At 38.1% G+C, this 144,179-nt stretch overlaps 5 protein-coding genes across 7 annotated transcripts; all 5 read right to left on the bottom strand.

Moving 5' to 3' along the window:
- Positions 1-50,845: 50,845 nt before the first annotated feature.
- On the bottom strand, positions 50,846-75,864 carry usp31 (ubiquitin specific peptidase 31). The gene is made up of 16 exons (XM_046835183.1): positions 73,809-75,864; positions 71,963-72,094; positions 65,065-65,169; positions 64,895-64,986; positions 62,497-62,632; positions 61,124-61,271; positions 60,837-61,011; positions 58,253-58,364; positions 57,960-58,054; positions 56,196-56,273; positions 55,777-55,906; positions 55,240-55,359; positions 53,842-54,067; positions 53,581-53,739; positions 53,238-53,390; positions 50,846-52,657 (listed from the first exon to the last, which is right to left on the bottom strand). Exons 1-16 carry the CDS (start codon positions 74,328-74,330, stop codon positions 51,189-51,191), a joined length of 3,852 nt encoding a protein of 1,283 aa, XP_046691139.1. The 5' UTR covers positions 74,331-75,864; the 3' UTR covers positions 50,846-51,188.
- A 7,416-nt stretch (positions 75,865-83,280) lies between these two features.
- On the bottom strand, positions 83,281-93,691 carry kctd5a (potassium channel tetramerization domain containing 5a). The gene is made up of 6 exons (XM_046835558.1): positions 93,369-93,691; positions 89,670-89,778; positions 89,448-89,539; positions 88,975-89,070; positions 86,290-86,415; positions 83,281-83,946 (listed from the first exon to the last, which is right to left on the bottom strand). The coding sequence occupies exons 1-6, from the start codon at positions 93,588-93,590 to the stop codon at positions 83,917-83,919; spliced, it is 675 nt and encodes a 224-aa protein (XP_046691514.1). The 5' UTR covers positions 93,591-93,691; the 3' UTR covers positions 83,281-83,916.
- A 2,849-nt stretch (positions 93,692-96,540) lies between these two features.
- pdpk1a (3-phosphoinositide dependent protein kinase 1a) lies at positions 96,541-124,087 on the bottom strand. 2 transcript variants are annotated; one of them, XM_046834842.1, is made up of 14 exons: positions 123,979-124,087; positions 112,025-112,228; positions 111,849-111,891; positions 111,590-111,727; positions 111,331-111,475; positions 111,092-111,189; positions 110,528-110,603; positions 106,757-106,825; positions 105,453-105,549; positions 105,194-105,367; positions 102,539-102,756; positions 99,593-99,650; positions 98,108-98,260; positions 96,541-97,978 (listed from the first exon to the last, which is right to left on the bottom strand). In XM_046834842.1, exons 2-14 carry the CDS (start codon positions 112,175-112,177, stop codon positions 97,865-97,867), a joined length of 1,536 nt encoding a protein of 511 aa, XP_046690798.1. In that variant the 5' UTR covers positions 112,178-112,228; positions 123,979-124,087; the 3' UTR covers positions 96,541-97,864. The 2 variants fall into 2 exon arrangements, with proteins under 2 accessions (XP_046690798.1, XP_046690799.1); XM_046834843.1 differs by lacking the exon at positions 123,979-124,087 and adding an exon at positions 121,418-121,531.
- Positions 124,088-128,840: 4,753 nt separating this feature from the next.
- On the bottom strand, positions 128,841-133,755 carry il21r.2 (interleukin 21 receptor, tandem duplicate 2). The gene is made up of 6 exons (XM_046835414.1): positions 133,595-133,755; positions 132,916-133,067; positions 130,891-131,089; positions 130,700-130,778; positions 129,548-129,632; positions 128,841-129,468 (listed from the first exon to the last, which is right to left on the bottom strand). The coding sequence occupies exons 1-6, from the start codon at positions 133,713-133,715 to the stop codon at positions 128,890-128,892; spliced, it is 1,215 nt and encodes a 404-aa protein (XP_046691370.1). The 5' UTR covers positions 133,716-133,755; the 3' UTR covers positions 128,841-128,889.
- Positions 133,756-134,671: 916 nt separating this feature from the next.
- On the bottom strand, positions 134,672-142,964 carry il21r.1 (interleukin 21 receptor, tandem duplicate 1). 2 transcript variants are annotated; one of them, XM_046834232.1, is made up of 9 exons: positions 142,675-142,964; positions 142,281-142,414; positions 142,042-142,147; positions 141,608-141,795; positions 141,368-141,522; positions 140,823-141,015; positions 140,026-140,092; positions 139,328-139,427; positions 134,672-137,280 (listed from the first exon to the last, which is right to left on the bottom strand). In XM_046834232.1, exons 2-9 carry the CDS (start codon positions 142,330-142,332, stop codon positions 136,597-136,599), a joined length of 1,545 nt encoding a protein of 514 aa, XP_046690188.1. In that variant the 5' UTR covers positions 142,333-142,414; positions 142,675-142,964; the 3' UTR covers positions 134,672-136,596. The 2 variants fall into 2 exon arrangements, with proteins under 2 accessions (XP_046690188.1, XP_046690187.1); XM_046834231.1 differs by having other exon boundaries at positions 142,042-142,150; positions 142,675-142,963.
- Between the last annotated feature and the right edge of the window lie 1,215 nt (positions 142,965-144,179).

Here is a 144,179-nt window from a genome sequence, read left to right as displayed (position 1 = left end):
GAGGAAAGGGCTCATTAGCAGCCTGCTTCGGGTGCATCTCATAGCAGGACCGGGTATAAGCAAAACGTACTTTGGCGCTGTTGAAAAGTACAGAATAAACTGGCTGGCAGCAAATTCTAGTAGAACATATCAAAGTTACTAAACATAGTATTGCAATTCATGGTTTTTTTTCAAGATGTAGGGAATTGTTTTACTGACATCCTAAGAAATACAATTATCTTTAATATAGAGGGATTTATTGATTATATTCCAATATATAAGTGCATTACAGATTTGTGCATTAAACCTATTCATTAAAATGTTATTACACTTTTAATTATATTTACATATACATATACACAAACACACAATATAGACAAAAAATATTGGGACATATGGCATCTTCAGATTTCCCCAAATTAATCCAATTTAAGGCATAACATTCCATAGGATGTGTTTAGATGTGGTAGCATTCCATTTTACCGTCACTTGAACAAGGAGACCCAAACATTGGACATTTTTTTTGTGGAATTAAAACAATGACTGCATCCCGGGTTCTCACCCTACACCAGTACTTGACTTTGCTGATGCCTTTGTGAATAAATAAGCACAAATATCCACAGACGCACTCCAAAATCCAGTGGAACATCTTCCCAGAAGAGTGAAGATTATTCTGACAGCACATCAGGAGTATATGTGGAATGAGCTGTTCAAAAAGCGCACACAAATCTGATGGTCAGGGATTCAGCCTTATAAGAAAATAGAAATTTAGAAGTCTGATTGAAGCCTATCTTTCGGAATTTTGAATCTGCACCGTATATTTTAGAAACGTCTTTAGCTAGTAGAGATTATTAGTAGTTATCAGTAGTGTACATCATTATAGAGATATGGATTGATAGTTCTGGATGTGTGGATAAGTGTATTTTTTTAAAAGTTTGGTTTACTGATGGGGTTTTTGTAATTTTTTTATTTATTTATTTTTGTTATTTATTTATTTATATATTTATTTATTTATTTATTACATAGCCTATTACTAAAAAGAAAATACATAAAAATAGACTGTATGGTTTCTTTTTCAGATAATAGTTTTTCTGCAAAGTATCAAAATTATCTGTCAATAGAATTAAAAAATGTAAAGCTTGAAATAAGTAAAAAAAAAAAATGTTTTGTAGGTTTCTTAAACTAGGTTTAATAATCTTATTGTTGTTTTTATTATAGGAAATTCTAGATAAATGTGACTATATTAGTATTATATTACTCCTAATATTATACTAGTATTATATATTGTTCTATGTCTAATTTTCTATGATACAATACAGATGCTGTAGCATTTTATATTTTGATATATCTATTATATATATATATATAAAATATATACAGGTTCTCTGGTTTCCTGGTGTTTTATGCACTGGAGGTTGAAAGTTTTGAGTATTGCCTTCACTGACTATTTGCCCCATTTTATAGGAGTATTATATAGGCAGTCATAACCAATGAAATGTATTGAATTGAATTTAATTGAATTTAATTTAATAGGAAAAATCAATAACAACTGATAACATCTCATGGAAATCAAAATGAAGAGATACAAAGGTGCTGTAAAATAAAAATAATCCATTTTTAAATGTTTTATTATTATTATATTAATATTATTAATATTATTATTTGAGAATCAATTTTCCTGAATGGTTGCTTAGTGCAGTTTTTTATGCTTAATATAATATTAGTTTTTCTGAAGTTCTCTCCTGCCACTGAAAAATTTTAATACATAAATACATAAATGAATAAGCAACTTCACAGGTTGTTTTTTTTAGCAGTCTGCATTACTATGTTCTACAGTAAAAAAGAAAAAGGTATCTAAAATCTTAAACCATCAGCACTTACTGGCAGGAAATCAATCCGACACTGTGCTATTAAGTGATCGAAAATTGCTCTGTGGACATTATGAGCTAGCCTTCAATTGCTCTGATAGCACAATTCCTCAGTACAAATGACTCATGAGAGCCGGAGCACCATCACTACTTCCTCTGAGCCACAGTCCCAACAGTATATATTGCTATAGTGAGGTGAAACGTTCTGTATTCACCTGTACATGAGCTGACCGAGAGGTCCTGTGTATTATTTCAATGGTAAAGAGGTTTGTGTTGTTAGAAGCTAAAGTTTGAATTGTGACACTGAAATACGCTACTCATTAACGCACACATAAATTAGCCCATGTTATAGCTATTAGCATTGTTATCCTCTCATTTATTATTTAAACATCAAGTTGCTCCCAGCTATGCTCACATAAAAGTGATAAATGGGCTTTATACGTTGTAAGAACTTTTTTTTTTTTATTTACATGGAATTCATTATGATAGCTTTTTAATAGAGGTCATTACTATAGTTTCCTGCAGTATAAATATCCCTGTGCCATTAGCATTTAGTGTAGTTGATGGTTAGATAAACAAATGTCCTAATAAAACTCTGATTATGTTCCCGAATGTGTTGCATAAAAAAAATATAATAATAATCTAAGATAAACATAAACACCAAGATGAACATAGTTTCATTTGACAGATGTTTAGATACGTTTTTTTTTGCTAAATGATTTGCCTACACCAATCAAAAGCTTGCACGGCTCACGTTTCCACATCACTTCATTTCCCAAATGCTTAGATTTATTTTGGCAGTAATGCATCTCCTGTCCACAGCCCAAATGTGAGCATCAAAAGGATCTCTATTTTAACTCCTGTCTCTTTCTAATTCACTCATATCATCAGTGATTACTGCTACCACCCCGTCCAGCAATCCGGTGTATTGGCAGCGAGGCGGTTTCTGTAGAGAGAGAAAGAGTATGCCTTGCATCTCAAATATGTTTTCTCTCAACTACTTTTCTGGCATGATCTTTTGTCTCAACTCGGTACAAATTCACAAGTTTAATCTAAAGCTGAGCTTTAGACAGTCGCTGGGAATTGGCATAAAGTCTACATCTTCCCAGAAATATTCGAGCAACATCAAGGAGCAGGAAGCACATAAAACCTTTTTTTTTAAGTCTTCCACCCACACCGATGCAGGAACCAGTATTCCAAGACACATCCATCCACATGAAACTGGCTTGCAATTAAATGCTTGGCATCTATGTCTGATACTGAATGAAGGCTTGATGAGCAGACTTTTCTCAGTCAACGTGCAATCCTGATAGAACGGCGAGCCTTATCACTTGAGAAATCACCCCGAACTTTGCCAGTGCCTTTAAGAGCACACACAATTCCGTTATTTGATCTGCTCTCATTCCGGTTGCCTGATTGCACATGTGCAGTAGAGCTCTGAAAGCTCTGAACCAGTTCCCTATTACTGATTTTAAAATGTACTATAATAGTGACCATTACAACCCTCAACCAAACCCCCTTTAGTTCAAAGCCCGACAATGCCACAGCCATCTGTGGAGTCAGGAGAAAACTTGCACATGAGCTCTGGGTGGGAGGAAAATATTTATATTTTTTGTTTCTTGTCACTGACACTAGCCAATCATAGAAATCTTTGAGTTCATTTATGCGTAAGAGGGCAGATAGCATTTTTTTTTTTCAATCCTGCTTTGCTACACTGTGATGATATAGTTCTAAAAAAATTAAAGGATGAGAAGGTTTGTTTAATGTATCTCAAAGAAAGTCCATGTTTGCCCCGCTGTCCAGACTTTATAGTTTTTGACAAATGTTGCACATGTGTACTTTGTGTTGTTAGTTTGGAGTTCTTGGTAGTTCTGTCTTTTGTTTAATACAGCATCTTTGTCCTGGGGAAACGGTGTTTGGTTTCACTGTGTACTGCACGGTATATGGTTGGAATGACAATAGCGAATTGATTAAATACCTTGACTTGACTTAAGTGGAAAATGGTAAGACCCCCATACCCCCTTACATATAGCACATATTGACATATAGCCTTATCCAATTACTGCCAAACTTCTCTTGATGAGGGTCTTCACGACCTAAGAAATGGAGAAAATGGAGAAATCCATGGTGTTTAATGTCAGGACGCACCTGCTTTGGCATTCGGAGTGCAAACCCGTAGTGGGGGGTGGGGGGTAATGTCGTCCAGTGCAGCAAGAGAAGAGTGAACACTGACCGACAAGTGCTGACACAACCGCTTCATCCTGCTCTGCATACCATCAGAGGGGGAAGACACTTAACGAGTCGACGAGGCCCATTACTGGCAGGGTCAGTGTCAGGGCTGAAATGATTTCACGCTTGGATTCAACATCTGGCACACTATGTGACAGGTGCAGAGAGAAAAAAATAAAAAAAAGCACCCGCCGAGGTCCCGACAATGTAGGCATTTTCAGATCTGCTGCCACACTCCAGTGATAAAGTGCTAGCTCATGTGAAACCTGGACCTGGAAAGGAATCGGAATGAGAGCACTAGCACTATAGGCCCTGTAGTGTTTTATAATGATCTGTCTTCTAGCAGGACATGATTCCGAGGTGCCTTTCAGACAACGTGACAAATTGCAAGGAACGTTGATTGATTTTCGGATAAATAAGAGGCAATAAGAGACAAAATGCACAAGCAGAAAAGAGATGGAGATGCATAATATGCAAGTATAATTAAGACTATCACTTGTTCATGTGGCAACTGACACTTTAGCAGTAAAACTGTTTGAGGACAAAAAAACAGGAGGGTCTCTCTCTCTCTCTCTCTCTCTCTCTCTTTCTCATTCACACGTTCACAATGAAATACACTGCCTGTCTGAGAGGTTTCTGTGTGAAGTAAGCTGGCTAAAATAAATGGCTGTTTTCACATGATCCTAATGCAAAAAGTAAAAAAAAAAAAAGACCTAAATTCACATCCTGGATTCTGCTGTAAAACAGCACTTACTTATCTCTGGGCTTTATAATTAAATTCCTAATTACACAACTGTGCTGGAAATCTCATTCCAAGCCTTCTGCAATTAAATCTAATGTTACATTGGCTTAATGATCATCACCAAAGAACTTTGTCTTTCACAGCCCATACAAGAGCACCTCAAAACAACAGTCCAGCTGTCTATCTCTATGGGCACATACACAACTTGCCTTGCACTCTATCTGACCTGTGTGAATAAAAGACGGACTAGACGGACATATGATGGCAGGAAGACATCACAGGAGACAGCTCCAAAGCGCACTTTCCAGTTCTTAGTGCAGATGGCTTTCTGTGAAATGATCGGTTTCAAGAGTCTTCCTTGGACAAACTATATTGTCAGAAATATTATACATCAGGAAGAACAAAAAAAAAAACCCTAAGTTTGATGTCAGTGCTATAATCTGGGACATTGTGTTTCCACTAAAGCAACCCAAGTCAGTTCACGGGTGGGATGGGAATAACAGCAGAATGCCAATTTATTTACAGGACGGAGCGAAAGTGCTAAAAATAGCTTGATTCACAACAATGAAGCAACATCGCGGCTTCATTTTTATCCACCTGAATTAGCTACAGGCGCAGTTCATTTTTCACATTATCAGAGATGAAATCTTTGGTGAAAATATTACCAGAAGTGAAGTTGGCCTGCTTAAAATTGATTAGAGCAATTTCATGGCACTAGGCGTTTTAGGCTGAAGGGGACTGCTTACTTCACTGTGAAATGTGTCATGAGTGACTGCCTAAACTCAATAGAGCCGGAATCCCATTCACACCCGGGCATTTATAACCATTACTGCCAGCATTTGAAACGCAACGGGACTATAAATATCATGTTAACTTTTCACCCTTCGTTTATCCTTATTGACAAATCAATCAAAGCACGCTGTCAGTTCCTTTATAGACCTTCCCAAGAGCATGTGACCACCAGGCTAGTACTCCAGCATCCTTCATGAGCTATCAAATCTGTGGCTGGTGCTGAACTTATGTTTGTTTTCCTTAAAAATGTCCTAGTACACTTGGGGGAAAAATAAATAAATTAAAATAATAAATAAAATAATATGTTTATGATCTAATATTTCTTATGATGACATTCTAATGAATACAAAAAAAAAATATTATATATTTGTACATTATACCCATAAAATAAGACTAGTTATAGTGATAATAAATAATTGAATAATTTTTTAAATAAGTTTTTTAATAAGTTAATATTTATTTTATATATATATATATATATATATATATATATATATATATATATATATATATATATATATATATATATAATTAAAAAAAATTATTAACAGTTATAATAATTAATTATCTTATAAATGGTATTAAATCTAATAATTTGGTTTTTAATGATAATTAATAGTTTGTGTTACTGTAGGCTAATCATTGGAAATCCTAAATAAATATGCTTAAACCAAAAATATATCTACTGGAGATTTCACAGAGATGTTTACATTTATGTAAAATATGTTTGCTTATTTAATATCATTTCAAGTTTTATGGTGTCCTGTTTTATTGGCAGAAAATATTTTTCTCTACAATTAAATGCTTAAAAATAGAAAAATAGAAATATAAAAAATTAAACACTTTAAGGTTAAAATTGCTTTAAAATGTCATGTAAAGATCAGAAAAATAGATGCAAATCATTTCATTCCAATTTAAGAGTGCAATCAGTAAAAACTAATACATAAGAACTTAAAAAAGTATCCTGATGCCTCAATAGCTGATGGGAGTTGAAGTCCAGGGCCATATTCCTGTCATAGCAATATCTATAAATAGTATAAATAATTAAATATTTATAAATATGACAGGAAATACTCAATAAGTCTGTCTTAACAAAATAATAATAAATAGCAGTTTTCATGTATATTTATGTTTATGTACCTAAGTAAATCAAAACACAACTATTTATATTAGTAGTGTCTTTTTATGTGCTTAGAATAGGGTTAGGGTTACAATAGATTTATTGTCAATTTATAAATTCATAAACTTACAAAGATTTTTTTCTTTTAAAAAAAAACAATGCACAAAATACTATTAATATTGCAATTAGATCTTTATATATTTAAAAATGAAAACCAATATAATATTTTTAACAAAAAAAGATCTGATCAAATATCAGAAAATCTCAATCAGAAAAATAATACAGCGTGATTTTAATGAAATTCCACTAGATATGTTCGCAATGCTTTGTAATTTTTATTTTTTTTGTATCATCTATACATCTTTAATTACCACACAGGTGTCTGTAATATATTAATAACCACAAGTTTTCACATTAACAAGACGATGGTGGTGATCTGACACCCACTGTCAAAAGAAAAAAAGCAAAGATTTACTAATAGAATATTTATACACTTGGAGCTGAGATGGCGTTTCATCCATCTTCATTACTGCGCTTATTACATTGAAGAGAATGAACTGCATTTACTGCCTTTTTAAGTGGCTGTGAGGAAAAAAAATTAAAATCTGCTAGTGAAACTCGCTTTGAGCTTCATTTCAGTGGCAGGCCCAGTATAAGGTCAAACCCAATTACAGATATTTGGCCCGGGGCGCTGTGTGACTCTGCGCACAATGAAGCCTTAACCATTCAAATTAGAGGCTGAAACAGAAACAAAAGACGAAAATTAAACCCTGACACACGAACCTGATTCAGCAACACTCCACTCCTTCACCCGCTTCTGTATGTCAGGAAAGCCATATTTAGCAAATCAGAGGGTAGAAAGCAAAATGAAAGAACTGCGATTTAATTTGCATGCTCAACTTTTTTTTCTTCTTTAAAAGAGCAAATTATCCCCCCTATGTTCTATCAAAGCAAAATGCCAGCTCACTATAGCACTTAACACATAATGAAACTGTGTGAAAAGTTTCTGTCTAGTGTTGTTAGAATCCATGGGGTCTTTTATTTTAAGCTGTATAGTACTGGATTTATATTGGTGTATATTAGTGTTATATTGACATGCCCAGATGGAGATAATGACTCATTAATAGAATCTTAAACATTTGCATAAATTATATATCACATCTGGTCATGTTAAGTTCCAAGTTGCAAAGTCCAAGTTTATCATGTTTTTCCCACATTTAAACTCAACAATATAGGAGCTTGTGCTTTGCTACGAATTTCACAATTTCACAGGTTCATTTACATAACATGGGCATGGAATAAAGATGAGTTTATAATGTGCTAAAAGAGTAAACTATGTAGGTTACAATATGAAAAATAGACAATACTAAAGCGCTGTAACGTAGCGATAAGGAACTAAAATTATTGGAAATAACTGCAGGTTATGCTACGTAGCATACTTTCTTTTAAAATAATTTAGTGCATACTTTCAGATCATAAAGAACCCATACGTCTCAATAAGCATAGAATTTTCTCATTCTTTCACCAAGAGCCACATATTTCAATTCTGAATTCCTTAAACTTGTTTTCTCTCAGTAATATGTGAATGTTGTCTATAACTACTGTACACTTTGGCTTGAAATACGTTCATTATACTTTGAAAATCTCAAAAGACTTCATTATCAGTTATGCGCAATGTACATTTAGTTTTGCACTCTCAACCCTCAACCCTGAACTTCTAATATTTCAATAGGGAAGGACATGAAATAATAACTTAGAAGTAAGCTCTTTTTAATATTAGTTCATTTTCAATGGTATTGTGATATTTACTAATGTTCATTTTAAATGTAGAATCTATTACTGTTACTCACAATATAGCGAAAGTAAATTATTAATTAATGCTATATCCTGTTTACATTCTAAGTTCAGGATTAGTCCCTATGTTAATTTCTTTCAGAACCGTGTAAAGCTGAAGAATAAATGTGGGTATTGTGTTAACAATATAATATTTATAAGCCACTAATTTATTTATTGTTTCTTTAAGAAAAAAACATTCTATTAATACTTACTTTGTGGAGTAAAGGTTTTGGCGCAACTGTTATTTCCAGTCTTTCTTTCCCAAACTGTTACCAAAAAGCCAGAGGCACACAATTGGAAAGGATGTATTATTTATGTGGTAGCATTAAATTTTCCCTTCACTTGTACTAGGAGGCCAAAGCATGTTTCATAATGGCAATGCCCCTGTGCACAAAGCTACTTAGTGGACTGGAAGAACTTGAGTGACCTGCTATAGGATGCGGACCTCACCCCTACTGAACACCTTTGGATTTCACTGGGATGCTGAATTCACCTCGGACCTCCTCGTCCTACATCAGTCCATTCTGTACTAACACACTTGTGACTGAATGAGCTCAAATCTCCACAAAATCTAGTGGAACATCATGAAACAAATCGGGACTATCTGTGGATTAGAATGTTATATAGCATGTAAAGGTGGTCAGGTGTCCAGAACTTTTGTTCATATAGTGTACCATGGGCCTGCATGATAGAGAGTAGCATGAATAATAATATTAATTCACTGTATTAAGTGGAAAATGTGCCATGAAGATTTCTGAAGATTTCTGAACTACATCATGAACACCTTCTTTACTATCTATCTACTATTTACTTCTATCTTTACTCCCTCGGTATTCCACCAGCTAACATCACTGAATGAAAATGACCTAAAGTTCTGAAGGCATGACCTTTGTGTAATATATATTTCTACACTTGCTGCCTGGTATGCTTGTTCTGCAGTCTTGTGTTTGTGTTGATCAGAAATTGCATCTCTACCACTTCCTACCACATTTATATTTGTAAATACAGTGTAATAGATCCTGAAATTGCCTGTTTTCATCCTTTTTTTATTTACGGAAATCCTTAGGGACATCCTGGCAGTGTCTAAGCCCTTCTTAAATATCGTCACACTTTACCATCCAAACAAATATACAGTAGGTAGATTATACTGTGCATAAATTCGTAATTTGACTCTTTTATTTTTTTCAAGATTTTCCCCTAATTGAGCGATAACCTACAGGGGTCTAAACAGAAACACAAGGTGTCTGTAAATGATCTTTACAACTTTGATATATTATAAAAAGTCCTACAGAAGGAGTCAAAAGTTGCTCATTTTACAGAGAAAAACATTCTTTTTTTTTTTGCACTTTTACTCATTTGTAAGTCTTTATTCCACAAAAAAAAAATTAAACTATTTAGGTTCCTATAGATTTCAAAACGGGTCAAATTTGACCAGATAGTATTGTAACACTACTGCTAATCATTACATGTCTCCATTGTCAGCATGCCATCAGCAGCAATGCTTGTCAAGCTCATTTTTTATCAATAATCATATGCCAAAAACTGCAAAATGCACCATAGTGTCATGCCATTAGGACACATGTATCCTGAATATCCTCACACCATAACCGCTGATGATTCTTTTACAATGGCAGCATGCTGTGTCTTGCTATGTGGGACAAATGAGATGTGTTATATGTTGGCCCGCCAAAATGGCTGAACAGGATTAAATCGGCCCAGACTGGGTTGCGCTCACTGAGTTCAGACTGCAGGTGTAGAGAAATCATTTCGTTTTTGAGATCATGCTGGGGGTCAAATATAAGACAATTTATCATATAGTACAAATAATTGAATTACAAATTAAATATCAAGTAGAACTCAATTTATAGTAGTATATACGCTGTATAATATAGTCTTCTTCTTCTTCTTTTGGCTGCTCCCATTAGGGTTCATCCGTCTCCATACCCCCCCTGTCCTCTACATCTGCCTCTTTTAAACCAACTACCTGCATGTCTTCCCACCACATCCATAAACCTCCTCCTTGGTCTTCCTTTTTTCCTACTTCCTTGAGGTTCCATTCTCAGCATTCACCTACCGATGTACCCCATGTCCCTCCTCGGCACATGTCCAAACCATCTCAATCTCGCCTCCCTCACCTTGCCTCCAAAACGTTCAACATGCTCTGTCTCGCTAATAAACTAATTTCTAATTCTGTCCATCCTTGTCACTCCTAATGAAAACCTTCAAAAAGATTTTCAGCTCCACCTCATGTCTTTTACTCAATGGCACTGTCTCTAATCCATACAACATTGCAGATCTCACCACAGTCCTATAAACTTTCCCTTTCACTCTTGCAGATACTCTTCTATCACAAATCACTCCTGCCGCGCTTCTCCACCCACTCCACCCTGCCTGCACTCTTTTCTTCACTTCTCTAACACACTCTCCATTACTTTGCACTGTTGACCCCTGTATAATATAGTAATAAATAATATTTTCAGCTTTCTACCTTTACAGAAATTCTGGTGTATGTTAATTCTATTTTTATTATGTGAAATTATATTTTATATACTATGTTTATGTCACAGGCAGTCTTCTTTAATTAGGATGTCTGACCTTGCTGGGACCATGGCCAGGTTTCGATCAATTCCAAAATCTAATCAGCTCATCTGCTGGTTAAAAATGATCATTTCTAGATCTGAATCGAAATCATTCAAACCTTAAAGCAATTGTTCTTGCGACATCACACTAATGAGAAGTTGCTGTCTGGTGCATTTACAGTTTCACCACCTAGTGGCAGAGGCAGTAAAATCATCACCAGGATTATTAAAGCTTATGTAAATGTTATCTTTAATCACAGAGGCAGTGACATGCTGAGACAGGTTCGCCTCATTCAAGAGAAAATCTAATGCTACCACATCTAAGGCATTCAATCCATCCAGTTTTGTTGTAACAGTTTGGGGAAAAACCACATATGATTGGAAAAGGCAAGTTTATCAATACTTTTGTTCAGATAGTGTATACAATCTTTTATTACATCTAAAAAAATAAATGATAAAAATGTGTTCTAAACAGATATGTCTACAAGTAGGACTGCACTGCCTTTCATGCAAGAATATATAGAATATATATAGAACATATATAGAAAAAATTTTTTTAAGTTATTTTGGTGTATATATTTTATACACCAGGTAGATACAGATACTCACACTGGTTTCTGGGTATTGTTACAGCTGAGTCTGTAAGTCTGGGTTTTAAGAATGTTAAAAGCACTTACATTAAAACATAAAAATACAAATAACATTCATTTGTTCTCAGCGCTTTTTCATGATGACACTATTCTATAGGATGTGGGGAAAAGGCAGGTTTCAGAAACTATAGTCTGCATTGTTTCAGATACATACTATAGTCTGCATTGTTTCAGATACATACTATAAAATATAAGCAGCACAATAAAAAGTGTTAAAAGTGTAAAGTTTTAATCCTGATGACATACTGTCACTCCCCTATCAATCACAGTAACACCAGCCAATCATGGGCATCTGTGAGCTCAAGCATGCGGAAGGATGCAGTTTTTTTTAAAGATGTAGTTGGCTGATTTCATGTGTCTTGAAGAGAAGCATAGCGTTCATCCTGACAGTTAGTAGCTGCACTGTGATATATTTATAGATATATTTGCTATAGATTCTACAGTATATTTACAGTATGGTACAGTAATTAATAAGAAGAAAATAAGAAAAAAAGTACATTGAAACGATTGTAGTATTAAGCGGGTCTGAATACTTTAAGAATTGTGTGTGTGTGTGTGTGTGTGTGTGTGTGTGTGTGTGTGTGTGTGTGTGTGTGTGTGTGTGTGTGTGTGTGTGTGTGTGTGTATACAGTACATATAGACAGACTGTATAAATATACTGTATATACTTATGAGCACAATTCATAAAATCTTGGAGATACAGGTCAAAAACTTCAGATAATGTTCACATAAATCATGGCTGTTAGTGCAGGATGTGTATTTGAAAAACTGCTGACTTCCTGGACAAAAAAACATTAAGAAAACAGCAAATCTGCAGCCTGATGCACCTTGTTATTTAGAGCTCAGAGGAGAATAACCAAATGGACATTCAATCAATATTAAATTAATTAATCACTGTTTACAATGGTGGAATCTCAGAGTGCAGAAGACATTGAACCTTGAGGTGGATGGACTTGAGGAGCAAAAGACGATTTCAGGTTACAGGTCCTATCAGCAAAGGGCACGTTCTGAATTATTCTTATTCTGGGCACAGACTCACCCAAACTGGAGAGAAGGAGATTTGAATGGTGACTGTATGTGTATGCATATATGTATAAACACACACACACACACACACACACACACACACACACACACACAGAGTGTAATAATTTTCTACAGTTGTGATTATAAACATATCTGTCTTACTTATACAATAATGGAGTTCTGCTAACATTCACCACCCTTAATGTTAACCCGGTTATGAAAGCTTAATGATGCAGTACAAAGCATTTCTCCAAGGTGAACAAAAGGACATGCATCTTCTCATTCTGCTTGCGGCCTCGCTCGTGCCGATTCTGCTCCTCGTTCATTATGGAATTTTGCAATCTCCATCAGTTCAGTAACTCAGACAAACCCTGGTAAAAGTTTCATCTTCAGCCCATAAAGCAGATCAAAGCTCATCTTCGTCTCTCACGTTCTTCCCAACTCCAACTGGCAAGGAGAAAATCAAAGGTCATAGACTCGTAAACATAGTGTATAAGTAGATGAATGTTATTTACTGTTTCACACAAAACCACTTTAGGGTAAGTTAAGATGTGGTGTATTTAAGCCTAATATGATTCCGGTGCGTCAGGGTTTTTCGAGATGATATCCTGTAAATAATGTGGCCAAAGCTGAAAGCCAGTTTGCTGAAATCAATTTTGCCTTGAAGTATTGCTGTAACGGGTGGAACATCTCCTCATTCTGCACTAATATGGGCATTACATTTCTAACGTCAGTTTTCATTGACCTGAAGGTTAGAAATAGAATAAAGGAATAGGGGTCTTTGAAAATGTATTGCCTTGTGACTGAGAAACATTTGCTGTTGGGGGAAAATAAAAACAAAGGATGGTGCAGCATTTTAAAAACAGTGTGAAGGATGATGAGAGAGTGAGAGAGAATAAGAGAGAGAGAGAGAGAGAGAGAGAGAGAGAGAGAGAGAGAGAGAGAGAGAGGAGCATTGCTATACAAATTCATTCTTTATAAAGCAATTGTGCATAAATTCAAAGCCATGCACCAGGACAGATGTATAACCTGAGTCATGCAGTACTGCTAGAATATATCACATAAGGAAAATTGATATGCATTTTCTGTCTACACTGAATAAGGTTCTGTGCTTCTGTTTGGGAAGCAGCATTGGTTTAAAAGAAATGCATAAAAATCACTGCATGTAAAGGGTGGATTAGCAAATTCAAGAACGGTTCTTGGTAACAATTTGGTACGTGAGGTTTTGTGGGGGGGAAATCTGACATTGTACACAGTCATTAAATGAATATGTCATAATCAGTACATCCTGTCATGACAAAAGAACACTTTTTTTTATACTTGTAGGATTTTCAGGGCTCATTATTTGATAAGGTTTTTGAAGAGCCACTGTTCCAAAACGTTCAGTAAAAATAGTGCTTTTTGCCATAATATAGAAAACTCTTCTAGCTCTTTGCAGAAAACACTTTTAAGCCCTCTTTGCTCCTTTCCTGTCAGTTATTCCAGAGTCCTGAGTTTAAAGCTACTTCAAAGGTGAGGCAAAACTGAAGCAGTCAGAAGAAAGATGAGAAGCGAGGCGAGTGGACGAAAGGAAGGGATACATAAGCATGCTGGCAACCTAAAGACCTAAAGAGAGACCGTCCAATTCCCCCGAGAGGATCCAGACACATTGCGCCCACACATTCGTTCCAGATATAATTATAGCATCGGATTATCAGCAGCTATGTGTGATTTGCAGACTTTCTCCAACCCGAAAAAAAAAGCATAAACTGCTTATTTTTGGATAGTATCAATTCACATAACATTGTTCTGTGTCGCAAAAGGTTACGAACAGGGCGTATACCTACGAGAGCTGGCGACTTATTAGACGGCAGAATTACAAAAATCCCAGATCTAACAATCAAAGTGTTCTGGCTCTGTGTGTCATTGTCAGGTATATTGCAACACTCGAGTGGGTTTTCGACAGGCACCGGCAGCCAGGAGGCCTAGTTCAGTGTGCTCGTCTGTCAGTCGGCAAATCACAGCACAGCTTTCTCAGATCTTATGAAATAAAAAACATTCTGTCTGTCTTTTGTGCAGCAAAAATGAGTCAACCTGTTTTGTAATTTTTTTTTAAATACACTACATTAATATTCTGTTTGAGTGCTAGTGTTGTATAAGCAGCTTCAAATCATTTTCACATGGACTGTGAACGGCTTTATTCAAATCAATAAATGGCTGCAATTAAACTCTAGTCGTCACATTTCCCCCACCCTCGTCTAGGCCATACTTTTTGTGTGGCTCAGCCGTACACCGGGCTATTATTGTCTGCACAAAATAGCGTGTTTTTCCTCAAATCAAACAAATGATGCTTTCATCCTGTGCTCCAGCCTGATCCTGCCTAATCGCTGCCACCCAAGAGGGTCATATCACCCTTCCATCGACGCATATTTCAACCTGAGACATCGTCGACTGGTAATTTGTCTGCTGTATTTATGGAGAGTCTCAAAATAAGATTGCTATTTGCATGAGTTATGATATGCCATAAAAAACTGAAAAGCTCATACATACTAAATGACACAACCATCTGTTTCTCAAGCGGAAACAAAAAAAAATACAACTAGGAGTCGTACCAGGGCCGGAAGAATGGGGAATGTGACAGACAGGATTCAGTTTGAGGAATGGCGCTAATGTTTTCTGTCCTCGCCCTCGGAATCATTCATAGTTATGTCAATAATGGCTGGCAACAGGAATTCGTGTCGAAACTGCTAAAGCGCCTGTTTTCTAATTAACCTCTGTTAGGCCACGGCACAGCGCTAAAGCTATTGCTATCTGTCAAGATGCCTGATATACATAGCTTTCAGCGGATATGAGACGAAAAAGGCAAATACGGTGTCGTCTGGGTGCATGTTGTGTGTGTGACTTTGGGTGTCAGTGTGTGTGTGTGTGTGTGTGTGTGTGTGTGTGTGTGTGTGTGTGTGTGTGTGTGTGTGAGTGAGACAGAGAGAGAATCAGGGAGGGGCTGAAAGCGCTGTGATAAATAACTACATAGATTCTCACGTCGCCGAGTTGCATATTTCATGCCTTGACTACCAGCCAAATGAAAATGTCCCTTCAATAGCACTCCTACCTTGACATTGACTAATGTTTCCCCGCACAACTAACAATGATAAAAACCAAGCATGCGTCTACTTTTTTCTCAGGATTCTATATAGTGAGATGCATATTTTCTCTAATTAGTGCCAGTTCTTCATGTACATAAATCCCAAGAACACACACACACACACACACACACGGTGCTAGGCCCCCAGGTAATAATTTCATCTTGAATTGTTATTTATCATTGATTTATGTGTTACACGCCTGGTACATTTTCACAAAAACAGGCAAAGGCTCCTCAGGACTGTTTACATTTGCCCCCCAAAAAAGACATTTTGGCATTAAAAGCTTGGAGGTAGTCGAATTTATCTAGTGCATAAGATCAATAAACCTATTTCTATTATTTTACCCACAGTAAAACCTTACCTTCAAGCTTTTTTTTCTCATTCTATTGTCAGATCATTTGTCTCCTTAATAAACAAAAATGCTTTAAATTCATCACATTTATAATTTACTAATGTTATCTTCTAATAGAGAAGAAAACTTTGAAATATAAACAAATGTCTAGAAATAGGCTTACCGTATTTTTCGGACTATACGCCCCGCGGCTTAAACAACGAAGCGGCTAATTTATGAATTTTTCCTGGGTTTTTCCCGGTTTCACAAACTTCAAGCCAAAAAACTGAACCCCATAACATTAGACCAATGAAATTTCCAAACGGAAACGAAAAAACGCACCTCACCTGTGTTCTGAGCTGCACGGCATCGGGAGAAAAAACTTCCACCGGTGTTGATTTTTAAACGCACGACGATGCCAAAAGAAAAACTCCCGAGAGAAATAGTTGTGAAAGGAAGGAGGAAGACAGTAAACAATGACTTTCTTGGTCAGCTACTGTTTAGATACAAGCCGTTGTAACGTGTTGAGTCTGGGTGAAGGGAGAGCTCACTAACTCCAGTTGCAACAGAAATCATATAAGCACAGACAGGTTTCCCAAACGCGTGCTTTTTTATTTTTCTTGGCAACAGCGTTACGGGTTAGTCAAAGAAACTTAGAAATTAGCATCAGAAAATAATGAGCACATAATCCTCAGTCTCACACGCACACACACACAGTAATACCGGAAGAATGCAGTGACATGCTATTGCCGCTCTGCTCTTAAGGCGCCAAATATATTTTACCCGTTACACCGTGTTACAGACACTGTCTTTCGTTAAAGCCTGTGTAAAGTTCATTAGTTCCAGTGTAAATCCGGCTTATACACAGGTGCGGCTTATTTATGTTCAAAATAAAAACCTTTGTAAAATTCAGTGGCTTATATAAGGGTGCGCTTTATAGTCTGGAAATTACGGAAATACTATTATATCTGGTTTACTGTAATCTTATAATTGTTAAATAGATTTATTTGACTATTCTGAATTTACAACATTAACGTTTTACTGGCTAAATGTGTTGCGAAATAAGGGCAAAGCATTGCTAACATTATTTGCAAAAACATTATCTGTTTTTTTTTTTCCTGTTGTCTGTTTGTCTTATTAAATGCGTGTAGTTTTCTGACAACCATATTTTAAATGTAAACTAATTGCTGTTTTATAGATTCTCTTGGTTGTTATGAACTCTGAAATGGAGAAGAACCACATATGGCAGGAAAGATCAGGTGTCCCAATACTTTTGTACATATAGTGTATACACTACAGCAACTTTCTCTACATTTCTTGTACACTGTATAGACAAAAGTCTGTGGACACCTGACCATAAGATTTGTATGTGCTGTTTGAACCTCCACTTTTCTGGGAAGATGTTCCACAAATTTTTTTTAATTGTGCTTGTGGGTATTTCAGATTATTCAGTCACAATTGTTTCAGCAAAGTAAGGTACTGATAGAGGTGAGGTGAGGAGGCCTGGGGTGCATTCAGTGTTCTAATTCATCCCAAAGGTGTTCAATAGGAAAGTCAGAGATCTTTAGCAGACCACTCAAGACCTTAAGTCTAACTTATATGGACTTTATCTTAATGGAGGGCACAGGGGCATTGTCATGGTTGAACCAGTTTGGGTCCCTAGCTCAAGTGAAAATGTAATGATATCACATCCAAAGACACTCTATACAATTGTGTGTTGCCAGTTTGGGCAAGAATCACATATGACCAGAAAAATCAGGTGTCCCAGTAATTTTGATCATATAGTGTATTTGTAATACATGATCAGCTCGAACAGCAATCGAAAATGGCTTGTGTGAAATTGCATCTTCTGTTAGTTCTGATGGAAAAAGGAAAATGGATAGAAAGAAGAAATGCTTGGATGTGCCTTTGGTTTCATAAAGCACTATACTGCTGACTCCAACTTTCCGAAGTCATAATGTTACTTTTCAACTATTCAGAACTTCTCTCTCTCTATCACTCTCTAATGGCCTCTTGAGGACTGGAACTCTGAGCTTTATGGCAGCTACAATAAAGCAATATCGAATGTTGGGTATAAACAAGAAGGTGTGTTAGCAAGGTTTTGGATGGGCAGTGTCATTTACATTCACGTAGATACGTAAGGTATTCTAATATTGGTATTCTGCTATTGTAGTCCAGGCACTAATCAACCTTCATAAAAAAATATCAGAAAGTTTTTTTTATGGAAATCAATCCTGTCTTGTTAATTCTAACCTCCCAACTCTTTATAAGCACAGAAAGCCACAGAAAGGATGCAACCAGCAAAATATATGACTGTGGAGTCAAAGTGGAGCGCTCAGTCTAGTTTAGTGTGTCATCTTCCTTTACAGCTTCTCTTCACCTCCACGAACCTCTGCTGTACCTCAGAATAAAGAAAAGTCCTGGACAACACAAAAGCTTCTTCAGTGTTCCTGGTTCAGCCTGTATTTTTACAGCAGCCTTGCAGCAAATCTGAATTATTGACACCCATGACAAATACACGACTCTTTACATAATAAAGAAGCTTGCATTATTTTTGGAAATGAATCGTAATTAAGGTTTTTGTTTGTTTGTTTTGTTTACACACACTGAGGAGCGAATATAAACATTAACTGGTTGATCTTATGTTAGCAAAAAGCTAGTTCACTATTTTCGATTTCAAGAGAACGTCTGTATGTTACTGGATCTAAAGCTAATATTTAATCAATTACATTTTAAGGTGAAAAGTGCTGCTTTGTTTAAAGTTTATTTAAGTTGATTAAATGTCATCTGATCTCAGGGTTGAGGAGACCATTCTGAGTGCCTGAGTAGGCATTCTGAGTTAACAGGGGATTGTCTTCACTATGTTTCTGATCAAAGGTCAGAAATGATGCGTTATAACCTTTAGCTGAGTCATACAGCGACTACCCTGGCGTCATTTTAGGCAAGGAAATAATATATAAAAGCAAACCAGCCTGCATTAAAAATTTAATGAATACACAGAACAAATAACAAAGGAAAAGATGATGTAGAGGCAGAGTTTTTACCCCACAGGCCATCAGACTTAAACACCACAAATCAACTTCCTCTTCACTGCAGACACATTTTACCCTCTGATCGTTTGAGATGTCAACTACCCCATCCTTCCTTTACCGACACACACACGTTAATAATGCAAATGACATACTCTGCAGACCACCTCAGCATACTTTGTACACACATACACCTCTTTAACAATGTGAAAAAGAACACGGACCTATTTGACCAAAATTTTGCACGTGTGTCCTCCATGCTTATATTGTACACTTTATACATGCACACAAGTCTGTTTCTTGCATTTGCACTAGCATAACATTGTAAATGTGTCATTTATATTTTGTCTTCTTTTCTCAGATCTCTGTAATTTATCTAATAGGCTGCTGGGGGAATTCAGAGAAAAAGACTTGTATTGTAATTTATTAACCAACTGATTCCTGCACATAGGACAATTTACTCTTGAATTAAATGTATTTAATTACACCGTAATCAAAGTTATTCACATAACGGAATTGGATTTAATCCAAACCTATTTTATTCATAAACTTAAATTAGAAATAATGTCAAGTTAAACTTAATGTGTGGTGTCAGGGATATAAAGCGCTATAACTCCAGTAACTAGACAAAAGTTTATTGTGCACACTTAAACAACGTCCATAAAAAAAGTCTGAAATACAATGCCGTATAAGAAATAACTGTGTTTTTAAATTCCGAGGTAGAAAGTTTGTAACAGCAAATAATGAAATTGACAGGAAATAAAGTGCTACTGCAGCAAAACTATCTGCAATAAAGCTTTAAAATCAATTCTGAAAGAAAAAAGCAGTTAATTAATGCAATGACGGAGCAGCACTGCTGTTTTATATGAGGTATGTTTTGTTATTCTAGGTCAATACTTTGGCAGCTGTTTGTTTTTTTTTCGCAAGAAAGCGTTTTCGGGCAGAAAAAAGGCGAACAACGTGTAACCACAATCTAATTTACAAAATACAAAAGCTGAAATCGGTTTGCTCCTCGTGTAACGTCAAAGTACTCGTTATAAATGAAAGAAAGTTGCAGTGGTAATGTTATTGATGTGCTTCTAATGCTCAGCTTAGAGTCTAGGATTACACCTAAGCTTTTAACCTCAGGCATTACAGTACATCTTGAACAGGATTTCAAAGTTGGACTTTTCGATTTTGTCTTGTTTCTATTTCGGGTCGTTTTCATTCATTCAGCTTTTTTCATTGTATTTATTTTTTATTCACATTAAGCACAGATCATCTGATGCAACTCATAAATGCATTACAATGGACACAGCTGTATGATGCTAAGATCTAAATCCATGCCTATTGCAAAAGCGGTATTAGTTTAAGTGTAGATGTGAGATTAAAAATGATTGCTTTGTCTTTTTAAAGCTCTTTCTATTCCGTCGTTGTGTTTTCGTAGGTATAGTTAGATCTCCCTGTAGACAGAAGCCTTGCTGCAAATCAATCACAAGCAAAGCTATCCTGACTGATTACCTTTATCCAAGTATGAAAGCTTTCTATCCTGTAAGGAGTGGTTTCTTCCAGGCCTCATTTATCAAACTGGATACAAACAAAGTCATTCATATGAGCATTTATACAAAATTTTGGTATTCATGAAAAGCCAGTAAATTTGTTATAATTATTATTATCTTTCTATAATGAGGGTGGGTACATTTACATTAAGAACCTAACTAAAAAATATATTTGATATGATATGAATATAATCATATCATTTAAACCATTACATGGATTACTGCACTTTTAAATTTGCAATATTTATTATAATCTATGATCTGTAATCAAGATCAAATTATCGATTTTTATTAACTTTAACCCTTAAGTTCCCCAAAGCTTCAGAGATTCTGTTAAAGAACAGATCCTCATGCTAGTTCAGTAGATCAATAGAGAAGTTAAAAGTTAATTGAGAAAATGTTCTGTTAAACATTATTGTGTTGAATTACTAATGATTTTGCTCATCAGACCTGCCTGATCCATCCTGTACCCGTGTCCTACAGCTAGTCAGATTTCTCTTTACCTGGAATCCATTCGCTGCTGATGAGAAAGGCTCCACATGGACAGTCTAAAGATAAAAGACATTACTTGGATGGTACAACTTTAGCAACCATGAAGAGCGCTTTAGAACTGCAAACAATACAAACAGTTTAGCACTCAAATCTCAAATCAGTGAACAGTTGATTTATAAAAAATGGACTTCATGTTAGAATTACAATAAATTTCCTGATTACACTATTAGTACTTTTTAACCACACAGTACACAGTCATAGAAGAGAATTATTCATAATCACACTATTACCCGAAATGAGGATGGGTTCCCTTATGAGTCTGGTTCCTTTCAAGTTTTCTTCCTCGTTACGTCTCAGGGACTGTTTCCTCCCTCACCACTGTCAACTCTGGCTTGCTCATTAGGGGTACATTTCTGAATTTAATATCCACAGTATATCCTGTCTGTAATCCTGTTTGTAATTTCTGTAAAGCTGCTTTGTCACAATCCACTGCTAAAAGTGCTATACAACATATTGTATTGAATCGAATAGAAAAAGTCATGCATCATTTTCCTATAAAGAATATGAAAAATAGAAAATGCAAGCCTACACAAAAGCAAACATTTAGACCAATTATTCAGTTCTGACAAAAGAAGTGGTAGTGTATAAACGGAGGACGGGCCGGTCTGTCTGTCTGAGCTTTAAGGCGTAAATAAACACGTCAGCTGATGGAAGATTTAGTGAGGAAAAAATATTTAAATATTTTTTTCAAAGGATGAAAGCTGGCTTGTAAATCGGTTCTGTTTGCCACAGCATTTTCTCTTTACACTGTGCAGCACTTCCAGAACGTCGGCCAAGACACTAAAAATAGCACTTTCCTTGTGTGACGTGTTCGGTGTGCATGATCACCTGGGTACAATGTAGATGTGTTTTTTTCTTCCTCTCTTTTCATGTCACACCATTTCCTTTTCACTTCTCTTCACTTAATTTACACTTTAAATTCATTCATTTATCTCTCCATTTTGACCAGTTACTAGTAGCATAGAGGTGAGTGAAAACAATTTTCACTTTCACTGCCTTTTTGCCTTTCACTGTTCACTTTTCTTTCTAAACCTCACTTTTTAAAGAGTGTTGTAAGTGTCATTACATGCAAAAGAGTTGTGTCTGGAACACAATTTGGCTGATTACCCATAAAGTAAAAGCCAAGAAATCAGTGTTTCTGAAACTTTGGGAAATTAAGCAGGTAGTTCTGTCTGATTTACACACATATTTATACACAACATTATAAAACCAAAATTGATAAATAAGACCCAATGTCATCACCCACAGAGCACATTGATTGGTTTGATGAGAATGTTTGGGGTGGAAGATGTTACTTGTCTGTTTATAAAGCAATTTACAGCATTCCCACATATTCCATCATGCAGCAATATTATATTTCAGTACAACAATTGAAAGCATCATTTCTGTCTTTTGGAACCAAACAAAAATTTTCCATACACACTGTGATCTGAGAAATTGCATCATCATTCTCAAACAATTATAAGAACTTGGTAAAAGAGACACATGGCAAATATCCTGGTTAAAAATATTGGTTATATTTTGATTTTTGTATAATGTATAATAAAGTTTTTCACAAATAATAAATAAAATACCCATATTTTAAGATTGCCATATCTCAAAATAAAAGTTTTTCTAATGAAATGCACATTTATTATCTTTATTGCATCCTGTAACCTGTTTCACTGTCCTTTACACCACTTTCTTTTGTCTTGTGCACTCTATTTATCTAAAACTTCTTTCAAAGACCACTGTAAGCACAAGACCAACAGAGCAGGTGATCAGTGTATAATAAATATATACAGTAATTATTTAACTGGTATATAATGTAATATACAGTTTGTTTCAGTTCACTAATTTGATTGGTGGAGTGGCGTTCAAAAGAGTGATTATATTTCCTGTATCACGCCACTCAACTGTCAAGTCAAGTCAAATTTATTTCTATAGCGCTTTTCACAACAGACATTGTCTCAAAGCAGCTTTACAGAAATCAACAGTTAAGGTGAACGATGTGTGTTTATCCCTGATGAGCAGCCGTGGCTACTGTGGCAAGGAAAAACTTCCTTAGCTGTTATGAGGAAGAAACCTTGAGAGGAACCAGACTCAAAAGGGGAACCCATCCTCATCTGGGTGACATCAAGAGTGTGTACAATTCCACTGCCACATTCCCACTAAAACGAAGATCATTTTATTCCTGGTTAAGTAAACTAACCTCTACTATGTTCTTACTAATTTAAAATCCTAATAGACTCCAACATTACTACAGTACAGTTAGCAAAATCCTCACCGGACATGAGAAACGATACTTTTTATAAATATAGCTCACCTAAAATCTGAAGGCTTTTCAGATAAAGATCAATAGGATTATGTCCCAAATGTCACCTCTATTTAAATTCCTTATAAACTGTTTTTTTTTTAAGTGTTTTACTAACAATCATTTAATTATAATATAGTATATACTATAAAATCCAGACTATATGATAAAATAATGTAGGTCTTCAAACAATTTTTACTAAAAGTGTACAGAGAGAGAACACGGGATGCTGGGGAAGGATTTTTATTTTGTGTTGATGGTTAAAAAAAAAATATCCTCAGTTAATTAGCACTGCATTAATAAGATATAAGAAAAAGTGTATTTGTCCCTCTGAGCTTTATGTCTTTAATGTATGTAGCTATGCAGTATGAAAGACCTCCCATGATGAACTGTTAATTTGTTTGTTTTTCCAGCACATTCATTCCTATTTTTACTAAAGAGGCACTTTCTATTTAGCTCTGAGTGTGTGTGTGTGTGTGTGTGTGTGTGTGTGTGTGTGTATTTATTATCAAAAGAGCAATAATATTAAATCTCAAATAGTCACACACCACAAAAACATATTGTATATCGTATCCTGTAACAAACACCAGAGATTGGAATTGGATTATGAAAAGTAGTGTATTTTCAGTGCTGGAAATGTATGTACAGTGTATATATCAAAATATCGACAAACGTTTGTGGACACCTGACCATAATATTCCTATGTACATCTCAGTCCACATTTAGTCCTCTTTTACTGTAATAGTAAACTCCACTCTTCTGTGAAGATGTTCCACAAGATTTTGAAGTGTGCTTGTGGAGATTTCAGTTCATTCAGCCACAAGAGTGCTAGTAAAGTCAGGTACTGATGTAGGTAAGTTGAGGCAATCTGAGGTGTAGTCAGGTTCCAATTCATCCCAAATGTGTTCAGAAGAGTATATTATAGAGTTCCAACACAGGCCACTCAAGATCTTTCTCTCCAACCCATGTGAGGCATATCTTCATGGAGATGGCTTTGTGCACACGGGCACTACCATGCTGGAGCAGGTTTGGGTCTTCTAGTTCAAGGGAAAATTTTATGCTACAGCATCCAAAGACATCCTATAATTGGGTGCCTCCAAGTTTGTGGTAATAGTTTGAGGAAGAATTACATATGGCTGGAAAAGTCAGGTTTCCTAATACCTTTGTCCCTTTATTCTATCTGTTATATCAGTACATTTACATAATACACTTTGACAAGTGGTTGTGCACCTCACAGTGAACACTGAAACAGTTAATGGTGCATTAATGCCGTAGACCTCAAATAATCTGACAGGATGAAATACAATATATAAATACATTGCTGTTGCCAAAAGAAAAAAGATAAAAAGCGTCTTGTGGTCTTGATGCCATCTAAAAAGATTTTATGCTGGTTTGTGTTTGTACTGGAATTAACTGATTGAAATATAAAATGCATTTACTATGGACAATAGTTTAATATTAATGCATTCGCTTTAATGTATTATCATTTTTACAGTAACATTTTATTCAGAGGAAATTATGCACAGCACATACACAATCCATTCAACTTAACTAAACATAACAGAGCGAAGGTGTGATAAATAGACCTTAGCTCTGTAATGTTTAATGTTTATTGTTCATTTATGTTTAATGTTTACTCTTTCTGATTCACTGTCTGTGCACCTTGGTCCATTAGTAATGACATTTTGTTCTTTTTTATGCTGTGTATGCGGAAGACGGACAGTTAAGTTTGAGTTTAGTTGAGGTGACGAGATATAAAGTCTATGAAGAATGTATCTATTTATAAAAAACAGCTAATTGACTTTTAATGTAGCAAGTCAACTAAAAACGAACATTTTCGCTCTCTGATCTTTCTAAATCTTCAATGTTTTTCTTTTAAATATCTTAGACTTTCCTCAAAGTCGTTTCTAAAAACTAGGTCAAGATAAGCAGTGTCAGCCATTTAATCCCAACACACAGCTAAGATGCGAGATGTAATAGAAAGTGACATACAGCTAGATTTATACCACAGTGGTCGGAAATACATGCAAAAAATCAAATCAAATTTACAGATTACTATCAGGTTACTTATAACATTTACAGATAGATTTTATTTCCACATGTCAATCATGTCAATTAGGGTTTCTGTAATTGGCAGTTTGCTATGAGGTTCCGCCCCCTTTGAGAGGTCGACCAATTATCATAAAGTTCAAATTAAAACAGCAACCGCATGAACCTAACAGACACTAATTGGCCTACATGCTTCAATCTGTGTGTATTGTCTTGATGTTCTATGCTTCTGCAGAGATTTGGATGCAAGCTGAGCTGTTTTGGGGAAACAGTTTGAGTTTAACAAAATTAGAATGTTCACCTGTGGTTATCTATTTCTTATATAAAATCCTGTTTTGTTTTTATGAAGCTCATATGAATGCCAAAACGAATAGTTTTAATACCCTTGAAGTAACGTGTTAATCATATTGTCATGAAAATCAAAGCCAGACAGATTGAAGTATAGATAAAGGAACAGTTCATTAAATACACAGACAGACAAGTTTAATTAGGTATGCATACACATAAACAGCAAACATACAAAGGTTGGACAATTAGTGTGACTCAAGGTGTCAAGATGATGATTTAAGGTACAATTAGAACAAACGAAAATGTGCGATTAAGTTGATATATATATATATATATATATATATATATATATATATATATATATATATATATATATATACTGTTTAGGAAATTATCCATGAGAGAATTGAATGAAAACTCAGAATATTTTGAATGAGTTGCAAATATATTGAATGGATTCTGTATATATTGAATGAAAACTGAATATATTGAAAGGATTCTGAATATATTGCTAGAAAACTGAATATATTAAATGAAACCTGATGTCATCAAGGCGCAAACTTAGGCAGAATGAGTGAGACAGGAAGAAACTTAGTTGCTGCAATTTGGAGAAATGAATATCTGGCTAACACGTTGGTAAGTGCATGTAAAGTCAGAATTCTTTTAGAGTTTTTCCCTCACAATTGCGATTTCATATCTTGCAACTTTTTATCTTGCAATTCTGCAAAAACTTTACACGTTAATAAAATTAGCGCTGTTAAAATAAATTTGCGTTAACAAACACATTTTAATTGTGTTATATTTATTTATTTATTTATTTATTTATTTATACATTAATTCAATGTGGAAGTGGAACACCTGTGAATAACAAGACACATGAAGACATGAACCAATACCTGGACAGGGGTGGAAACATAACATGCCAGAAAACACACATGAAAAGGAGCGATTGATGAGACAAGGGTGGAGACATTACAAGAACAAATACAAATATATAAACACATAGCAATGAATAGAATGCAGAAGTGTATCTATATAAGCCAGAATGTGCTGGGATTGAGCCAGTCCTGTAGTAATGGAAAGATCAGATCATTTTAGTGACTTGATTTTTTGAATCCAGTTTATCAAAATGAACAAATCATTTTTGAGTAATTTACTTTATTTCAATCCATTAATCCTGGGAGTCGCGTGACAAAAGGACGAACGACTCAGACCAGAGAACTTATGAGATAAACTACTCAATTCGGTTTCCTGTGTAATGCACTGCATGGTGTATATGGGAGTCACGTGATAAATGAACGAACGACTCAGATTGGAAGGGTCGAGAGGTAAACTACTCAATCCTGTTTCTTGTACACAATCTACAGAGATATTACGATGCTTTACTAATGCGCATCTGGTAGAAAATGAACGAATCACTCTTTAGACTACTCATTCTTCTGAGTCACATTAAAGATTCTTTCATGAAAGACCTATCACTACCGTCCTGGCAGCTGTTTTTTTTTCTGTGCTCGAGTTGATGTTCAAGTTGTGTTTTAAAAGGGGTGTTTTTTTTATCTGTCATTTTGGCCTGACCTTGAAGCTATCTCAGTTTGCACTCTCTTGAATTTATTGTATCTCTCAATATATCACCTTTCCTGCTATCAATCTGTTTGTGCCTCATTCTTGGAGTATGAAGGTACTATACACATGATACATCCACCGTACATCCACCACCCTGCTGCTTTCTTCACGCTGTGCAGCAAAACCCTAGACTGGGTTGTAACAGAAGATCATCAGTTGTGTGACAGGTTAGGGTAAACTGTTGTAGGTGTTGCCAGGTGTAGTGTGTCACATAAAATGTATGTGGAAAAAAATGGAATGATTACCTGCAATCAAAGATGAAAGCCACCTTCTGATTTCACTTGCTGATTCTTGAGCCAGTAAAGAATTAGCAACCTGACACAAAATCTTGTTCAATGCTGGTTTTCAGTAAATATTGTAGTCACAACTTTGTGCCTAGGGTTATCATTAGTGCCAAGACAAATGACAATGTTCTTCATAACACATGAGCTCAAGTTAAAAAGACTTGACCACAAGATAGAGCAAACACTTCCCTTTCTCAGGATTTCTGGAAATAGTGTGGGCTGAAATCGTTCCTGACCGAGCTGACAAAAAATTCCTGCATTCGTGGTTCTGCTGTCTTCTGGCTCAAGCAAACACGAGCATTGTGCTGAGTGGACGCGTCTTGAAGATTACCAGCTTTAAGGAAACAAGTTCTATTTGAAAAGGAGTAGGAGTAGGGATACAGGGGTTAGACTGAGAAGGGGAGCAGAGCAAACACTTTTACGTACAGGGAAAGCAAGTCCTGATCAAGAGTAGAGAAACACATGCAGCAGAATTTCAATCAGGCATCATTTTGTGGGCTTTTTGCAGTTAATAAACTCAAGTTAAATTCTGTTAGGTATCGAATTGATTGGAAAAATCCATCCGATTCAGTCACTGAACTTCTCCGTAAACCTTTCTTTGTTTTAAAAAAAAAAAGTGCAAATGAAATCGGCCAAATGTGCAATGAAATAAAAAAAGTGTGTGACAGAAGTAGGATCTTAAGGTTTATAAGTGAGTAGCTGTAATGTGAAGAAACAGCAGATGTGGCATTTCACACACAGGAAAAAGAAAAGAGAGTTGTCTTTATTTATTTTATTTTTTTTGGAAACCACTGCGTTTCTGTAATTTAGAACAGACACCTGTGCATCGAGCATAGCCAGGAGCACAAAGCTGTGCTGTTAAGGCGGTTTTATTTCACACTCCACAGCCTAGCTGAGGGGTTCTGCTCACACTGAGGCAGAACGGAAGAGAAACGGCAGCTGCCATGTTACATAAGGCAAACGGTTCCATGTTAGCAGCGCTGGGTGTTTCATAGCGCCCGTCTGCACGGCCCACCTGGCAGCGTTAGACTCCGCAGATCTCATCTCATGTTTCTTTTTTTTTTTCTTATTTTCCTTGAGTGTGTATCGTCGTGACAATTTACGCTAGATATAAGAGTAAGTTCTTGTGTCAAACGAAAGCATATCCAAGACAATGTTATAATCGGAAGCGCAAGGTCAAACCATGAGAGTGGAATTCTTTCCAATTGCCTCATTGCCCTTCCAGAGAAAGTCAGAGAGAACTTGTATAAGTAAAAGGCAAGGCTACGGAATGATTAAATTTCCCCCTTTAGCTACACGGGCTGAAAACACGCCGAGCGAACATGCGGCAAGGTCACAGCACATTTTTTTTTGTTTTGCTGCTGGCTTTTTCCCGTCTGTGGGTTCGTTCATGTTTGTTGCAGTCACCTCCCTCGCTCTCTTTGCCACCACTTTAAAAGACGGAACAAGATTGGTAACGGGGTAAAAAACGTCATCGCGCCTGACCGTAATCTGTTACAACGGCACTCCTGAGGATCCGAAGCAATGAGCGCCTGACTTTTTAATAAACAGGGAGCTTGCACTGCAGTACGGTCTTAACTATGATTCATTACTGTCGCCGCATCCTGTATGAAAATAAAAGAGCCGCCTGAGGGACCTGCTCAATTCCAACCTTACTAAACTGCTGTAAATTGCCTCCAGATTACACTGTGTAAAGTTCATTTTCACGCTTTCTTTTTTTAAATATACACTATATGGATGCCTGACTATACCAGTTATATGTGGTTCTTTCCTAAACTTAATGGAACACAATTGTACAGGATGTCTCTGGATTTTCCCGTCATTTGAACTAGGAGACCCAATCCGGTGGCATAATGCCAGCTCCATGAAGATATAGAGAAGCAGGCTTTTATTGCCATTTCACTATATACAGTGCGGTACACAGTAAAACGAAACAAAGTTCATGCAGGTCCAAGGTGTTACATCAGACATCATACATTAACAAAAAGGATCTCCACAAAACTCTAAACCAGGGGTCACCAACCTTTTTGAAACTGAGAGCTACTTCTTGGGTACCAATTAATGTGAAGGGCTACCAGTTTGATGCACACAGTTTTCAGTTTGATCTGAAATAACAAATTTGCTTAATTTACCTTTTATTATATGTTATTAATAATGATTAATAAAATTCATCTACTTATAACCAGGTGTCCACAAACGTTTGGCATTTTAGTGAATGTATGTCGTAAATATAGCATAATAATGCATTCTTCATGGTGGTATTCGTACCACATATTCCAAACTGACTATGGCATTTAAGTTGGCAGAGAAAACATGAACATGCAATAAGTCTATAATAAACCCATAGCACCTGTCAGTATGTGCTGGCTTTTGAATTCAATTATATTTAAAGTGGAAAGGTACGGTTTAGCGTGTTTGAAAAACACCACGAGAAAGCAGGAGGGGAAAAAGTATAAGGAGAAATACCTGCAGCTTAACAGGAACAGATGCTAGATTTGTGACAATCGTTCTGTCAGCTAATCTCAATACCAAGTGTTTATTCATAGCTGCGTGCACCTTTTCCCAGCTGTCTATCAGGGGAAAACCTCAGCATTAGAAACCTTCCAATCAGAAGGACGTTTGAGTAAATGTGGCCTGGTGGTGTGATTTAACCTCAGCTTCAACCCCTATGCTACACTGACTCTAACAAAGTTTCAGCCTACGGATCTTTCAGCATTGTAATTCCTCAAAATGTAATTAGTTTGAGAAAGTCGCACGCTCTTATGTTCGTGAAGATCTCGCCAAACAATTCCCTCTTCTAAAACGAGAAAGAGTCAAACAGCATGGAGAAGCATAACCCACAGCGTCTCATATACTGTATCTGAGAATTCGCTTCTATTTTGCAATCCTTTGGTGATAACCTCAAAGCATTCTGGGAGAGGCAAGGAAATTGTAGCTAAGTGCTCTCATATCATACTGATGTAATAAAGTCTGCACGTTATTCTTCGGAGAAGGATGCAATTTATTATTTTCTCAGGAACGTTCATTATCATCCTCGCTGCTGTTAGAGAAAACTATGCAATTGCCTCTTGCTGGTTATTACAGAAAGGAAAAATTCAGCCGTTTAAAATGGCACCTATGAAGATTTCAAAGCAGAGCTGGGGCACAATAACCGAATGCTCAATCAAGTGGTGTATTATAAATGGCTTGTCTTATATAAACATCATGATGCTGAAATGGGATTTGAAAGTGTATGATCACAGGAGAGAGAGATGCTGACACTTAATGCAAACTCAGTATACAGTATATAATATAAGTATTTCTCAATGAGAAAGGGATAGAATAGGTAAACCCCTGCAGTCTTTCTGTTTATAACCAGCTTTATTTTCTACGATTTGTTATATTTCATTAAAAGCACTCAATTTTCTCTAGTGACATTGACCCATAATGCAAGAAAAATGTATTCTCATAAATGGTGTATTAGGTTTTTATTAGCTGCATATTCAAATCTGTACTGTTATATTTGTTTGTTTATGAATGTTGGCAAGTACCACATGGGCCCTGATTAATAAAATAAAGGAGGGTGTATTTTTATTTTGCCATGACATGAAAATGCGTGCGCGTAAAGATGAGGCATACTTCATCTAAATATATTTAATATTCTCCTCATTTCAATAGGAATGCTGTTTTTAAACAGTAAATAGCACTGATGGAATGCGGATATAATTATAGATATAGCATTAGAAACATAATCTTTATGATTTCATGATCTTAATAATGAAAAATGTATGTAAAGTGTTGCATTCAACTTACCTCAGAAGACGAATCAATACATGTTCAATTTTTTTATTTAGCAACAAGCTAGACAGCTGCTGTGATGAGTAATATATATATATATATTTTCATTCTCAAAACGAAAAGATATCAGATAGTTAGCAGAAAATGCATGTCTGTATGTTAAATATTCTAAAGTAAAAATATAACTTAATATTCACTTCTGAAATGTTAAAATGTACAACAGGTATTGCTGTGTGGGCTTGTAAAGTAATTTGATATTCCTCTTTTGCGACATGATCTGAGTACATGCAGTCTACTGACTACATCAGACATTCTATATTTATTCATTAATGTTTGTCTTTCATACATCTTCAGTAAGTGCTTTATCCTGGTCAGGGGTGAGGACAAACACCGGGCATGACAAGGGGACACAACGTGTGGACACCTGACCATCACAATCACGCAGCCCAGATTTAGATCCTTCTTTACTCTTATAATAAGCTCAACTCTACTTCTACTAGATGTTGGAGCATGACTGTAGGGATTGTGTTCATTTAGCTATAAAAGTATTAATGAGATCAGACACTTAATGAGATTAATGAGAACAGACATGGGGTGAGGAGGTCTGTGGAGCAGTTATGGTCAGGGCTCTCTGCAGGACATTATAGTTCTTTTACTCCATCCAGTCTTAATTCGTGAAGGTTGCTTTGTGTCATGCTAAAACAACATTTGAGCCTTTCAGTACCAAGGAAACTAGGATTAGAATTTCCTTAGTGAAATGGAATGCAACCACAAACTGCTATTTTTTTACAACTCTTCTTTCAACTGTGTGGAAATATTTGCGAAAGAGTGTACGATCCATGTACCTTTGGCCATATAAAGTAAGTAATACATGAACCCGAACTTACTGAAAACAACAAAAGGTGCTCAAGACTGACAAAAGGTGCTCAAGAAAGACTCAAGACCTGACTACTAAAGCTGACCAGATGAAAGATGACTGGATAAAAGTTTGACTTTTCCTGGAGATGGTTGCAGATTCAGATTTCCTTATCCTGGGCATTGGAATTTTTTAAACATTCAGAAACAAATACTAAATGAACAATCATCTATTCAGCTACCAAATATTAAAGATATGGCTGAGGCTTACTTTTTAGCTGATTTGAGTGGCTTACTGGTTAGCTGATTTGAGTTGCCTAACCCTTATTGAACCCTGGAGAAGAAATAATGATGAAAAGACTAAAGTAATTTAGGCTTCCGTTGGCCCATCACAACAAAAGTCTATTTATAATGACTACTTTGACATATTCACCCCCGTGTGTCATACATATACAGTTGTATAGAATGCCTTAAATGCTGTAGCATTATGATTTCCTTTTACTAAAACTTAAAGACCCAAACACTGTGCCAGCATGACAAAGCAAGCTTCATGAAAACGTGTGTCAAGGTCAAAAAAGAAGAATTTCAGTGTCCTGCACAGAGCAATGATCTCAATACCTCTGAACACTTTTTTTAATGAGGGATCATAAATCAGGGAAGCGGTTCTAAAGCATTCGGGCCGTCACATCCAGACTATGCAAAGGTTTTTTTCCTCTCAAGCCATCAGGCTCCTCAACACATTGAACTGAACTGGAACTAAAACTTAAACGCACACACACAACTGTGTGTTACTGAGCCGCTACAAATCCGAACTCAAACACACACTCAATACTCATTTCACACATCCATGTCTTCAGCACCATCCATATTATATTATTATTTTATTATAACTACATAACTGTTTACATGCTGTTTTTCTTTTTTTTTGCACATCCATTTGACTGCTGCTATTGCTGTTTTGCACAACCTTTTGTGTTTACATTTTGTGTTTATTTACAAGTTCACTCCTGTATCCAGTTCTCTTCTGCACACTGTACTGTATAACATACAGTACAGGTTTACTGTCGGTGCTATTTTGTGTTTTGTGTATTTGTCCTACACTGTCCTGTGTTGTCCACACGATGCACTTTATGTAGCGAGGACAACTTGCTTTAGTCCTGTGTTCTGTTCTATTGTTTTATGTTGTTTTTGTAGCACCAGCACTGTAAAAAATGATTTTGAGTTTTAGTCAGGTGAACAAGTAAAATCATGTACCGTCAACTTGCAGTGTCTCACTACCCAATTGGATGAGTTCTAACAACCTCGACTTGATGGAAAATGGAAAACTTCAAATAACAAGTCCATATAACAACAAAACATAGGTTCTATCAATTTTCCGTGTAATGCGCATGTGCCAGTAACTCTAAGTCGTAATATTGTATTTTTTATCGCCATTTTCTGCACTAGAAAGTGCTGATCATGCCAGAAAAGATGAAGGAGCCCACGATTACAGATGGACTTTATTGACCGCAAATAATAAAACGAGTAAGTATTTTCCCCGATTTGTGCTTTCTTTAATGTTAATTTAGACTTGTTTCGTTAGCGCTCTCCGTCCGCGTTTTAATTTTAGTCGATCACATGTTGCGAACTTCATTAATACTGAAAACAGTTCACTGAATTGAGACCTGCTGTGCTGAGCATGTTATAGTTTACGCTTTATGAGCTGAATCCTCGTCTCTGTAGAAATGTAATGAAGACCAATTTATAAGACTATAAGAAAAAATCAGTTTGCACATCAGAACACATATGGGAGCTTTTGCAAAACGCATGTAAGAAACTTCAAAGATGATGATATTATTATTTAACTAAAGTTATGGTTACAAACTAGTTTATTTAAATGTGTTTAATTGTATTTTCATGGGATGATAGTAACATTACTTGAGGACGTAAAATAACTGGTGAACCGGTTCGCAGAAAATCACTAATTATGTATCAGTGATGACTCGGGACGTGATGATTCGTCCTCGAGTCGACTATTACTAAAATTTTGCTCGCTAGATACCAGGCTGATGTCGAGACGTGAGCAAAATAGACGTCGTCTTTGACTATAGTAAGTTAATGTTGATAAACAGATAAAAACTGAGTAAAATAGGTGACTTTTTTGCGTGTTCTTAATCAGATCTCATTATCGTTTTTAACAAACACAGAATGACCAGTAATATCTGAAGCACCGCCGACACTTCATATCTCTGTTTAATATGAAAAATATGCATTTTTGTTTATACGTGATTGCAACAACATTAAGTTCTAATTTGTTATTCTTGATTGACTTGATGTTTCTCTAACGATGAGTCGTTATTCTTTCATTCAAATTACATACATATGAATGTTTTTGAGCACGTGCAAACTTTTTATAATTTAATAATCATATCATTAAACTTTGGTCATTTGTGTTAACTATGAAGCCCTAAAGAATCATGAAATTCAGAAACATTTTCACCTAATAAAAGCTACATTTACAGCGTTGCTCAATTTCATATTGCCAGCAATATCATCACTATAATATTCAATGTATCACCCAGTCATAGAAATAAAGTGTTTATACTTTTTTCCTCATTGTATTTGGTAAGTAAGATGTTCAGTGAATATTTCTGTGTGTAACTTGTATTTTGATGGAGTTATACTTTTTTTATTTTTTTATTTGCAGGATCAGTACAGTGCTAACAGAGTGGAAGCAGAACTTCATATCAATGCGGTGGTGTTGTAAGATTTGTAGATTTTCCTCACCCAACCAGCGTGCCCTAATCAATGTCGTTGCCCTGGTGATTGAGGAAGAAGTGGTAATGCGTCACCTGACTGACATACCTAATGCTTTTCTGAACCTGATGGTCCTGGTGTACGCATTAAATCTTGACTACCCCAGGTAGGACCTAAAATTCACTTCTGAAGTGATACAGCGGCTGTTTATTGGAGTTTTATTGTACCGCAAGAGTTCACTCTTTAAAGACCAAGTTGCTGCAATAAGACGGAAAACAAACAAAACCTTTTTTCCTTTTTGCTACTGTTTAATCTTTTAAGTCTTATTTCACTGTTAACATGCATCAGCTATATATATATATATATATATATATATATATATATATATATATGGAATGACAATAAAAGCTTCTTGAATTGACTTTTGAATTAATTGGAACTCGAGCCTCCTCACTCAACATCAGTACCTGTTTTAACTAATGCTCTTGTATACAAGAAGTCAGAACCTAATGACTTTAGGAGACCCACGAGAGCTTGATTTTGAAGGGCAAACTGATCGAAACTGGCTACATCTCCAGGCTGTACATCAGGAGCATCCATGACTGCTTAGTTAAGGCTAACTGATAAGGTAGTGTGTTCATACAGCTGTATGAACACAAATCCATACAGACGACATCCTTACAACATCCAAAGGGTTTCGACCATTTCTGTCCATACAGGCTGCCCAGGTGCTTGTTCAGTCTTGTCATTTCAAGACTTGACTACTGCAACTCTCTGCTGGCAGGTCTTTCCCTGAACACTATTCGTCCACTACAAATGATCCAAAATGCAGCTGCACGACTTGTGTTCAATCAGCCCAAGTTCTCCCACACCACCCCACTGCTGCGCTCCCTTCACTGGCTTCCAGTAGCTGCACGTATCAGATACAAAACACTGATGCTTGCCTACAAGGCCAAAAATGGACCAGCGCCATCTTACCTCAGTGACCTCATCACATCTCGCACTGCACCACACTGTCTGAGATCCTCCAGCACTGCTCGACTGGTACCTCCTTCTCTCAGAATGAGAGGTAAGTAAACTTGAAGGCTCTTCTCTGTTCTATCACCGAGGTGGTGGAATGAACTTCCCCTAGATGTCCGTACAGCAGAGTCCCTGACTATCTTCATGCGACGACTGAAGACCTACCTCTTCCTGAAACACTTAAATTACCACTTTCCAAGTTTGTAGAATCTTGTGTACCAGTGTAGATTTATTCATTACTAGAGACTCAAAGCACTGTACGTTGCTCTGGATAAGGGCGTCTGCTAAATGCCCAAATGTAAATGTAAATTTAAATACAGACCCTCCAAAATTGTGTAAAGCCTTCCTGGAAGAGCTGAGCTCATTATAAGAAGAAAAGAGGTAAAAGTCTGAAATGGGATGTTTAAAAAGGACATATGGACAAATGGTGTGGGTGTCCACAAACAAGAACAGAGAGCCTGTTTTTCCTTCTTGAATAGAGGGCTTTACTTTTCAGTTGATTTGAGTTGCCACTCCTTTATTGAACTCTGGAGAAGAAAAAAAATGACAATAAGTCGAAAGGTATTCAGGCTTCAGGTGGCTCATCACAACAAAAGTATTTTATTTACCACTTCGACATAATCTGCTTGTTAGGTACAGTACTCCCTGATGCATGTAGACTCATTTTATATGGGTACATGATTGCATCTAATTTGCAAACAATGGTGCGGAACGCCTTTCGAAGAGAAGCTAAAAATATAATAGAAGTGAAGCCTTTCACTGTCGTTTCAGGGGGGGGGGGTTGTTATTGTTTAATTATTTCTTTTGAACAGTAAAGCTAAGGTAAGTATGACAGAGCTAATATGGGCTGATTTATTGTGCATCTCTGTAGGTCACTCGCTCTCACGCTTCTTGTTGCTGCAGTAAAGAAGCCGGCAGCTGCATCTTTATAAAAGTAATGAGAAATCCCACTTGCTGACAAATCTATTAAAGTCCCAATTTACTTTCCAGAAGTGCTGCAGGTGATATTTATGATGCCAAAGTACTGGGAAGGAAGGGGGCTGACGATATAGTCATTAACAGCAAATGGGGCGACATTTGCATTTTGAGTGTCTACGTTTAAAGCGTTTTAAACAGCACAAGCTATCCCATGCCTCCCACAGGGTCGTGCCAGGGAAAGAGACAAAAATCCTCCTTACGTCAGCCAGTTTTTTGAAGTTAAACTACGTTAAAAAGAGCAGCATAGTTCTCTCTACTTAAAAACTTAAACGCCTTTTCTGAAAACCAAAGCTCCATTTGCAAGTATAGATATATACGCACAAAATACGAACCACACACACACACATGCACACAAGGCAAGAGCTTGCTGTCAAAATGAATCATTTTAACATCACCCTTTCAGCGAGTTCATCTATTTTTCTGTCTGGAATATTATAAAATTAGATGAATGTCTAACTATGAGTATGATGCATCACCTACATCATCCTGACGTTTTATAATAAAAACAAAGGACCGCATATGGATATTACTTCCTGTTCCTAAGCTTGGAGAAATATTAACACGGTCTGAACAAATTTATCCATAAATAAATAATGGTGAGGCAGCTTATGAGGGCATCAGATTTTTTAAGTCTGTATTAGCACTTTAGGAGCAATGCATCATGATAAAAGGGAGCAATTTTATAATTTATTTATTTATATATATTTTTTTTTGTGGTAATAACTTCTGGGCAATAAAACATCCTGTGCCCCATTGCACTGCACACTAAAAAGAAAGGGTAAAGGTTCAGCTTGAAAGTTTGGAACACCAAATCGAGTCTGAGTGTTATTTGTTGTTTTGTAGTGTGTGTATGTGTGTGTGTTTGTGTGTGGCTTAATAACCTCATTTATCACACAGGGCCAAGTAAAATACGTGGTTATCTGTGTAAAAAGGGCTAACTGCAGGCCCGTAATATTACATTATTGCAATGTTGTGTGTGACCCACAGGTTTAGCTGAAATATAGCCGAGTTCGAGACCGGAGAAGGAGAAATGTATGAGCATTATAAAAAATAAAAAAAAAGAGGGGGAAAAAAAAGCATGATAAATAAAGCAAGGCAGGAATGTAGAATGAGAGAATGGGAAAGACACAAAGCTTAACACTTGTTATTCTGGCATTATGTTAATCCTGTCATCACAAATATCTGACACCGATGTTAAGACCCAGTCACACCTAATTGGCAGCAACTGTCAAACTAAAGGACGTCTACTGTCATGCTAAATGAGTGCTCAAATATGCATCTGAAAAGCTGATCAAAAGCAGGTCCAGCTCATGTTTTTCATCTGCACACACACACACACACACACACACAGCAAGAGGAATGAGAAAAAAGAGAGCGAAAGAGAGAGCGTGTGCGAAAGAGAGAGAGAAGGAAGGAGGGAGATAATTGACAGGATCTCTGTATGCCTCCCCAAGCAGCTGATGATATTTGATCTACAGCCAGTGCCGGCTTGATCTAATGAGTGAGGCTAGTCTGGCATAGAGCAGAGCCCGAGCGTCAGAATTGCACATAGCTTCATTTGATTACTGATCAAAGAGCCACTAATACATCAGCACAGAAAACCCCCTGACCTAACCATTACAGCTACACACACATTAACGTCTGGTATGAGCACGTGCAGCTACACAATATACATACAAATCTTTGTAGACACCTCACCAACCTCCTTAGCCAACATTACTGCTTGTTTTTTCTAATCCTTTTGTCGCTATGTGAACACAAATCCTTACAGACATGCTCCAAAATCTAGTGGAAAGCCGTCCACAAACCTTTGTTGTGAACTTTGCAGTAGCTTTTAAGTAACGAGAGAGAGAGAGAGAGAGAGAGAGAGAGAGAGAGAGAGAGAGAGAGAGAGAAAGCCTGTTTTTCCATCTTGAAATGACAATATAGGCTTTAAAGACTACGGGTAATCATAAAAACGGATAATGGCATTTAGATGCATCAAGGCATTGATTGAGTAACATTATCTTGGAAGAAACCCACACAGAAAGGTTGCGTTCTGCCATCGAGTTCTGCAGCTGAACACACGAGCCCCTGAATCTATATTAAAAATCAAGCCTGGAGGTTTGAATTTGTTCTGATAGAAATCATGGTCAAACAGCTCGCCTTTGTCTCGACACCAGTTCATCTCAGTATTCGTTTTTAAAGATAGCATCTGACAGGGGGGGAAAAAAAGGAAATTACACCAGCACATCTCCTCAATAACTTCGTGGAACGTGCCATTTTTCTTTTTGTGCTCCTCAAACGAGCTTTCTGCTCAATCAAGGGTGTTCGGTTTTGAGTGTAAGTCGACCAAGTCTCATGCAGGGAAGTCCGCTAAGTCTCGTCTATCGCTCCCAGCAAAAGTCTTGCTCAACTGCTTATGTTGTCCAACACTTTTCCACCCGACAGGCCACGCTGAGCCGAGAGGATCATGGGCATCAATCTTCGAGCTGTCAACCCAACTAACCCCCATCCTAGCCGAGGGGAGAGTGCGATCCGCTTCTCTTTATCTGGAGATGTGCTCTGGCTGGTGGGTGTCCACTGCCATTTTGCTCTGCACATCATCCAGAGAGACTCAGATTAAGTTGCCTTGGGGAAGTGGGGTCAACGGATGCCAGATGAGGGGAGGAAAAGTTTGGCTCGTGAAAAATACATGGCATTTTAAGCACTTGTCACTGTCACTGGATATGCATATTTTTTTTCTCAGTATATATATTTAATGAACTTGTGTTGTTTTTTTCCACTCGAGTCCCCCAAAGTGTGTCTTTCACTTAGACACAATCAGTAATGATACATTATATGATTTATTAAATGTAAGAAGCACAGAAGAAGAATGGGAAATTACTGGCACATCAGTACAGGAACAACATCAGAAAAAGTATTATTTGTTTCATTATTAGTTCTTTCGTTAAGTGCTGTTAATTTGATGGGCAACGTTTTTTTTCCGCAAAAAATCTTAGGAAATTGGATCTTCACAACAGCTATACAAAAACGAATATAAACACAACAGGGTGTGCTGTTACAAAACAATTATAAAAAGATGGAAACCTAATAAGGATCGATTCTTATGTCGATTCATTTCCAAGAACACCAATTCCCGAACCGTTTTTCAATATACACTGTATAAACAAAGGTTTTTCGACACCTGACCATAAGATTCCGATGTGCTTTTTGATCATCCAAATCCACATTTGCGCTTATAATAACTGCCACTCTTCTGGGAGGATATTCCACTTGATTTTTTGGCATGTGGTTGGAGAGATTTGTACTCATTCAGAGGAGGCCTGGGGTGCAGTCAGCATTCCAATTCACCAAAAAGGCGTTCAGTAAAGTTCAGAGCTCTGTAGCAGACCACTCAAGATCTTCCTCTAAAACCCATGTAAACCACAATTTAATGGAGTTTGCTTTGTGTACAGGGGCATGGATGGATATCACGCTAGAACAGGTTGGGGTCTCCTGGTCTCCAACTACAGTATGGCTGGGAAAGTCAGGTGTCCCAATACTTATATACCATATACTCATATAGTGTATACTGCATCTATTATTAATTTATTCAAAGACATGATTTTGTTAAGCCCCTTGAATTAAAGCTGTACACTTCAATCATATATAGATTACTTCATTTCAGATCTATTTATCATACATAGGTGTCCAAATGTCTAGAAACCTAACTCTAGTTACCTTCAAATTTGCTGTCTGTCCATGAGTAGCTCTAAACAGTCATTTCCTCACCAACCTCTCTTTTTCCTCCTTTCTTTTGAACTCGGTTGCACAAAAAAAACGAAGCTTTTCATGTTACAAAAAAACCTCTGTCTAGAAGATTTTCCCTGTCATCTGAGAGTCACTCATAAACGTTAGATAATCAGGTCCTTACAAAGAGCTTTATCATATTAATCAAGTGTTTGCTTTTCTTGTCAAATAAAACACTTGAATCCACTTATTACTAGGCTCTGATTTATGCAGACCCCCTGTGAATGAGTTGTTACTATAGAAATGTTAATGTGTTAGAGCGAGCTCATTAATATGAGCTGATAATTAGCTGGCACTACTGTCAGAGTTGTGCAATTACAGTAAATTAATCAACACCTTCTGACCTACGAAATAATAATAAAATGTCGACATCCTAAAACGGTTCAATTGAATCCCGAATGGTTAGAATTGCTCCTGAACCAAAATAGATCCTCTGACAGAAGAGACAAAAGACGAGCAAAAATGATTAGTATTATTTGAAGACTTTAATCTGATTGGCCAGGAGGTGGGAATTTATTAAACGACAGGTTTAAATTAATGTGAACGTTCATTTGAATGCAGGTTTGTTGCTATAGCAACGGCTCGTACACAGGGATCTGTACAACGGATGCACCTCGAAATCTAAGACTGATAACGAATTGGTTTATAAAATAACATGCTGTTTAACAAGGTGAACATTTTATCTTCTACGTGGTGACGTTTTTTCGTTGAGAGTTTCAGTCACGTGCTTTGGAACAGGAAATACACTATACAGACAGAAGTATCGGGTCACCTGACTTTTGGCTCATCCTCAAACAGTTACCACAAAGTTTAAAGCACACAATTGTATAAGATGTATTTGAGTTTGGTGGCATTAAATTTTCACTTTACTTGAACTAGGAGACCTCCAGCTCCATGAAGATACGCTTTACATGTGTTGGAATGCAACACTGGGAAATCAAGTGAATACTTTAGGATGAATGTGAACACTGACTGCACCCCAGGCCTCCTCACCTCACCGACATCAGTACCTGACTTTACTAATGATCTTTTGTCTAAATGAGCACAAATCTCCACAAACATCAACTTCTTTCGGCTTCTCCTGTTAGAGGTCGCCACAGCGGATCATCCATCTCCACACCCCCCGTCCTCTACATCTGCCCTTTTTCAAACCAACTACCTGCATGTCTTCCCTCACCACATCCACAAACCTCCTCCTTGGCCTTCTCTTTTCCTCCATTCCTGGCAGCTCCATCCTCAGCATTCTCCCACCGATATACCCCATGTCCCTCCTCTGCACATGTCCAAACCATCTCAATCTCGCCTCCCTCACCTTGTCTCCAAAACGTCCTACATGCGTTGTCCCTCTAATAAACCCGTTTCTAATCCTGTCCATCATCGTCACTCCCAATGAAAATCACAGCACCAGCACAAATCTCCACAAACACACTCAAAAGTCTAGTGAAAAACATCTTCCCAGAAAGGTGGAGGTAATTATAATAGCGAATGGGGACTAAATGTGGAATGGAATGTTGTGAACACGTTTTTGTCCATATACTGTATTTCACAACAGAGGAGATTTTTCTGTAAAAAATGACAAGCTGTGGTTATTCAGAGAAAGAAAGAGAAAGAAAGAGAGAGAGCGAGAGAGACAGAGAGAGAGAGAAAGAGAGAGAGACAGAGAGAGAGAGAGAGAGAGAGAGAGAGAGAGAGAGAGAGAGAGAGAGAGAGAGAGAGAGAGAGAGAGAGAGTGACTGCTCATCATCATTAATCATGCAAGTGAGAATAAGAAATGAACTTGTCCCGTGGACAACTTGGCAAATCGCTGTTGTGTAAGTGGCATTGTGTAAGACTTGTGCGGATATACAAAAATAATCCACTACCGAGGTGGTAACAGTAACTCTGCCCGGTGTTATTTCGCATCACACACCACTCTGGCTGTGGATTCCTTTCGCATATAACCGCCTGGTCTGTCGTATTATTCTTCACAAGCCTGTAAGCACTTGCACAGCCTCTTTGATAATCTGTTAAAAAAAAAAACACACAAAAAAAACCCCAACGCATCACGTTGGTAACCTTTAACAAGCTCACAGCACATATATTAAGCTGAATCGCTCTCTCTCTCTCTTTCTCTCTCTCTCTCACACTCCTCCACCTCTAAGCACTGAACAGAGGTGTTCCTAACACCAGTCTTGGAAGAATCAATTAATATTGATTTTCTTACGAAGTTCCCCTGCACTCTCTCCAGAGCCAAGTCAGGGAAAGGAAGAGCAACAAACAGCGATAAAACCCACAGGTGAATAACAGAAAGAACCCGCTTGACTGTGGGCAAATGAAAATATCGAGGAAACGTGGAAAAAAAAGTAGAACGCAATCCTTTGTCAGGTGATGGCCACATTTGAACTGAGGTGGAAATGGAGGATCAACCATCTCTCACTCACTGTATGTGGATTCACACCCCTGTCAAAACTTTACTGAAAAAATAATGTAGATTTCCCCACTTTAGTGGTGGACGAAGTACACAAACCATGTACTTGATTAACATAGAGATAAACAAAGTACAATTTGACTGCAAATTATGATCAAACTCTTGATGTCACCCAAATGAGGATGAGTTCCCCTTTTGAGTCTGGTTCCTCTCAAGGTTTCTTCCTCATAACAGCTAAGGAAGTTTTTCCTTGCCACAGTCGCCACGGCTGCTCATCAGGGATAAATACACACCATTCACCTTCACTGTTAATTGCTGCTTTGAGACAATGTCTGTTGTGAAAAGCGCTATAGAAATAAACTTGACTGCACTAAACGTTTTTGCCTTCATATGTACTATGATTTATTATGGCTATAATGTTCCTATAATCATTTTTGTCACAAGACTCTTTAGTTAATGAACTCAATTTATGTGAAAAGACTTTCAGCACAACGATCTATTAATAGAATGATATTAATGAGCCAAACGCTGATTGATTGAAGAGCCCGAACCTTCTTTTCAACTACTTTAAAAAAAAGGGTGTAAATGAGGCCACGGGTGTTGTGGCGAGTTCGAGTCAGAAGATTCATCCATCATTTATTATTATATTTAATATTTATTTATTATAGTATTTATTTATTCATTATATTATTTATTTCAAAATGTTCTGCTTGCTGTTGAACTGATGCTGAACTGTGTGTTGGTGATAAGGAGATACCACCAAATGCCAATCGAAACAATGTTAAAACAGAGCACGTGCTCTACACTGATTGGTGGCTTGATGCTTGTGTGACCAGTAACATTTTTATCCACTCATAAATAACAAGGAACGACTGATTTCGCAAAATGTGGTTAAGTAAAAAGTAAAATATTTGACTTTGAAATGTAGTGAAGTTAAAATCTCCCTAAATAGAAATACTTCAGGAAAGTGCAGATTCACAAAGAAGCTGCTCAAGTACAGTAATTACATTTATTTTGTTACTGTTCACCTCTGCCCAACTTGTACGATTTAATTTTTAGATATCATGGCGCATTTTACATTTTTGGAGCAATTAGCAGTCGGGGGATTTCTGTTTGGGTTTCAGGCTACTGAAAGTCTCTGATGCATTCATTTTCTTTGCTTTGGGGTCAATTAGCAAGGTGGGAATTACTTATATTTCCATTTGAGGCAATTAATGTGCACACAGACATTCATTTTTTTGGGAATTAGCAGCTAATTAGAGATTATGGGGGTCATTACTTTTTGTTTTGGGTGATTTAGCATTCACAGGAAAATGGTATTTATTGCTGTTGGGGCATATATTAGAGTACTTGTATATGAGCGTTAGAGTAATTAGAAGTTGGTGGGGGGTGTATTTTTCTTTAGGCTTTGAGACTTTTAGAGGTCATTGGTTTTTTGGGGAAATTGAATGGTGTACAAAATTTTAAAAGACTTTTGTACTCCAAAAAAAAAAAAAAAAATCAATTTCTTAAAACTTTTGTACAGTAATTTTCCAATAGAGTGTACAAACATAAATCTGCAAAAGTCACCACTATATTTATCGTATATATATCGTTATTATCTGCATTATTATTGTAGCACAAGATCAACTCTTTATACAACAGTCAAGAGAGAAAATTCTTGAGCAGTAATCAGCTCCTCCTGGCCTCAAGCTGCAGGACGGAGAAGAAGGAAAACGTGTTCGACGTTGACAACGAATTGAATGCTACATCTTTAAAGATTTATAGTCCAGTTTCTAAAATGTTCAATCTTGTTTTTACTGCATTTTTCTTTTTATCCTTTACTCGCTAATGAGATCAGTGCGCTGTCTGGCCGTGACGCAAGCTTGAGGGCAAACACAGAAGCGAGGGAGGATTTGGGTGATCAGTATTCTACACATTTTGTTTTTCCACTGGTTCAGCATTCTCCTGCCCTTGACTAGAGGCCTGGGGTACTTTCACCACCAAGGTAAATAAACATTACTCACTCTTGGTGAACAAATATACTAGAACGCTAAATGTATGTGGAGACCTGATCCTCAAAATTACATGCTTCTTTTATGTTTTCCCCCAAACTGGAACCAAGAGGCCCAAACACTGTTCCAGCAGTGAACATGGGAACCTCAATGCTACTGAACACCTTTGCAATGAACTGGAACACCGACTGCACCCTAGACCTCTTTACCAACATCGGTATCTGATCTTACTAACGCTTTTGGAGCTAAATGACCACAAATCCTTACAGGATGCACCAAATGAATTGCAAATGAGTGAAGGTTATTATTTTATAACAAACTCACAGAGGGAACTACTATGGAAAGGTGGATGGATGGATGGGCACATATCATGGCCAGGTGTCCACAAACTTGGATGGATGGATGGATGGATGGATGGATGAGCACATATCAGGCCAGGTGTCCACAAACTTGGATGGATGGATGGATGGATGGATAGATGAGCACATATGATGGCCAGGTATCCACAAACTTGGATGGATGGATGGATGGATGAGCACATATGTTGGCCAGGTGTCCACAAACTTGGATGGAAGGATGGATGGATGGATGAGCACATATGATGGCCAGGTGTCCACAAACTTGGATGGATGGATGGATGGATGGATGGATGGATGGATGAGCACATATGATGGCCAGGTGTCCACAAACTTGGATGGATGGATGGATAGATGAGCACATATGATGGCCAGGTGTCCACAAACTTGGATGGATGGATGGATGGATGGATGGATGGATGGATGGATGGATGGATGAGCACATATGATGGCCAGGTATCCACAAACTTGGATGGATGGATGGATAGATGAGCACATATGATGGCCAGGTGTCCACAAACTTGGATGGATGGATGAGCACATATGATGGCCAGGTGTCCACAAACTTGGATGGATGGATGGATGGATGAGCACATTTGATGGCCAGGTGTCCACAAACTTGGATGGATAGATAGATAAGCACAAATGGTGGTTAGGTGTCTACAAACTTGAATGGATGGATGGATGGATAGACAGACAGGCAGACTGACAGACAGATAGACAGACAGGAAAGAAGCGAGAGAGGAGGTATAAAGTCTAACGGTTTTTGAGGGACTCGGGTCTAATCTTCACCATCATCCGCCTGGTGTACACAGTGAGGCTGAATGGGGTTAATGGCAGGATTCAGGGATGATGAGGTGGAGAGATGAGGGAGGAGGGACGAGTGGCTTCTAGCTGTGAGGATTAGCAGGCAGGGGGTGACTGTTAGAACCCAATAAAACTGGAAAGTGACACGAGAGCGCTGCAATGTATCCGAAACAATTTTCATCAGTCACAAGGTGTAAAATCTCTTAAAAAAATGCCACATGCTAACTTTTAACAGCAAAAAAACAAAGTCCCCGCTTTCCTAACATCCTGTCAGCTGACATTAGAAATCCAATAAAACACAGAAATTCACTTTTTAACCACAGAGACACCTTCAGGTCATAAAAGAAACTGCTAATGATAAGGTCCAGGCTCCACACAGGCATGCACAAAAACCAGAAATGTGTAAAGTTGAGAAAACCAGTCATCTCCAATCTTATGGCATCTATTAATAACAAAGGAGTCAAAGGGAACGAGATGTAAATTGGTGCAAGTAGTCTGGGAATATTCCTGTGAAATGAAAGCAGGGTAAATATAATAATAATAAAAGCAAAAACAAAGAAAAACAACAAAATAAATAAATAAATGAATCAGGATCACTCCATTGTGCAATATGTAATTCCTGATCTGGTGAAAACAAGTCTGCCTAAAGAGGATTGACGGAAAGAAGTGTGTTCTTTTGATCTCCTCATATATTATTCAGCGTTATGCTGACACCATGTCACTGCACAAATTTATTTTAGAGGAAGATTCAAGACCACAAGCACGAAACTGCTTGAGCTAAAACACGGGGGAGAAGCGCCATCTAGTGGACACTTTTAGATCACGCACTAAAACGTCTATGATGACTGGATTTTTGATGTCATCCAGATGATGATCCCTTTTGAGACTGCTTGCTCTTAAGGTTCCTTCCATGTCCTGGAGTTTTTTCCTTGCCAATGGCTCGCTCATTAGGGATAAAAGTATAAGGACTAATTTTATATTGTTGTAGCTCAGTGGGGATTAATCATCAGATTAATGATCACAAGGTTGGGGGTTAAAGCGCAGGAATCCCCTTGAGCAAGGGGGACTTGGTGCCATGAGCAAGGCCAAGAAAGCATTTCTCTGTACTGAAAGTTCATGTGACAAGTATAAAGCACCTTTCTTTCACCTTTTATGATGCAAAATATATAGTAATCTCTTTCATTCTGTAATGCTGCTTTGGGATTACACATTAAAAACGGCATAAAAATAAACAAATTCATTTTCTTTTCTTTTTTTTTTTTTAAAGAATCAACAACCACTTTGATCTCAGACCTCTTAATATAGGCCTGCCTTTTAATTACATTTGTCTTACATTGGCAAACCAATGTCATGAATACAAATGATTTTCAGAAATCAATGGAAATTTCCAAAAGAAAAGGTAAAAAAAAAAAAAAAAAACCTTCTTGAAAGTGCATACACATTTAAACACAATGTTCAAATAAATTAACAAATCTGCTGAGCCATTCTCATGCAACGAAACATTAACATGGTATTTCATTATCTTTTTTTTTTTTTGTTAGAATTGATATTGTTTTGGTCAACTTTTTTCAAAAGTTCATGGTCTTGGAGAAAGAAAAAAAAAAAAAAAAGACAAATCGAGGTACTTCTAAACAGTTCATGGGCTTAAGTAGTGTAAATTACATGATGATGCTTTTTCTTCTAATAACTTGAGTCCAGTGTCTACATCAGGAGTAAGAGTGTTGTTTTATATATATATAAGTAATAATTATAACTAGGGATGGCTGATGTATTAATATAATGATCAATATCCATAAAGATTTAAGATTTTTATTTTTTTTTTTTAGAAAAGTTCTAACAAAGTAATGAAAGGAAACAGCTGATCTTTAAAATTTATAAAGAATTGTTAGTTTTTTGTATTTTGAGTTACACAAAAGTTTCACTACACAAAATTTACCCTACGCTTGAGTATCGTAACCTGGTTATTTTGTCCTATCGCTCGGCCCTACTTATAATTATTAATGATCTCTGATTAGAAATTAATCTACAACCATGTTATTTGCACTTGGGATGTTTGTCCAAACTCACTAAAATACAGACAGCTGAAGCACTTTTTATGGCAAGTGGTTTTCTTAACATGCTGCTCGTCAACGCAACATGAATAATTAGTGTGACATTAAAATGGCGAGGACGACCAGGACGTCCCGAGTGATGAGAGTGGTGTTCACTGTGTGTGTGTGTGTGTGTGTGTGTGTGTGTGTGTGTGTGTGTGTGTGTGTGTGTGTGTGTGTGTTGGTGGTAAAACACTGAACATACAAAACATGAGGTCGTAAACACACATATAAGAAAAAAAAATACTCAGCAAAAAAAAAAAATATATATATATAGAAAAAATATATCGTAAGGATTTTTTTTCCGATATTTCAAAAGAAATGGGGTTAAAACCGAACGCTTACAGAGCCGGCATTCCTTTTTTTGGGACACAATAAAAGTGTGCAAAAAAGCAGTACAAAATAAAGCAATTCATGCTTCCCACTACTGACATTTACAACTACAGAAACATTGGTAACCAGAATATTATTCTTTTTTTTTTAAGCAACATTCACTTGCATAGTTATGTGCATGCATTAGTGTCCTCATCATCATTATCATGCAATACTGCTTGCTAAAATTCTTCAAATGGTATCTTTAGTGAGTGCACAGATGTGAGAGAAAAAAAGGTTCAATTAAGCTACATTTAAGCTTCGAAACACAAACACTGATAGCACCGGTATCAGTATGCCGTATTTGTTTTGGGGCACCATGGCATAAACAGGCAACTTACTGTGTGTGTGTGTGTGTGTGTGTGTGTGTGTGTGTGTGTGTGTGTGTATATATATATATATATATATATATATATATATATATATATATATATATATAAACAGTTATTATATTTGCAAGCAACAGATTTTGGTCCTATTCAGCACTGGCCAAAAAAAATCTCCATAGTACTGACTAGATGGGAAAGTGTTGCACCCAGTATATTTAAAAAATAAGTGGAAGAATTGAATTTAAAGAACAACCATTGTGAAGATTAGATGAGACACTGGTTTGTCTGTAACATCAAAGGGTGCACTGCTTATTTAAGGCTATGTGCTGACTTCCTCAAACTGTTGTTCCCATAAACCTACTACAGTATACTATCTTTACAATACACTTTCTCCTGTGATCGCTCAGGGGAAAAAAAACTTTGGGTAAGCATCCGATTCTTGTATTACTATATTATAATTCTTGATGCTGATTGAAGGGAAAATAATATATTCTGTTCAAAAAAAGGACTTGTAATGGCACAGCATTCCAGCATTTTAATATCCCTATTATTAAACTAACAAACTCTCTCGTTTTCATTTCTATTGCATACATAAAATATTCATTATTAAAAATCGTTCTAGAGAAAACACATTAAGTTTCAATGTTATAGTTCTTAAATACAGGGGTAAATATATATCTATATATATATATTTTTCCATCTACAAAGTTCTGCAAACTATTGCACTGGTAATTCACACGGTAGAGGACACAAAAATGGGTTTGGCCTTTGTTCAAAGCTAGCTGAAGCTAAAACGAATGAATGCTGCTGGCGTTTGATTTAGCAAAAAACATGAAAACAGTATGGGAAATAGATATGACTGTGTGGTTCATATTTCCAAACAAAAAGGAACCAAACAGAACTTCATGCAGAGCTATGTTGCCTTGACCTCTCCACTTCGAGGTGGAAAGTAAAGCACACGCATCTCTAGTGCGAAAAAACAACAACAACAAAAAAATAAATAAAAACAAAAAGATTGTGTTATTACTGTTGAGAGAAAGGAAAAAAAAAAAAAGCTCATTCCTACAAATTGGGCTATTAGTTTACAGTAGGCAATGCTGCGTATACTTCTTTCTAGGGGCAGCGACACTACTGGAACACTTATTTATTATTCCATTGTGTGGGGTACTACAAGTAAATGTTTTCAATTGGTGCTCATGACAAATTCTACTTCTGACCTTCTGTATAAGACTACGTACATTCACAGGTGAGCCAGGTAAGAACCTCCATCGAACCTCCACTGAGATTCCGTGTTTTCGCCACAGAAACGTCGCCCTTTAAATAGCACCAAGTGTAGAGGTGAAGCAATTTGTTGCGAGTACGGCAAGGAACGATTTTACGAAGACCCGAATGATGTCTCCGAAAAGAAAACCAGAGACAAATGTTAAAAAATATAAATCATATTACACAGTCTTGGGTACACCTGGTTTGAAACAGAAAAAAAAAATATATATATATATACAAAGTGCTAAGTTGGAACAACCCATTCGGAGTTTATACAGTAGTAAAGTCGAACACCGCACCCTTGCCATCGAATCGTCTCCGTGGCAGGGTAGAAAGGCGCTTCTGATAATGTACACATTTTCTTTGAGAAAAGTAAAAGTTATATGCTATATGTATATACTTGCACTCACACATGCACACGAGAACCTGTGAGAGTGGGTATAAATATCTTAGGCACATCAAAAAAATAGCTGCATTGCAGAGAAAAAAAAAAAACGACAGTTTTAAATATTATTGATGCGTCTCTGTTGCCCGGATTGCATGCTGCAGGAAAGCTTCCGGGACGAGGCAGTCTTTTCGAGGGGCCTCTTCCCGTTGACAGGGGACTGAAGGATGGCATCTGAACTGGAAGACTTGGACTTGCCTACGGGTAACAGTGAACGTTTGAGAGAGGTGGAATTTTTGGGCGTCTCCTTGTCTTCGCTGGCAGTCTTGCTAGAGAGTGAGGCGGGTGAAGAATTTCCGTCACCATCACCATCCTCTGTACTGAGCTTGGTTTGGCTGGTGGACTTAGCTGTCCTCTCACTCGCCTTCTTAGAGAGAATAGCGCTCTTGCCCAGATCGGTAGAACGGCGCGTCTCCTTTTGCCTCAGCGCGCTCTTGAAGAAGGAGAGACCTTTGTCCTCGGACTTGCTGGACCGTCGCAGGTCTTTGGATGAGATACTGGGAGACCGCAGGCTGGTGAGAGAGGAGCTGCTGCTTGAGCTCCGAACCGGCTTCCGCTCAGGCCGGCCTCCTTCTGCACCCTTTAGCGGCACTCGAGGTCTATCTGTCAGGGGACTGGCTTGAGACAATTCCCGGCTAGAGGTCCTCTCGGCCAACTTCTTTCTGCTTGATGACAAGCTGGAGCTCTTCTCCATCACCGAAGAACTTTTCTTTACCGTGGGTGAGGGGGAAGCGGACGACAGAGGGGTTGGGGTCAGACGCTGCCTTGTTTTTGCGGCTCCGGATGGCGATGCTGCATCTGGGGACTGGGAAGACTCCTTCTTCGATGGGGTTCCAGGAGAGATGGCTTTCGCCTTGGCAGAGTCACTTCTCTCTTTCAAATTGGTCACTTTGGCACCTTTCCCTTGAGAGCTGGAAGACACTTGGGAAGAAGGAGACTTTTGGGTGGCTGAGGTGCTTTGGCGCTTCTTAGACAGCTTCTCTTGATCCCCTTTTGTCTTGGTCGAGGTCTTTTTGGAACCAGACACCTCTGTCTTTGACACAGAGCCTCCTGAACTCTTGTGCTTTGGCTCCTTGGAAGGAGTCCCATGCACATTCTGGTCCACAGCAGTAATCTGGTTGTTGTTGTCCAACGGTTCTCCTTTCGAGCTCTTCTTGTCAGCCGCTGTGGGAGCCCTGGAGTAGACCTCGTCAGTGTTCCTTTTACAGCCATCATCACTGCTGTTTCCTTCCATCATGGCAAGCGGGGCTTTGCTCCCGGTTTGGCGCTCCTGCCTGCTGTAGCTCCCGAAGCATGACGTCGACACCTTGTCGTCACAGGCCTCTCCGATCCTCTCTAGCGGCGGCGACGAACGCGAGTCTAAAGAAAAGCGCGAGGGCGAGCTTGACCTCATCTGAAGCTTGGCAGACAACGACCAGGAGGGCTTCATCCCGTTCTCACTGAAGGTTAGCGGGCTAGCTATGGAGGATCTGGAAGACAAGCTCTGACGTTGAATGCTTCTCACAAAGGGTCGGGTGGAGAATCCTCCTTGATGAAAAGGGAGAGAGATTTAAACTAATGCGCTGATACCAGAACTGAATGGAAAGAGCAGCAGCATGCATTTTGCCTTAACTGAACGAGGAGACCGATTCCCGTGTTAATGCTAGAAAGCTACAGGAGGGAAAGTAGAGAGAGTCATCATGGAGACAATTGCAGACATTTTGAGACTGAGATCATTAATCATTAGTATTTTTTTTCCCCAAAGACCACGGTTGTTTCACAGTGTTTCCATGATATTTCAGGAGTATTTACACAGAAAATGTTCAGCTGCAATTAAGCAGGGGCCAAAATGTGGTTAGGTATGGAAAAAAAAATCGAGTGTAACTTGCACTTCCACAGACCTCCCAAAAATTAGCCACAAGTGGACAAAATAGGATTTTTATGTACGTCAGTTGGTTTACATCTATATTTACTGGCTGTAAAACTTCTAGTCGAGTTCGACATGCCCCCGAAATGACCAAGAAACACTGCGAAAGGTGCAAGAACGTAAGTAATGCGCACAGAACACGCAAGAAATAGAATACAGTAGCGTGCAGAATGAAAAGCGCCACAGACGCGCTCTTCTCACCGTCGTCTTCGCTGCGATCTCCAGGAAACTCCATGGACTCGGCCAAGGAAGCAAGGGATGTCCGCCGCGAGGAGGCTCCCGAGGCCAGGCTGGGAGGTTTGCTGCCAGGAATCCGGTTAACCCAGTGCTCACACAGAGAGGAGCTGGTGGAGCCTGACCCAAAAAAAGCAACACATAATCACCTGACACATTCACAAAAAACAATGATTCGGTCATTCGTTGAAAAAGGCAAAAACACATCTGTGTCACTGCATTGAAAAAAAAAAACGTCTGTGAAAAAGGGCTGTGCTAGGAGTCTGTAATTCATCTTGCTGAGCATAAAGAAATGTGTAATGAGGCTCACCAGCCAAAGAGCTGTTAGCAGACCATGAAGGAATAGTTGCTCTCCTCTGGTAAAAGAGAATGTAGGCTGTTTGCTGGCACACCTCCTCATCAGCCATTGTCTGGACTTCGCTGTCATCAAAGCAGTACCATTGTCCGTCAATAGAGTTCTTACAATATGCTGTATGAGGGCGAAAAAAAATAAAAAATTTTAAACAATCCAGTTTGTTTTTTTAACCACACGATGCACATAGATCTAATGAATCGTAAGTCATGGTGCTACCTGTGTAGTGCCCTCCGTGCATGTTTCCATGGTGATTGCACACGGCATACAGGTCATACAGGTAGTCATCAGGGTTACGGCCCAGGCCATAAGGTCTTCTCCACGGTGACCAGTGCGATGGGAGACTCCAGCTGCTCTGGCTCCTTTTCACCATATGTGGAGCCATGTCCATGCCCAGCAGTGGGAAGTGCACCATATTTTGCATTTTCACCCGCCGATCTCCCTCCTGCAAGATCCAGAGGAACTGTGAGGAATCATTCTAACATTCCTAACAATAAATCACCATGCATGACATCTAAAGCCCTATTTGGATTGCTTTAGTTTAAGGGCATCTGTGATTCATTTCTGACGTGTCGCCTCAGGAATTCTATTCGGGGCAAGTGGTCACATGATTCATGACACTGTAATCATGTGATCAAAGAGACTCTGGAGCATAAAAATGCGCATGTGTAATCAAGGTGTAATTACCCAGATCGGGAGCACGGTTAGGTGTTTCTTCAGAAGCATCCATTTTTTTATTTTGTGATTTCATGATTAATATCTGGGGGAGACTAAATACAATTACAAGTAGCAACAAAACAAACAAACAAGAGTCAAGTAGGTAATCGGTGTGTAATTTTCTCCATTCGACTTGAGTAAAACACTTGACACGGCCAATCCAGGAGAAAAATCAGACTCCTGTAAAACAGGAAATTACCCTAGGGCTAAATGTAAATCCAATCCTCTTCAAATCGATCTTCAGCATTTACATTTACAGCATTTGGCAAGACGCTTTTATCAGAGTAACTTACGATTATCTTATTTAATTAATCAGCTGAAAGATAAGGGCCTTGCACAAGGGCCCAGATTTGAACCCACAACCTTTTGATCGCAAGTCCACTGAGCTGCCACTTCCCTTTGCCCAGGTATCTCAGTGCTACCCCTGATCCAAGCAACCTCTGAAAGTTCAAGTTAAATAAAGGAATAAAACATGACAGGGTGTTGTGTTACAGGAACATAATCCGCCATATTGAGTGATGCGGCCTGATGTGAAGCACAAAACGATAAATGATCATTTGAACTCACTTCTTAGTTCTAAGAGATATAAATAAATAGTTCATCTCTCTGCAGATTTTCTTTTCTTTTTTTTGTCTTTCTTATGTCCACTCTAATATGGTTTTGTATGAAAATGCCTCCTGTTAACTCTGAGATGACGATTTCAGTCGCGAAACCACAGGGCATTTTTTTAGTCATGTAACGTTGCCTATCCTCGATATTTCCACAACTTTTTAAAGAGTTGGAAAGTAAATAAACGCAAGCGGAATGGACGAAAGCGTATATTTGATCAAAAAATTTAAAACCCGAATATGTAAGATGAGTTCGTCTGTCTCCTGAGAACCCGGAGCTCTTGAGTTATACCTGTCTGAACCTCTTAAGGTGCAGGATGAGAACATCGGGCAGGGTCCAAAGGCTGAGCTTGATGCGGCCTTGCTGAAGCTGCTTGCAGTGCGGACATCGCCAGGCATCATCTGGTGCCAACTGGAACACCACACACACATCACAGGAAACGGCCATAAATAATTCAATACACATAAACTCATGCTGTAGAGCTCCTCAGTGAACAATTTTCAAAGCTTCCTTAGAAACAACAACTTTCTCTAGCGTGCGCTCGTTCCACTTAAAACAGTACGGTCTTCAAACCACGCTCCGGAAAGCCACTGAACAGGCTAACCACAGGGCTTTTTTACACTGCGTGTGGCGCAATTCCAGGGTTAAAGCCGTCCCTGTGGAACGGAACAATTTATGAAACAGCACACACAGCAGAAAGGTTGGTTCGACGCCATTTAACATCTGTTCGAGCAAATCTCAAATCTGGTTTGAAGCAAATGGAAGAAAAGAAAAAATATTATTTTAAGGCATTCCCCCCCAATGGTAGGAAAGTGGTCTGGTCATTACCTGCTCCTCTTTCGTGTAGAGCTGGAAGCACTGAGCAAGGGTACAAGCCTGGGGCTGATGGTGCTGCTCACGGTGCAGGTACACACTCTCGGCGTCAGGGATGTACTCTTCCTCCGTGTGGCCGAACAAACTGCAAGGACGAGCGATCACAAACCACTTGCATTGTGCTTACTGCTTTCTAATCACTAATCACGAACCGATTTTACTTTACACCGTGTCTTAGACGACTGCCATTTCAGTGTGGTTGCACGAATCAACAAATGTGCCAGCAAATGGGTTTTTTTTAGATGCTAAGAACATTTTGCAGGCTGTAACACGTCCCTTTAGTTCTCTAAGGGCTACATTTAAGCAGACATATGAGCAGAGAACATCAAAAAGCTGCAGGCTTGCAGAAATAGCCAGTGAAGCAAAACACTTACTAATCCTTGGTCTCTTTGTCCCACTCCACTACAATCTTGACATGAGGGGGGCCCCCTGCACCACAGGATTTGTATGCCCTGCAAAATACACAGTAGGTCAGAGGATACTATTTCAGGCTCTGGCCTGTGTGTGTCAAACACACAATGATGTACATATGGCAACAATTTAACACCCAGGATCGGTACTGCGAAAGATCTTTTTAGATCAGATATCAGAAAACTCAAATCTTATAATAAATTAAATTAAAAAGACATTCTTGTAACTGGAAATCTTGACATATAAAGACACTATTGTTTCTTTAGTTACAATTAATTGCATATTATTATATAAAAGACACCTAACTGATTTGCTTATATACCACTGGTGGTACAACATTTTCCCTTCACTTGAACTAAGAGACCCAAACCTGTTCTGGCATGACAAAGCCAGCTCCATAAAGATATGCTCTGCATGGGTTAGAGTGGAAGATCTTGAAAGGCCTGCTATAAAGCTCTGAAAAGAACCCTACTTAACACCTTTGGGATGAACCGATACACTGACTGCACCTGAGACTTCCTCACCCTGACACCAGTACCTGACTTTTACTAACACCCTTGTGTCTGAGCACAAATCTCCACAAACACACTCCAAAATCTAGTGATTTTTTGTATAAGAGGATTTAGTTAGCTCCTTTTGGTATTTTGAACAGTTTGAAGCTTTTCTTAGAAGAAAACAATTGGTGTAAAGCATTTGAGTAAATGTACTTACCATAATTTCCGGACTATTAAGGGTACCCAAATATAAGCCGCACCCACTGAATTTGACAAAGATTTTTATTTTGAACATAAATAAGCCGCAGGTGTCTACACTGAAACTAATGAACTTTACACAGGCTTTAACGAAATACAGTGTCTGTTACACGGCTTGTATCTAAACAGTAGCCTACCAAGAAAGTCATTGTTCACTTTCTTCCTCCTTCCTTTCACAACTATTTCTCTCGGGAGTTTATCTTTTGGCATCGTTGTGCGTTTAAAAATCACCATTGGTGAAGCTTTTCTCCCGATGCCGTGCAGCTCAGAACACAGGTAAAGTTTTTCATGCCCGGTTGTTTTCAGCGTGACGAATGATTCGCATTTCCTGTAGACAGTCTGAGTGAGCGGCAGGTCAAACGTCAGAGGAACCTCATCCATATTTATGATGTGGTGCGGCCCAATTCAGGGGGAGCGCATCTGATTTAATATAAAGAGTTTCATTGGTTCACCTGAACCCGTTCCGCAATTTCATTGGTCTAATGTTATGGGTCTCAGTTTTTTGGCTTTAAGCTTGTGAAACCGGGAAAAACCCAGGAAAAATCCATAAATTAGCTACTTTATTGTTTAAACCTCTTCTGGTTAAACAGTTTCGTTCTTTATACTAATATGTCTCTTGAGGTTGAGGACTAGTGCATCTTTGAGCCTATGTTCAATATGAGTAAAACACTTACGGATTGTTAAAATCAGATTCTTTAAAACGTTTACTCAGGTCATATTGGAATTGGTGATTTTTGACATGTAATGGAGGAAGTTGTGCAGTAATGTATCTATACTTTTCCTTAAGTATGATTTTTAGGTACTCGGGTACAGTATCGGACATATATAGGTAACAGGTGATGGTTTAGAATATTTACTTGAAGAAAAAAAAAGTGTTATCCTGCCGTCTCTAATAGAAAAGAGTCGAGCGAGATTTACAAAGTTTTAGAGAAGCGGCTAAAATCTGAGCTGTAATTTTCAAGGATGAAGCCCAACCTCTCCACAGTGGGGTGACACAAAGGAAATTCCTCCTGTGGTAACAAGTATGTGATCCCGACCACACCAACCACTCGCAGGCTGAAAGGCCCCACCTAAAACAAAGACGACTGGTTTTCAAACCAGAGTATGCCAAAACCAAACATACATTAATAATAACAATATGATGATGATGAAGGAGACAAAAAAACAACGGAAAAACAAATCACTGTAGCAATAAAAAGAAATTGCACACGACGATAACGAATACTTCTAAGAATGCGAATGAATCCCAGGCTGCATGGCACACTGACCTGGATGTAAACTCCTTGTCTCAACAGATGATGCATCTTCTCCAGAATGGCCTTCTGAAGAACATCCCAGGTTACAGTGCGCTCCATGTACAGTACAAATGGAAGGCCAAACCTTGGAAACAGAAAAACAAAAGCTGTAACATTTCAAACATGTTTGTGATTTGGCCTGGGAGAACCTGTGGGGTCAAGCCTTCTACTAATCTAAAAACTCTAATTTCCTAATTTTTTTTTATTTCCCCATTTGTTTGGTTTACAAATGTACTCTGGGATTCAAGTCAGGGCTTTGTTATTGATCGCCACTTGAAATCTTTTCACACTTACTGCTGACTGCACCTTCCAGTTCCAGTTGTCATAAAATCTCCATATTAATACAGTTTATGTGTTTTCTGACACCACTGTCATAAAATTGGAAAGGGTTTCATATCCTTGGGTAAAAAGAATTGTTTCTAAATTATAAGTGTTAAACAATCCTCTATTCATATTTAAAAGCAGCCTAAATCATGAATCTGATAAGCTCTTTGGTTGTTTGTAAGCCAATTAGTACAAATTACGGGGATACTTAAAGGATACTGGAAGTTCACAGTCCTGTTGCCAGCTGTGACCAAATTTTAATGTCCTCACTTAAGCCTTGACATACAGCTTTTGTGTTTCTTCCTTCTTTCTCATGATGAGAAATTGAGTAACTAAAATGTCCTCTTCTGTCATTTTACAGTGTAGACGTTCTAATTTTTCTTCTTCTTTCGGTTTTCAACCTGTCCATCACCACTGCAAAAAGGAAAGGGCTCAGAGCTGATCCTTGATGCAGTCCAACCTCCTCCTTGATCCAGTCTATCGTTCCTACTCCACACTTTACTGCGGTCACACTGTCCTCATACATGTCCTGCACCGCCCTCACATACTTCTCCGACACACCAGACTTCCTCATACAATACCACAAATCTCTCGACACCCCATCATATGCTTTTTTAAAATCCACGAACACACAATTCAACTCCTTCTGACATTCTCTATACTTCTCCATCAACATCCTCAAAGCAAAAATTACGTCTGTGGTGCTCTTCCTTGGCATAAAACCATACTTTTGCTTACAGATGGTCACCTCTTCTCTCAGCCCGGCTTCCACTATTCTTTTCCATAACTTCATGGTGTGACTGATCAACTTAATTCCCCTGTAGTTACTGTAGGTCTGCACATCTCCCTTATTCTTAAAGATCTGTACCAGCACACTCCTCCTCCAGTCCTCACGCATCCTCTCACCTTCCAAAACCCTGTTAAACATCTGGTTAAAAACTCCACTGCCATCTCTTCTAAACATCTCCATGTTTCTACTGGTATGTCATCTGGTCCAACCGACTTTCCACTCTTCATCCTTTTAATCTCTGCTCTCACTTCCTCCTTACTAATCCTATCCACTTCCTGCTTCACATCTCCACACCATCCAACCTTCTCTCTCTCTCATTTTCCTCATTCATCAGCTGCTCAAAATACTCCCACCATCTTCTCAACACTCTCTCCTCACTAGTCAACACATTTCCATCTCCATCCTTTATTGCTTTAACTTGCAGTACATCCTTCCCAGCTCGGTCCCTCTGCCTGGCCATTAGTACAAATCCTTCTCTCCTTCCTTAGTGTCCAACCTCTCATACAGCTCCTCATATGCCTTTTCCTCGGCTTTTGCCACATCCCTCTTTACCTGCTGCGGCATCTCCTTGTACTCCTGTCTACTTTTCTCATCTCTCTGCAGATCCCAATTCTGTTTTGCCAACCTCTTTCCCCTCATGCATTCCTGCACTTCCTTATTCCACCACCACATCTCCTTGTCTTCCTTTCTATTTCCAGATGTCACACCAAGTACTTTTCTAGCTGTCTCCCTTATCACTTCTTCAGTAGCTGCCCAATCATCCAGCACCTCTTCACCACCACCAAGCCCCTGTCTGACCTCTTCCCTGAATCTCACACTACAGTCTTCCTCCTTCAGTTTCCACCATCTTATTCTTTATTCAGTCCTCACTCTCCTCCTCTTCTTCTACAACTCCAAAGCCAACATACAGACCACCATCCGATGCTGTCTAGCAACACTGTCCCATGCCAACACTTTACAGTCTCCAATCTCCTTCAGGTTGCATCTCCTACATAGAACATAGTCCACCTTTGTGCACCTTGCTCCACTCTTATACGCCGCCCTATGATCCTCCTTCTTCTCAAAATAAGCATTTACGATCCTTTTAGAAAAATCTTTCACATACCTCTCCTTAAAACCATACCTACATATCACATCATCATCACCTCTGTTCCCTTCACCTACATGGCCATTGAAGTCTGCCCCAATCACCAATCGTTCTTTGCTTGCTTCACTCTCCACCACCTCATCTAATGCACTCCAGAATTTTTCCTTCCCCATCTGACAACCTTGAGACTCTCCAATTGACTTCCCAAAAATCATGATATGGAATGGGTGGAGTTGTGAAATATCTCTAGCCTGGGTGTGTTTTTGCTGTACTCGTAGCTACTGTTTGAGACAGCTATGTAAAACAAGCTTTGGTTCGGCTAGGTGCGGCTGAGTAAATGATGTTCGTGTGGTTACCTTCGTCCTTGGTGGCCAATGCAGGCTCTGTTACAGATCAATAGGATCATCTTATCAGCGCCTGCGTTTTTGTTGGGCGAGGCCGGATTCACCGCCCCTTGCATGAACGATGGGGTGCGAGGGCTGTCGTTGCCGTACTTTAGATTGTTCTGGTTAAGGTTTGCCAGGAGGCTCCCTGCAAAAATAAGGCTTTTAGTGACGCAAAATACGTTTCCATCATGCCTCTTGTTTCATCTTGTTACATATTCCATAGCACATTTCATTTAGGAGATTGAAAGTCACAGTACCTCTTTTAGATCGAAGACTTTCTAATTTGAATGTCTCTGGAGTTTCGAACGCAAAGATGGAGTCGCTTTCTTGAATGATGTCGAGATCGTCTTCATCGTCGCAGAAGGAACGGTGGAAACCGTCATAATACATTTCAGTCAGGACAAACTGCACAGACAAGAGCAGCAGACGTGTTTATATTAACACCAGAGAATGGAATAAACAAACAAATCCACACTTTTAATTAGCCTACTCCAGCTACAGTCATTAAACTGTCATTCAAGTGATCTACCACCTGCAAGAATAGGAGCATGCTTAAGACAAAACTCTCGAATGAGAATCAATCAGTAGCATCTCTGGCTTGATTTCTACAAGATTTCCTTTTTCTTACTACCTAGTGTAAGTAGAAGCCATATTATTACCTTTATCCTCCTCACCACGTGACAATCAGCTGCAAGTCATCCTCACAATAATGAGTATAAAACCCTTTTTTACTGGAATTTCAGTAAAAGTAGCTACAAAGCACTAACTCTACATTACACACAAAACAAACATGTGCTAATTAGATTCTACTACTAACTCCATACACCTACAGAGGCAGTAATAACCTCTGACTGTGTGGGTCTACGTGAAGGTTACATAACTACGTAAAACTACATAGTATATGTATAGTATATGAAATGACATGAAAAGTGTGATTGTGTGAAACCACAGGAAAATACGTGATCATGTATGCAATCAAAACTATGGAATACATGAAAATACGTGACTATGTGAAACTACATGACAATATAACTGTAAAACTGACTGACTCAATAAAATGACAGGAAAATACGTGATGGAGTGAAACGAGGTCATGTGAATGACATGAAAATTACTAACTTCGTGAAAAAACACGTGAGAACAAATGTCCGTGGGAAACTAGGACTGTGAAAGTAAGTGACTATTCGAAACGACGAGAAAATACGTGACTGAAACTACGTCAAAATAGGTGACAAGGTGAAACTATTAAAACTATTCAAACTATAACTACATATAAATACGCGGCTATGTGGAAACATACAACTGTGTGAAGCCAATCGGCTACATGAAAATACGTGACTGTGTGAAACTATGACGCAAATCAAAGCGAATAAATGAACCTATGAGAAAATATGAGAATACTTAAAACTATGCCGTGACTTCGAAGCAACAGCAAAATCAGCCACAGTGTGAAACTGTGTAACTACATGAAAATGTTACTTTGTGGATTGACATAAATGTGTAAAACAGACGGAAACAAACTGACATGAAAATACACAAAAGTATTTGAACCTAGGTGAAAATGTGACTACATAAATCTACATGACTGTGAAGCTAAAAACTGTGAAGGAAAAGGGTTCTGAATGGACACCTGGTCTGGAGGAATCTTCGTCTCACGCGAAACGGCCTCTCTGAGCCTGGAGACGGTGCTGTTGAGGGGCACGGCCACGCCGATCCTCATGCAGTGAGAGTACTTGCCTTGATACACCACTGTCACGTACAGGGGCCTGAAGGTGAACACAGCAACACTCTTACAAGTAGCACACAGCAGAGAGTACTATATATATAGTGGTGATTCCAGAAACCTGTTCACTTGTGTTTCTCACTTATATTTTACTCGGTTGAACTTGGGAAGAATTCGAATAACAGATTCAGACACACCCATGACAACTTATTTATTTATTGTATTTCCAATACACGAGACCCTATCAAATAGACACTTCTTTTCTGAGTTTGTAGAAAAGATGTCTTGCACAAACCTTTCAGTTTTTTTCAGCAGAAGGTAAAACGCCAACACGTGCGAAGGAACTCGCTGATTGAAATCTTATCTTACGCATTTTTTTGAGCCGGTATGAGAACACGTCACGTCTATAAAGCTTGAGATTGCCCACGAGTGCATTTTGGTTGTTTCCACAGCTCGAACAGTTTTCAGTATTTTTGCTCCCATTTTTTTTTTAGGTTTTTTTCACCAAAGATCCAACGAGGTCTGTAAGTCAGACAGTGGTAAAAAGTGCTGATGAAATTTTTCCTTGAATCTACAGAGCCCAATTTGCTTATTCTGGAGCAGATTCCCTCAGACTGGTGTTGCAACAATAAGTTTGCAGCTCGGTGCTGTGAAATCTTTTTACTGGGTGCACATTCAGACCTGCAAACCACCGGGTGCGATCCGACAAGACCCATGTTAGCACATGAAAAAGAGTGAAGGAGGAAAACAATCCCTCAAAAAAAAAAAACTCTAGTAAGAAGTCGCAAAACCAGCAGCTTCACCACCTGCCTTCACTCTGTGTGTAACCACAATCACTTTAGGAATGTGGCTCAGGGTTGAAGAACCTCCACCACGATCCTGCCCAGTTAAACAGTTTTCCTTTACCTCTGGTCATCATTTCACTGTAATGAATTGCCCTTATTGCACTGGAGGGATAATGTGCCCTAAATCACTAATCACTTTCCTAATAGTGGGACATCTTTAATCATTAATTTGCAGTAATAAATAGAAGTTAAACATAGAATCTGCACCAAAAATACATTTTATATATATCTATCTATCTCAGGGCTGTTGATCAATTAAAATATTTAATCACATGATTGTCATGAGTACCTTTAAAGTTTTGAATACTCTAATCAACATGAGCACGGACAAATATGGATGATTTATGAAAATCTATGTTTATTATTAGCAAAACCAAACTTAACTTAAATCATGAAGACAAAATATTCCTGTACATATTTTAAAGTAATTATGAGGTTTTAAATTACGTAAATCATCAGGACATCAAACGGAACCTTTGCTATGTTTCCACACGGATGGTTTTAATTGCCGGATGTGTGCATCATGGCGGATTTTGGTGCTTGATTTGAGACTTGGCGACTTGGTCAGTAAAACAAATGTTAGTGCTTAAAAATTTTTTTTTTTTTTTATATCTGAGAAAAGAAAGGATGCTGTGAATAAATGTGTTTTGTGTTGCAGGTTTTAGTTTAGACTTTTTAATATTTATTTATTTATTTATATTTTTAATAGAAACAAAAACACGCGCTGCATTAATCGCGTGTTAATAAAATTTGTGCTGTTAAAATTAATGAATTTTAAAAAGACAGTACCTGACTACTAACACCTTTGTGACTGATTAAACAGAAAGCTCCAGAAGCACACTACAAAATCTAATCGCTAATTTCACACCTGAATAACAAAATGAACAGAAATACAGAGTGAAGGCTTTATTTTTTTTAAATAAATAAAATAAATAAATAAATAAACTAAACATAAAACCCCTAAACAGTTCAAGAAACAGTAGTACAGTTGGCTACATCACTTCGTATGCATTTTCTTAAGCCTTTGTAGTCACACAGAGGTCATGCTAATCGGTGAGTATTAGCATGAATGAGGCCCACCCAATGTCTTTGGCTGGCTTGCTTTCACACACACACACACACACACACACACACACACACACACACACACACACACAAAAAAAGCAAATTCAATCACGCAAGGCAAACACGTCTTCAACTGAAAACCCGTTTGTCCTCTGCATAAAGGAGTGATCTGCTAACAGAAAAACGGGTTTGCAAACAAAAGGCCAAGACTTCCTGCTTCCTGCATTCTTGCCCCAAGCCTGTACACAAACCCAGCAGCTAATCACAGTCTCATTAGCAATGCAGAAATCACAATTAGCACGTCATTTCTGCGACGTTCTGCCGTGTCCTAACCCTGAGTGAGCGCACGCAGCTCATTACTTTACCATACAAAAACGAAATAGGTGTTCACTCACCGAGTATGAGGTAACGGGATAGGAAGCGAGATGCAAAGAAAAGGATCAAAAGTGTTGCTCTGCTTCTGGCAGTGTGGGCAAGTGGTGAAGATCTGCATGTTGAAGAGGAAAAGAAGAGAAATGAAGGCATTTCCACTGAGTGAAACCAAGCAGCACAAAACGAGCAAAACGCTATTATACCTGTACTGTGCCTGAAACAGCTCCTGGACAAAAGAGCCAGCTGACAGCGGGGGTGAAGGTCCCTCTAGCGCTCCATCATCTTCCTCTATCGGAGGCTAGAAGAAGGAAAACAGAAAAAAAATGTTGTAGCTGCACATTTAATCAGGGTTGTACAATATCAGTAAATGTTATTTTGTTTGTTTTCACAAGAACATGGCACAGGGGTAAAAGGGTTTATGTAGATTAAACTCTCATTTAGAAGAATGATCCGGGCTTATAATGGACCCCTGAGGTGTACCGTTGCATTGTGCTTATCTATTAGCAAACAATTTCTTATTAAGGGCGTGGTAATACACCCCAGTTATAGTGTGATTTAAGCAGTGGTGGACGAAGTACACAAACCATGTATTTGAGTTAAAGGAGCGATACATTAGGTAAAATATTACTCAAGTAAAAAAGTGCTCCCTTTAATCTTTCACTTGAGTAAAAGTACAAAAGTATTTGCCTTTAAATGTACTTCTAAATGTATTCAAAGTACTATGATTTATTATGGCTATAATGTTCCTATTATCATTTTTGTCACAAGACTCTTGTTTAATCAATGCAGTTTATGAGCACATCAATACAGCACAACAATCTATTAATAGAATGATACTAATGAGTCAAACACTGATTAATATCTATTCAAATTATCATGAGCCCAAAACCTTTTTTTCCCCCAACTGCTTTAAAAAAAATCACGGAAATAAGGCCACGGGTGTAGTGGCGAGTTCGAGTCAGGAGTTTCATCCGTCATTTATTACTTTCAAATTGTTCTGCTTGCTGTTGTGCTGATGCTAAATTGTCATTGTAGTTTTTATCCACTCCTAAATAAAAAGGAATGACTGATTTCACAAAATGTAGTTAAGTGAAAGTATTTGCCTTTGAAATGTAGTGAAATTAAAGTATGAAATAAATGGAAATACTTCTGTAAAGTACAGGTACGCAAAACGTACTGTCCACCACTGGATTCAAGTCAAAATCTGACAAATTGCCTTTGTATAAGTAAAAAAACCATAACGATGCAACGTACAGAGGTTACTATATATTCCCAATGTCTAAGAAAATAATACATAAATAACTAATATATATATATATATATATATATATATATATATATATATATATATATATATATATATATATATAGACTGTAACAGAAATAGAGCTCGAAATCAGCTAAAGTGTACTTTGAAATAGATGAAGAATCCATTAATGTGCCCACTATCATTCTGACACAATTCTCCTTCATCCATTATTCAATTATGCACTCATGTGGCAGCAGTGCAATCTTTAAGATCTATATAGAAAAGTGCACAATTGTAAAGATCTAAAGAATGGGGGAAAATCTCAGTGATTGTAGCACAGGTTTGGTGTCAGATTCGAGCATTCAGAAGCATCCAATTAACATAAATAGGTGACGAAAATAAATCTTGCACCGAGCGACAAATCTGTGGCAACACCACTTTGAAAAAGATGGCCAGGCTGGTTTCGAGCTGACGGGAAAGCTATGTATATTTAACATTCACTCTGTTCAACCACGGTGAGTATGTTTACTTTGAGGGGGATAGGCTACACTAAAGTAGAAGACATTGGAAGAACAAGAATTGGAATCTGAGGCTACAGTGGGCACAGTGGTTCCCCAAACCGGACGGATGAACATGCCTATAATCCCTTAAAACTAGTGGTAGCCAAATGCTCTGACATCTGCGTAGAAAAGTTGATAAAATTAAAAAGTGCTGCAGACTTATAACAAATGACCCATGACCCAGTTACAGACAACTAGACAAGCGCTAAAACACAGCTTCTTGTTTAGCTGCTTTGCAAAGCCACTGCTAAGTAATCATCTCAAACGCTATAGGCTGTTGTGGAAATTAGTCAAACCATTAGGTACACCCCCCTTCCTAGCTTGGATGATCCGATCAAAATTGGGGACTCAAGAAGGACCAGCAGTGACCACTTATGATTGCATTCTGTGACTCAAGTTTTGCCAAATGCACAATAAGGGAACTCCATAGCACTTAAATACAAGTACAGGTTGCTACACAGCGTTTCCTTTCTAATTAAATGATTGGATGCACCAATGGATCGATGAAAGCTGTGCCATCTAAAAACGTTGAAGGGAGTACAAACTAAAGCAGTGTTGTGTCAAGACCTGTAGCAAACTGTAATAAATCTTACACTATATGGACACAAAATTGTGAACATCTGACCATAAGATCCGTATGGCGTAAAAAAAAAAAAAAAAGATTTAAGCCCTCATTTTCTGTTATAATAAGCTCAACTCTGAGAGTGAGACTGAGGAGGAGTGGGATGCTGCCAGCATTACAATTAATCCCAAAAGTTGAGGTCAAAGCTTTATTGCAGGCCTTCCACTTAAACCCATGGAGCTGGCTTTGTGCACAGGGGGATTGTCATGCTGGAACATTTCTGGGTCTTCTATTTCAAGTGAAGTGAAAATTGAATGTTACCACATCCAAAGACAATTGTGTGCCCCCAACTTTGTTGTAAAATTCAGATGCCCTCAATACTATTGTTTGTTTAATGTCATTATCATTATGATGCCTTATCATCACTCTTATTTATTTATGTTATTCTTTATTTTGCAGGTTTCTCATGAATCTCTTTATTTACTGCATAGACATGTCTCCAAACTCTGTGTTTCAAGCTCACCCACTTGTTTTGTGCTTATGGGTTATTCGACTCAAAGCCTTTAATGTGGTAACGCTTTAATAATGGTTATTATTCAACAATGCCGTCAGACGCCTACAGACATCATACTCAGAACATGCTCCTTCCAAAGGCCAAGCCCATAACTGCTAAACGTGTCGACTGTTGGCTGAAAGCTTTAAAGAGAAACGTAGTTCACCGGTCTACTTAACATCACTGTAGTACGCCTGAAAATCTTGAATAGTTCTACCAAGAAACCAGATGAGCAGAAATGGTTTGGCTCTGAAGTGCCTTCAATAACGTAAGATACACAAGTGATTATTCCGCAGCTGCTCTTATAGTTCTTTCCAGAGACACATGCATGTGTCTTGTATATATAAAACAAACTAGGTGATTTAATGGTATGAAGGATCGTTTTGACCGAACACATGTAAATATACAGATGTGCTACTTTAATTTCCTTCCAAAAAAAATGTCTCTCTTAGCACGAGTCACAGCTTTACACACTCGTCATGGAGCCTCTTAGTTTCTCCAAAAATATTTAGCTGAAATGCTTTGCTATGCCTCTTCATCCCAGAGCAGTTCAGTAGGATTTAGGTGCGGTGACTGTGCAGGTCATTCCATTATTATATATATAAAAAATGTAAAATACAAAAAAATAAACACTAGCTGACTGTTTGCTCAAAATAACACTTCAAGACATATGCTTCAGGTCATGGTTTTCTTGTACAGTGATGTTTGTTTCAATTCGCTGCAGTCCAGTTGGAATTGCATGGTGTTTGAATGTAAAATGGTAGCCATGTTGGTTTAGCGTAGCTATCAACCCTATATGTATATAACGAGTTAGCACGTTTAAATATAAACAGAAACTTGTGAAGTTGAATGTGACCTAGCTACATGTACTTTTATTTATATTGCTCTAGGTAACAGTTCGAGGAAAATTAATACGGTTAAATGATCTGTCGCATATAAACAAAAAGAACCGGCATGTATCTCTCAAAAATGATAAAAGATTAGGTGTTTCCAAACGTTTTACACAGACGTGGAGAAGGTGAATTGTGTTTGGGGAAAAAAAAATCTAAATTAATCTGATAAACACATGAGCACAAATGTTATGTGGTCACGAGTTTTAAAAGTCGTCTGAATGTCAGGAAGTGAATGGGACATTTCTAAATAAGAGGTCTGGTCATATCACTGCAGATTGGCGTTGATAAAAGTGTAAACAGTGCGCTCGTCTCCTCCTGTTCGGTCTTGGTTCGGAACAGATTGATGGCTGACACACGGCTCTGCTTTACTAGCGTTGTGCCGGTACAAGCTGGACTGTAAATCAACTCATTTGCCAACTACTCAGCTGATTGAGATCTCAGGCTCTGAATTTAAAAAAGAAAGGTCGATGCAAATATAGAGTGGTTCTGTCATCAAAAATTAAACAACAACAACAGTGTGTATCCGGCCTTGATTCATCCCTATAACGTGGAGCATCAGCACTGAGAATGACTGAAGAAAATAAACACAATAATTAGAAGGCATTGTTTCATGCATTCTATATAAACTCGCATGACTTGCGCTCAGTCAGCGTGGCCAAGAACCTCCTACTTTAACAGAACGAAAGCGTCTGAGTGACATTAGAAACCTGTAAACAGCTTCAGGATAATCTCTAAGGCCAGGATTCTAAAAACGAGAACATTGTGAACCTTTAACATTGTTGTCTCCCAAATCTAATCACTATCCACTATTCAGAAACCTGAGATGGGTCACATATCAGACTGGTTTGCTGCTATATAATTAGTAGCTTAATAGTTTGACACACAAATCAGAAATTATAATGATAACTGGATTTCCAAACTAGCGCCCAAATAAAAAGTGTTGGAAAAACTTGGCCCAAATTTGGTCAGAATGTTCCTTAGACCACTTTTTAACCAGGCTGTACTATGAGTGACCATACAAACCAACAAAACGTAAGTAAATTTACTTTAATTTTTTTAAATAAATGAACATCTAAAAATGAAGAGAAGAAAAAGAACACAAAATCATGCAAATTTTTAAATTGTCCTAAAAAAGATTTGAATACAACATGATTTTCCATTCAGCTGCTTCAAGTGAGTTTGCAATATTTCTTTTTAATGGCTTATTAATGATTCATTGATGATTTATTAATCATTAATATTTCATTCAAAAAATCAGAAAAGTGTATTGTGAATTTATCACAATATTGGGATCAGATTATATACACACACATCTATATGGAGATGTATTGGGACACCTGACTTTTCCAGTCATATGTGGTTCTTCCTCAAACTGTTACCACAAAGTCGGAGGCACACAAGTGTATAAGATGTTTTTGGATGCAAGAATATCACTAGAACTAGAAGACCCTAATCTGTTCCAGCATGACTCTAACCCCTGTGCACAAAGCCATCTCTATGCTCTGACCTCTACCCTATTAAACACCTCTGGGATAAATTTGAAACACTGACTGCACCCCAGGCCTCCTCACCTCACCTACATCATACCTGACTTTACTAACACCCTAGTGGCTAAATGATCTCCACAAGCACACTCCAAAATCTAGTGGAACATCTTCCCAGAAGGGTGGGGGATATTATAACAGCAAAAGGGGAGTAAATGTGTAATAGGATGTTCAAACAGAAAGTGAAGAATGAATCAGAAGAGCAATAGGACAGCTTTACATCAAACATTGCATTCAGCATAACACAATAAGAGACAGAGTTTATAAGAGGACGGGTTGTTGGTGCGCATCTGTGACCAGTACACTGAGCCTTTGCGGTGTATCAAGAACCACGGTATCCAGGGTAACGCTGGCATACCACCACGAAGGACGAATCACATCGAACAGGAGCAACGGTCGACTGCCGCAGGAGACTCTACACCATACTATTAAATTATTGTGATCTAAAAATGTTACTATGGTTACAACTGTTTAGAATGTAGCACATTCTTTTAAAAAAGCTATTAGACTGACAGGAACAATCAAAGTTTCAGCCAATCAGAATCAAGTATTCGGACTGACTATATTATAGTAGTTCAACTTACAAATACAAAATCATAATCAGCATTATCTAGCAAGAATGGCTGATCATACAATTCATTTCTTTCCATTTTCGAGAAGACAAACAGCAGTGCTAAACTGAAAATACATAGGCTAATACAAACAGTGAATGAATACACCTTTAACTAAATGACCAGATGACTACACACTACCTTATGACAAAAGAAATTATAGTGCAATGATTGGAGAGTTGGTTAAAGAAACACATTGCACATGGGTATGACGTTGCACAAAGTAAAGGAACAATACTGTAGTAGAAAATAGTCTACTACAGACTGAGGTTAAAGGAAGAAGTTTAGAATCTTTCCACAAGCTCCGCTCCTTATTTTTACCATTAACCAATTACTGATCACCATCACTGAGCAACACTGTTAATGATCAGTAACAATCACGTTTGTTTATTGGCTGTCAATACAATTAACAATTAACCAATCACTGCTCACCAATTTAACCATCCACCAATCACTGCTCACCAATTTAACCATCCACCAATCACTGCTCACCAATTTAACCATCCATTAATCACTGCTCACCAATTTTACTATCAACCAATCACCGATCACCATCACTGAGCAACACTGGTAATCATATCAATGTTCAGTAACAATCTCTTTTGTTTATTAGTTGTCAATGCTCACCAATTTAACCATCAACCAATCACTGCTCACCAATTTTACCATCAACCAATTACTGCTCACCAATTTAACCATCAACCAATCACTGCTCACCAATTTAACCATCAACCAATCACTGCTCACCAATTTAACCATCAACCAATTACTGTTCACCACTGTCCCAATAACCCATAAACTGATTACCACTGTCCCAATAACCAATCACTGATCACTGTTGTGTCCATCAACCAATCACTGTTGTCCCTAATAATCCATCAATGGGAATCACTGTTCCTTATAACATTCTCTAATGGCATATCAATGACCAATAACAATTTCTAGTGTTTATAATGCCGTTCAGATCCATGTCTCCCACTCACTGTCATGTTTACTAAAAAGCAAGAGAGATGTGTGTGTACTGGACTCAGAACAAAACAGGATCGAACTAAATAAAGAGTTTGATGTGTTTATCAAAGCAATTTTACCCATTCCTCCATCACTTCCAGCACAGCTTACCTTTATAGAAGGTCTGTTATGGCCGATGTTGTTCAGGTCCTCGTGCACACGGTCCAGTAGCCAGAGAAGGAATTCCTGAGCATCGTGCTGAGCATTTCCCCTGTACTGCAAGGCTCGCTTCGCCACCGAGTTCTGGACAAAACAAAAGCGACACGTTACACAGAGTCCAGGCCTGACAGCCCAACATGCATGTCTATTCCACCTGGAGTCTTCAATCTGATTGGTCAGGAGGTGTGTGTTATTTCTGTATAACCACACAGATCTGAATCTACAGCCTTTTTGTAACATGAACAGCAGTTTTAATGAGAGAAAGAAAGAGACAATGAAAGAGAGAAAGAAAGAGAGAGATGAGTGGGGGAGATGGGTGACACAGAGAAAGGCAAAGAGGTGGAAAGAGAGAGAGAGTAAAAGAGAGAATTGGATAGGGAAGGGGAGAAAAAGAGAGCATGTGCAAGAGAGAGAGAGAGAGAGAGAGAGAGAGAGAGAGAGACAGGCTGTTTATTGCAGCTATAATGTGAGAAAGAAAAAAAAATCATCTCTCCATTATTCCTAATAACCAATAACTGATCTCCATCCACTATTCACTGATCATCGCTGTACTCATCCATAACATTCATTCTGTTCTTTATGGTTTACTTCAAGTCTATTTCCAGATTCTTCACATGCACTGCTTCATTTCTTCTGCTTTCTCAATTAAAACAGCAGACTTTCCTAAACCAGTTTGTGCCACTTTGACCAAAGATGATGACTTATTATGAGAAATACATTTAAATCTATTATTTTCTTTTATATGAAACTCTTTAGTTATTCTATATTTAATAATCTTCCTGTTTTTTTATGTATAATATATATATTCTTTAATTATAAACTTTTTATAGCATCAATCATAACAATTTGCTAAAAGTATTTTGCACCGACTCGTTGTACATTTTAGCCCAACACGCGATACTGTCAAAAGTATGTGGACACCCGCCCATCCTAGACATATACACTTGTTGGCCATTTCATTTCCGGATTTATTCCCCTCTGCTCCACTCTTCATGGGAAGGCCTTTTCGCTTCGGTTTGGAGCGTAGCTGCGGGGATTTGTGTTTGTTCGTCTACAAGAGCATTAGTGTGGAGATCTGGGGGTACGGTCGGTGTTCTGCGTTATCGCAAAGCAATAAAAAAACCAAAGATATTCACTGGGGTTAATGACAGGGCTCTGTGCAGGACATTCGAGTTTTTCCACTTGAATCTGAACACAACACGTCTTCATGACGTTGGCTTTGTGTTCGAGCCGTTGTCGTGTGTTCGAGTCTCTTAATTACAGTGAAGGGTAGTTGTAAGACTTTTTATATGATTGTGGTAATGTTTTTGGGAAGAACCACTTAGAAACCGTGAAGATGGCCTACAGTCTGGTACTTAGGTTTCCATCAGTGACGTTAAAAGCTTCGTTCGATCAACTCGCATATTGCGGCATTTGGCGAACGCCCTTCTCCAGAGTGACTTACAAGTGAGCAGATGAAGGATAAGGGCTTCGTTTAGGGGACCAGGATTTGAACATACGACCTTCGAACCACTGGACATACGAGTCCAATGCCTTTTCCACTGAGCTACACATTCCCCCACCTTACAGGTTACACAAAAGCACTTTTAGAGATTCACAGTTGGAGTCTTCATATCAAGGAGACTTTCCATCCCATCAGCAATACTGTCTCATTCATTAGGGATAAGATTTATTATTTAAAATGTCATATTCTGAAGCTTTGCATTTCTTTAAAGCCTTTTGTCGTGACAATATTCATTGTTAAAATTGCTCTCGTCTACATACCTGTATACTGTGCAACCCAGACCCTTCGACTCACCTTGAACTCTCTGCTCTGCTGAGGAGTGTATTCAAAAGTCCACAGAGCTCGGACCAGTCCTGCCAGCTGCTCCGTCACTTCTCCTTTCTCTTTCCTGGGAGGATGAACTCCGTTGGCTTTGGGTTTATCTTCCTCATCAGTTTGGCCACGAAACTGCTCGAGCGCCAAGTACTCGGCGAAGAGCTCCGTGTTGCTCAGACACTGCAGGATGGCGTTCATGAAGCACGTGTTGCCATGGTTCTTCAGACCCGACACGCCGGGCACTTTGTCCCGACCGAGGAAGCCGCCGCAGTCGCTGTCGTCGGAGGCCACCGATCCCTTGCCTTCGTTTTTGAACGCGGCAAATCCTCCGTCGTCCTTTTCTCCTTCGGGTGGCTGGAGCTCCGATCCGAAATGAGACAAAGTGGACAAGGTCTTGAGCACTCTGCTCATAAAGCTGCCCACGGACCGCACCGAGCCTCTCCTGAACAACTTCTTCCCGAGGCCGGACTTCTTCTCTTTGCCTGATGCTTTGCTCGACATGGCAGCAGATTTTACAAATTACTAGGCAGTTGTTTAGAAAAACAAAACGAAAAAAGTCAGTGCTGTCTGCAAGCTGCCATATTATCTAACGGCAGCTGAGCTGATCGATCACCTCACCCTGGTTATGACACTGATTTAAAGGTGCATTAGGTTAAACTTTTTGCTTTAGCATAGGTTAGATGGGTTCATCATTTGAATGATTCAATACCATGTAGCTCCACCCACTGTAGGAGGGTCTATAAAATGATTGACAGGACGCTGATCTGGACACAAACAAGCCTTCAGGGCTGGAAAAATTGTTCATTGAGTTTTCTCAGCACCTTTTTAGTACACTTTATATAAAGCTGAGGCCACGTGCAACTTATTTTAGCAGGTCCTACATATTTTCTTGGTTATTTGTACAGAATTAGGAAGAAAATAAAACAACTTATTACACCTCTAAAGTCTTCTGGGTGCACAGCAGGTCAGCTGGAGGTCTGATAATGGCCATTGTACAGCAGGATTAGTGTAGGTCCAGGATGTTCTGTTATCACCCAGGAATATCCAGAGACATAAAGAGAAGGTGTATCATCAGATCACTGTGGTGAGATCTTGGTCCCGGAGTTGCACCATGTAAAAGGAAAGCTGGAAACACAGCCCATGTCGTTAGCATGATGCCATGATGATGACTGGAGCCCTGAGCAGCCCGGAGAAGTTCTTCAGGAAGCCGGATTGCGGTTCAGATCCGAGCTGCTCCACGGAGCGGTGCGCGGCGGTGGTGGTGGTAGCGGCGGCGAGGGCAACAACACGGCCGACCGAGACTTGTCCCTGTCCCTGTCCTCTCAGGGTCACTGTCCATCCTCATGCACGGGCATAAAACACTCAATCACTCGATCCCTTCATTTAGCATTAGCTACCTAGCTTTGACTGCATTACTGCAATGCAACCGCACCCGGGAAACCGTTGGAAATGCTAACACCGGAAAGCGATGCTAGCTCAGTCCTAGCAACCGCGATTCGGCGCGTGCATATAAAAGAGTTACTATAGAAATAGCGGCTGTTATGACTTATTTAGCATTTAATCCGTTGCTAACGCTAATGCTAGGGCTTAGCCGACGGCTTGGCTTCGGTGCAATCAGGGCAGACCTGCGACTGCGACTTTCCACGACGCGTCCACGAGCACCGCTTCAGCACCCCGGTATCATCCACAAAGACACGTGCTGCTGTTGTTGGTGGTTTGCTTCTCCAGGCGGCTTATTGTAAATCCGTGGAGCAGGTCGAGCTCGCGCCGTTTGGTGCGTGTGTGTGTATAAAATCACTGACACTGCATTGGGGCGTTGGGGTGATGACGTCACCGCCCGGGCCGGCCCGGCATGGCATGGGTACATCCAGTGTTTCCCTGACAGTGAGGTTCTCCTGCTCAGGTTCTACTGACTAACACCAGAAACCCCTCAAAGTCTGAAGGCATCAGACCACTTTTATATGTCCTTCTTACCTACCTAAAAAACAGACTGCAATGTTCATGTATGCAGTATTCATTTGCTTTCACTGGGACTCGAAATAGATTTTCTTTTAAATATCATAACATTATGACCTTATAACATCATGACAGGTGAAGTGAATTACACCGTTTATCTATTTATCATGGCACCTGCTAGTGGGTGGGATTTATTAGGCAGCAAGTAAACACTTTGTCCTCAAATTTGACGTGTTAGAAGCAGGAAAAATGGGCAAGTGTAAGGATTTGAGTGTCTGACAAGGGCCAAATTGTGATGTCTAGACGACTGGGTCAGAGCCTCTCCAAAACTGTAGCTCTTGTGGGCTGTTCCTGGTCTGCAGTGGTCAGTATCTATCAAAAGTTCCCCAAGAAAGGAACAGTGCAGGCTAATGGAGGTCAGGTCAAAACTTGACCAAAAAACAATTTTGGCAGGTGGTGATAATGTTATGCCTGGTTGGTGTATACATTGGAGCACAGTTACGTTGTTTTTGCATTTCGCAGCAATGATAGGAAACTGGGGTCAGACATGATACAGCCCCCCTGGAGTACAAAGAGTTAAGGGCCTTACTCAAGGGCAATCAATAACCCAGAACATTAAAAACTGAGGCAATGTGGCAAAGTGACCTCCATGGAGTGGTGTGTTAAGGTTAGAGTGGATAATCTTTAATGTCCTAGACTGAGCCTTGACCTCAGACCTCAGACCTCAACCCCACTGAACACCTCATTTTTTGTAGGGCAGAAGCATAAACAGCAGTACTTTTTTTCAAAACAGGGATAAATACATTATTATCTGCCACACAATATACATTTAATTTACATATAATTTTCTTTCTTTTTTATTCTACAATTTGTACATAATACAAACAAGCAAACAAAACTATATATATATATATATATATATATATATATATATATATATATATATATATATATATATATATATATATATATATATATATATATATATATAAATAATAATAATTTCTTGGGGAAGGTCAGATATATGCTTTATAATTTGTCTCCTTAATAAAGGTTGTTAATTGTATGTTCTTATTATATAGTACATATTTTTCTAGTATGTAATTGGGAGAAGTAAGCAAGGGAATTTACAATACAATTTATTATTTCTTTATTTTATTTATTTTTTTAGTCCGGCTATAATTGCCTTGCAGTGCATATTCATTCCACTTAGATCAGAATTAAGTAAAAACATTTTTTTGAAGACAAGATAGAAAGAAATATTTCTCATTAGATGATTGACATTTCCTAGAAATATTGTAGAGGTGGTTCAGAGGTTAAGACTCTGAGATACTGATCATGAGTTTAACCCCCACTACTGTCAAGCTGCCGTTAAACAAGGCACTTAACCCTATCTGCCCCCATGGTGCTGTATCATGGCTGACCCTGTGCTCTGACCCCAGCTTCCTGACAAACTGGGATATGTAAAAATTACACTTTTGGATTAATAAAGTATTAAAAAAAGAAAAGAGCCACATCTTTAATTATTATAACAGTAAATCTGGAATGCAATCTTGAACAAGTACTTATACCTATGGATATAATGGACAGGGGTGCACAAACTTCTGGTCATACAATCTAGGATGATTAAGAACACACCCAATGATGATCCAAAGCATCTGTGAAATACGGTTGATCTTTGAGTGGCTCTGCTTTATTATTATTATTATTATTATTACTAATATTATTGATGATGATGATGATGATGACGATGTGAAGCATTCGTGAGTTTTATATCCCCTGTTTATTTCCCCCCAGAACTGAAGCTGACTTTTCTCTGTAAATATCACTTACTTTCAAATCTTGCAGTACAAAAAGCCGAAACATCTTGTACAGTACAAGGGGCTCGATGATACACAGGCTGCTGTCCTGTACATCTCTTTTAAGTATGCCATTTTAAAGGAGGAAGAAATAATCGATCGGTATGGTATATGCACGCAAAAATTAAATCTGGCCTAGCATCAAGGACAACAGGATCGATTGAGGAGCAAGGTCAGCTGCACTGGGCTGTAGTGTAATACGAGATGCCGGAGACGCTGTAATTCCTGCGCCACTTCCACAATTGTGACCCTCAATCGGCTGTCTGATTCCACTCACATGACGTTTACATTTGTGCCATTTTCAGAGACGCCTTATATCCAGTGATTTTTTTATACATTTCTACACCCGAAAAGTTAAGGGCCTTGCTCAAGGGCCCCCACGTTGGTGGGACTGGGATTTCAACTTCGACCTTCCGATCAGAAGTCTGACAGCTTAACCACTAAACTACCGCTTTATACTTTCCCAATCGTACGATCAAGAGTGCCAGATTTGGACGCAAGTAATCGAGATCGCTTTTATAGAACAGATCCATGAATGAGAAATCGAATATGAAGTAAGTGACATAACGGATACAATATGGCTGAAAGTTTTGTTTATTTTTTGCTCCTCTAATTGAAATACAGCAGATCCTTGAAAATCACACACACACACACACACACACACACACGCACGCACACCTAACACACACTTTTTACACTCTTGCTGTCTAGACAAATGGTACCAAAGCATTTAGGCACTCACAGATAGAGTTTCTTTCTATGAGCCACTTGACTACCCAGTATAAAGGAACTGGACACACACACACACACACACACACACTCTCTCAAAAACAAATGAACAAACCTATTAACCATTTGCACACATTTGCATCTGTCCTGGTTGGTCCTGCAGTTTCACTGTATCTAGCGTCTTATATACGTGCACGATTTTTAATTTTGTGTTGTATTTTTTTGGTTTAATGTATTTTTTTTGGTAATTCGTGTTGTCTTGCGTATCACCCCAGGTCTGTGGTGAGCGGTGTTAGTTTCACTGTGTACTCCACTGTAAATAAGATTAGATTAGATTCAACTTTGTCATTGTGCAGTGTACAAGTGCAGGGCCAATAAAATGCACTTAACATTTAACCAGAAGTGCAAATAGCAATGTAAATAAAGAATCAAATATAAATATATAAATATGCAATAAACGTATTATGGGGATGGAGAGGTGAAATATATATTAAAATAATACTGTATATGGTGCAATGTGAAGATAAACACAGAAGGGTATTATCTAGAAGTGACCATACAGTATATGGTATAGTACAGTATATGGCTGGAATGGCAATGAAAGCCTACTTGCCCTGATTCGACAATATGGATTCTAGCTCCAATGTGTACATTCCCTCTCAAGCAGCTTGTGGTGAAATCGGCTAATGTTTTGCCATTCATGTTCATCTGACCAGCTTTAATAAAAATAAATAGCAAAGTTTGCAATGCCTGCTAATGATGCCGCTCAACTCATAAAATAACATCTTTTTAATGCTAGCAAACAAACATGGTATAAGCAGGATTGCATGGTATAAGCAAACATTGCAATGCCTGCTAATGATGCCGCTAATTCTAATGAAGCTTTATTGTTAGCAAAGACTTAGCACAGATACAACATCTATGACTACACACACGCATAATTTCTCTCTCTCTTTCTCTGGCTTTTTTTTTTTTTTTTTTTTTTTTGAGTGTATGATTTAAAGCAGGTAGAATTGTATATATCTTAACTCATAAAATAACATCTTTTTAATGCTAGCAAACAAACATGGTATTAGCAGGATCAATCCAAGGCTAGGTGCTGCACGTATTACATGATTTTAATGCACTTTGGTTTGTGTCAGGTGATTATTCGCCTTTATATCGTGCATTAAAATGGCTCATGGTTGGATTATCCTTCACATGAGCTATTCTGGAGACACCTCATGATACTGGCCGTTTGTATGCAAATTGTAAGGAGGTCCTTGTATGACTGGTGCAGTCGTGTAAAGCACGAATCTGTGCAACACTTTCAATAAATATAATCTGTGTGTGTATGAGGGTTTTAGACGCCTGACTATGAAGCAGATAAGCTACTGTGGGATCTCTTATTTGGGAAGCTTCTTCTCAGCAATGCTAAGTTGCTGTATCTCAGCATGTTTTTGAGCTCTTGGGCTAGATTGGCTGGTTTTGTTGCCATGGCGTATAGTGCAGAAACGACCTCAGCCTCAAAGCACTTCACACACTCGGCTACCACAAAGCAACAGGCAACAAACGAGTCACGGCATGTTTAGGAATCGTGGGAAATTGCCTGGGCGGGGCTGCTGCAGGGGGTTCACATGTAGCATGGGCCGTTTATCTTATCAAGAAGTTTACTCTGGAAAGGAAATGCTCGGAGTAGACGCAGGGACTAAAGTAGATAAATCGCCATGAGAATACTGTGTGTGTGTGTGTGTGTGTGTGTGTGTGTGTGTGTGTGTGGCAAAACAGTTTATAGCACATGATAAAAATTAATAATGAGCAGAACAAAATGGTTATAGCAGGAGAGTGTTAACACTATGAGCAAAAGTTTGTGGACACCTGACCATATGACTGGTATATGCTTTTTGAACATCCCTTTTGCTGTTACCTTCACTCTATATATCCATGAATTTATAAATTATACTAAATTAACAAAAGTTTGTGGACACTTGACCATATGATTTGTATGTGGGAGACATATATTTCACACTTCTTGTTATAATTCACTCCAATCTTCAGGGAAGATTTGGGTTCCACTAGATTTTGTTTAGCTTGTGGAGATTTGTGTTTATTCAGCCACAAGGGTGTTAGTAAAGTATAGTTTGGATGTAGGCGAGGTGAGGAGACGAGACCTGGGGTGCAGTCAGTGTTCGCACTCATCCCAAAGGTGTTTAATAGGCTTGAGATCAGAGCTCTATAGGCGGCCACTTAAGATCTTTCACTCCAACCCATGCAAACCAGATCTTCATGGAGCTGGCTTTGTGCACAGGGTTATTGACATGCTGAAACAGGTTTAAGCTCAAGTGAAGGGAAATGTAATGCTACCACATCAAAACATTTCAACTTGAATATTGTTTATTTTCAAATCTACAGCTGTCCACTTTGGATGCGATTCCTGTTAAGAGACCTGATGTGGTCTTCTGCACTTTTAGCCCATCCACCTCAAGGTTGCACCTAGAAACATTTTTTTTTACATGGGGAACATGAATAGATCTCTTTAATCATGACCTATGCTTAATTTTTAATTAATTTTAATGCTAGGGGTTCCAAAGCACTTCTTTGGGTCACATCTGGATAAGGGTGTCTGCTATATAAAACAAATCTGTAGAAATGCACCAAGAATGAGCGGCAAAAACAGGAACTATGGAATCCCTCTGAGAATACGACTGTAGTGGATAGAAATCAGATAAGATTTGTGTTTGGGTGTGGTAGCTAGGGTGGGTGGTTAAGGCATTCGACACTTTAAGACATTCGGCTCAGAAGGTCGAGTTCAAATCCCAGCGACACCAAATTGCCACTTCTGGGCCCCTGAGCAAGACCCATAACCCCATATATGCTCAGTTGTATGAATGTGATAAAGGCGTCTGCCAAAATGGCATGAATGTCTGGATTTTTGCTCCACCATGCGTTCAGTACTACATCCCTGGAACAGAATCCTAAACCTTGAAGGAGAACCCTGAAGGATTTTTTTCTTAACCTGCTTTACCAAACAAATTCCAGTGTCATTAAATCATTCCGTGGTTATAATTGCATTACAAGATCCTCAGAATGGTAATGATCGTATCCCATTAGTTCCTAAAGTCTGAAAGCTTGAGAAAGCAGCACAAGTATGCCCTCTGGTGTTCTGATCAGGTCCTTGCACTAATAAAGAAAGAAGTGAGAGGGTTTGATTCTCTGCAGAAAATCTCAGCCTTACATTTCTCAGGCTTGATCTGAAATCTATCCAAACACCAAAGATGTGCAATTCAACAAAGTTTTTATTAAGGTAGATCTGGCTCTAGCATCATATACATTTTTCCTTGGTTGTTAACTTGCAATTACATATAATAATAATAATAGTGTGTACACACTTTAAGCATAAAAATATTGATACAAAAAAAAAAAAAACATACATACATTTTATAGGATAGTAATATAGGACCAGCAGTGACAAAGTTTAGCAGAAAGACACCATCTTTAGGCCTGCTTCTGCTCGTTTATAAAAAAAAAAAAAAGGGAAAAAAAAAAAAAAGAAGAGGAGGAGGAGGAGACGGGGTACTACAGTAACCGGCAGACGTGTGAGAGAAGGAACAAGGTGTCCGAGTGCACGTGCGAGGGAAAGCTACGCCTCCCTGTGAGTTCAGGAGAAAGTATAGCCATTCTTCAGGCTCGGACGGGAACGAAGGCATGTTTCACAAGACACTGGTGCAGTGAGCTGGTCATCGCTTCACTGGGGAGGACCAGAAGGCTCTCCGATTGCTAAGACACAGGCTGGACAGTAACTAGTTATTATAACAAGTGTAACGATATGTAAACTGAAGCATTTCAAACCCATTTGAAGTGTGCTATGGTGTCCGTGTACATGAATGTGGGGGGGAGAGGGTATCAAAAAAAAAAAAAAAAAAAAGACACTAGGCATGTAAACATAGAGCCTTGATTAGGCTGTGTTTAGAGAGATGGATGGATGGATGGATGAATAAATTTCTAGAGAGAGAGAGAGAGAGTCTGGATCTCTGCGAGAGTTTATACCTCATATTTTTTGCTCGACTGAGAAGCCCTTTGCATGTGAAGGATAGATGGTTGAGGTGTGTGTGGGGGATTTACGTGCATTAGTTTTGTCTGAATATATGACACTATATTTATATACACCGTGTTGAACAGATATGGAGTTTGAAGCCTACCGAAGCGTTCGGCTTGCGTGTCCCTGACGACAGCGAAGTTCAGACATTTTATTGGTCAGAAGGCAACATCAGAAAAAGAGTCATACGATTATTAAAACTATAAAAGAGGATCGAAGCAAATGATTGAGAATCTTCCATAAAAAGATTCACTGCTCTGAGCTTTACTTCTACTCGATTGCATGCTGCTACAGTTTTTAGGTATCATTTGTTAGGATAATTTATGCCGTAGCGCCCTGTTAGGGGTGTATGGATACCACGAAAAAAAAAAAAAAGAAAAATCTGTCTGTTCAAAAATACAATGTTTTAATCAATTTGACCAAAAACATCTTTACATTTCAAAGCAAGCATTCTTAGAGCCTTTTCGTATATTTTGTTTATCCATACACCCCCCCAGTGTGAGCACGCTCCAGACAAAATTATACAGGGTCCATTTCCTCCATCTGTCAGTTAAAGTAAAAGAAAAAAAAAGAAAAAATAGAATTGTACTTAACAGTCACTGTCATGTCAATAATAAAGCGCTTAACATCAGAGGCAAAAAAAAAAAAAGTAAATAAGTTATTTAAAATAAGTCACAAAAAACACGAGTTTGCAGTTACAAAAATTAAAGTAAAAAAAAAAAAAAACTTAAAGAAAAAAGCTGCAAACCTTTTGGAATGAATCCAACATTGGAAGACGAAGTTCAGCACCACCGTACTACATTTACATCTTTTTTTTTTTTCCTTTAAAAAAAAAAAAAAAAAAAAAAAACCCACAATACCAAAAAATATCTCTTACTGTAACTTTAAAATAAATGTTAATGAACGTATATTTAATCCGCATTCCTGATCTGACTAATAAACCAAAGGCGGGTCAGAACAGAAAGGTTTGGTCACCTCTACTTCTACATACATGCTGAAATACAAAGTGTGGGTAAAGAAAAGAAAAAAGAAAGAAAAAAAAAATCATTTGTATAGGTAAACACTACCGGTCAACACCGACGTATCGGTCACCATGGTAACACCTGCAATTCACAACACGGTAAACTTTTTTTTTTTTTTTAAACCACCTTTTTTAAACCAACCATTTTTAAACAATTTTCAAAAGATACCCCGAATTCTTTTTTTTTTTTTTCACGTAATAAGAAACTGCTCACTGAAGTGGAAAACGTCACGATTGGTATTCAGAATGTCAAGCTGAGACCCTGAGTAAACTGGAACGCTGCCCTTTTTTTTTATAAGCTTGTAAATGACATGCATATTCCTGCTTTGTTCTTTTTGGAATATAAAGAAAATAAACTCCAATATGAATAGCATTTCGTCCGGCTTGCCAATTTCGTCCTGATGATGATGTGTAGGATCCAACCCGCATGACAGAGGAGCATCACGGTCACATCCGAGAACCTTGTTCTTGAAGAATCTGTTACAGCAAAAAAAAAAAAAAAAAAGGATTATAAAAAAATAATGCATTAAGCATACAGATGTGTGTGTTAACATCTGCACTACAGGATCAAGAATGAGTCTGAAAATGATTCTGCCTGGAGCATAAAGAAAAACGACAATGATATGAAACATTAAAGGCAGACTAAATGAGCTGAACTGAGCTGAAGGAGAGACATAGGCTGTGAGGACTTTATCAGTCAGATGTTGCTGAATGAGACGTTTAATATTGAGGAGGTTTTCCATCACTAAACATCTGAGGAAAACAAGGACAATTGCTGAAGAAGACTAAACAAACTGGATGTGACCTAGACACGTTTTAGAGTTAATATTAAAACTGTAACTGATAATCCACGGCTGATGGACTGCTACAAAATATTAACTCGCAATGCAGGTGAGAACGACCACCTATGTTTTATCCTGCTGATCGTTTTGAAAAGGTTTTTAATCAAATTAATCCAGATTTAGTCATACGGTTTGGAGAAGAAATTCATCTTAAACGTGGCGTTCACCATGAACATTGCATTCTACACACCAAATTATACACACAAATCACTGGAGGGTGTGTGTGTGTGAAGTGATGAGATTTGAATAAGACTTTAATAAGTAGAGAGAAAGAGATTTCTTCATTTCAATCAATTTCAACAATCTCAGATCCCCGACTGGTGTATAACATGTCTAATCAACTCGACACACATGTACTACGCACACGATTGTGACATTGGCTGCAAAATCCGAATAATGGACGCAAGCTCAGTGCGGCAAATTCTCTCACAGTTAAACTTTGGCTACCTCTGACCTACATAATTTATATCACGTGAAAACCCAAGATATTGATATATCAAGGCGTGACCTCAGAATATACAAGATAAAGAAACACTCATTGTCGTGGCTTCACAAAGCCCCGTTTCACACAGTGTTGCTGCGTATACAAACATACTATTTATTTTCACATCCGGTTGCCACCCATATCCACAGCAGATATTCGAACGAATTTCATCTGCTGAAAGTGTAATGTGACCGCGACTTAACGCAGAAGCTCAGACAAGGTGAAGAATTCTTACTTGCAACAACGTGCATGTCCACTACAAGGCGCTGTTTTACGAACCACACCGGACATTACTAAATTGCATGGTTAAGAAAGGCTGGTTTTATTCCATATAAACGTGGTGAACGTCAGGAGTCTTTTCGAAGGAACAGTACATGTATGCGATCCTGCACTTCGTAGAACATTACCACAATGTCCTCATTGTAGTTTTCTGTGAATTAATCCATTACACAGTAACATGATCAAACATGGACCACACAGGGGGGTGGGGGTACATTTGTATTTATGTTTTTGTATTTCTTCAACATGGAGAATTAGTATTTATCTACAGAGCCCATAGAATGTTTGAAACACATTGTTTCTGAGAGACATGTGTATGTCCCTTTTGTTTATATGCAGCAAACTAGAAGTGGATGGTGAATGACTGGAAGAAAGTTTTGTGGAGTCCAAATCTGTCATCTTTGGTTCTAACAAGGAACTTCTGTAAGATGGAGAACAGTAGAAAAGATGCACACAAACTGCCTCAAACCCACAGTCAAACATGTATGCAGAAGCTTAATAGTTTGGGGTTGTATTAGAGCACGGAACATTGGAGACTTACCCTCCAAACTACACCAACGTGAACCAACATTTCATACTTCAACATTGTGCAACTCCTATCTACACTGTGGCTCATTTGAACCAATATCCAAGTTTTATAAGCTTTATTAAGAGAGCAAACAGTTGGCTAGAAAGTGATATTTAATGGAATGCCCGTCAGCGCACCTTAATACACCTTCAATCTTAATACAATTAAATAATTGAGTTTGTTGAATATAAAACACAAGGAACATTCAAGCATCTCTCAAAAACCATAAAAGTGTTTCCCAATTCTTACATTCAGTTGAAGGTTTCAACAGTTTCTGTTGGGAGCTGCTGTACGGTTCAGGAAGCCATTCGGGAAGAACATGGAAACTTCTTGACATGGAAAAATTTACACTTCGACATCTTTTTATCAGTCAATAAAAAGACTAGGGGGCGTGGTCGGATGTACAGTATCGATTACCGAATTATTAAAAGCCTTCTATAATTACCATTTAGCCGTAAACAAATATTCTTTATTTACCCTGATAAACACAACATTTAAACCCGTTTTATTTCTCATTGTAAAGCTGTAGGCACCACTGATTTTCAAATCATCAGTGACAGCAGTCATAAACTGCAATCCACCTGCGATTCATGACGTTAATGTTAGTCGTCTCGTGTCCAAGGTGTGTGTGTGTGCGTGATGCTTACCTTAGCCTTGTCGCTCTGCTCGCTGTTTGTGCCGTATGACTGATTGTGTAGCTCCTTGGACACGACGCAGAGGAACTCTGCCTGGTCTTCATTTCCGTAGTTGTACGACGAGCCGATGCTGACCAACTTCAAAAACAAACATACGCGTACATCAATTAATAATTCAAGACGTGAGCATGATCTGTCCATGTTTATTGTAATCTCTCACAATTGACCTTTTACAGAGTTATATACACGTTGCTACATGCAAATAAGGCGTATCAGGACGCTGCTTTGCACTCGAGTATGTAAATCATCTTCTTTCGGCTGCTCCCATTAGGGGTCGCCACAGCCGATCATCCGTCTCCATACACCGTTCAAACCAATTTTTCTAATAAACTTATTTCTAATTCTGTCCACTGCTACCTCCAGCTCCACCTCCTGTCTTTTACTCAGTGCCACTGTCTCTAAATCATACAACATCGCAGGTCTCACCACAGTCCTATAAACTTTCCCCTTCACTATCGCAGCTACTCCTTTACAAATCACTCCTGCTATCAATCAATTATCTTCACTTCTCTAACACACTCTCCATTACTATGCACTGTTGACCCCAGGTACCTAAACTCCTCCACCTTCTCCACCTCTTCTCCCTGCAACTGCACCACTCCACTGCCCTCCCTCTCATTCACACACATGTACTCTGTCTTACTCCTACTGACTTTTATTCTCCTTCTCTCCAGCGTGTACCTTCACCTCTCCAGGCTCTTCTCCACCTGCTCCCTAGTCTCACCACAAATCACAATATGATCCACAAACACCATGGAGACTCCTTTCTGTCCATCACCACTGCAAACAGGAAGAGGCTTAGAGCCGATCCTTGATGCACTCCCACCTCCACTTTGAACCAATCATTCTACTGCACACTTAAATGCTTTCATGCTGTCCTTATACATGTCCTTCGAGTATGTAAATCTGGTGGGAACAATTATGTTCAGTTTGGCTTATGCATACATAAAATAAAAAAGAATAAAAGAATAAGAGAGACCGAACCTATCAGATATTATCTATTGCTTTTAGGATGTTAATAACCATCACATGATCCCTAAGTAACTTTTTTTTATCAGCAGCGTACAAATAAAATACCACAGATTTCAAGGTTTTAATGGATTTCACTGATTAATTTAAATTTTTTGTTGATTTCTACTGAAATGTCGTTAACTGACATGTTCTTCAGGCTCTGGGAAAATCCTGCTGCTGTCAACACTGAACACGAGCAGTGAAATGACAAATGAATTTCTCAAATTTAACTGCTGCATGAGCAATCACCGTTTCTTATTACACAATTATAAACATTATTATTAAACCAACAGCCATTTGCGTTTCATTATCTCCATCCTGAACTCGACTGCTCTGCGCTGCTCTTTGCTGAAACACAGCCTGCAATTTGAAGCTAAGACCGGAAAAAAAATCAAGAGACATTAAATGTGAGAAGATAAAGCCGTAATTGTCTGCACAAGCTGGAGGCCACAGACGAACAGCCCGACACACACCAAACACCAGAGACATGCCTGCATAACCATTCCACTGCAAACTCTCGCTCTATCTGTCCATCGTCCCTCTTGTTCTCTTCACACCTCCAGAAGAAATACCACACCCAAACTCAGAGTGCAGTTTAGAGAGCAGCAAAGGGCAAGAGACTGCAAAATCAACCGCCATCTCAAAACTGGGCTCGAGTGTCTGTTTCTAAAAATACTGTTATACAAAAACCACACGGCTATGATTCTGTACCACTGCGTCACGAACAAAACTGCCTTTTTATAAAGCGCTCATCTTCTTTAACACTTATGTTATGACATATTACATTAATAATAATATTTTAATTAGTATAGCTGCCATCAAGAAAATCCGGGAAAAAAAACTGATAGTCTGACCCCCAACCCACATATAGATAATAATACATAAAAACATTTAGCACTAGGGCTGCAACAACTGAACGATAAAACGGAGGCCGTTATCGATTAGTTGAGCTGCTCAAGTCACGGGTTCACGTGACAACATGACAACACAGCCGCTTGCAGAAATGGGTTTCCTCTAGTTATCATAATACTAAAACATCTCACAACAAATAATAAAATAAAATAAAAATGGTGTGATTGTGAGAAATTGTCTGATAAATCGATTATCAAAATAACGGTTAGTTGCAGCCCTATTCAGTACCCATTTGCTCGTCTAATAACCTCCACTCTTCTGTAAAGACAGAGTTTGGAGTGTGGTTGTAAAGATTTGTGCTAATTCAGCCACAAGGACATAAAAAAAAAAAAAAAAACCACATGTTCTGGTGTAGGTGAGGAGGCCTAATGTGCAGTCAGCATTCAAATTCATCCCAAAGTTGTTCAGTAGATTTGAGGGCAGAACTCCAAAGTAGGCCACTCAAAATCTTCCACTCCAAACCATGTAAACCATATCTTCATTGTCATGCTGGAACAGGTTTAGTGAGGGGAAAATTCTCCCACACCAAAGACATCCTATACAATTGTGTGGTAACAGTCTGGCAAAAAAACACATATTGCTGGAGAAGTCAGGTGTCCCAATAATTTTGTTTATATACTGTATATATTTTACAAGCGTTAAGTGAAATATAAAAAGACGTTGTGTTGCACTGAAGGCTGCATTTAAAATGCATTACTTCCACCTCACACTTGCCTGTTCAAATTTCCAGCCGTCTGACATGGTGGAGACCATCTGAGTGAGTTCCTCCTCTTGACACTGGAGAACTCGGTAGACGTGTTTTACAGGAAGCTGCAAAGAAAGTGTAATCTTAAGTGTCCATTTAAGCACTTAGCACTCATGGTCTACAATCAATGGCTGGTGTGTTTGGTGGACATGGAGTTTGGTAGTATGTGTTAAACTACATGTCTACATCAGCGTTCTTATAACTATTTGAAACAAAAACTACTCCAGAACAAGATGGTCTCCTCAAACCTGAGTTCAGTAACTGATATCAAATCAAAATGGAATGTTAAAGAATTCCCAGTTTTTACTTCTTGACATTAGAAATTCCCACTGTATAATCACATAATGACACGAATCTGTAACACACACACACACACACACACACACACACACACACACACACACACACACCACACACCCACACACACCCCCCGTACACTCACCTGAGACATCTTGCAGTCCCGCTCCCGGATTTTGTCTTTCACTAGTTTTATAAGCGAGGTGATGTTATAAAACTCAGCCTCTTCCAGAACACCTAGTCATAAACATTCCATTACAAATCACCACCAAAGCCATAAACAAACATAAAGCATTTACTGAGAACCCGGGAGGAAAAACAAAACAATAAACTAGCAAGTTGAGGCATGAGAGCATTCCCGTCATACCTTCTTCTGCAAGGCCTCGGTTAAGCACCAGCTTTCCATGTCTCAGATAATTGAGGACTGGGCCGAAGTACGTCGGGTCTCGGTCGATCAAATAAGCACCTGTTTCATCCTAGAGTCGGGATTAAGAGATAAGATATTCATGAAAGGTTTCTCGAGAAGGTTAAACCAGTCTGCTAAATTCTTGGTGGTGAGATCACATGAATTAAAAAACCTCCAGGCCTGAGAGAAGTCTCACAATCTGCTCTTTTGTTTTGTTTATTCATTTCAATTGAGCATCATATTTTGAAATCCTACTGCGAATCACATGCAGACGAAGCCGTGTTTAACAAGCAAGTGTCCCAGTCACATACTCTAGACTGTTACTGAGCTCAAACACGACCCAGGGTTCTAATTCTAATTCTTAACATTTAAAGTCACCTCGTGTACAGAAAGTGCTGTTTGTGTGCGCGTCTTCTCTATTTTTAAGAAGATTAAATGGTGCAGATTTGAGAAAAGAGGCCATGACAAAAATCAGGACAACAGCAAAAAGGTTTTGAGACTGAAATATGCATCAAACTGATAAACAGTACGGCTTGTAAACCAGACTGAGTGGGAAGTTTGGGCTCTGATGTGCTGTGGAATGTACAGAACATACACAGCAGTGGTGCAATGGATCCCAAAACTCACGGTTCGGGTCACGTCGCTGTTTTTGAGTCAAGGTTCGGACAGATATCATGTGCTTTTTTTTTTCCTTTATTACAGTAAACGTTACAGCAAGAAACTGCTCCCATATAATTGATTTGAATGCTGCGGAAGGCTTTTTGAGCCAGTGTTGTTGACTAATTTACACGTCCCGTTCACATGACCGTTCTGTGCGGTTACGAAATTATTTAAAAAGCAACATCGTCAGGGGAAAAAAACGGCTCATTCTGCGATCGTTAAATTGCGATTCATCCGCAAGATTAAAAAAATTAGCGATTAATCATGGCGATTCGTGTGCATGCCAAATCGTGAGTTGTAATCTGTACGGATCAACTCCTTTGCAATAATAAAAAACATGTGCATTAAGACACAATGCCATGAGTAAAAGCGAGATGCCTCTGATTGCCTCAAATCACACCACACTGGAACTGACATCACACCATACTTAAATGACAGGGTGATAAAGGTGTGGAGATGTTTGGGAAACTCTGCGCTCAACCGCTTCATGACGTAAACTTCATATACACAAAAAGGGTTCTACTGAGCAACCGAGCTGAAGTTTCCAAGACAATGCTCACAACAATGCATTACTCAAAGTGTGAACTCAGTGGTTAAGAGGTTGGACCTCTGGGCGGAAAACCGCAGCAGCACCAACGAGTTTCACTGCTGGGACCTCGAACAAAAACCTTCAACTGCACGGTTGTATGAATGTGATCATTCGCTCTGGATGTGGACGCTCTGGATCTGACAAATGCCCTGAATGTACATTTAAATCCACATTCATCCTGGAACCAAAGTGCTTCTCTACAAGTGTGTTTTGTCAAGTTATGCAAAACGCCAAAGCAAACGAAGACACCGTCTAGACAGTATCATGCACATTCGTGGTAGACGACATGTTCCTGGATTAGCTCTGAAAAAGCATTGCACGGTGTGTGGGTGAAATCCTTCTAAACGTGTCTTGGCAAGGGTTCTGGAAATAATCAGTCCAGACCATTTAATAAAGACGAAAGACGAACTTTGATATTATAATAATGTCTAGCCTCTTGACACCAAAAAAAGCTTTAGTCCTCCTGAAAAGAAAAAAACCCTCTCTTTTTGAGTATGAACATTAGCCCTGAGGTCGTCTATAAGCCAGTGTGCTCTGAAACAGCCACGAAACTGACAATTAGAGAGAGAAAAAAAGAAACGAAAGAGAGGCTTTTACTTGTCACGTATGCATTACGCACACAAGAGCAGCGAACATATTCTGTCTTCGTGTATTCCAGCTTGTTATGAAGCTGGGGTGAGCGAGTGCAGAGTCAGGTCTGATACAGCACCCAAAGAGTAGGTAGGGCTAAGGGCCTTGCACAGGGGCCCTAAAACCTCAAACTTATGATCAGTAACCCAGTGCCTTAACCACTGACCTACCACTAATAAAAGATCAGATCATCTTAGTGAATTAGTTCATACATTCTGGTCCGTATCGATAGTTCTATCGTCACGTGACATCCATAACTATTGCAACAACAATGTCAAGATCCGGACCAGAAAAACACCCAACATTATCTATTGCATTGTGTAGCGTCTTTGGGAATCACGTGATAAACGACTCAGACTAGAATATTGTACTCAATTCTGTTTTCTGTACACATCCTCCGGAGATCTTGTGATGCTTTGCTCATGCACATCCGGTAGAAAATGAACAGATCGTTCTGGGACTAATTGTTACTCTGAGTCACATTATATAAAGTTTCTTTCGGCTTCTCCCGTTAGGGGTCGCCACAGCGGATCCTCCGCATGTTTGATTTGGCACATGTTTTACGCTGGATGCCCTTCCTAACGCAACCCTCCCCAATTTATCCGGGCTTGGGACCGGCACTGAAAGTGGCTGGGGATGGTTCCCTGACCGGGAATCGAACCCGGGTCGCAGCGGTGAGAGCGCTGCATCTTAGACCACTAGACCACCAGGGGACCTCTGAGTCACATTATATACTAGTTAAAATTAACAAATCATTCATGAAAGACCTATCACTTCCTAAATTTTTTCTGTCTGGCCGATGACATCACTCTGAACTTTTCTGTCAACTCAAAAACCCCAACATCTATTCTACTTCCTGTCATAGAAGCTAAATACTTATATATATATATATATATACACACACACACAAAACAAGGAGCTTCACCACATGCCCCACCTTCACTTCCTGTTTCTTCCCAAATGACAAGGTAGATGTTTACTATGGTTTTCAGGATTACTCATTAGACAGCTTAGAAAATTTAATGACTCTTGCTGGTATTCACGAAGCCCCGCCCACATGATCTATAGCAGCCTGTAGAAAGCGCCTGTAAAATGATTGACAGGAGGCGTAGCCAATAACAAACCTTCAGGACCGAAGATTACTCAAAACTGTATATACACGTTTTTATATTATCGTTAATTGTTCATTCTTGGTTGACATGTTTATCAGAAAATGTGTTCAGATACATTTTTGATACATGATATTTATTTGTATAATAATAAAGAGGTATATATATTATATATATAGGTATTATAGGTGAATCAAACCTGGGCAAAGTGCGATAATGTGTTTATTGATTTTAATTGAAACTGATGAAGGAAAATGTTGAGCTTGTTATTATTTATTTTCCACAACGCGATAAAAACAACACGGACTGAATAGTCGGGTGTCATTAAAACCAGTGTTAGCAAGTTTTTAAACGATTAAAAAAAGTCACTATTGTTTTTAATTATAAAATATTAATATTAGGACTGGAAGATTATTTAACTATGACATGAACAGCGAGTCAAATATGCGGTGACGAGGTTAATGTGGTTCAGAGATGCTGGAGCTGAACCGCTAGCTAACCGGCTAACGTTAGTAAAATCTTTTGGTTTTCTTGTATTTGTATTTGATATAAACAACAACGCTGCTGTACGACTTCTGAGAAAACAGATGAAGGGTGAATAATGAAAAATAAAAAGTTTCCCCCTCCACCGGTGCGGTAGGGGGCTGGAGGGCGAGCCGGTCGGTAACTTGCCTTGTCAGAGTCGAGGTCGGGGTCGGCCTGGCACAGGCGATACAGGAACGACTTGGGGTCTCGGCACAGGGTTTGCCTGGTGGTGAGAAAGTACGTGCCGCCGACATTAAGGCGAACCCACTTGGACGAAGCGTTGTTGGCTGAGTGTACACGGTCGGCCGCGGACACGGCGGGACTCCTCCGGGCCACAGAGCAGCTCGGGTCGGGGCTCTTCTCCGCCATGCCGCCTCTCCGCGTCTCCCCGCTCCGCCTGGGCTACAGGAACTGCGCGCGGATGCCGGAAGTGATTCGCTTCAAGCTCTAACGGGACCACGCCCACCGAGTTTGGGGTTGCCAGGTTGAGATCTAAACACCACTGAGGAGTTACAGGTGCGGTTGTGTGTGTGTGTGTGTGTGTGTGTGTGTGTGTGTGTGTGTGTGTGTGTGTTGCTCTGTAAAAGACTGGAATCTGAGTGTGTAGGACGAGAGTGTATGATCATGTGTGAGGATGTGCGTGGGTGGTGTCCCGTGATGGACTGAGTGTGTGATTGTGTAAAAGAGTGTGTATGGATGAGTGTGTGATTGTGTAAATGAGTGTGTAGTATATGTAGTTTGATATGAAATTTATCGATGATTTTGCATGATTGCGTGTGTAGTGCTCTGTAATGGACTGACATCCCATCCAAGGTGAATCAGAAGATTAGATCTTTTGTCACACACACATAGAAAACCTACCACAAGCTTAGATCCACTGCAGGGGATTGTGGAAATCACTTTCACATGATATAAATTCCCAGTAGGAAAATTGTCACATGCTCATGTTCATTATAAACCAAAAATCTTGTAAGAGGAGGACACAGTGTTGAAAGACAAAGACACACACACACACACACACACACACACGTTGTTGCCAGACCTTCCTTGTAAACAAGTACACGCATAATCAGGGTTGCCAGTTTCAGCTCCTTGAACTTCTGAGGATAATGACCTAAGTTTGAAGATCAGGCATTGCATAAGGTTGCACACAGAAATGCAGTGCAAGTTAAATGAAACAATTTTTTTAAATGCAAATAACTAAAAGAAGTGTGTATTCCTTAGAATACAGACAGCTGCTGAAATGCTGTTGAAGAAATATATATTTACAGCAGTGACAGGCCGTGCATTTGGTACCTGGGCCTTCAGTGAGGACTTACCCAACTTCATCCACCTCTTAATACCACCACTATCACGTCGCAATTATAGAAACCATCAATATATTTCCAAAAACGCAATATAACAACACGTGGCATTACAGAGAGAGAGAGGCATTTCGCATATGGGAGTCAATACCATTTTACTAAAGTAAGCTCCAAACACTTACAACTGCAACTGTGCACCTACATCATCTGGAGCAGTTCAGAATCAATATTTGTTTAATAACATGACAAAAACATTAAAATGTAAATAAAATACAACCTCCTAACCAGAGATGCAGACTCATAATTTGCACTGCTGCTCAGAGGATGTAAGTCAGTGGTACCACTCATATTCACTGGTCTGGAATTGGTGAACAAACCCTTTCCAGGCTGAGACAAGCTAGCTAGCTTTGGGGTTGGCCAACCTCCTCACAATGTCTAGCTCTTCTTGAAAATTTATTTTTAAGTATTTCCGAGACCAAATCAATTTCTCTTCTTCTATAGGCATAAAAAAAAAAAAAAGTCTAACTCGGATGTATTCATGTGTGCAGAGCGCCACACTGGCCCTGTGAGGTGAATATAAAATCTGATTGGTTAAAGAAACAGAGCTATTTCTCAAGGAGACTATGGTGAAAAGGCCAGCAGTACTGACTTTGAAGGCCCTGGGTGGATTAGATTGACGTGGCAGCACATAGAGGCTGAAATCTGATTGGACGAAAAAATCTAACATTCACATACACGTCCTAGAAGCAGTGCAGCCAAGAGAAACGTTACGAAATGAAGAAAATAAACTGTTGGGAATAAATTAATACAATTTCATGGAACAAATATTAGAATTTAGGTTGTAAATGTAGGTCAGTGCTTCTAAAAGTGTTTAGGACAGCAGAGAAGGCTTTGCTGCCCCTGACTGTCTGCCACTCATATACAGTACATGTATATGAAACTTTATTAACCCCTTAATTAAAACACAGTTGTTTCAGGACCAGCAAGTTCTTTGGTATAGAATCAAGGTTTAATGTCCATTGTAGAAACATTGAGACTTGTTTAGGGTATCCATGTGACACTCAATGACTGTAATATGAATCCAAACCTGAACAGAAACCTGAACAAATGTCAATCAAATTGCCTTAAATCTTTCCCTACAGTCAATTATTTTCTATGTAAAATAAGGTGGAGAGTGAAGATAATTGTTTTCTTCCTTCATTGGGTATAAACCAGTGGTCTCCAACATATTGAACACCATGGACCAGTTTAGTTGTTATATGGTGGTTCTTAAAGGACAGTGTCAAATCCGCAGACATTTACCCCAGAGCGTTCTTGTGACCCGGTAGCGTCTCTTCAATAGCAAGGTACTGTGTTGCGAAATAGGAGGCGTAGCCAATAACAAACCTTCAGGACCGAAAGTCAGTTTTATAAACGAGGTTACTCAAAACTGTAATACACGTTTTTATATTATCGTTTATTGATCATTGATTTTGGTGGACATGTTTATCAGAAAGGGACCTAGGCTTAAAAAAGTGACGTATTTTAGACTATTTTGCTCTGCCCACACACTGTTCTCATCGTTTGCATAATATGCAAAACGTTTCTATAAAACTAGTCCTAGTATTTTTTTTTCCCTGGTGTCAAATTACCACCTTTCATTTATTAAAAAAAAAAAACCCTGCTATTTGTTTTGTTTTTTTTTTTTTTTTTAAAGCCTGTCACTTATTGCACGGCAGACCTAATTACTAAACAGCCAGCACACATGGATGTATTGAGGACCAAATTCTGCTCAATTCTAATACGTTTGACCGACTGTGTTAATCCGATCGTCACTTCAGCAACCACCTGCGATACCATAGCGATCACCACGTGATGCCCTAGAAACACTTTAGCAACACCATGACGTTGCAGGGAAAATCATTCAGCATTTTCTTCAGGAATAAATCCCACATGCTTTTATTACAGGAGTCGGCATGTGACGAGACATTCGTACATCGCTGTTTGTTATAAGTCCCAGGAAAACAAACCTTTCATTCCGTCATTATTAATTTAATAACCGAACAGAATATGTACAATGAAATGAAAAGGTAGCAAAAGAGAATAGCTTACAATTTCTTTTTCACATTCAAAAGTTTTACATCTCAGGACATCTCAGGGTATAGACCACAGCCCCTAAATGCGATTCTCTTATAAACACAGTTCATATATTAGGATTTAAATAAAAAACAAAAAAAGGAATAAAGAAAAACGCCACAATAAACAGCAAGCTGAACCACAGTCAGCAAATAATCTTATAGAAGAATAAAAATATAAAAGCTGTATCTTTGTTACATTAAGTTACTTTCTGAATATCTGTACATCACAGTTGTGTTCGGCCACAGAGCAGGTAGAATCTTAAATGTACAAAGAAAATCTATCAAAAGAAAAAAGAAAGAGATCCACAATCATGTGTTAATTAGAACAGATACAGCATTTCAGTGTGTGTTCAGGATTGCATTCATAGCTCTTATTTACAGCTACAGAGGATTTTCAACATAAAAAAAACAAACAAAAACGAAGCTAAATTAATAGCTCAAATAGAAAACGCATGCAGCGAAGAAAATGTACCTTTATCTGACTGGAAAAAAAAGATCTGTGAACCAAAAATAAACCAAAAACCACAATATTTCTGAATAAAAATGCCACTCTAATGGCAGAATTACACATTCTGCATAAACAGCATACAATTATTTAGTCTTTTAATTGCTGACGATGCAACAAAGCCTCCTGAATATCCAGGATTTAAAGGAACTGCTTAAATTAGGTCGTTTTAGTTTGTTTGTTCGAATAAAACCTGTAGACGTCACACTGTAACTCATCCGACTTCCCTGCGTTAAACGATACAGCAATTTCAATTCTAAGCAACAACCTACAGATGAGAAACACGGCGGGTAAAGTATAAGCGAAATGATGTATTTTCCAAATTGTAATAAATAAGGAAGTCGAAATGAATCCAACAGAACAACAGGCACTGATTTTCATGCTGACAAAGTCCTCGAACGAGGAAAGTGCAACAACAAAAAAAAGTCTACAGCAGTCCCATACCTATAAATACACTCATACTGATTCTTTTATATACAGTTCAGTGCAAAATGCAATCCTCCGTTGTTTCAATTGCTCCACTGGCTTTTTCCAAACCGTTCGAGTACCTGTGCACGTTCTTGTTCGAGAGTAGCTAAGGACTGACTACAGAACGTACTTTTGACTTAAATCATGAAATGTTCTCGCTGAAGTACTTCGAGGTGCTTAATGAATAAAAGGCTCAGTTCATGAGGACGTGCCTTGACTTGAGGAGAAGACTCTCATCTCTTTCTCTCTCTACATGCCTGTAGTCTGATGATTGTGGTAAATCTTTCCCCAGACTTCTTGGATCTTCTTACACCATTTGTCCGCATTGCCATTGGGGTCCATTAAATAATACGTCCTGTTTGGCTGCATGGGGCGAGATGCAGGGATCAGGGGTTTTTTCTTTTCATTTCATTGCAACAAAATCGCAATCAATCAAAACCTCTGGTGTGTATTTGTGAATATTAGTAAAGGAAATTGGAAAAAAGTTGTTACCGTGTGGACAAAGAAAGTCTTGAAGTTCTTGGCCTCTGGTCGCAGTTCAGGAGACCACGGAATCTCGCCTTTGAGAACTTTATTCACAGGATCTACGTAGTAGAGGTGCGGCCCCTCGGTGAGTAGCAGCTGCCTTCGGCGAGCGAACAAACCCTGTGTGGAGAGAGGAGATCCTTTTTTTTTATCTCCAGTAAGGAAAAACATTAGACTTTTGCAACTGATCCACTTTCCTTTCCTAAGTTCTCCCACACCAGCCCACTGCTATTCTCCTTCTACTGGTTTCCTGTAGCCTATCTTCCTCACAATACTTATCTCACCTCACACTGCACCATGCTTCCTCTGATCCTAAACGGCTGCTCAAATACTCCCAACTCTGCGGATACAAGGAAGACCTGTTTCAAGACCTGTTTCTCTATTCTGGCACCTTGGTGGCGGAACGAACCTCCACTTAATGTTTGAACAACTGAGTCTCTAGCAGTCTTCAAAGGACCTCTAAAGACCTACCAGCAGCACTTACATTAGCATTTCTCATCATTAGCAAGTTCTTTCCAACTATATTCCCTCCAAACAGTGATTTAGATGAATGGTGTTAGTTTTCTAAATGAACCAGACTCCAAATGTAGATATTGATATAGACTTTAAAGCACTTGTGTAATGCCGGGTGCACACTGTGCGATTGTGCGATCCTTTGTGAATGTTGCTTGTCAGACTGTACAAACATGATCCCCATGTCACACTGTAGGCTATCAGTTATAACGTCAGACAGCAAGAAATTCACAAACAAAAACTGACACACAAGAAAAAGACTCGTCCGAAGTTTTACTTCTATTATTACTTTGCTAATGGAAACTAGCGACAAACAAAAACAATCTGTAGTGTTAATTTTGTTCACGACTTGCCTTTAGAGTAAAAACTGAAAAAAATTAAAACAACGTGTGAGGAGCAAAAGGAGGAGGAGGCTGGGCAAAAGAGGAGGGTATGGACTTTGGATTCCACAGAGCGAACTTGAGGTTTCCTGTTGACGTTTTTCCCTGAGGTGGTTTAAAGTTGCCGCACTAATCGAGTTCTATTGGTTCTTGGGTTGATGGTCGTCATAGAAGTCACACTGCGGGAAAGTGTCTGAAATCTTCGGCCACTGCCAGAATTTTATCGGAGAAAGAAAAATCTACGTCCGTTAATCGACTGTCGGTGGACATGTCAAATCAGCGATCCAAGACTACAGATTTTAGCCTAGGATTATAGGAATCTTTTAGATTTTCAGAATTTTTCTTAAATCGTTGCCAAAATTACACAGTGTGCACCCGGTTTAAGTCGCTCTGGATAAGGGGTCTGTCATGCATGCACATGTACGATGTAATGCAGCTTCAAATCTCAGACAACAGAGGGCACTGTAATGCTGCTACTGAGACAAACCTGGATTTACATATACGCTGTGCAGTGCGTGCCACCAAACGGGTAACTTCTGTATGGGAAAATATTTCTCACCTTTCTTTTGTCAACTGGTCCCATTTTAAGTATCAAATTGTTCTCAACAAACTGGTGCCTTAAAAACAGAAAGAAACAGAAAGACCAGTTAAGAAACAGCAATCGTAGATCAGTCCTGTATAACCCCCCCCTGCTCAAACATAAAGGGAAAACGTCTCCTTTTACTTGATTTGATCATGATTTTGAATGTTTTTAAGACTCAAATATAAAACAACGTGTTTATTTTAAATGTATTTTAAGCACGCAGTTCAGCGCTCCTTGTTCCTGTACGGCATGCCTTTATAAGGAGACAGTTTTCTTGAAATTTGTTGCCGAAACGCAGTAAGAAAACCCGTACTCCACACACTCACCACAAGCACGGGGACTATATTTGCTGCAAAGTAGCCATGGAAAGATGTTTTTATGAAATCTAGTTAAGAGTAGGATGTTACGCAGTAAAACTTAAGCAAGTAATTGCACACTATTTACCTAAGTACACTTTCTTTCGGCTTCTCCCATTAGGGGTCGCCACAGCGAATCATCCGTATTCATGATCCGCATGTTTGATTTGCCACGTTTTTACGCTGGATGCCCTTCCTAACGCAACCCTCCCCATTTATCCGGGATTGGGACCGGCACTAAGAATGCACTGGCTTGTGCAACCCTAATGGCTGGGTTTGGTTCCCTGACTGGGAATTGAACCTGGGCCGCAGCATGAAGCAAAAATACTTCTGTACTGTCCACCACTGAGCCTCCCAACACGACCGCTCCATTATGTGAGGTTCAGATCGAAGAAAAAGAATCTCTCAATGAAATACAACTAATGCCCACATGGACTATTAAGGAGGATCAGGAGGTCAGATATGATGCTCGAGGAGGGAGAAAGATATGCAGATGAACAACGCAGTACAGTGATCATGTGGCTCTCAGCATTACATTTATCGTCTCTGGTGTAAATTAGGGATTGGGATACACTTTATGGACAAAAGTATTGGGACACCCGATGGTTTCAGCCATATGTGGATTTTTTCCTCAAACTGTTACCACAAAGTCAGAGGCACACAATAGCATAGGATTTCTTTGGTCTGGTAGCATTACATTTTCCCTTCACTTGAACTAGGAGACCCAAATCTGTTCCAGCATGACAATGACCCTGTGCACAAAGCCAGCTTCATGAAGATACAGTTTGCAGAGTGGATGACCTTAAGTGGCCTGCTTTAGAGCTGAATAAACACAAATCTCCACAAAATCTAGTAGAACCCCCAACCCCAGAAGAAAGGAGGACATTATAACAGCAAATGGACAATATATGTCCCCACATGCAAATTATACGCTCAAGTGTCCACAAATCTTTGTCCATATGGTAGGGGTGTAACGGTACACGTTTTCGTAATGAAATGTTTCGGTACAGAGCTTTCGGTTCGAAACCCGTGACCTGAATGCAATCCTTTTTACGTGCGGAACATAGTTAAAATCTGAGTTCCCTCAGGAAGGTATTAAGTGGCGGACGATTACTTTGCAAGATTGTTTACTCTCTGCCTTGCAGTTTGAGCATTTTTAATTATTATTATTAAACTTGAAAACATACACAACAATCCCAGGTGGTACAAAAAAGAAACTCGAGTTAGCGCAGTGTCACTGTGGCGACTCACTCCATACTGGAAATAAAATTTGTTCTGGGCATGCAGGAAAACGCTGGAAAATTCATAACGGCTTGTGGCTAATGCTATGGATTCTTTCGTTTTATGTTATGTCCAGCTTCAAGATATATAAGTACAAGATATATACATACATTCATCCGTATTAATTAAATGGGATCTAAAAAATGTAAACTATTCATTTAATTTTTTTGTTATTTAATTTGATCAATTTAATTAGTTCCAATTTAAATGATTTAGTCAATTTAATCAATATAATAAAGTGTATTGCAATTATTTGATTCATTCTATTTTAATTTTATCAAATATTTTTTATACATTTTTATATATTATTTAACCTAGCAGGCATTTTATTTTATTATTATTAATATTATTATTATTATTATTTATTAATACAAAATCGATAAACAATTTCATGTTTTATATTTTCTCCCTAAAATGTACCGAAATTGAACCGAACCATTACTTTAAAAACAAGGTACGTACCGAACTGTGTATTCTGTGTACCGTTACATATGGTACCCTATCATATAGTATAAATATAAATACATAAGTCACTGATTAATAAATACTTTAAAATGCAGATATAAAAACATTAAGTAACATTCATCTATGCAGACTCACTGTGGTTTAATGATTTATCTGATAATCAATTTAATCACAGTGTCATAGATGTGTAAAAACAAAAATAACCATTAGGGGAATTCCTTTACAAAATACGTCCACTCCACACTCATATCTAGATTATTTCTTGTTTTTTGTTTTTACTTTAATTTGTAGAATTTCTTCTATCTAAATGACACTTTTAATAACAATAACTATTTAATAATACTTATATAATAATAACTTCATATATGTAAACAAAAAATATTTACATTTGAAATATATATTCTAAAGTATTATTAATATATACACTTAAAAAATATATTCAAGTCATTCATAATTGATAAAAAAAAGTTACATATTTAACAAAACAGCAATATTGTGGAGATTTTCGTACAAAAGCATGTAGTGATGAATGTGAAAGCTGATTTTGAAGGTAAGAAAAAAACTTGATGTCCAAATGGCAAACAGTCACAGAACGTCCAAAATGAGCATTATAATTTACGCTTCTTAATTTCTTGATTTATATCCCTTAAATATACTGTCCATTAATGAGGACGTATCGCCTCGCCACTGTTTTTGCCCCGACTAGTAAATGTATTACTAGGTTAAGTCTATGCAAAACAATGGTACAATTAAATGTCTGACACATAACATTCTACATGATGCATTTGGTTTTCTGAAAACTGATGATTTAATGACATACCAGGGGTTCCTGCTGGTCTGCTTCTGCAACAGCAGCTGCTTCTCCTCGCTGGAGAACTGCAGGTCCAGCTCGAACGAGTTGTTGTCCAGGTCATGGATGTACTGCTCGATGTTGCTGGTGGATCTCTGGGGCAACAACATGGTGGGCACTGAGAGAGCCTGCGAGGAACTGGAGTGAACCACCTCCATGCTGCTGAACTGACTCAGAAGGTCGTCGTACTGCCCAATGAGAAATTTTAAACAGTTCAGAAAAATCTAGTGGCATTACATCCATACAGAGCATTGTGATTATTATCACATGAGGAACAATATATAACTTCAGCATCGACTTGACTGCATCAATGTTCTAAACATGAAAAAGTCACCTTTGTCCCCTTCTAATAGACCAAATTTAATTGGACATTTGGCTGGTCAACTGTTCCATCCCCAGATTTGTCATTATTTCACTTACAAGTAAGCAGATAAAAGGTTTAAGGATTTATATTAAGTGTGGCATTTGCATTGGAATCAGTTTGTTAACTCTCAATATGAAGTCCAAAGAGATGTCAGTAAAACAGACAATCATTAGAAAAATCATAGCGAACACATCAGCGAGATTGCAAAAACGTAAAATGCCTGGAAAACAGCAGAGATCAACTGTGGAGGATGACAAGATTTCAGTCCCTGGTAGAGAAAAAACATCTTTGAAAAACAACTATTGGCCAGAGTAAGAAAACCCTCCAGGAGGTAGTTGTATCTGTGTCAAGGGAAACAGTCAAGTAATCAGAGTAAGCACAGATGTTTAACACAAGATGCTTTGCTGCCCAAAACAATAAAAGAACTTCTGAATAGATCTGGATAAAACATCCTATGGAGAACTAAGGAAACGAGCAACTTTGTCACAAAAAGATGGAAATCGAAGAGTATGGAGAAGGAAAGGAACCGCTCACGATCTGCCACATCTTTTTATATATATATAAAAAAAAAAACATGTTGATTTAAAAATTTAAAATACAGTAATGTTGTAAAACCCTTTTTATCCCCCTAGTTCTCCTGAATGTATGTAAACACACACAAAAACTTGATCGACTTCAAATCATACAATCTGCATAAAATACTGCACATTTTTTATCTTCCATTTCTGTATTTCAGGTTTTACCCTCATTGCTCATTTTGTGCTTCCAACTCTCTGTATTCTAGAAATGACCCTGCGATGCTTTCGATAGAAGAAGCCTGATTCAACTACCAACCACAAAGCTGAATTATCACAAAGGTGTTATGAAGAGAGAATCATGTCATTTTAGATATATGGGAAGTCCAATGTATGATTTTACATAGATCTACTGGTTTTCTAACAATAAGTTAATATACAGCCTAATATGATAATGTTGTAAATAAAAAGGGTGGAAAAAATTAAGCTTTTAATAAATATTTTAATGTGTGGGAATAAATCCAAGCCCCCCCTGTGACAGATTTAAGTTTCACTTTCCATGATCCATGACCGGCACAGGAGCATCTCGGCGGTTCTGATTTCATTCTGTAAATTAATTTTTGATTGCTTTTCAGTGCCTCGATGTTGCGCCGTACTTAGAGCTTGCAATTCGGCTGATATTATTTAATTTGCCGACATGCGAAATGCAAATCCTGTCCGCAGCGTGGCCCTTGTGCAGTCATTTATATGTAGTTTATCAGGTTTATTGATCCAAACGTTTTTTTTATGCATTTTCGTCTACATCTCTGCGTGATGTTTATATTGCGGCTTTGAAATGTTATGAGGAATCGTTATACGACTACCTGGTGGTGTTGTCGTCGTCCACCCCGTCCCTGCCCGACACACACACACACACGCACGCATGCACACACAAATTTGACTATCAATCGGCTACAGGGAAGACTTGACAGTTCTGACTCAACTATGTAAATCCTTATTGGGCAACACCCCTACTGTATTCTTTCCATTTGATAAAGTTTTGCGGGCGTTAATACACAAGTGCATCAGGAATGCACTCTGTACCATGTGATCCTCATAAGCGAGTGGTTTTTTTTTTTCGGTCTGTAAATCCTACAGAAGGTTTACGTTTGGTTTGGTTTACACAAACATACTAACAGATGGATAATTGATGGGCAAATAACACACACTGGAAAAACTGTGTTAAAACATAACACGGGGAGGTTTAGGCAAATAATTAGAGCAGTAGCTTAAAGACATCGCTTCACAGGCTCTTTGTGTGTAGGGGGTACACACAAAGTAAGTTTTTGTAATCCCTTCGTCATAAAACCACCAGTCACGCCTCCATCCAACGCTCAACACATTCGCTCAACCTCTCCCTCCTATTAATCACCTGCACCTGTTTCCCATTAATCCGTTCCCTTTTTAAAGGTCCCTCTTCCCCTTCACTCGCCGTCCGATCTACCATATACCTACCTTAGATCATCTGAACTACCTACTGCTCCTGCGATCCTCTGAGTTTCCTAGGCTACTTGTGAAGGAGCTACAGCTGAGTCTATTATTTCCTGCACTCCCGTGTTTATTCCGTTAAAGATCAATAAACGACACCTTGTTTTGCTCCCAGTTTCCGACGTCTGGTGTATCCGTGACACCCTTTGTGTACACTGTGTATTTAATACATATTTTTGGCCACAGTTTGATTTCGGTTGTTTAGTGCGTAACGCTCACATTGCCGTAATACTCCTCTTCGTCCTCGGCCATGGCTGGCAGGTACGGGGTGAGTTTCGGAGGAGTCTGCAGATGAAGGTTCTCCCAAGAGATGCTCTCGAAGAATGAGTGGGCTCTCAGGGGATTGTAGCCCCCCATCTCCTCACAGCCTAGACGCTTGGTGGGATCTGAACACTGGAACATGTGAATTTTAAAACATGAAATATGTAAAAATCTAAGGCACAATTGCAACTGGCATATTTTATAAATTACCACTCACCAATAGCTTCTCCACGAGATCCTTTGCTTTGGAAAAGAATTTTTCTGGAAAGTCATATTCCAGTTTTATTATCTTCTGAAAAATCAAGTATTCATTCCTAGTTAAAGAAAAAATTAATAAAATCATTACTGCAGAACGAAGGCAAACAATATGTCCAGCTATAAAAATCAAAATAAATCAGCAATCAGGACTTTTTTTTTTAAACAGTCACAAGAGTATGAGTGTTTGTATATGTTTGTACGACCAAACAAGACAATCTGTCGGTTTGTAAATGTAACCAGGAGGCAAACGGACCATGTGACAGATGAGTGGTTAGAGCCTGTAGACTCTCTACACAAACAAGTCATAAACACCAAAGCCATTACTTCCTGTTATTTCACACCACGTTTTTGGTTGTTGTTCATTAAAAAAAAAGCTATTAGAACAACGGCCCTTTTCTAGCATAGCATTCAAAATGCAAAACATGTCGCATGCTTCTAGCGAAGCTTCTTAAGGTGACTTTACAGGGGTCTGTGATTTTTTTATGTTTTTGGAAGTATCAGATATGAAATCTAGCTTCTCGAACACTACATAACCCAGAATTTCAAGCTTAAAAGTCACTGTGTGTAGAAAATATATTAAATACCGCTTTCATTCTGCAAAGCTGCACTGGGACAATGTTCATTATTAAAAGTGCTATACAAATCATATTTAATTGAATGTACTATGATAAAGTATATAGTATAGATTAATAATCTGTAATATAGTAGTAACAATAATATAGTTATATAGTATATAGTATATAATATAATATTATATAATAATATAGTAATATAGTAATAATAGTAATATTATATATTACATATCCAATTTAGTTTCTCACATACTAAAGTATTTATCATAAAAAAAAAAAAAAACAGTAATATTAAATAATACAATATTATATTTTTTTCTTTACCCCAATATATTTGAATTGTAGGAGACGGGTGATCTTTTAAAAAATGTTAATATCCCATTTTATTCATAAACTGTTTGTACAAGTGTTTACACATTAAATTGTTCTCTAAATGAAACTGTACATTTGGAAAGTGGTTGTAATTCTACCCATGCCCCCGAGTGTGTCTAAATGTATGAATCAAAAAGCAAACTTTTCTTTTCTTTTCTCTGTTAAAATCACAGCTTACCATCAGAGTGTACTGGAATATTTTTTTTTCCGTTACTGAAAAATTGACTATTTTTATAGTGGTCTCTCAATAAAACAAAAATGTTAGAGAAGGTATATAGATTGTAAGAATGAGGAGGAAAGGATGTTGGTTGTGACTTACGCTGCTCTGAAGGGGGGCAATCCAGCCACCAGTTGGTAAATGATACAGCCTAGAGCCCAAAGGTCTGAACTGGAAGTGTATAAAAGAATGTTAACTGTGTGTATATTTACTGTATATATATATATATATATATATATATATATATATATATATATATATATATATATATATATATATATAGGTAAAATGTGTGTATATTATATATATATATATATATATATATATATATATATATATATATATATATATATATAGGAGTAAACTCCTCATATTTCAGCAACCATTTTAATATCTTCTCAAGGAATACTATAGAAATGAAACTTGGATCTATATTAGAGTAGTCAATGTACAGCCTGTATAGCAGTATTTACTGTCCTCTAAAATAATGTATCTATGTATATCTCTGTTGCTATATGTGTGTATATATATATATATATATATATATATATATATATATATATATATATATATATATATATTATCTCACAAAAGTAAGTACACCCCTCACAATTTAGCAACCACTTCTCAATGGACAATACTATAAAAAATAAAACTTGGATATATATTAGAGTAATCAGTGTAAATAACTCAACATACAGCCGTTATTGTCAAAAAAAGACAAAAGTGAGTACACCCTAAGAGATAACAGCCGCGCGTCATTTAACTACATTTTTGTCTGCCCATACAAATGTGTGTATCTCGTATTAAAACAGTTAAAATGTGGTGCTTTGAGTACAATTCTCTCATACTGACCACTGGATGTTTAGCATGGAACCTCATGGTAAAGACTCTCTGAGGATATGAGAATTAGAATTGTTGCTCTCCACAACGATGCCGAGGCTTTAAGAAGATCAGTAACACAGGAACTGAGTGCATGAGTGCTGCAGCATTGCTTTAGAGGTCGCAGAAGCAGAAGGTCCACTTGTCAGTGCTCAGACCATACGGGACACACTGCAACAAGATGGTTTGCATGGCTGTTGTCCCTCTTCTGAAGCTGCTCACAAGAAAACCTGCAAACAGTTTGCTGAAGAAAACCTGTCCAAGATCATGAATTACTGGAACCATGTCCTGTGGTCTGAAACTAAGATAAACATGTTTGGCTCAGATGGTGGCCAGCATGTGTGGTGAGAAGTACCAAGAAAATGATTTCTTGCAAACAGTTAAGCATGGTGGTGGTAGCATCATGGTCTGGGGCTGCAATGAGTGCTACTGGTACTAAGGAGCTGTGGTTCATTGAGGGAAACATGGATTCCATGTACTGTGAAATTCTGAAGCAGAACATGATTTCCCCCCTTCAGAAACTGGGCCGAACGGCAGTTTTTTTCAACATAATAACAACCACAAACACACCTCCAGGATTGCGTTACTGTACTTAAGAAGATTTTTCTGGTATCAGTATTTTTAACTTTACATTTTTACACAAATATCTGTATTTTTGACTTATTTTCAAACCAGGTTTGTTTTGATCTATTTAGTTAAATGTCAATGTTTTTTCTTCTCATTGCGGTCCATTTTCAGCCCATCAGCATTTTTCATCTTTTTCATCTACCACTGGTGTATCATTTTCTGGTTATCACGCATCACAGACGTAGGCTAGTATACAAAGCTCACAATGAGCAAGACAGAAGGTATGTGGTTATTGTCGATGAGACAGAGGAAGTCAGTGATGAGACTGAGAACAGAGACATTCCTGATCATCATCATCATCATCATCTTTTCTCTGCTTGTGTTCTATATAATAGATATTCAGCCTGGATACATTCAAAATGTAAAAGGTATTTGGTGTTATATGACAGGGCTGTCAAAATTAACATGTTAATAACGTTAACGCGAATTCATTTCAATGAAATTTCATTAAAATTCACTATGATGCACACAATTAACCCTCTGTGGTCGACAAACGCGCGTTTTGTGGCACTTTTTCCTCATAAAGCCAAAACGAACTTGGATTACTCTGTCTTTTTTTAATCGTATAAATAAGAGCAATAAATCATTCAAATCTGTAAAGAGTCTACTTTTATTTGCATACACTCATAACAACAACAACAACAAGACGCTGTGCTTTTGTCAAATAAAGAAAACAAACAGACAGGGGGTGCTCTCTGCCTTCTCTGTCATCTCTCTTCACAAACATAAATAAAACAACCAGAATCTCAGTCAATACTCGCCTCACAGATAAAATTAATTTGTGATTGGAAAGTTTGAAAGGTCTACTTTTAAATACACTAATTCAAATAAACAAATATTCTCTGTATATTTAATCCATATGAAAGTTAGACGAGGTACAGTTTCTCGGGTATCACCTCATTAAGCGTCTGGTGGAAACATAGCAAAGGTTCTGTTTGGTGTTCTGATGATTTATGTCATTTAAAACACCATAATCATGTGAATAAATTATCCATATTTGTCCATGCCAATGCTGATTAGAGTATTAAAAATGGGAACGTATTAATTTAAGGTACATTTAGAACAGATTAAAATGTGCGATTAAGATGTGATTAATCGTAAGTTAACCAATGCCAATCATGCCATTAATCACGATAAAATATTCTAATCGACCCACAGCCTTAATATCAATTACGTGAGGTCCAGTTAAAAGCGTCACACTAAAACAGGTAGTAGTAATGGCTACTTAGAACTTAAGTAAATGTCAGAGCCCAAACTTCTGTACTTTAACTTGAGTAAAAAATTGTAGTCAGTACAACTTTTACCAGAGTCTTTTAAAACATGTGTATCTGTACTTTTACTTGAGTGAAAGATGTGTGTACTTTTGCCACCTCTGCCTGTGGGGCATCCTCAAGTGGACGATGGAGAAGCACCATGTGTCTAACATCCAGTAGTTTCGTGACATTATTATGGAGGATTAAAAGAGGATCCCAGCAACAACCTGTGCAGCTCTGGTCAATTTAATGCCCAGTGCTACATAACAATGATGCTTACACAAAATATTGACATTTTGGACACAGTTTTGACATGTTAATTTATTGTGTACTCACTTTTGTTGCCAGTTATTTAGACAATAATGGCTGTAGGGTTGAATTATTTTTTAGAGGACAGTAAATCTGTACTGCTACACAAGCTGCACATTGACTGCTCTATAAAGTAGATCCAATTTTAATTTCTATAGTATCGTTTATTGAGAAGATAAAAAGGTTGCTGAATTGTGAGGAGTGTACTCACTTTTGTGAGATACTGTATACACACATATAGTAAAAGAGAGATATACATAGATAAATATATTTTTGAATAAAAAAAACTAAAAATAAACTAATAAATATTCGATACCCCTCCTATGAAAACACAAATGTATAAAGTCAACAGGCTTAACTCATCAATCTAGATATGAATATGTTGATTTATAAAAAGTTTACTCACAAAATCAAACTGAAAATCTAGTCAATATGCAAAAACATTCACATCCTCTATGTTGTTCTGAATGTGTGTACATTTGCACACAAAAACCCTGACTTGATCGACTTTAAACCACACAGTCTGCATATATTACTGAAACACTAATATCTTCCATTTCTGTATTTCAGCCTTTACCCTCACTGCTCATTTTGCGCTCCCGTCTATCTGTGTTCTTTCTCATTTTGCGGGTGTTACTACATGCAAATGAGTCAGAATGCACTCTGTAACATGTGATCAATATACGCAAGTATAAAGAATCTTATTTTTTGTGTGAAACTACAAAAACAGATGGATAAATATGTTTATATTTGTATAAACACGTGCATTTGTGTGAAGCTTATGTTTGTTCATATTGAGTACCTTTTACATGCAGATTTTTCAGTCAGCAGTTCTGGAGAAACATATTGTGCGGTCCCGACAAAAGAGCTCGCTCTTGCTGTGAAGGATGAAAAGGCCATGATGAGTCGTAACCAACACACGTGACCAGCATGAGAGTCCACCAGTGAAAAATAAAACCGTATCTGCAGTAGGTATTAACACGTCTGCTGACAAATATGATTCATGACTTTTTTTTTCTTTTCTTTTCTTTCAGCAAATACCATATTAATCCCATAGAGTTATTTATCATTTCAGTGAGAGTGAGAAATCAGGAAGATGGAGCGGGTGAGTGCTAAAGCTCTATGACTAACTAGATAGATAGATTAGATAGATTAGATAGATAAGATAGATAGATAGATAGATAGATAGATAGATAGATAGATAGATAGATAGATAGATAGATCGATAGATCGATCGATAGATCGATCGATCATTAATCTATACATAACAGAAGACAGCGCTGACCTACAGAAAGATTAAGGTATGTTAATAGTGGAATAAACACTGGTAATGGACAGAAAGTGAAAAAAATAGGAAATGGTTTACTTCGAGGGCTATCAGAAGTAAATTGCTTCGCCGTTCCGAAATCTGTGATTTGGATGTGCATCTCCTCGTTCAGTAAAATGTTCTCTGGTTTCAGGTCCCTGAACGAAACAGACATAATACAGTAAAATAAATCAATATAAAAAAAAAAAAAAGACGGTACAACTCCTAAACACAGACTGTATGTAGTGAAGCCTAGTGTGGGAGGTTTACTTCAACAAAGCATCAAGACGAGGAATTACCTGTGAATAATTCCTATTGAGTGTAGATACTCGAGAGCGCCGACGATCTCCGCGGAGTAAAATCGCGTACAGGTCTCATCAAATGAGCCTATTTTGCGAATGTAGCGGAGCAGTTCGCCGTTTTTCGCGTAGCTGAGTCCGAAATCTGACAGGCGTTAAGGAATCTCGGGAATATAATTCTAAAATCTGTGGCCAAAAATAGTTTTAAAAGCCATACACCAGGATTAACATTCCTCAACAACAACAAAAAAAAGGATACATAACTTTTCAGCATCCTGAAATGTGAAGTAGAGCTTTACGAAAAAGGGATGATCTATGGTAGACAGGATGTCCCTCTCCCTCTGTACATAGTGTGATTTATTCTCCTTCCTGATGTGCAGCTTCTCCAGAATCTTGACTGAAATTGCACAATAAAAAAAACGTTTCAATTTCGAAACACTTACAAGCTCGGTTTAATGCGAATGTGCTGCAGGCACTGTGTGTGTGTGCGGGTGTGTGTTGTAGAGCACAGGCATTACTTGCATATTCCTTTCCTGTAGAATGCTCTTTTGCTAGAACCACCTGAAATAACAAGAAAGAATACAGAGTCGTGATTTCAGAAAGAAGAAGAAGAAAAAAACAAAACAAAAAAAAAAAACCACACCAGCTCATGAAGGATTGAAATTTCCATTCACGGCGTTATGTCATGACTTACGGTTGAGAAGGAACCTTCTCCGAGAATTCTGCCAAACTTGAAGTCCTCGGGTCGTTTTCTGTGCTGTGGCTGAGTGTGGAGATTGTGCGTTTGAGAAACAGGGGCCTCCATGCCTTCGACTGCCTCGAGCTCCTGCGCCTGTCTGTTTACCATGGATAGAGGAGCACGGTCGCGCACAGAGGTCTGGACGAGGGCAGCATCACGCTGAGAGACACACACACACACAGAAAGAGAAAAGGGGAGAAACAGGAACTTTAGAAGCAGCTCGGAACAGTGAAGTGACAGCTGATAAACTCAGAGGGGCTGGGTTTGTGTGTTTATGCATTTGTGTGTGTGGTTGCAGGTGTTACAGCCTTCCGCAAGGAGCAGCGAGGTAGTTGATCAAGCAAAAGATTTTTCCTCTTCCTGCTTGTTACTTGCTTACTTTTATATGAGATTACTCTTATTTATACCCCAATGCAACACTCGGGAGCAGACCATCAGTCATTTAGAGAACGAGAAAAGAGGAATCTCGCAGCAACCAGTGAGCCGTGTGTGTATGTGCCTTTACACGTCTTGTTTACACAAAAAAAAAAAAATGAAACGAAAAACTCTGCAAATTCAGACCAAGATGAACAAAGTATAAAAAATTAGAAGGGTTAATATGATTGAAGGAAGTTACTCCTTGAGATTTAGTAAGATTTATATCACACTCATGTACTACATGTTTATATTATAGAAACATTCACCAAATTCACACACTGCTGCTGCTGCTTATTCTGCTGTTTGGAACAGTTCACTCATCAAATATCATCAAGAGATTAACCTTGACTATTTTATTTTCTCTTTTGTGCGTGTGTGTGTTTTCCGTGCAACTGGTTTTCATTTCAAATATTTCGTCACCTGTGTGTGGTGAGAGCGATGACTACAAAGCCTACTTGACTTGACTTGATTGACTACTCCTCATTTGTTTGTTAGCATAGCAAAACACACACACACACACACACACACACACACACACACACACACACACACACAGAGTTCTGTTATTGGTGTGACGCTGGTACTTTCCAGACACCTGCCACAGAAAGCACCATTTTACAACAATAACCTGCCAAGCACTCCTAACCACAGATATGAGAGAGGCCTGTGCCCTTTTTTTTTTTTTGCCTGTAACTCCCAACCAAATCACATTCACACATATACACACATTCGGTTTCTTACAGAACTGATTGAATTGAACCCCCTTTTTTTTGGGTTATTTCACTCTCAGGATTGTTAAAGTTCAGAATGACTTCGAACTCGCTTGAAATGATTAGAAAAAAAAGTACAGATGGTAAGATATGTTTATGTTCAGCTGATAAAGATTACTCATATGCACAATAACCGAGAGACAGTGGGAGTTTTTACGGGTTCAGTGCAGGTGGCTTTTACACCCGTTATGAGAAAAAAAGTGTAAACAAGGGCGAATCTACACAATCAACAACAAACCAACCAACCAACACACACACACACACACACACGCAGAGATGTAAATCATTCTACGCTAACATTACACTCTGCAGATTTGTGAAACACAGCAATAAAGAATACAAATTATAATAAAACAAAGTGTTTCTACGTTTATAAGTATAAATAAAGAAAGAAATGGAAATAGGAATTTAAAGCCAAAGTTGGCAGGTGAGGAAGTGGCTTCAACCGAGCAGAAACATGTGGCAACGCTGCGTCCACAAACTGCTGCAATACGCCATCTATGAAGAAAAGTATCCACAAAAACCACCTTTCTATTATTTCTTTCAGAGCTGCCTTTTTTTTTTTTCTTTTTTTACTACAGGTGTGAAATCACATCATGTTCTCACCAAAATTTTAAAACCCACAATATCTGAGAAATAATCATGACCTAAAGTAGCCACTGATGGGTGTATAGCATAATAGAAGACTGACACATTAAAGAACTGTCTGTCTGTCTGTCTGTCTGTCTGGTCTGTCTGGTCCGTCTCTTTGTCCCTGACCAAAAGGTTTATATGTGCTTTCTGAATATCCCAGTCCACATTTAGTCCCTGTTTGCTGTTATAATAATTCCACTACATTTGCAGTGTGGTTGTGGAATTTTGTACCACAAGGGTGTTAGTAAAATCAGATACTGATGTAGGTGAGGTGAGGAGGCCTGGGGTGCAGTCAGTGTTTATATTCATTCCAAAGGAGTTCAATAAGGCAGAGATCAGAGCCCCATAGCAGGCCATTAGAAATCTTCCTATTGGGTTTCCTAATTACAGTGAAGAAAAAATCTAAAGCTACAATATCCAAAGACATTTAATTCAGTAGTGTTCCTTCACATTGTGGTAACAGTTTGGTGAGAAACCACATATGGCTGGGAAAAGTCAGGTGTTTCAGTACTTGTCCATATCAATGGTGTGTATGTATAAATATTTTTGTGAAGATGTGATTCTTCACGAACTGTAATTACTATTTTCCTTCACTGGAGCTTCAGTTCAGTTCCAGATCAAGAATTCACTCAAGAATTCGATTTAGAAATCAGACAGATTTAAACTAAAATGTTATCCAAAAGATATCAAGTTTTTGCATCCTGACAGTAAATGATTCAAACACCATCTAGAGGTGATTCTAGGATTCTTTTTTAAGAGGGTGCCACAGGGGGGCACCAGGAACCAGTCAGTGGGGGCCCATGGGAAAAGTCATGTGCCCCAACACAAGAGGGACGACATAAAAATGGCACTGCACAAGTGCCTGGACAACGCATCTCTTCTTTTATAAATAAAAAAAGCCATTAAACAGATAATAATTGATCTCAACTGCACTGCAACCTTTAACTTAATCAATCAATATTACACAAATATTATATTTAATAGCCACATTTTTATCTGATTAAAGACAAAATCATTTAAAAAAGTAAAACTTGGACACTGCAATCAAAAGAAAAGGCTGCAGTGCAGAAAATGTTACTTATTCAATATAAAAACAGGTATTTACTATTTTACATCTTAAAATTCAAATAACATTATTAAAAGCCCACATTTTAACGTTTACTACATTTTTGCAGACTATTTGGAAAAGTGATTGACGGAGGTGACTAAAGTACACATACTTCACTCAAATAGAAGTACAGACTAAGTAAAGAAGTTCGGGCTTCGACATGTACTTAATAAAAAAGTAGCAGTTACTTCTACCTGTTTTAGTGTGACGCTGGTAACAGAACCTCACATAATATTAATATTTGGGCTGTCAATCTTCTTCTTCTTCTTTCGGCTGCTCCCATTAGGGATCACCACATCATCCGTCTCCATACCCCCGTCCTCTACATCTGCCTCTTTTACACCAACTACCTGCATATCTTCCCTCACCACATCCATAAACCTCCTCCTTGGTCTTCCTCTTTTCCTCCTTCCTGGTAGCTCCATCCTCAGCATTCTCCTACAGATATACCCCATGTCCCTCCTCTGCAGATGTCCAAATCATCTCAATCTCGCCTCCCTCACCTTGTCTTCAAAACGTCCTACATGCGCTGTCCCTCTAATAAACACATTTATAATCCAGTCCATCCTCATCACTCCCAACGAAAACCTCAAGATCTTAATATTTGAGCTGTCAATCAATTCAAATATTTAATCGCGATTAATCGCATGATTGTCATGAGTCAACTGACGATTAATCAAAACTTAATCGCACATTGTCTGTTCTAAATGTACCTTAAATGAGCACTTTTTAATACTCTTATCAACATGGGCATGGACAAACATGGATGCTCTATGCAAATGTATGTTTATAAACGTATTTCAAATTAATTATAATTTAATACTTACAATGAACAACAACAAGGTGTGCAGCCTGCGAAATCGCACTTCTCCTATATGAGCTTTGAAATTGATAGCACTCTAATCCAATGGCACCGTTAATATAAAGGAAATAATTGGCGGTGAACCAGACAGTGAGTAGTGTGTTCTACTTCAAGCAGCGCTACGCTTCCCCCCTCTTTAGACACGCCCCTGACACCATCACGCTGATCTGGGCTGAGATGACATGTACACATAGCCCAGAGAAATGTATTTGAGAGATGTCGAGCTAGCTAGTTTCTTGAAGACTTTAGCCGAGTTTTATCCGGTTTTGTAATGCAATGCTAATCAGGAATGTTTGCTAACAAGCTGAGATTGTTCTTTAATTAGTGCGCTAACACTTCACAAAATTAACATTTAGCTAATTTGCTGTGAAAAATCTTTTTTTTTTCCTCAACCCAGTTATTTATCTAACTTTATTTATCTAACTTTGTTTATCTATCTGTCTGTAACCACAACCATTCTTGGAAATGTGATTTACATTTATGCCATTTGGTAGACACCCTTATCCAGTGTGACTTACATCTCATTCGATTTTCATTGATACAACTGAGCAGTTGAGGGTTAAAGGCTTTGCAACATGATGATGCTGGGATTTTAAACTCACAACATTCTGATCAGAAGCTCAATTTCTTAACCGCTGAGCTACCACTTTATAAATCAATGGTATACCATGAAAATTAATGTTTATTAATTTTTTTTTTTCCAGCAAGGCAACATGATGTTTCAGAAAACTAATTCTGACTTGCTTTTAAACATCCTAGTCTCCCAGGAGTCATGACTGATGTCACAGTGGAGTGTCTCACTCTTCTATAGATTGGATTAGATTCTAGTATATCTTTTTCACTTTTCAAAGTCTGTCTATCCCTAGATTGACGTTTCACAACAAACTCAATACTGTGTATTGAAAGGAGACCCAAAAACTCCCCATGTAACAACTAAACAAAGCAGCAGTACACGCCTGGAAAAGCATCAAAAGAATCTGAAGAATCCAACACTTTGATTTTCACAGTGATTCAGGTACTACATGTGAGGAATACAACCAACCAACAGTGTAAAACTGATCCAATGCTTTTGTTCACCAAAAAATTGGGCAGTCTCCAAAGCAAAGGCACTTACATTCAAAACTGTGAACACATCTAGATGTAAACATCAGGAAATCCACTCGAATTCATCTCAACCCCAAACGAGTCTGATGCACGGTAAAAAACAATGCTGTTAAATCATTTGGACAAAGGCTGCATATGTAATGTAATGTAATAACACTCCTATAAAAGCTTTGTTACAATAGAGTCCATGTACCCAACAGAACGTTCCTATAAATTTACTTTTTCTGATCCGTTATTAGGAATGTGCGGTATACCAGTCCGGAAAAAACACAGGTATATAATCAATTTCAAACAGTACAATATCATAATTTTACTGAATTCAGTATTTCATACGCTGCTGTTCCCAAATTCACCTGTAGGTGGCAGTGCTTCCCTAATTGCTGCAAAACCGTTAAAAGCCTGTTGCGTTGTTCATATGTTGTGTTACTTCAGTTGCATTTTTTTTCCTCTATGTCAAAATGTAACCCATGTTCCTGGTAGGGTTTTTGTAACATTTTAAAACATTTTGTTTGCACTATGTGTTTGCAGTGAAAAGATACAAAGATTTAAATATATTTTCATTGTATTACTTCAGTTATATATAAATATTTTCCCCCCAACATCAAAATGCATCCCATGTTTCCTGTAGGGTTTCTTGTTAAAGTTTGATACAAAGGAATTAAGAGATATTTTTCTTTTGAGGGTGGTTATTTGTCACTTATGGTATTAATTTAGTATTGATACCGAGATATTACATTCTGGGATCATACAGAAATGAAAATAATTGTATCGAGCCATCACCATCTGCCATATTAGAAACCTGGAACAAAGCTCTGAATTCCATTCACTCGACTTACTGTTCCTTGGAACAAGGAAGTCAGAGATCGGATTTATATCATCGTTTAACCACCCTGCATTATCCTCATCACAACAATGAATTGTGGAGTCAGAATTACTAATTGAACAAGGGAACATACCTGCATTTTTATTCATCTAAAGCTAATTCTTGTGTATAAATATTAGAACTCGTTTAAAGATAAAAGCAGCTGCATTGTTTACTGTTTATTGCTGTGAGCAGCCATGGTGATTTGACATCACTTGTTAAACTCCGAACTGAGGACACCGTCCAAGACGAGAAGAGTTCAGGCAGCAATTTTCCCACCGCTACTGAAGGTAAGAAAGGACTCAATTATTACCTTCAGTTGAATACATAATCTCTTTAGTAAAATCTACTTCAAAGTTTGACAAACGAAATAAAACCTACTCCTTCTTGAGTAACAATAGACATCTTTGTAACCAGTCAGTCAATGAAGCACGGATTCTAACAGGGGTTCCTGTATGTTTGGTTCATTCAGATAGATTAAATGCAATGGAAGGTGTATACGCAAAGGGTGTCCCGTGGCAAGGTGTGCAGATAACCAGGTTTAAAAATGTGTAACATATGCCTGGCCATGGACTGTCCTGCTTCGGTCATGGTAAACTGTTAGCAGTGAGATGTTAAACTAAGATCTACAATTCTGCTAGATGTAAATCTTTCACATGAAGTAGAGCAAACTAATTCTATTTATCTGAATGCATTGAAAATAAAAATCATTATTTGAGGAGGAGGCGGGAGAAAGAGAGAGAGAAAGAAAGAGAAAGAGAGAGAGAGAGAGAGAGAGAGACTATGTCTCTGCCAGGTTTCTACTTATAATGAAGCTGTTGGTGTTAATTCCTTGTGCTGTTTTTTGTTATATTTCTAATGTGAATATTTTCTTCTCCAATTTGTCATATTCAAATCTTACAGTTGTTTTTATTTAGAACTGTAATTAAACCTCCTTCTATCCAATCCCCGGGTCAATTGGTACCAAACCACACAGAAAGAATACATAACTTACAATATTTCCATTTCATTTATTATCTGATTCTGATTTTTTTTATTTTGGAAAATTACCGGATTCTCTCCTCCACATCTGTTTATGACTCACTCTTGATTCATGTCATGATGCCTCGGTCACATGTCTTACCTACATCCGCTACCTTCTTAAAGGGGCTTCGGCTGCTAACATAATACATTACCGCTAAATTGAAACCCCCAAGCGAGCAAAATGAACAAAAAACAACACAGTGGATTCACATATTATTATTATATTTAGAAAATATCAGTTTTTATGGTCATATCATTTTATTTTGTTGTATTTATCCACCACACCTTAAAGGCCGGTCCGTGAAAATATTGTCTGACATTAAACCGGTCTGTGGCACAAAAAGGTTGGGGACCACTGAAGTATACCATGGTATGAAAATCATAATTTGTTTTAGATTATTATTGTGATTGTTCCACAAAAACATGAGACAACTCCACAAGAGAAACACATCTATTTACTAAACCTGCACAGTGTTTACTCATCATATTACACACAAGTACTCATATTACAGACATAAAACAATATGGACGCTGTATCCCATAGGAAAATCAGCACAACAGAATTTATACTGTCTATATATTTTAGCTCTAGACCACTGCACTAGAAGTTCTTCTAGAAGCAGATGGGGTTTTATGTATCTATCCATCTATACGCTGTTTGGGCTCAAAAGAAGTCAGGATATTCATTTGTATAAGTTTGCTTTATAATTTAATGGTAACAAATAAAGAGGATTGGAGGCCATTTGTCAAATTTGAATCCAAGCTCCACACAAACATCATTTCATGCAGGTGTAATGTTCTACACCCATCCCAAACCTGTCTGTAAACTTTTACTACCTTAGATATTCCCATATCTGTCTATTATGCTGAAGACTGACTAAAAGGGACACATGCTTTGAAGAATTCGTTTCATTAGTAGATACTTTTAGAATAAGATAAAATGTTGTTGCATAGCTGTGTTCAAAGTTTCTAAGTTTTCCAAATTAAAAATGTGAGAGAACAAATATTGTGTTCTGTTTAAATCTTTTCTGGTTTGAGTTTTATTCTATTTAAATAGAATCGTATCATACTAGTGTTATATTCTACTTCTGACCATTTGGGTCCATTCAATTTGAATGTTTTTTTTTTGTCCAAGTCGGTACTTTTTTCAATGATGTTCAATTTGATATCTGAGGGTTGTTTTTCTCCTGGTTATTTAGATCCATTCTCTATTCTACATAACTCTATTCAATTTGTTTATTCGTTTAGACTCTAATCTATCGTTACTTTCGATTTCTCATTACTTTCTCTTCAACGTGGTCCCATTCAGTGAGATCATTCCAGGTATATGTAATGATACTACTCTCCTCCCAGACTTGTCTGTAAACCTTCACTACATAGGACATTCCCTTATTTGCCAAAGTTACATGATTAATACTTGCTAAATCTTTTTCAATGATTATCAGGTGTGGCCTTCACTTGGTTGGAATGAAAAGATGCACCTTTGTGTGGAAAAAAATGGACACCCCTGACCTACAGGTTCCTTAAATGCTCTGCTTGGTTGTAAGTACATATCTGTGTGAACAACTTTTCTATTTTATGAAGATGAACAAACACACACACACACACACACACACACACACACACGGGTCGGTTTACTGATGCACACCTATGTAATGTTGATAGTATTTGGATCTCTACTGATAATAGGGAATTGTGCCCCCTTTCTATGGTTGACTTTGACACAATCTCTCTAGAGTGGTCTATAAAATGACTGACATGCTTGACTATGGTTGACTTTGACACAATCTCTCTAGTGTCTATAAAATGACTGATAAAAGGCGCATCCTAAAACCAAACACGCATTTTTACAAGCATTCCGGCCCGGAAGTCTGCTTCCCAAACATGTTTTCTCAGCACCATAAAGGTTTATCTCAGGCGAAAGTAAACACGTTGATTTCCGTCACATTTTATAACATCTTCCGGGTTAAAAAAAAATGAAATGCACTGCCTATTGCGCCTTTAATCGTTTGTTTTGCATTCAAACTGAAGGTAAACAAGTCACGTTACTCTGTTTACAAACACCAAGATCACGTCACCAAACCGCCTCGTATGATGCAATGCTGAAAAGAATAGTAGGAACAAACAAAGATGCGAACAAAACGTCGTATATTTTGTTTTACGCCCGACTTCCGGAATGAAACTTGGGATAATGCGTCCATAAATAAATAAATCACCATTGCTGGGCGTGCGGAGGTGAAGTGCGCATGCGCGGAAAGGACCCACGGCACAACAAGCGCGTTCATCCGGGTTCTAAAGCTGCAGGATTTCGTCGCATGCATCGCGTACGACTTTTTGACTGTTTGCGGGTACAATCGGAGTGTGTCAGGGGGACATTTCGCACTAAAAATATGTATTTTGTATCGAAATAAAGCCCAAAAGCCCACCCACACCCTGTACTTGTTCTCTGATCAGTTTCTTTAAAGCCGGCCGGAGGCTAAGACCCGGCCCGGGGAGATGGGGCTGAGCACCGCGGTGACACTCAACACGTCCATCATAAGGGAAAGCAAATAATGTCGGGAGTACTCACTGTGCTTCACCGCCAGTCGGGTTCCTGCGATCTCTCAGCGTTTTGTTGATAGAAATGTTGGACAGAGAAACACACTGCCTCCCTGCCCACATGCCCCGCCCTCGTCGCCCTTCTTAAAGGGGCTTCTGCTAACATAATACATTACTGCTAAATTGAAACCCCCAAGCGAGCAAAATGAACAAAAAACAACACAGTGGATTCACATTTATTATTATTATATTTAGAAAATATCAGTTTTTATGGTCGTATCATTTTATTTTGTTGTATTTATCCACCACACCTTAAAGGCCGGTCCGTGAAAATATTGTCTGACATTAAACCGGTCTGTGGCACAAAAAGGTTGGGGACCACTGAAGTATACCATGGTATGAAAATCATAATTTGTTTTAGATTATTATTGTGATTGTTCCACAAAAACATGAGACAACTCCACAAGAGAAACACATCTATTTACTAAACCTGCACAGTGTTTACTCATCATATTACACACAAGTACTCATATTACAGACATAAAACAATATGGACGCTGTATCCCATAGGAAAATCAGCACAACAGAATTTATACTGTCTATATATTTTAGTTTAGACCACTGCACTAGAAGAAGTTCTTCTAGAAGCAGATGGGGTTTTATGTATCTATCCATCTATACGCTGTTTGGGCTCAAAAAGAAGTCAGGATATTCATTTGTATAAGTTTGCTTTATAATTTAATGGTAACAAATAAAGAGGATTGGAGGCCATTTGTCAAATTTGAATCCAAGCTCCACACAAACATCATTTCATGCAGGTGTAATGTTCTACACCCATCCCAAACCTGTCTGTAAACTTTTACTACCTTAGATATTCCCATATCTGTCTATTATGCTGAAGACTGACTAAAAGGGACACATGCTTTGAAGAATTCGTTTCATTAGTAGATACTTTTAGAATAAGATAAAATGTTGTTGCATAGCTGTGTTCAAAGTTTCTAAGTTTTCCAAATTAAAAATGTGAGAGAACAAATATTGTGTTCTGTTTAAATCTTTTCTGGTTTGAGTTTTATTCTATTTAAATAGAATCGTATCATACTAGTGTTATATTCTACTTCTGACCATTTGGGTCCATTCAATTTGAATGTTTTTTTTTTGTCCAAGTCGGTACTTTTTCAATGATGTTCAATTTGATATCTGAGGGTTGTTTTCTCCTGGTTATTTAGATCCATTCTCTATTCTACATAACTCTATTCAATTTGTTTATTCGTTTAGACTCTAATCTATCGTTACTTTCGATTTCTCATTACTTTCTCTTCAACGTGGTCCCATTCAGTGAGATCATTCCAGGTATATGTAATGATACTACTCTCCTCCCAGACTTGTCTGTAAACCTTCACTACATAGGACATTCCCTTATTTGCCAAAGTTACATGATTAATACTTGCTAAATCTTTTTCAATGATTATCAGGTGTGGCCTTCACTTGGTTGGAATGAAAAGATGCACCTTTGTGTGGAAAAAAATGGACACCCCTGACCTACAGGTTCCTTAAATGCTCTGCTTGGTTGTAAGTACATATCTGTGTGAACAACTTTTCTATTTTATGAAGATGAACAAACACACACACACACACACACACACACACACGGGTCGGTTTACTGATGCACACCTATGTAATGTTGATAGTATTTGGATCTCTTCTGATAATAGGGAATTGTGCCCCCTTTCTATGGTTGACTTTGACACAATCTCTCTAGAGTGGTCTATAAAATGACTGACATGCTTGACTATGGTTGACTTTGACACAATCTCTCTAGTGTCTATAAAATGACTGATAAAAGGCGCATCCTAAAACCAAACACGCATTTTTACAAGCATTCCGGCCCGGAAGTCTGCTTCCCAAACATGTTTTCTCAGCACCATAAAGGTTTATCTCAGGCGAAAGTAAACACGTTGATTTCCGTCACGTTTTATAACATCTTCCGGGTTAAAAAAAAATGAAATGCACTGCCTATTGCGCCTTTAATCGTTTGTTTTGCATTCAAACTGAAGGTAAACAAGTCACGTTACTCTGTTTACAAACACCAAGATCACGTCACCAAACCGCCTCGTATGATGCAATGCTGAAAAGAATAGTAGGAACAAACAAAGATGCGAACAAAACGTCGTATATTTTGTTTTACGCCCGACTTCCGGAATGAAACTTGGGATAATGCGTCCATAAATAAATAAATCACCATTGCTGGGCGTGCGGAGGTGAAGTGCGCATGCGCGGAAAGGACCCACGGCACAACAAGCGCGTTCATCCGGGTTCTAAAGCTGCAGGATTTCGTCGCATGCATCGCGTACGACTTTTTGACTGTTTGCGGGTACAATCGGAGTGTGTCAGGGGGACATTTCGCACTAAAAATATGTATTTTGTATCGAAATAAAGCCCAAAAGCCCACCCACACCCTGTACTTGTTCTCTGATCAGTTTCTTTAAAGCCGGCCGGAGGCTAAGACCCGGCCCGGGGAGATGGGGCTGAGCACCGCGGTGACACTCAACACGTCCATCATAAGGGAAAGCAAATAATGTCGGGAGTACTCACTGTGCTTCACCGCCAGTCGGGTTCCTGCGATCTCTCAGCGTTTTGTTGATAGAAATGTTGGACAGAGAAACACACTGCCTCCCTGCCCACATGCCCCGCCCTCGTCGCCCTTCTCTGACGTCACTCTCACTCACACACGAACCCTTTAAACCCCACTTTATTATCTTCTATTATTTATATTATCTTTATTATCTATAATCCTGCAACAGCGCGTCTGATTATAGGAATAGACTTCTAACCTCAAGAATAGACCCAATTCCTTATTCCACTTTCTTCCATTTCTATTTCTATCATCTTCTATCGTATCATTAACATTAGATATAACAAGAAAGGGCGACATCTTGTGGTCAAATTGATCTGCATCTCTCAGGGTATTACCTAAATACTGTACAGTATATACATAAGTATGTCCAAACACCCTGACCATCACATTTGGACGGTTAGGAACTGGAGAGTTGTAGCTTATTAGATAAGTTGTTGGACTTCTGATCTAAAAGTTATGGTTTTAAATCCCAGCAACTATGACTGCTGGGTGCTTGAGCACAGCCCTTAATCCTCAATAGCTCAGCTGTATACCTGAGATAACTGTAAGTCACTCTGGGCAAGAGTAATAAATGCCATAAAAAATGTGTGATGAGGTCTGTGGTGCAGTCAGTGTTTCAGTTCATTCCAAAGGTTTTAAGTCAAGACAAGTGTAGCACGTGTGTTTATGAAGCTCACATTGTGTACAGGTGTTTAAGCACTTTGTGGAAGAAACATATATTGTTGTAATGGTAAGATGTCAACATATATTTTCACATATTGTGTATCTTTACAGACTTGAGAATAACAAGTAGTTGGGTTTAATGTAAGGATTCAGGTCAGTGTAAGAGTAGAAAACATTTTTGGAAAGCCGGCTTTCAATGTAGAATGCAGGTTTGGTTTTGTATGCGCTGTTTGTCAGTCATTTTATGGTTTCTCTAAAGTCACCTTTTAAATGGGTGGGGGTCTTCCCTAATAATGCGCCATGACAGTTTTTAGTATAATAATGTAAATTGGGAAAAAACTAGGGAATTTCCTAGGTAGTAAAAGGTTTTACAGACAGTTCAGACAGATATAGGATATAACTGAATGAAGCCACATGGAAGAGAGAAGAATGAGGAAATAATGATAACACAACAGAATAGAGTCTAATTAAACAAACAGAAATAGAGTAGAATAAAGTCATGTAAAATACAGTTCTGGATGAATAAAACTCAAAGCAATAACAGAAAAGCAATAGAACAAATGATTTCCCAAATGGTTTGGCAAATCTCACATTTCATTTATAAACTATACTGCACAGTTTTTGAATACAATTTTGTTTTATTCAAAATGTATCTACAAATAAAATGAATTCTATGAAGTGTGGGTCCCCTGTAGAAACAAAACCCTGAACAAATCACACAATAGATATCTTTAATATTCATCTGGTGCTGAGTGTGTATCTGTGCTTTCTGCTGGACAGTGTCCACAAGATAAATGCATGAGAATGTTGTAAAGCAACAGTTCCAAAACAACATACTACACAGATTAGTCAAGCCAAAGCAAGACTGAGAAAAATATGTCCAAACAACACTTTCACTTTTACTTTCAGCACAAGGTTCCCAAAGTGACAAAGAGACACTCATTAAAAATAAGCATTACATTTGAACCATTTTATGCTCCAAGAGTTGAACATTCATGGCGCTTATGACATCAATAAAAAAATATGTAATGGTTCCTCAAAGGTTCTTTGAACGAATAAGCTTCCCAAATAGGTTCTACTTGGAAGATTTTTTGATCAGCAAAGCAATTTGTAAGGATCTACAAGAGATGATCCATCCGTGTCCTATAGATTCTGGACTTCTATACATTTTCCTAATATCTAATGTATGTGCTCCATAATATAAATCTGCGCTGATTTCAATGAGGTCTGGCTGAAATACCGGATATCAGCAGCAGAGGGCAGCACGTTCCCTGGTATAAAGTCTACTTAAAGACAAAAACTCTGAACCGTGAACCGCACAAGAGACAACGTAAAGCTGTGATAAACTGAAAGCGTAATGATTATGTCAAGCACTGGAAATAAAGGGTAAAAAAGTAAATGTTGGTAGACTCCTAACTGTATGATTCTGCTTTATGAACATCCCATTCCACATTTAGTCACCTGTTATAATGACCTACACTCTTCTGGGAAGATGTTCCACTAGATTTTAAACCCCACTTTAACCACAAGGGTGTTAGTAAAGTCAGGTACTGATGTAGGTGATGTAACAAGGCCTTGGGTGCAGAATTTCAAAGTTCATCCCAAAGATGTTCAGTTGGGTTTGAGGTCAGGGATATTTTGATAATCCAACCCATTTCCACTCCAACCTAAATAAAGCATATCTTCATTATGGTGACTTTGTGCACAGGGGCATTGTCTGGAGACTGTTGGAAGACCATTTCAGGTGACTACCTCTTAAAGCTCATCAAGAGAATGCCAAGAGTGTGCAAAGCAGTAATCAAAGCAAAAGGTGGCTACTTTGAAGAACCTAGAATATGACATTTTTCAGTTGTTTCACACTTTTTTGTTATGTATATAATCCATATATAATTCCACGTGTTAATTCATAGTTGTGATGCCTTCAGTGTGAATCTACAATTTTCATAGTCATAAAAATAAAGAAAACTCTTTGAATGAGAAGGTGTGTCCAAACTTTTGGTCTGTACTGTATAAAGAGTGAAAATAAATAGTTAAGTAAAATACTGATACCAGAAAAATCTACTTAAGCACAGTTACAAAGTATTTGTAATTCAGTTAATACTAACCTGAGGACGAAGACCGCAAATCTTCAAACACTACACCTGTAATATAACAAATACATAAACAAACCTTCAAGAGTTTCTTTGCATTCAAACTGAAGGTAAACAAGTCACGTGACAATGTTTACAAACACCAAGATCACGTCATCGATCCGCCTTATCTGAAAATAATAGAAGGAAAACACGTTGGATCCGAACAAAACGTCGGATATTTAGTTTTTACGCCTGACCTCCGGCATGAAACTCCTGATAATGAGATCATAAATAAATAAACCACCATTGTGAAGAGCGGTGAAATGGTGAAGGGCGCATGCGCGAAAAAGACCCGCAGCGCAACATGCGCGTTCATCCGGGTTCTAAAGCAGCAGGATTTCGTCTTTATAATAATAGAGTCTAATTAAATAAACAGAAGTAGAGCAGAATAAAGTCGTGTAAAACACAGTTTTGGATTAATAGAAATCAAACAGAAATGCAATAGAACAAATTATTTTCCAAATCTTTCTCAATTTATAAACTATATTGCACAGATAGTTGGAATAAATGCTGTTTTATGCAAAATGTATCTACAAATAAAATGAATTCTACGAAGTGTGGGTCCCCTGTAGAAACAAAACCCTGAACAAATCACACAATAGATATAAACGGATCTCAAGCTGGGAGTTAAATTAGAGAAATATTTCACATATGGCTCAGGCTGCATAAGAGAACTGTGGACTGTGTTTTTATACTATTTATTTATTCATAAAAATTACATCTTGAAAAAAAAATGCTCAAATTCAAAACATTTTTTGAATATGAAGTCATACCTGTGAAACCCAAGACATTTTTTTCTACAATATTCATCTGGTGTTGAGGGTCTACAAATCTGTGCTTTCTGCTGTACAGTATAGACAATATAAATGCATGAGAGTGTTGTAAAGCAACAGTTCCAAAACAACATACTACACAGATTAGTCAAGCCAAAGCAAGACTGAGAAAAATATGTACAAACAACACTTTCACTTCTACTTTCAGCACAAGGTTCCCAAAGTGATTTCAATGAGGTCTGGCTGAAATACCGGATATCAGCAGCAGAGGGCAGCACATTCCCCGGTATAAAGACCTACTAAAAGACTCAAACGCTGAACCGTGAACCCCACAAGAGACAACGTAAAGCTGTGATAGACTGAAAGCGTTATGATTATGTCAAGCACTGGAGATAAAGGATAAAAGATTGCAGTATTTATGAAAAAAAAAAATTCAGATCAAGCTACACTGTATGGACAAAACTTGGAAGACTCCTAACCATATGATTCTGCTTTATGAACATCCCATTCCACATTTAGTCACCTTGTGCTGTTATAATGACCTACACCAGGGGTCACCAACATGGTGGTCACGGTCACCGGGTTGCCCGCAAGGACCACATGAGTAGCCCGCGGGCCTTTTCTGAAAATAGCTGTTTCCTACTTTGTTAAATCATTGTTGATAATTATTGTGAGAAATCATTAACATGACCAGTGTCTTCATATAGATGAATATCATTAATTATTAATAATAACATATAATAAAAGGTAAATTAAGCAAATTTGTTATTTCAGATCAAACTGACAACTGTGTGTATCAAACTGGTAGCCCTTCAAATTAATAGCTACCCAAGAAGCAGCTCTCAGTTTCAAAAAGGTTGGTGACCCCTGACCTAAACTCTTCTGGGAAGATGTTCCACTAGATTTTGGAGTGTGCTCATGGAGATTTGTGCTCATTCAACCACAAGGGTGTTAGTAAAGTTAGGTACTGATGTAAGTGATGTAACAAGGCCTCGGGTGCAGAATTTCAATTCATCCCAAAGATGTTCAGTTGGGTTTGAGGTCAGGGATCTTTTGATAATCCAACCCATTTCCACTCCAATGCATTATGCTCTAAATGAAGCATATCTTCATGATGGTGACTTTGTGCACAGGGGCATTGTCATGCTTGAACAAGTTTGAGGATCCGAGTTAAGGGAAAATGTGACTTCATCGAAAGAAATCCTATACAATTGTGTGCCTCTGGTTACCAGCCTCTGGTGGTTACAGTTTGGGGACGAACCACATATGGCTGGAAACGTGAGGTGTCCCAGTACTTTGGTCATTCTTCAATAGACAGCTGCAAATTGTCCAGAGTCACTGTGTCCAATTCTGGTGTACTCTCCTCTATCTGCATATTTAATAAACCAGGGGAAGTAGGACTGTTCAGTCCTAACTCCAGATTAGGAACACACTGCACTGTGCAAAATGTAGGAATAAATCCATTGGCTGTGATATTCAAAGTGCAGTAATTCTGAATAAAACACACAGGGTTCGGTGTAAAAGGTAATGCTTCCGACGGCTTGCAAATCTCAAAGCTGGGCTCCAGATCATCCAAAGACACAAAACTTTCACCAACGTCATCTGTGCTCAAAAAGTTGAGGGTTTCATTAATGTCGCCGATGTCATCAGGCAGAAAAGTAAGATCCTTACAAGGATTGGTAGCAGTGATGTGTGAGCTCGGCCTCAGACAGGCTGCCCAGACTTCTGTTAAAGGACCCACGTAAGGCGTGTGAATTTGGGAATATATGTCTGAGGTACATTCTTGAATCTTCGATTTGGCTGTAATCGCTGTTATTGTGTCAATTATTGAAATTTCCTCTCTGTACATTTGTTGCACGTGACCTTTGGCCAGCCACTGCTGTAAAAACAAAATCGGTAGTCATTCATGCGCATATACTGACACGGTACATCTGTATGTTTGAAGAGAGGCACCATACCTGGAGATTTCTCTGAGCTGTATGCTTCAGTGGTGAGATGTATGGAGCTGGTGTTTTTAGCCATTTGATCTTTTTAATCTTCATTCTGAGATTGAAAATAGCATTGTTACATGTCTCTCTTTACAAAAGCTACCATTTATGGACAACAATATTTGGACATCCGACCATAAGTTCTCTGCTAGAAAACACCGTGCTAATGAGAGAAATCTGAAGCAAATGGCTAAAGAGTTACACCTGACCGGACATCTCCAATAATTGAAATAACCACTCTGTACCACCGTGGTAACCAGAAAACCTATTCGGAATGCACAAAGCATGAAACCTTAAGGTGGATGGATTAAAACAGCAAAAAGAACACCACATCAGCAATCTGAGACTCCAGTAGGCAAAGACTCACTACTAAAAACAAATAAGAATGCCTGGACTTTTCTCTAATCTTCAGCTGTTCACTTTTGTTGATAATCGGTGACAAAACTTACAAGTACGATCCTGAGATGAAGCAACAGTCTTCACAGTGGAAGAGCCCATCATCTCCACAACCAGAAAAGATGAGGCAGGTCCACAGCTTGACCAAGTTCACGTTTGTCATCTTTTTTCAACATTCGTGGCATTGTGAATCGAAAATTCAACCCCAGGGGCCAAACCATCAATAGCGAGTTCTACTGCTAGGTTTTAAGGCGTCTGATTAAGGATGTTCGTAAAAACGACTGCATCCAGACAGAGTTAGTCTTGAAAATTATTTAATACTGCCTCTTAAACTCTAGAGAATGTTGTGTGTGAAAACTCAGTACTCAAGCACTGTCATTGTAGACAAACTGTAAAGCATCAACATCCATGAATGAAAAAGTCACTAAGATCACATTTGTTCCTAATACTGATGTTTGACATGACCTTTAACGGAAACTCTTGACGGCAGCATAAATTCATATCTGCATGATTTCATCATGTAAAGCAGTGGCAGATAGATCCAAGTGCTGGAAAGTGTAGGTTTAATAAACCTAGCGATCAAATCTGAAACTAATCTGAAGTGCGGTCAAAAAAGATACTGATCAGGTGATATACAAACTGACTGAACTACACTGAGTGTGCACAAAAAACCAAAGAGAACATATAAAAATGTGTCTGAGACTTATGCTGAATCACAGGAGTTACCTTGCAACAGGGAATAACAACAGAGAGATCAGTCCGACTGCCATACAAATTGGAATGACAATTTCCTTCACAGCTGTTACTGTTAAAAAAACAACAACAACAAAAAAAAACAATAAAAAGGAAATCATTTTTCATTAGCATTATATTGAGCACCGCTACAAGATTTATTTTATTGAAAAAATTTTTTTTACCTTCAGTTCCTTCAAGTTTTTCATACCCTTTTCTGCCATTTGGAGATCTCCATCTGATTTCACTGCTCCCCTGACTTAATTTCCCATTATATTTTTCACTTTTACTTATTTTGTTATACACCTTAGCAGTGTATTCGGTCCCTGGATCAAAATGTCTCTCCGGGATTGTGTACACGGTTTTTCTTGTATGCAGTTCTTTCTGAAGAAGCACAACAGAAAAAAAGAGATTAATTTAATCACCGAAGTGAAGAGAAATCGTTATCTTTAATATATGGTTAGGAAAATTACAAAATTGTCATAGGTGACATTACATTTTTACATTATTACGAAACTTTCTGTAGAAAAAAGGAAACTGAAAGGTCGCGGAGGGGGAGGGGGGGGCGGTGTATTTCTATTGACTTTGCCTTGGTTTAGATTTTTACCCCACAGTTGAGGTTTAACATTTGTGTGCCTTCAGCATTTGTCTGCTTTTTCATGGTAAAACCTCGACATTTTCTCTTTATATAAGGTTAGGAAAATCATCAGATTTCTTGAAATCAAATGTCCTTTTTACTGAACATAACTCAACCACAAGCACAATCATAACATTATAAAGGCTGGTTTCACCCATAGATACTCAACACTTTATCATTATAAGTAAAAGAAGAGCAATAGTATGATTATATAAGTAAATACAGTAGGTGAAATATGTTTATGGTCATACTATAGTCCAGGGGTCACCAACATGGTGCCCAGGGGGAACCGCCCGCCCGCAAGGACCACATGAGTCGCCCGCGGGCCTTTTCTAAAAATAGCTCACATAGCGCCACTTACCAGTGAGCCGCATCTAATCTTTTTTGTTGCTATACTTTTTAAAATCACACTTGCATTGGTATAAATTTATATATAGTTATATAGGTTTATATGAGTTATATAAATAAAGTTTTGCATATTGATATTTATCTGTTTCCTCCCTTGTTAAATCATTGTTGATAATTATTGTGAGAAATCATTAACATGATCAGTGTCTTCACATAGATGAACATCATTAATTATTAATAATAACATATAATTAAAGGTAAATTGAGCAAATGAGTTATTTTAGAAGTGTGTATGAAACTGGTAGCCCTTCACATTAATCAGTACCCAAGAAGTAGCTCTTAGTTTCAAAAAGGTTGGTGACCCCTGCTATAGTCTATCTCAGAGGTGTCCTATTCTTTTCACAATGGGGGTTGGGGTGGGTGCAGGTTTTCAAGCCACACCAGATTCCACCTGTTTAGATTTTTATTCTCAATTAACTATCAGATGTGGCCTTTGTTTGGTTGGAATGAAAACCTGCACCCACACTGGCCCTTTGTGGAAAAGATTGGACAAACCTGGTCTAACCGAAGACACACAATTATCTGAAAGGCCTGGGTTCAAACATTCGATTGCATTTTTACTTTATTTTATTTTGCTTTATTAGATTATTTCTGGTCACTTCAATCACTATTCTGAATTATTGCTCTGCCTTATAAACTCTTATAGCCATAGTATCACACAGTTAAAATGACATACAGAGTGAAACAGCTAGTATAAGCATTTCCTAATGACTTTACTGAGCTAAATGGATGATTATTGTGTGTTGTTATATCTTTATAGTGAATATGATGATTTTCATACATAAGCCAAGGCACAAGTTAATGGATTAGAGAAGAAAAACATTAAAATGTTAAATATAACAAACAGCACAAGGAATTAACACCAACAGCTTCATTATTAGTAGGTGAGACATGACAAAGACACACGTAATTTACATACACACACACACACACACACACACACACACACACACACACACACACACAAACACACACAATCTTTCTCACTCTATTAAACTATATCTGTAGATGACTTAGAGAGGACAGAATTGTAGATTCAGCTGCAGTGACATCTTATGGATTCCTCTATAACATGTTTATCTGCAGATAAACTGCAGAATATAGGTACATTTTCTTTCTATTTTGTGTATTCTTTTGTCCTTTTTTTAAAGCTACTGAAACGTACCATAGTCGATTCTCCCACTGGGTGGTATCTCAGAATGTATTCAAAAGGCAAGCTCGTAACATATTCATGCATCTCATATCCACTTCTCCATGCAAAGGTATAGTTCCCATTTTCATGCTGCAGTGTAACATTATGTGGTGTGATTGGTGTGACTGTGAAAGAAAATTGTTATTTACACTTTTAATCTGCTGTAGAAACAAATGTATTGACAATCACAATATGCCAGTTGCCTTATAAATACTCTGTCTGCATTTAACTCAAATATCAAAGATTCAACTCATAACTGCATTCAAAGATTGTAACTTGAAAAAACTTCCAACTAGGAACAAAACCTGCAAACTCAGAATTCATATTCAAGTAATATCAGATCAACATGGCTGCTCAAAGCATAACCAGTAAATAAAATAGCTCTTCTTGCCTTTTAATGAGTTATACTATAAAAACTAGTCTTTAAAGCAAATTAAAAAAAATATTATATAAAATCTATAACACTAAGTGTAGAGTTCAGGGTTTTGAAAAGAAAAATACATCTCTCATTACAGTTAATTGCTAGTTTGGTTCCAACAAAACATAAACATGTAGGCAACTGTGGTTTGTTAACGCAGTCAAATGCAGTTCCAATGACTGTATTACAAATCATATATGATATGTAACTGAAAATATTTCAGTGGACACTCACTGTGATGTGCTGGTTTGTAATTGGATGTCAAAGGTACACATTTTTCAAGATCACACAGGCTAATTTTGAATTCCATGAAATCAGCAAACGTTGGGAAAATACCCAGCTGGGCTTCATACATGCAGCTGTAGCCATCCTTCCCCAATGAAAGAGAACATGAACCTTTTCTGTTCAGAAAAGAAAAAGGAGGGATGGGAAGTTATATCTTAGATCGCCGTTACCTTTGTGCCTGAAGAAATATAATCACGTGTTGTAAATAAATGCTTGTAATACTGGGAATAGCTGTTTTTTTGCTCATCAAACTCCAGATAATATGTGATCATTTCCGTCCTGTTGGGAATGGCTCTGGAATCTAAAACACAGCTGATGTTCAACCAGTAATCTGTCTCACAGATGAGCAAATCTGAGCTCAACTGTTGAGCTGGAGAAAAAAAAGAGAAGAAAAGATTCGATATGTGATACGATGATGACATTTTGTATGATCTAATGGATTGTATTACGTTTCAGTTCACAGTAGAATGTTCCACAATAAAAAAAATGGTAATGGTACTTTTTTGCACTTTTTGTTTTAGCAAAATCTTTTCATGTAGAGATTCTAAATAAAGCTATTGAAAACCCACAACCACTTCCTTAACACTCATCAAATAAGTATTCTGGAGGGGAATGAAATAAAAAACTTGAATGACAAACCTTGCTCTTTGGCTTTACACAGTTGTATAAAGCTCAGTAATGCACAGAGACATCCATATCTGAGCACCATTCTTAAAAGACACCACAATCAATAAGTACTAGCCTGAGGACGAAGACCACAAATCTTCAAACACTAAACCTGTGATATAGCAAATACATAAACACACATATTCGTAGCATGAGAAGCAAAATCCTAGAAAACACAAACACACATCTACAGAACAAGTGAAACCCTAGAAATGAATGGATCGTTCCATAAGGAAATGACAGATACTTCCATCAATAAATTCTTCCATTTATAAAAGTGGATTTTTTTTTTTTTTCTTAAATCATTGAAGTTTATTCATTAGCAAATAAACACACTATCACAAGCTCTGTACTGTTCTGTTCAAGGCATGTTTAATTGTTTTAGAATTGCAAGATTTGACATAAAGTACAAAAAAAAGAGAAAAAACCACAAAAAACCATAAAGCATGAAACCATTTGCACTAGTAACAATAAGCGTTCCTTTTTTTATATAATGTACATTTACATAGATAGACAACAACAAAACAATACACATAGAATTTAAAACATGGTATTTACCTTGTGAGGTAAAGCATTTGAAGGTGAATGAGCTCTCTGCTTGTATAAGAGCCTTACATTGCTTTATATACAGAGACAGTTCCTGTTAAAAACCTCAGCATTATCTTCCATCTATGATGGTTAATAAAGAAGGTAACATGATGGTTGGGTGCTTTGCCTTGTGACATTTCGGAGTAATTCAGTCACTTTATTCTCTGTACCTTCACTACCTATCTCTTAGTCATAAAACCAAAGTGTTATTTTCTTTTTAAAAAAGCACCCTATTATGGTACTTTATATGTAATCAGTCATCTCCACGTGCACTGAAAACATCTTGAGAAAGTGGATTTTATGTTTCTAAAGCAACATGTACAAGGTGTCATGCAGTTTTATATCTGTACAGCCCTTTATAGAGTTTGTTACACTTAATTGCACATTAATCAATGGACTGGATGTGAAGGCACTGGCTTCATCAGTGTCATTAAAGCAAATTACTTGGAATAAAAAAAAAAAAATAGAACAAAAGAGTAAGCAACATACTACTGATGTGTGTTGTTTCTTCTTTTTTTTCAGTCAGTAAGTTTGTTTTGTTTCTAATTGGATTCACAGTTCCCTTTAGTGTCCCCTTTCTCATAGTTAATCTTGCACAGGGCCCAATAGAAATGAGATCACATTGTCATGTTGTCTACTGTATATATGAATAAAATAGAGTTCATAAGTTCCCCTTTTAGGGAAGTCAGTATTAATTGTTGATCTCAAATGTATTTAATGAAAATTGGTAGGAATTTCTTTGTAGATTTCTTTTTATAAACCAAAGAAGCTGCTTTAACATTTCTAATGTAAAGAGTTAAAGCTAATGTTTATTTTTTGTCAGTTTGATAAGTCCAAAAAAATAAAAAAAAAAAAATAAAAATAAAAAAATAAAAATTTATTAACACAGTGGTAATACAGGGGCATGGAAAAAAAAAAAAAAAGCAAACTGTGTGCCCAATGAATCCCATAAGCGACATTGTAGCTCATGAGCTAAGTTTCATATGTATAAATCAAAACACTTCGTCCACCTGAGCCTGATGTTTTCTTTCTACTGCATATGAATCATTCTTTTATAATGCAGGGTTTTTCATACCATCATACCACACCACATGATTAAGTGCCAAGATCAAGTGCTGAAGTCTAAAACTCTTTAAATTTCAACAAAATTATCTCAGCTGCCAAAGGTGACCCAGATCTTTCATTATGAAATGATAATAAGCCAGTAGCTGAGATCAGCATCTATAGCTATGAACAAACAGTATGTGATCTGATATATTTGCATTTGAGTGGATATCAGATGAGGTCCGCTTCAGAAAAAAATGCCTATGCTGCCTTATCTCCACACGCTTAGTTTCCTCTTCGCACATAAAGCTCGATAACAAGAGCTGAACTATGGGGCATTATCATACAATTACACGACTGTTTCTAATAATCTTCGCCATCTCTTGATCTATCACTGCAATTTTGTTTTGTTTCAAAAAAGAAAGCAATTTGCCATACCAGTGATAGCACCAAAGTCTCTTTTTTAAAAGATTTTGACTGAGGCAAATACCCAGAATTAAGTCTATTGTTTCTGCAGGTCATTGCAGATACTTTTTAATGTAACAGTCATTTTGTGTTACTGGTAGCCATAGATGGCTAATCAACATGCAACATGGACTTTTCAGACAGTTCCAAAATGCATTGCATGAGAGCCTGTCAGTGGAGCAGTTCGCTCAAACAGAGTTGCTATTTTCTCCTGAGGCTGGCATAAAAGCCACCCACTGCTTGACATAGTTTGAATGGGTCCCCACAGTGCTGCCCAATAAAGCCGTATCCATCCCTTCTCCTCCTTCACATTCGGAGCTCACAGGGCTCGAACAGTCTGATTCCAAGAATCCACTGTCAATTGTGTCCAAGTCTAGCGCAATTTGAGGATAACCATAATCGGAGTGTTCGTTCGAACTAAATGAATCCAGTGACAGCCGTTCTCCATTCTCTGCGTCGTTGGCTTGTAGTCGCCAATCATCAAAACTTTGTTGATCTTCTGAACTCTCCCTGCTGTCCTGCTCCTGATCCTCTGCCTCACCAGGAACCTGGACTGCATTCTGATTGGTCTCCTGGAAATCCAACATGGCACCCTCTTGTCCAGACACGGTCACGGTATCCATGGAGATATGGCCACCAGAGTGGGCAAGGCCAAGGCTGCTGCCCCCAAGGAAGTAACGCTTGGACAAGTCTGGGTTCATTAAGCTTAGAAGACTCCAGTCTCCCACACTACTGCCTTCACTACCTTGATCATGGAGAATAGGCCTTTGCTGTGGCGTGACTGGCAGCTGCTTCTCACAAAGCACCTGCAGCGGAGCGCTCTTTTCTAGCATGTCAAAGTTGCTGAAGGTAAAGACTGGTCCAACCCATTTCTGTGAAAAAAAAACACTCGATTAGAATAAGGACAGACTGGAGCTATTTCTGCAGCTGGAATAGACAATTAGTTTTTACCTTGGCCATCACAGATATACAGTTTATTACCAAAAGTATGTGGACACCGGGCCATATTTATTTCCCCTTTGCTGTTATAATAACGTTCACCCTTCTACAGTAAGAACCTAAAATCTCCTGGAATGTAATAGCCCCCACTCTTAGTGAGGTCAGATAATGATGTTTAGTGAGGAGATCTCAGATGTTCCAGTTCATCCCAAAGGTGTTCATAGGGCTTGCTTGCATTATCTTGCTGGAACATTGTTTGTGAATGTTCCAGGGAAAGGAATTTGCAATACTAGAAGAACCACATATGGGTGTGATGGTCAGGAGTACATACTGCTGGCTGTATAGTGTAGTGTATGCAAAGCATAAAAATATAATTTTATCTGCAGGTGCGCATCAGGGCTGGAACCCCATGGGATCTAAAAAAAATACCTTTGGGATTTCTTGCTGGTGTTTTTTTGTACTCAAATCTGAAGCTTACAGAAAGTAGTCTCCCCATAACATGAAAGCTACAGACCGGGGGCAGTGAAGTCTATCACATGCTTTGTTTGAGACATGTAAAGCCAGCCAACCGCATTTTATCTTTCACAATGCTGCTCAGTAGAGGGTGAATTTGTCCCTCCCACACAAGCAACATGGTCTACTTCCCTTCCTTGTGTCTCTAATCAAGAATCAAGTGTACATTCTCCAAATATTGTAAATTAACCAAAACACACTGGTATATATATATTTATTTATTTCACAGTCAAGAACTAAGAACCAACTAAGTACCAACATCAAATGCAACCAAAAGCAGACTTGCTTAAACCTATAACTTAATCCTTTGAGAAAATGTTCTCAGAATGTGCCCAAGTAGTCTGATCTCTGACCTTTAACATTTTTCTCAAGTTAGTAATATAAAGAATGAATACCTAAATCTTAATCAGTACTCCGATTCTGAAAGTAGCATATAATATCGTCACTTTAGAAAAAAGTGCCCACGAGTGTATGCATTCAGCTAAAGGGCACTGAAATGGTTTATGAGAAAAAAAATAAAAATTAAAGAGAACATTGTGTTGAGAACAATTTAATATTGCTTCTGAATATTGCATAACAAAATAAACAGTGTTATAAGTTATCTTAATTTTTATGATTAAAACATATGGGTCATATCAGGTGAAAAAAGTCTCAAATGTCAGCTTTCTGACTAAGAAGGCCAAGACTAATGACTCATTTTTAAACTAAGATAGAGTGCACTGGAGCTGAGTTGGAGGTACAGATCAGTGAGATATAGCCATCTTGAACAAGTTTCACACTTTTTTTGAATCCCCCACAGCAGAGCAAAGTTCTGTCTCAACTACATATCTAATAAACTGACTTGCTCTTGTGTTGGATTGCTATCATCACCACTTACAGTTGGAATTACTTCTCTCATTAATTTCTATATATAATTTAGCAGCTTGGAAGATTTCTCAGGGGAGAAAGGTTTTTTTTTTCTTTCTTTGCAGCCGCAAAACCACTGCTGCGTACTAGCATGACATCAAAACACAACCCAAGGCTTGAAATCTGCTTCTCCAAACTAAGGGCTCCTCTGCTTTTATCCAGTGGAAACTTCATAAAATTTCCCCTTTGAGATACAAACATCTATATATAACTACCTACCTAATCTGAGTTTAGGGTTGAGTTCAGAGTACTTTCCATCAGAGGGGAGAAGTGCTACTTTCATTTTGCAACATGTACTGTAGCTCAGGTCCACCCAGATGTGAGCACTGCAGACCTCCCAGTGTTTTCTTTATTTTGTTATTTTAAGCCCCTGTAGACTGACTCATCCGAGTCCCCTTTTCGTTGTGGTTAGAAAATGTATGCTGTATCTCACACAGAAAATTCCCTCCGACACACACATCATCATCACCTCTTTCTCTCTTTCTGTCTGAGCCTTGAGGCCCCACTGAATCTAACAGTGTGCCTAGATATGTTCAAAACACTGCCATTCTGTTTTCTTACCTTAAAGTCCCCTTGGTATGTGTGATAAAGGGGTTTGAAGAAATCGTAGGGGTCTGGGATATACTGAAACAGACATGGCTTCTTAAGCATCCCCCTGTACCTAAGGAAAACAAGTAGATAAGGCCATTTTACTATTTCAGCAGAGTGTAAGCTGATACATGACCAGGTTAAAGCTCTGGGATTTGAAAAACACACACATTTCAAATGTTAATGAAGCTTTTGTTTTTTGGAGAGAACTGATGCACTGAAATGGGTGAAAAGTTAGATGCAGCAGCAGAAGCAGCACTGCAAGTCTGACTTCCTTTACTCGTTTGCTCGTCTGTGTGAACCAAAGGCCGCCTGTAAGCAAAACTCTACTGCCTTTGTGGTTTGTGTGAACGTGGGAGGCATGAAAGGACACTGTGTGTACGGTAAGAACGAGTGATATCAATTACTGGAAAAGGAGGTGGCATTCTACTGATCTTTTAAACCAGCCAAATTGTCTGTTAAGCAGCCAAGACCTCAGTAATTCATGAAAACAATGAGGGATGGTTTTCAGAAAATCACTGGATGGAAGATACAGACGATGTAAAGTGTTTGCGCTGTGGCGGTCTTGCCATGCATTGATTAGCAACAGTGATCATAAAAGCCCCATACCAGTGCATCAGTACCGTTTCTTAATACATTTTAAATGTGTACAATGTTAAACAGATACTCACCAAAACCCAAAGAACCCCAAGAGAGTGAGAGCAAGAGGAAGCATAAAGAATAACCATATAGGATCGTCTGTGGAATAATAATAAAAAAAAAAGGTCATTTGAAACTTATATTGTTGCGCTTCATTTTTAACAAGTTACAGTCAATTATGACTGAGTAAAATCATGTCTTAATTCATCAATTTGTACCCATCAAACAAAACCCATTAAAAATCCCATTTAAAAAAATGCTAATAATTTCTAACATGCTTCAGCTTTTATACTTGAAATAAATAATTAGTAAGAAAATATGTAAAAAGTTGCAAAATAATTAGCAGACTGTGAGGAAGAGGAAGAGAAACAATTATTTAGGTTAACAGTATTATGTGATGCTCAAATAGAAATTCTTACAGTAGTTATGAATTTATAGTGCAATCTGTAATATATGTAATATATAAACCACATCCAACAAATAAAATACATTACAATTTTAGTGCTTTATTTTCAATAAATATTAATGTCAGTTCTACACATTTCTTGCAGAATTACTTTGTAATTTTAGTCTTTAAGAGAGGAAAAAAAACATTCCTGGATTCATTGGTTCATCAGTCAGTACAGGTCTGACATTTAAAAAACATGGTTCCATCCAGCCTTCCATTATCTGAGATGTTACACACCACGTACTGATGTTCAGCACGTTTTATTCAAACACTTTCACAACCTAATATTTTTATGAACTGAAAACAAAATTCCCTGATTAAAATTTGTGTAACAGTAAAGCCGTGTTTTATATAGAGAAATATTTAGATGTATATACAGACCGGGTTTGGGGTGTGGGCAGGTGCACTCAATGCTAGGGCTCCACTCGCTCCATTCACTTTCAGCGTCTGGGTTAGGTAGGAAGTTCACTGAGGCCTGGACATCAACCACATACACTTTGCCTGGAGTGAGCTGGTCGCACTGGATCTCGTGGTACCTGCGGTCCTCTCTGACATTGTAGATCTTAAATTTCTCCTGCGTGGTGGATGAAATTATTTACTTTGTATGTTGTGTGCATGCAAATTCACGATACAGTTCATGATGTTCAGTAAATCACTTCTTTTTTTTTTGCTTCACAATTTAACATTTTCCCTCTGCGTTTTGCTTGTATACTGTTGCATACAACACTGGGATTTTTTTAAATCAAATTATACAGAATGTGTAGTGCAACACTGGATTTTATTTTATTTATATATATATATATATATATATATATATATATGCATATTTGTGTCATTATATGCATTAATGGTGCAACATTATAAACAGGTGGACCATCACAGAGTTACTTTAAACGTTCAATAGCAATGCAATTTTAATCCTTTACCTCGCTCCTGAAGTCTTTGGGCCGTAAACGCACCCGGTACACCAGATAACCAGACAATTCCACAGTTTCATCCTTATTATAGGCCATCTCCCAGGAGATGTTGAATTCTTTATTGTTTTTAGTCAGAGTTAGATTGTCAGGTTTCTGTGGCTTAACTGCAAACAAGAAAATAAATATGGGTTGATTTTGCATTTTGTGGAGTGAATAACAAAAAAAACAAAACATCTCCAGGACACGTACTCATCTGTTCCAAAGGCACATCGATTTGAATGATCTCTTCCTTAATGGTTAGTTGTTTGAATCGTTTTGCTTTTAGTGTGCATGTGGTGTCAGGGTTTGCGATCAGGAAAAAACTGTCTGGCTGAATGGTGCACCACTGAAGTGGTGGTCTGATGACACATCTCCCATCTGTGAAGCCCATTGCATCGCTGCAACCACAATAGGACAATGTGGTGAGAAAAAAATAGGCCTGCTGCAAGTGAAACACGCTTAAGAAGTGTATATATATATATTCCCTCACTTCTTCACAGTCTCTGTTAACACTCTTCCTGAATATAATATAATATAATATAATATAATATAATATAATATAATATAATATAATATAATATAGTAACATATCCTATAATTTATAAATGATGCAAGACATACTGTAAAATATAATTAACTGATACCTGCAGTTTGCTTCAATCTCCCAAGGGACTGTTTTGTCAGGGCTTGAACAAGAACAGTTCAGTGTTGAGATATAATCCGTGGTACACCTCAAGTAACCTGCACCATCTGCTACAAAAAAGACAACCCGGTCAATTCAAGATCTTCTATCTTAGAATTAAATATCACTGCCTGCTTACTATGTGCTCACATCACTCACTGTATATCCAACAACTATCTGAAAAGCAATAGAACAACTTACTTTGGTGAATAATTCCACAGACCAGAAGCAGAAGAATGGCCATGTATAACATTATAAAGATGAACACACAAAACCCGGTCCTCAGCTCAGCTTAGCTCCACTCAGATGCTCATTACACAGCACAGAAATAAAATCTGCAAGTGAAAAACAACCACACCATGATATACACTTCACCATTCCCAACTGTACAAAACAAAAAATAAGGAAGTGATGTTTTTCGTTCTAATCCGAAAGACAGTAGACAGAAACAAAAAAAAATGTTCAAGAAGCAGAATACACATTTAGTTGATTTTCACTTTCACCTTCCTAACTTCTGTTAAAAAAAGAGGAAAATACGAGATAAAAAAGAAGAAGAAGAAACACATAAACACATTAAGGAGAAGCAAAAGAGTACCTGGTTATCCGAACTTCTTTGTTACTCCCAAGCAAATTCTTTAAACTGAACATATCCAAATCTTCAAACGAGACTTTCGTCAAACCGTTGCGTTGTGTTTCTCTTAGCAATATTTCTCTTTTCTTTCTTCTTTTTTTTTTTTTTAAACAGTTTTTACTACATACAGTATACTGAGCTATCAATGCTCTCCTATTCACCGACAAGGTCATTCAGCAGATGACGTCTGGGGCATCATGACACGAAGGATGTGGTTTTGTGGTCTCCTGCAAAGTAAGCTGAAATGTCAAGCACCTCCTTCAATAAGCTACATTTTTTGTTATATAAGGTCATGACAAAAATGCAGCCTCATCTTTAACTGGTAACAAGTTGATCATGTAACATTTAATTGCAAATTAATACAGTTTAATATCCTAAACTGTATTAAATTTTTATTTTATCATTTAAATTTTTATTTAATAAAGAAATATCATAGCTCAAGATTATATATAATAATTTCTATGAAACATATATGTTACACTTAAGAAATATGTGACATATATTTATATTGTCTATATAATGAAGTATGTTTTCATGTATATGTAACTTTATGTAACTCAACATTATTGTGACGTGCCATTAAAACGCACCTATGCATGATCATTATCAACAATTCATTCATTTCAAGTAATCTGATCTGCAAAACTATACTCAGGAAGCAGCACTGAAAAAAATGCATGCACACTGTTGGCAAGTTCACCTTTACAGAACAAACACTTGTTTGGTGGTTAGACAGTGAGACGGGGTTTCAGAAGCCGTTGGGCTTCCTCATAGCAAACAACACAAAAAAACATAAACATAAACAGCTAGGCTCCGTTATACCATACAGTAGCAAAGTCGCAAACGCAACTCAGTTCTGGGCTTAACAATATATATTACACTGAACAAATCCAGGATATTAAACATAATAATGGACTCGCAAGTCTTTTTTCGAAAGATTTTCGTTTTATGTGTAAACCATATACTCATTAAATTCCCCAATATTCAATGTAATAAAAACAAACTGTATTTTTTCTTGCATTTAATAATGAAACATTAATTCCAACATCTGAATAATGCTGCTGACCTGTCTATATAGTGTTACTGTGTGTTTGCTGTATCCAATGACAGTGTACAGTCTTTAGCTATACTGTACCACTACATTATGCCCTATTTTGCTCGAGATTAAGGCACGTGCAAGAGAACCTCCCTGAACACTAAAAACTGACAAACAAATCACACACTTGCACATGGTTGTGCACCTGACCCATTTACTCGCTTTTTTTTCAAAGTTTATATTCGAAAACTTATCAAGAATTCGTAATAAGCAATAGTGCATTGAAGCATTATCATTAAACCAAAGACACCAGTCCAGAAATCAGTCTAGAAACCAGTGTTGAAATTTGAGACCCACAGGGTTTCACTATTTTTCACTATACCTAATACCATTTTCTCTCTGTAATCATAGCCATGCAACTATTCAATATAAT

Source organism: Silurus meridionalis, chromosome 22 (assembly GCF_014805685.1).
Source record: "Silurus meridionalis isolate SWU-2019-XX chromosome 22, ASM1480568v1, whole genome shotgun sequence".
Taxonomy (NCBI): Eukaryota; Metazoa; Chordata; class Actinopteri; order Siluriformes; family Siluridae; genus Silurus; species Silurus meridionalis.
Note: the sequence above shows the minus strand (reverse complement) of the source record. Positions and strands in the feature narration are given on the sequence as shown.

Excerpts from the sequence above, each read along its gene's own strand:
- il21r.1 (XM_046834231.1), bottom strand. The coding sequence starts at position 142,332 with ATGTTATACATGGCCATTCTTCTGCTTCTGGTCTGTGGAATTATTCAC. Across the intron at positions 141,796-142,041 it reads GAGATTGAAGCAAACTGCAG|CGATGCAATGGGCTTCACAG; the intron begins GTATCAGTTAAT and ends TTGTGGTTGCAG. Across the intron at positions 140,093-140,822 it reads CTGCCCACACCCCAAACCCG|ACGATCCTATATGGTTATTC; the intron begins GTCTGTATATAC and ends ATTATTCCACAG.
- usp31 (XM_046835183.1), bottom strand. The coding sequence starts at position 74,330 with ATGTCGAGCAAAGCATCAGGCAAAGAGAAGAAGTCCGGCCTCGGGAAG. Across the intron at positions 58,365-60,836 it reads ATTGGCCACCAAGGACGAAG|GTTTGGCCTTCCATTTGTAC; the intron begins GTAACCACACGA and ends TCTGTTTCCAAG. Across the intron at positions 54,068-55,239 it reads ACCTTAAGAGGTTCAGACAG|GAGGGAGATCGGCGGGTGAA; the intron begins GTATAACTCAAG and ends TGGATCTTGCAG.
- kctd5a (XM_046835558.1), bottom strand. The coding sequence starts at position 93,590 with ATGGCGGAGAAGAGCCCCGACCCGAGCTGCTCTGTGGCCCGGAGGAGT. Across the intron at positions 89,540-89,669 it reads CCGAGGCCTTGCAGAAGAAG|GTGTTCTGGAAGAGGCTGAG; the intron begins GTATGACGGGAA and ends GTTTATGACTAG. Across the intron at positions 83,947-86,289 it reads AGCAGAGCGACAAGGCTAAG|ATTCTTCAAGAACAAGGTTC; the intron begins GTAAGCATCACG and ends TTGCTGTAACAG.
- il21r.2 (XM_046835414.1), bottom strand. The coding sequence starts at position 133,715 with ATGTATGAAGCCCAGCTGGGTATTTTCCCAACGTTTGCTGATTTCATG. Across the intron at positions 129,633-130,699 it reads TTGTTATTCCCTGTTGCAAG|AATGAAGATTAAAAAGATCA; the intron begins GTAACTCCTGTG and ends TTTCAATCTCAG. Across the intron at positions 129,469-129,547 it reads CAGCTCAGAGAAATCTCCAG|CAGTGGCTGGCCAAAGGTCA; the intron begins GTATGGTGCCTC and ends TTGTTTTTACAG.
- pdpk1a (XM_046834842.1), bottom strand. The coding sequence starts at position 112,177 with ATGGTAAACAGACAGGCGCAGGAGCTCGAGGCAGTCGAAGGCATGGAG. Across the intron at positions 110,604-111,091 it reads TACTTCTGATAGCCCTCGAA|CAAGAGCGAGCTCTTTTGTC; the intron begins GTAAACCATTTC and ends CATCCTTCACAG. Across the intron at positions 99,651-102,538 it reads CAGACCAGCAGGAACCCCTG|GCACCAGTTTGTTGAGAACA; the intron begins GTATGTCATTAA and ends TCTGTTTTTAAG.